This window comes from Natrix helvetica, assembly GCF_964273705.1.
Source record: "Natrix helvetica genome assembly, chromosome: 4".
In the NCBI taxonomy this organism is placed as follows: domain Eukaryota; kingdom Metazoa; phylum Chordata; class Lepidosauria; order Squamata; family Natricidae; genus Natrix; species Natrix helvetica.
In genome coordinates, this window is record NC_138550.1 from 119,995,640 (window position 1) to 120,139,818 (window position 144,179).

Below are 144,179 nucleotides of genomic sequence, written 5' to 3' on the forward strand. Positions count from 1 at the left end.
AAATATCTGTAAGAAAACTACCAAGCTCAGAAAGCAGCAAGGATCCCACTATCCCCCACCTCCTCTTTCTCCTTTTCTTTCTCCTTTTTGTCCTTTCTTCTCCTTCCTCCCACCCCACTCCCTTCTAGCACTTCACCAGCTCTGGCATGACCGGAGAAGTTTCTCTTCTCAGAAATATCTTCTCAGTGGAGCGGTGGCAGGCTGCTGTCCCTTTCAGGAGCTCCACTGAGGAAACTTCTCCGGTCGCTCCCGAGCTGGTGGAGCCGCCGGCAAGCGCCGTCCCATCACCAGGGAGACAGTCAGTGAGGTGAACCGCTTGGATCACACGGGCGCAGCCCGAAAAAGACATTTCTGAGAAGAGAAACTTCTCCGGTCAGGCTGCGCCCGTGTGATCTGAGCAACCACGCGGTTCACCTCACTGACTGTCTCCCTGGTGACGGGATGGCGCTTGCCGGCACTCCACCAGCTCAGGCACGACCGGAGAAGTTTCCTCAGTGGAGCTCCTGAAAGGGACAGCAGGCTGCCAGTGCCACCGCTCCACTGAGAAGACATTTCTGAGAAGAGAAACTTCTCTGGTCGCACCCAAGCTGGTGGAGCGCCGGCAAGCGCCATCCCGTTGCCAGGGAGACACTCAATGAGGTGAACCGCGTGGTTGCTAGGATCACACGGGCGCAGCCCGACCGGAGAAGTTTCTCTTCTCAGAAATGTCTTTTTCGGGCTGCGCCCGTGTGATCCAAGCAACCACACGGTTCACCTCACTGACTGTCTCCCTGGCGATGGGATGGCGCTTGCCGGCGCTCCATCACCTTGGGTGCAACCGGAGAAGTTTCTCTTCTCAGAAATGTGTTCTCAGTGTCCCTTTGAGGTACTTCGACCCCCGGGAGGGAGGGTGTGAGGGGGGCGTAACTCAAGCTCACACACACACACACACACACACACACGTTGCTCAATAACCCTAACCTTCACGCTCTTATCCGCGCTCTCCTCGGCTCCTCACGACTGCAATAGATGTCCAGAATTGGCTTTTGGTGGTAGGGTTTCCGCCCCCCGCCACTTCTGGACGTCTATTGCTGTTGCGAGGAGCCGAGAAGCACGGAGAAGAGCACGATGGTTCTTGGCGCTCCGGGAAGCTACAAAAGTGGCTGGGGGAGGTGCGCGGCTTGGTTTAGCCTCTCTAGACATCGCAGCAGCAGCCCCAAGTGCGCCGATCTCACCATTTTTTGCATCGGGGCATGCTGCAAGGGGGGAGAGTGAAGACCTTTTCCAGCTGGTGCAAAGGACTTCCCCGGACTTGCTTCAGTGAGCACGGGTCCGCACCTCCACCACCAACAATCCGGAAAAGGTCTTTACTCCCTCTCTCTTGCAGCAAGCCCCAATACAAAAAACGCCAAGGCCTTGCGAGTGAGTGACAGGGGCGGGGCAGGAACTTACTTCCGGGTTCATTGACCAACCGGATTGCACGATCCGGTGCAAACCGGCAGACACCCACCACTGGTTACAGGGCAAAGGTGGTATGCAGCCAGTTCTAACAGATTCTGGAGAACCGGTAGTGAAAATTTTGAGTAGTTCGGAGAACCGGCAAATAGGCTGACCCCTCCCCTGCTTCTTCCCAGCTGATCTTCTTTTATTGCCCTGAACAGGAGAATGGAGCTGAAAAGCAGGTTAGTGGAGTGGGGAGGGAATGGGGATTTTGTAGTAATTGTCCCCCAGGAGTGGGGAAGGAATGGGGATTTTGCAGTATCCTTCCCCTGCCACGGCCACAAAGCCACATCCACAGAACCGGTAGTAAAAGAATTTGAATCCCACCACTGCTACAAGGTCAATCAGAAACAGCATTTTTATATTTTACTTGTTAACTATGATGTTGTTCTCCTGTCATTAGGGCTGTGGAACGTTTTGATCAGGGAGACATTTTACAACTTAAATTCAGGGTCTGTTCATTATTCATCCTGTTTCACTTGTTTCTCATTTTCTAATTATATGCTCTTTTTAGATTGTTTTCCATGATGGCATTGTTTTGAGATTCATCATTCAGTGGAAAGAAATGTATTTATGAAAAAAAAACAACCCAGTAAATGTGGAGGTGACTTACTGCAATTAAAACTAGATTGTATTTAGGCCAATAGGCAGGTCTGAGGCAGTACCTTTTACCTTGCAGGGGCTATTTTAGAAGCTAGCTGTCCATTTTCCCACTTATCCAGCATATCCAGTCAGGTTCTTGTGCTATATTATCAATGCTCCCTTGATTCCAGATTTAGAAAATGGCCTCTAGATTCGAATATGGATGGTGGTGCCAACCTCTATGCTTTTAATTTTGCTTTATATGAGGTATATAGCTCAGAGCAGTGTTTAGAGATAGCTACCCAACTATTAACCCTGCCATAATATTCCCATTACTAATTCTGCCCAATGTCATGTTAAAATTCAGAACAGATTGTGCTTTAGGAATGCCTTGCCTATCCTCATGTGTTTCTAATAAAGGACAATTAGGAGGATGCTAGAAGAAAGGATGGCATGAATTCGAGTCTCACTTTCACTGGCTAGGATTCATTTTCCCCATGCAATCCACCACTTTCCTTTGAGTCACATTGCCCTCAAAAGCAATTAAGCATAAGGCAGTGCGTATCATTTTACATATCAGCTTAAATAGGAGTCACTATACCATTTCCACACTGGCCCTCTTAATGTATGAACTGATTTATAATAGGAGTCTTGTATGTCCTTCCTCACAACATTCTCATTCTAAATTCTTATATTAGCTAATTTGCTAGGAATGTTTTGGGTGTGGTGGATTTAGTCAAATTCCAAGACTTTGGACTTGGAGACAACCTTCAAATCCCCAGCAGCTCTTATGAAGACCTTGGCAATACATGCTAGTTAAGTCTTAGTTCATTTAGTCAGTACTTAATATTTTGGAAAAAAAGCTGGAATATTTATTAAGCAGAATTGGGTTCAAGACTTTTGAACTTCTCAATGGATTTTAAGGTGGCAATTAATCTCAGAACCTAATGGCACTCTTCTTTAATGGTCCTTCCTTTACAGTCATCATTATTTCATATTGCTACAGTATACAGATTCTCCTCTTCCATTTAACAAACCTTATAATAGAGGCACAATTTTGATAACAATTTTGTCCTCAAATCTATTTTGGCAACATAATTACAAAAGTTTGATAGAACCTAATAATGTCATCCACAACATCAAAGGTTTATTCATCTGTTTATTTTCCAACACTCATTCAAATAGAATAGAATTCTTTTTTTGGCCAAGTGCGATTGGACAAACAAGGAATTTGTCTTTGGTGTTCTCAATGTACATAAAAAGACAAGATACATTCATCAAGAATCATAAGGTACAACACTTAATGAAAGTCATAGAATACAAATAAGCAATCAGGAAACAATATCAATATAAATTGTAAGGATACAAGCAACAAAGTTACAGTTATGCAGTCATAGGTGGGAGGAGATGGGTGATAGGAAGGATGAAAAGACTAATAGTAATGAAGTCTTAGTGAATGGCTTGACAGTGGTGAAGGAATTATTTGTTTAGCAGAGTGATGGCGTTTAGGAAAAAACTGTTTTTGTATCTAGTTGTCTTGGTGTACAGTGCTCTATAGCATCATTTTGAGGGTACGAGTTGAAACAATTTATGTCCAGGATGCGAGGGGTCTGTAAATATTTTCACGGCTCTCTTCTCTCAGCAAAACCCTTGTACAGATAGTCCTCAACTTGCGACCACAATTGAGTCCAGATTTTATGTTGCTACGTTTGTGAGAAATTCGTTAAGTGAGTTTCCCCCCGTTTTACAACTTTTCTTGCCACATTTGTTAAGTGAACCGCTGCAGTTGTTAAATTAGTAAGACGGTTGTTAAATGAATCTGGCTTCCCCATGGATTTTTCTTCTTAGAAGGTCACAAAATGTAATCACATGACCCCAGGACACTGCAACCATCATAAAAACCATATCAACCAGTTGTCAAGCATCTGAATATATAAATCACATGACATGGGGATGCTGCAACAGTCATAAGTATGAAAAATGGTCATAAGTCACTTTTTTCAGTGCTGTTCTAACTTTGAATGGTCATTTGATGAACAATTGTAAGTTGAGAACTACCTGTATATTCTAAAGGTGGCTTTATAAAGGACAAATGATTTTATTTCTATGTTCAATTAACAAACACAAAATTATGACAGAACAAGCAATATCCAGAAATGTCAGCAGGCTCACAGAATAGTTGTGGCATTTATTTTAATATCACAATGACTCTCTACCTCTTACTCTATCCTATGTTTTTGTTTTATTGTAGAAGGATAAAATACCATTTCATCCTTCGTTGATATAAATGTCCCTTAGGCTACAGGAAGTCCATTTCAATTCTTATTGCAGGGATAAAATTAAAAAAAAATATCCAGGTGGGGTTGCCTTTAAATACTTGAAAAATGTTGCATTTAAATCAAAATGAATCAAATTATGTTTAAAATACACAGAATCAAAGAAATAATCAAGGCGGTCTCCAAAAGTTGCTACCAAATTATATTTTGACATCAATATAATGTAACATGACATATCACTGTATGTATGTGTATATATGCGTATATGTGTGTGTATATATGCGTATATGTGTGTGTATATATACTGTGTGTGTGTGTATAAATATATATTGTTATGTTATGTTACATTATGTTATATTGATGTCAAAATAAAATTTGGTAGCAACTATAATTTGGTATATATATATTCATATTAACTTCATTTTAATTTAATTTTAATTAAATATATTTAATTTGGGGCTGACATTGCCACTTCTTTTTCCTGCACCTATATATTTTTGGAAGGCAGCCTTCAGCATATAAAATGTTTACATGTGCATTGCTCTGGTTCTCCTATTACTGATTGCTTCCTTATTTATTTGTTTGTTTATGCATGTATGCAAAATGTAAACATTATTTATCTCTTTTATTAACGTTTTTTCCTATTATCTACATGGGGAAAATTATATTATAAATGAATTGCAAATTCATATTTTCTCTTTTATCAAAGACCAAAGGTATTCCATATAATCAGGATATCAGGATACAAAACCCTTTTTGTATGTTTTCACTTTCAAGTCTGTATATATCACTGGTTCACTATGGAATCAGTATTGACTATGGATTCACTATTGTTTACTTATTGAAATTAAGTATTTGTTGTACTTTTTCTGGAAACTTCTGCTTTTTTAAAAAGAAAAATCTCTTATATGTGCCAATTTATTATGGATAAAAGAAAACAAACAGTTATTTCAAAGTAGAATTTGTGAAGTCTGTTTTCTTAACATTGTTGTCTTAATGCTGTTGAGAATAAAAAAATAATAATTTGATTGTACTTAACATGTCCAAAAACATAAAAAGCAAATCCCAATACATATGAACATCACTGTTCTTAAATGTTTAAGGAATTCTCATTTCATGGAATTAAACTTTCTTTGCTATGCCAGTTTTGCTGACTTGTCCTTTTGACAGCCAGCAGCGTTTCTAATTACAAATAAATAATCACAGACTTGACATGGAGCAATAATATTGCCACTTTTAGAAGACTGTGGTTCACACACACACCCCCTTGCTCAAAAGTGATTGAAAAATTCCATTTGTGCTTGTGGAACATAGCAACTGTGATCAGTTGAAAGTAAAGATTTGCATCATTTGGTAGATCTTCTTTTTTAAAAAAATGTTTTAATAGCAAGTTTTATTGGGAAATATTTAGTATTATAGATAATTTGCATATATACATATCCATTTGTATTGTATACATCTAGATGACTTCACAACACAGAACATAAATTTAAAAAATTAAGGTAAGCAATAACAGGATATTGCAATTTCTTAATAGCTGAAATCTGCCATCAAATAAGAACATGGATATTAATTACATAATTTAGGAATAGTAGCTGAGAATGGGTGCTTACTCAGTAATAAAGTTACATAGGAGTGTGCAAATATCTATATATCCAAATCTAGCTATCTATCTCCTACTGAATACCCACAGGGCATTCAGACTGTGCCTGAATTTCACAAGCAATTAATTCCACAAGCAATTAAAATCTGGAAAAATAATTAAAATCTTTCTTACCTAGTGAAGCTGCCTGAAGCATACGATTTGGCTACTTTCCAAACAGTGATCTCAGTCCAAATTCCCAGGAAATCCCATAGTCTGGGATTAACACAAGGTCTACATGAAGTGGCTAGAACAAAGAATAGTACGCATGTTGTGGAGTTAGCCATGTATACATGCATCACCTCTAATACCAGTGTCCTCAGATATGTCCATCAAATATAATTAAAGGATCACCTGTAACTTTAGGTCCATTCTTACCCAGCTGTGCATAAGATAGCAGTTGAAAATATTCTGCTTTGGAACAAATTCTAAACTTAGCATATTAAGAAAAAAAATAGGAATACTTAGAACAAACTCATCTTCAATTTTCTAATCAAGTGAACAATTTTTCAAGCAAGGATGATGGCCTTGGATGTACAAATTGCAAAAATCCTCTTCATTTCATTGCCTGCATTAACTGTCCGGTGTTTGGCTCTGATGTTTGTTTAGAAAGTTTGTGCAAGTGAATTCCCAACATTCCAAAGCCTGCAGTTTCAGAACACCTGGAGGGCACCAGATTGAGAATGATTCCTACTCTTATTTGTGTTTTTAATATTGACCCATATGAACAATAATTTGGAATAACGTAATAAAAACTGTCAATGAAATCCTCCTTTCCTACCACACACTACAAAATTATTTAAGAAATGTAAGAGTTCTACATCAACTAACCTAAAGCTCTCCTTTAACTACAAAGGAATGTACAGTGTTTGTAGATTTTTTTCCTTCAAGTCAAATCCAATTATATTTACAAAAGGAAAGAAGACAATTATCTGGTGAAAACGGTAGCCAAGAAGTTAATCATCTGTCCATGGCACAGCCAGTTTCCTGTGACATCATGAATCCTATAATTTTAAGTTTAAAATTTTGCTCCTGAAGCCACTTTGTACTAAAAGTGAAAAGTTCAGATTAATTAATGTATATTTTAGTATCACAAAATTTAATAGCTAAATAAACAATATTATTGAAGTAAATGACATACTTCATTCATCAAATCTATTGAAGGCTATCGAAAGCCAAAGAAAACCCCTTAGTAAATAACAGAAAATAAAATATATTAGTATAAATTCTGGATTACTTTTAATTTCCCGTAGGGTCAAACAAACAAAGTCAGATGTACTTGTGTTTGAGATTTCTTGGCTTTCATATTTTTAACCATGTCTTCAAAAACAAAGTATAACTTTCAATTTTATGGTGGTATTCAAACTTTTTATGGAACCCTTGAGATGTTATAGTTGTGATACAATTCCTGTTGAAGTAGTATATGCAGAATTCATTACACAGTCATTAAGTTTCCCAGCACCAGTCACTGAAGTGCCATTACAGGACCTCTCAGTCCAAAATTTGTTTTTAGGCAATATATTGTCTTTCTCTTGCCAATAATGCATCTATGGAGTTAGTTGCATCTATTTTTAAAGTGCAGGTCTAGAAAACATATAATTTTACTTCATGATTCTTGTAGATACATTTTTACACACCAAGGGAAATGCACTGTAGTAATTTGAAATTAATTTTTTAGCCATTCTTTTCAAAACAATGTTTCTATAGTTTATTGACAGAATGTCACAAGATGCAAACACTGCATAGGTGTCAGGAAGGGCATCCAGCCAGTAAATGATCAGTAAATGATCAGATCCAGAGGTGGATCTGGGTAAACCTGTAGTGACGGCAGCGGGAGACTCCTCCCACCCACCCAGATTGTTGGTGGCAATATGCTGACTCTGTAAACCGCTTAGAGAGAACTGTAAAAGCACTGTGAAGCGGTATATAAGTCTACATGCTATTGCTATCATTTAGAGGAGAATGCAGTAAATTTAGAGATTTCTGTTAGTTTAAGACCAATCCATACAAGAAATAAGCTCCATGCATGCTAAAATATATAACATAAAATCAATACATGTCCTAGACATATGAGAACACATTGACTGCATTATCTAAATAGGAAATAACTGTTGTCCCTCATGATTGTCTTGGACAACAAATAATTGCTTTCATATAGCTTTGTTAGTACTGCTGAAGGCATTGCTTTTCTCCAGCCCTAACCGCAGTGAGAGAGTCTGCAGTGTGTGGTAACAATATCAAGATGGTGGCCCAGAATGTACAATCAAAGTTCTATCAGATTTTTGTTCGCGTGGCAGTCGGATTCTTGGTGTTCTCTGAACTTGGCCTTATTCAGGCAGAGATTTTATTACCAGGCTTGCTAACTTCAATCGTACATGGAGGAATGAAGCTTTATAGGTTTTTATATATATATAGCTTGTCCTGTCACTTTTGTTGGGGGTACAGTTTCTTCCTTGATGGTTCTTTGATTAGGCTTTGTTTCTTATCTGATTTATCTGGTGCTGTTTCCTAGTTTTCTAGATAAGAATGCGCTTTGGGCTTTTTGCTTTCTTCCTTGACTTTGGCTTGTATTTTAAATGTTATGTAGATGGGGTTTAAATGGTCTGTTGATACCTGATCTGTCAGAATGCCAAGCTTCCAGGAATTCCCTAGCAGTCGTTTGAACTTGAAATAGAAATGTTATGGTAATTTCATTACTTAATGCAGCTCCGTATTATGGGCCAAGGCCTATCACTGGAGCCAAACTATGTTCTACAGTGTTTACATAATCACAGCTCATGGCAAGAAGGTTCCTAAAACTTTTAATTAGATACCTCCTCCTTGCATCCCACTATTGCTTTTGGCTGTCATAACTATTGAATTCACCTTTAAACATCATCAAAGGAAGGTTCTTCAGTGCCGTTCCAATGCGCAAATTATAAAAAATATGTCTTATTTTAAGCCTGAGCAAAGTAACCAATATAGTCTTTCCTTTTCCTTCTAACAGTCTTGATCGTTAATTCATTTAGATGTTTTAGCAGGGAAAAGTATAAATGTTTTTGTGGGCATGGGGATCATTGCTATCCTTCACAGCTTTATGTGCAAGCAGAGATTCCATCTTTGGCATCCATATACTCTTGATGAAACCAAGGTTTTAGAGAAGTTAGCATGGTAATCTATGGTTGCACAGAGGGAGACTTTATACTTTTCTGACTTGAATTATGTCTGGCAAGGTGTTACAAACAGACAATATTGTACTGTGGCCTGTTTCAACAGATGGGCTCTGGATGAATTTAGAGAATGTATTTGAACCGATAGGGTGAAAAATGTATTTGAACATTTAGGGTGAAAAAAAATTCTCGTTCATTTATTTTACAGAATATTTTGAGTCAGGGCATTAACTTTTAAAGGAATTTAGCAAGGGGAGATCGTCACTGTTTGGGAGGGAAGGGACACAAAAGTGTATATAGCAAGTAGCCAGGCTGCTAGCAATTACTGTGTAGTCAGGCATACTAGATCTTCTGCCTTTTAAAATGTAGGCTTTCTCCCCCTCCCCCAAGTCACCAGGGGCCCAGCTGTTTAAAAAACAAATATAACGTCTAATTGTGTTAGTCTTCATCCTGCTATATTACTACATTTGTCTTCAGAACTTTGAGAAGCAATAAATAGAGTCAGGAGGCATTAAAATGTCAAGTGAGATTTATTCTCTGAACCCATTCTGGTACTGAAACTCCCTAATAAAACAATCCTGATTTTGGGAACTGGAGTATCAACTCAAACAGCCTTAAGGCTGTCCCAAATACTACTACTAGAATTAATGATAAGATTTTCAGTTCAATAGCCAGTGCTTAATGATTTGAGAAAAATGGGAGAAGAAACGGTTACACAAAGTTTGAAGGAAATAATTATGTTAATAACCTCATAAGTGTGACTGCCCTTTGTGCTAGGTGTCGTTGGCAAGGAAGTGGCTGTGTAATTTTTTTTAAGCCTATGGATTAAACATGAATGCCCTTCGTGTTTTCTGAATAAGAAGAATTTCAAACTGCTATGGAGATTAAATGAAGCTAGGCTGTCAGAATGAACACAGCATCCATCAATTTTGCACAAAAGCAGCTATAGCGCATGCTGTGAAAGGAAATGTTACTTTGTGGTGATTAGTAGTGGAACTGGTCTAATGGAGTCTGTGATTCATCAATCAAAGGAGAGGCCAGAAAGTGGGATAGGTTTATTATCAAAAGCTTCCTTGGTCAGAAATTTTAGGTGAGCTTCCTGTTGAATGAAGATCTCATTAGGATGTTTTGATACTTGTTCAGAATTTATTTCTCTGAATTCGCCCAAGCATACATTTTTTTCCCTTATACCCATTGAATCAATTAGGAAAGGTACTAAGAAGAGTACCACCTACCTGGAAGGGATGAATAGTTTAAAGATATAGAGTAAATACTGGAAGAAACAGAAAGTGCTATTACTACAGCATCATTTTGCAAAGGAAGAGGACTAGGAGGAGAAATCGATGACAGTTTAATGTCCTTAAACACCAGACTAAGTGATTCTATTTCTTCCAGGCATTTTCACTTTTGATTTTAAGTCTCTACATTACCATAGGCAAAAGATTTTATATACTCTTATCTCTTATAGCGTGTATTATTTTTGTTGTTTTATTATTTTAGAACATTTTTAAATTACTGTAATTTATTGTGTTCATTAAAAACATAATAAATGCATAATAAAAGATGAAGAAATTTCTTTTCTTTCAATAGGGTGAGATCATTGAAGTGTTCCTTTTTATCCTAGAAGCCAGTTGTTTTAAAGAGCAAGTAATTCCATGGAGTCTACTTCCATTCCTAAAGCCAGTCTTCTAGTTATTGTACTATTATAGTAGCTATATAATCTAGAATGGCCACTTTTATTGCATTTCAATGTTTTCTGTATTTCTTCTTCCCTTATATATTACACTCCGCTTTAAACTTGCTCTTCTTTTTCTCATGGGGGCTATAATTTGTTGTAAGGAAGCAAGGAAGGAAGGAAGGAAGGAAGGAAAGAAAGAAAGAAAGAAAGAAAAAGAAAGAAAGAAAGAAAGAAAGAAAGAAAGAAAGAAAGAAAGAAAGAAAGAAAGAAACGTTGCACACAGTTGTGTTATTGTTCTGGGCTTAGAGATAGAAATGTGATTATCTGGTAAAGTATATGTTCCTCCATTTTATTCTTCTCCCCTAACCTCTTGGTGGGATCTCCCATTTTACATTAATGGAACTGCATCTGAATCATTGCTTCACACTTTGCAGCCTCCTGCTCCTGTACTGAGATGTTGTGGGATCATCCAAAGAAGACTTACAAAGATTTTGTACGCCTGTTCCATATAAGTGTTGTTCTGCCACTTTTGCTGACAGAAGTAATCCTTCTCACCCAACAATTGCATGATATGCTATATCTATGTTTGCTTACCAAGTGAAATGCTAAGTCTTTCCTACCCCACCTCAAATTCTGCATGGTTTTCATCTCACGATTATGCTATGTCTGACATACAATGAACCCTCAATTAGAGGCAAATGATCAAAAGGCACTTCACATACCTATTCATTATTATATTTTTGCCTTTGAAGATAACACTAGGATGTCATTCACTATTTTACATTTATGCTGGCCTTCATTACTTGCAAAAGAAATGTGCGTGCCAAGCACAAACACAGTGTGCGAGCTTCTGCTTTAAGGTAGATAAAATAATCATATGTAAGTCAATGTAAACAAACTTTGCACAGTAGGCAAATTGTAGGCTAGTTTCTCTGTCTAGAAAGCTAGAAGCAAGACCATCATATACTGTATTTAGACATTCAAAATTTAGTCAGATTCTAATCAAAAGGATTTTAGTGAGAAACCATACTATTTGATTAAGTTCCAGTTATTTGTTCTTAATTTAAAAAATCGGTATTGGAAAAACAGGTGTCTTATTTCTGGATGTGGCCACCAACAGATTCTGAAAAGTTGGATAACTTCTAGGGCCTGATAGTTCACCAATTGTATCTGAATCTGATAGTAGAAAGAATGGATGTAAAAAAATCCAAGAATTACAAAATGAGGTTCCCATAGAGAATACTTTCAAGAATTCTACATATCTATATTATCTTACATGTCTGAATTTCCTAGAAAGCTTGTTTCTCCATCCTCTAGCTACCATTTCTTGGCATCCAAATACAACTGGTGCTGCAAAACCCTCAAGATAGGTTTTCCCAACCTAGTCCCCCTTGTATAATTTGAAACCATGACTTTCAACATTGCCAACTAAGGACCATTCTAGCTGGTATTTCTGGGAACAGCAGTCTTGCCTTTCCTGGGAGTTTCAACTAAGAACAGCTGTCTTTAAACTACTTTTCTTTAAAAAAAAATAAAGACAGATAGGGAGCAACTTTTTGTAATCTGAAAACACTGAAATAGGTATTTGAAAATTGACAAATTATGATGTCCACCCAAATGTAAAAAAAAAAAATCAGTTGAATTTTTGGTGTTGAACATCGCCATGAAAGGTTCTTAGAAACTTATCTTTTACAATAATTCAAAAAATTCAAAAGAATGTTGAAAGTTACTTTTTTTAGTGAGCTTTGTAATATTAATTAATTGATTTTATTAATTCCTTGATACTGATATCCTGGGCTTTTCTATACTTCAGTTGTAGTGGTGAAAGGATTTTAGTTAATGCTTACCCTGTGGGATTATCATAATATGAATAATAACATAGCAAAACTAAATTATGCTGGAGAACTTGCAAATAACAATAATAAAATGTTATTTGCAAATCAAATACACAAGTCTTATTTTTAGATTTCTGTTTAAGGATCAGATAGTAAAATACACATTTGTTTCTTCAAGGGGAAAATTCGCAATTTAAGTTTCTAATGAGAAAAATTTCTATAGTTCACCACACACATTAAGTCTGAGGAGCATCAAAAGAAAGCATATGTTGTTAAATCAAATGCAGATGAGATATGTTGTACCTTCCTTATTGTATCTTTCCTCTTATGAGTCTGGCCATGTGTTTGATCTTCATGAGAGGCTCTTTTCCAAGTTTTTCTGCCATCTGAAATGCAATGGAAAAATATGAAGAAAGGCATTTCAGTGATAGTTTCTATCCTCCGCTTTGGAGTTAGAAGGTGCTAAATGGAGTCTTTCTTTTTTTTTTGAATTTTTTTTATTGTTTTAATTAAAGAAAAACACAAAAAATGAATCATCCTTCATTACATCTTGTAGAAAGCATGTTGATTGGTTACAAATGGATTTCGTGCGTTTCTATCACAATCATTACTTATACTTCATTCATATTGAATTGTACATTTTAAATCAAAAATCTTTATGTATTTTACTATCAATACACCACCATTCTCATTTAACTAAAATTATTTAAACGTGCTTTTATCTGAAATCATTTTTATTTAAAGACACAACCACCTACTGGCATTCATTAGCAATTTCAATAAACCTCCAATAACATTACACCTTTAAAACATATTCTGAAAAAAAATCAATTAATAAAATATCTAAGCATTCCCCCCCTTTTTTTCCCCACCTCACTATTTAGAGCTTGTATCTAATTTGCTTTTACCAATACCAACACATGTAGATATCATTGAACATTATCCATTAACATTTCATTGTTATTATTGTAGTTAGCTAAAAAAATTTTACTATTTATATCACATCTCCTCTCATCAGACCCAAAAAAGATTACATCTTTATAACAAAATCTAAACAAAAATTTATTAATAACATTTATAAGTCTTTTTCCCAGGTCCCAATTTGCAATTTATATCCAAGTTGCTTTTACTAGTTGAGATTATTATTTCATTATTATTATCGTAATGAATTACTTGTTAACAAATAAACATTTAAGAACAATCTAAAAGAATCTACAAAGTACTAAAAAAATTTATCATCAAAATTCATTATCAATCTGAATCTTTCCAGTAACAAAATAGTCTTATCTCTTTTGCCAGCTGTTGTATCAATTCTCTTATTAACTCCTTTATAAGGTTTTTATGAACTTCTCTCTGCACTTTATTGCTTAAAAGATCTCTCAGGTAATCTCGTTGTCCTTGAACTGGTATTGAAATTAGCATATGTTTGGTTATCAGACATATTTCTGAAACGGTTTCTCTTCTTAACTCCATCATCATCAGCCTTTTTTTCCCTCCTGTATCTTGAAAAGAGGGATAGAGCTCCAGATTGTCAAATTCGCTTTTCCATATTCCCTTCTTTCCACTTTCACCCATGTTTGCTCCATTAGTAAGTTCATCTATTGTCTTATCTTTATCTTCTATATCTTCATTCTCTTCTTTAATTTTTGGGGCTCCAACCCCATCATCTTTTGCTGTGGGAAACAATAGTCTATCCAGCTTCCTCTCAAATCTCCCAAATCCTTCCAATATATTTTGAATTCCAGCCAAAATATCTTGAGAACTTAAGGTTTCCTCATCTGCATATTAATACATGTTTCTAAGGGAAAAAAAGAGGAGAAAAAAGAAAAAAAGGAGTCTAATATCCACTGCCACTCTAGCCTTCAAAGTCTCTTTTATGTATATAAATATATTTATTTTAAGTTGACTTAAGCACAAGTTCTTTTATACTCTTCAAAAAGGAAGGGATCTGTCTTTTTCTTTTCTTTTCCTTCTCTTGACAAGATATTTCACAAAAGGCATCTGTGAAAACAATCCATGCCCTTGGCTCTTTATCAGTTTCTATAAACAAGTTGCAAACCCTTCAGTTACTGAAATCCAAAAGGAGAGAACAAAAGATACATTGTTTAAAAAAAAACCCAAATTCTGACTTCCAAGTGGCAGATTCGACTTTCTCCTATTTGTCTCAAACTTATGGAAAACAAAGGTCTTTAAATGTCTTTAAATGAATTTAATAAGAAGTAGTAGGAAGAGTTGTTAGAGTAAAAAAAAGGTTTTAGTTCAAGCCAAAAAATAAGGTAGCAAAGAATAGGAGAAAAAAAAATCAATTTGTTCACTTAAGAGGAGAAACAGGAAATGTTACAATCACTTCAATCCACAAAACATTGTTACAAAGAAAAGGGGGAAAAAACTTTCTAAGGCAGTCCAACAAAGATAAATTTCGCCGCTTTATTCTTTTACTTAAGGGACTAATTTATCTTTTTAAAAAAGTTTCTTTGGGCAATCATTCTCAAAGAAAAAACCTCACCAGATGGACTCACTTTCACTTCCTTCTTTTCAGAGCCGTCTCCGACTTCATCAGCCTGGGGCTGTCTGTTTACCACCGGCTTGGAGAGCTTCCCTTGGGTCAATCAGGGACTTTGCAATGTCCCTGAGACCAGCAAGGATTTGTCTTCCTGTTCACCGTCTCTACGGGACGGTTTAGGTCCATATGGACCATGCAGCGGTAAAAGTATCAACTGCGGTCTTGGACAGTCGAGACCACACGTTGTATCGTCGCGGAGTTGGCTCTCTCTCCCTAAATGGAGTCTTTATGATGTTAGGCTACAACACAGCCTTTTAAATCTTCATATGTCCCATTCCGACCACTGTATGTTATCTATACAGATTTTTTAAAAATAATATTGATTGATTTTTCTAAACTTGCAATCAGTTTATTTGAATTATATTGTATATAGATTTGTTTATTTCAAAATATTGTAATTGACATTACCGCTCCATAACATGAAAAATAAAATAAAAACATATCGAAAGCTTAACTCTTTTCTTGATGAATAATGGAGAAGGAAGTTCAGAATTCCTGTTTATGGACATACCTGGGGTCCAGAGTCCAATGGGAGCAAGTGACTTCCTGTTCACGGTGACAATATCATGCAAATGATACAATTTGCATTAGTCACATAATTTGTAACATTTGTACAATGATGGCATGGTGTGCATGATGTCATTAAGGTTTGTATTGGATGTCTGCACTCCTGTTGTGTAGAGTTTCATTTTTTGAAAGACATTCGGTGGGCGAGCGATGTAGATCTAGGGCAAGGATGTCAAACTCACAGCATCACGTTGCCATGTAGCGTATTGTGACATTTTTGCCCTTTGGGAAGCTGGGGTGAACTTGGCCTGCCTGTAACACACCCAGCCCGCGGACCACCAGTTTGACACCCCTCATCTAGGGCATCCATCTGGAAATTCTGTGGTTCAGTATTTCATATGCTCCTATAAACTGATTGTATTTTGTTGAAATACTATTGAGGATAATGTTTTAACTCTTTCACAAGAATGCCATGATATTATAGCCAGTGATGCGCTGCCAGGGACCAATCAATGACATGCATTCTAACTATATTTTATTACTAGTCAGGTTTTGTACAATTTTACTGTGAGCAGTATCATTCATGCATAATACAATGTCATAGAATACTATCACTTTGCCTTCCTAAATCATGTGACTACTGGTGGTATCACAAGAGTGTTTAAGAATGATCCCATCATCATTCATCTGGTATACTCTGAAGATAAGGTCAGACTGTTAGAATATTTTTATTCCTTGTATATTTCATCAGGTCATACATAACAAAGCCAAAATAAATAAAAATGTTAAGTCAAAAGCAAGTTATACAGATTGAAAATCCAAAAGAATTTGGTCCATTTGTTCTTTTAGCCAAAATTTAGTGAGGTTTCTGGTCACAGAATTTAATGAATTTTCTTGACTCTTGATCTTCTTTGCCCACACATATGCAAACCAGTGATATGCTAATGAAATAAGAAAAGCACAAGCCAATATATAAAATGCTCTTTGTGAAGCTTTGTGTCTCTAAGCAATTGAATAAATATGACTAATTTTCTGACGCTAGCTTTAAAATATGTATACAAATCAACATGCATATCCACATATACAAAAATAAAGCACACCACGTTGCTTTTCTAAACCAACAGATAAAAATTATTTCATTATCATGCTATATTGAAATTTCATCTGTTATAAAATTAAAAATACAGTATTATAAAATACTTTCAAGAGTTGGTTCCAATTTCACTTCAGTGCAGTATAACAGTTGTACCATACCGTATATAAGAGCTGAGATTCTGTTTAAGGCGTATAAATACATTGGTATTTATAACACAGGTACTGAAATGAAAACCCACAAAATCTGGAGGCAGACCTGTAGTCTATATGGAGATTGCCAAGTGTGATTGCCTAAATAAGCAGCTCAACTTGGACGCAAAGCTTCTATTCACATTGTTTTAAGTTATGGTTAAAGTTTGGAGCCACTTTGATATAGTATTCAGGCATCAGGCTAGAAACCAAAAGACTGTGGGTTCTATTCATACTTTAGGCAAAAACACAGCACTGAGTGAAGAGGAATTGTCTTGGGCTGCCTATAAAATATATAATATAGTTAATTATAGTTAAATAGCAAACTTCCTATATTTTTTATATTTTTATTATGATCTTGTGGGGCTGAATTATTAGCTGCCACAGGTTGGACATGGGTCGCAGGTTGAACATGCCTGGTCCAGATACCTCCAGATGCAGTCAATTTGTCCAAATACTCACTATATTTAAACATTACACTATGAAGAAAAAAATCCCTTAATATAATCCTAAAGTCTCAATATGGAAAATTATCTATGTAGAGAAGCCAAGAAAATGGCAGCCTATATAAGTAGCAGTAAGTAGTAAGACTTCATTAGATCAGCATCAGGGGTGGGTTTCAAAAATTTTTAGAACCTCTTCTGTAGGTGTGGCCTGCTTTGTGGGAGTGGCTTGCCGGCCATGTAACCGGGTGGGAGTTGCTTGCCGGCCACGTGACCGGGTGGGAGTGGCTTGGCAGCCATGTGACTGGGTGAGCGTAGCCAACTTGTAAAATGTGGTGAAACTCACTTAACAACGCTCTTGCTTAGCAACCAAAATGTTGGCCCAGAAACTCTGGCATTTGAAGCACGCAAGTCTTAAAGCTGTCAAGTTACAAGACCCTTGCGCCCCTAACCCTTTAGAAAAAAACCCAGGGGTGTTCAAACTTGACAGCTTTAAGACTTATGGACTTCAACTCCCAGAATTCCTCCTCTTGCTCTTCTCTTGATGATGTGCAGGCGGGCGGGGGGAGTGAGCTGGAACCAGTTCTAAACAGCACTGTAGATTTGTGGTACCTCTTCTATAGAAGAGGTTAGAACTGGCAGGAACCCACCCCTGATCAGCATATACAAATACAACCAGTCATAGTTCATAAATATAATAGCAAAAGAGTGGGGAGGCCAAAAAGAAGAATCTATAGATTTCAAAGAATTAAGTTAAACAAACAAACCATTGCAAGTATCTAAATTTGAGCTCCCCTTTGAGCTTAATGCTAAATAATTGTTCAGTACCTCCACTCCAATCTGGTTAGTTTTAGTATGAGCCATCCCACTTATTTTACTTTTTAAATCTCAGTTCTTTTTGAAGCCTCTCCAAAATAATCATGGTCAAAGAAGAGAAAAAGAAATACTTATTAAAGCAGTTATCATTGCCAAGAAAACCAAACATCAAAGCCTCAGAATTTTGGAAAACAGTAATTTACATAAATTACAGAGATATTGACAGAAACATCATGTGATCAGTTCTCTCTTTAAACAGTTTGCAAAATGCTTGAATGCTTTCTGGCTCCTCATTATAAGAAAGTGGTAAACCTGACCACAAAATCATATCTACTCAATGAATTGTGTGAGTTTTAGCAAAATTAAATCCAGAACAATTCAAACAGATTAGGTTTTTACTCTTCCTGGAGCATTGTCGTTATGTATCATCTCGCCTATCTCATAGTCCCTGATATTAAATTCAGATTGATGCAGAATATCTTCGTAACAGTTGAAAGGAATGATAATCAGTCTCAAAACTTATTTATTATTGTTTCTTGCAGAGTTCTGCCTGCCCACTGAAATTGGAGCTGAAGACAAAAGTCTGTCTGACCAGTGGTTTTTTTTTTTTTTTTTTTTTTTGTTTAAATAAACATGTTTCTCTTTCACTGAAAAACAGCAGAAGAGAAAATATTTCGAAGGCTGGAAGAAGCTATTCCATCTTTCTGAAGCAAGACTGAAAACAGAGCTGCTACAAAGGATCTGCAAACATCAGAAGCAGACTGAAACTTCATTTTGTGTGATTTTACCTCCTGGTTATTTCAGCAGTTTGCTCTAAGTTTCTATGTGATAGAATTCTCAAGGAATCTTTTTAGGTAAAGGTTCCCCTCGCACATATGTGCTAGTCATTCCCGACTCTAGCGGGCGGTGCTCATCTCCATTTCAAAGCCGAAGAGGCAGAGCTGTCTGAAGATGTCTCCATGGTCATGTGGCCGGCATGACTAAATGCCGAAGATGCATGGAACACAGTTACCTTCCCACCAAAGGGATTCGTATTTTTCTGCTTGCATTTTTACATGCTTTCGAACTGCTAGATTGGCAGAAGCTGGGACAAGTAACGAGCTCACTCGGTTACATGGTGCTTGGGATTCAAACTGCTGAACTCCCGACCTTTCTGATCGACAAGCTCAGCGTCTTAGCCACTGAGCACCATGTCTCTCGGGAATCTTACAAATATACAAATCCTATTATTTTTGTACAACATCAGCATGATGTCATCATCATGCAAATGCCACGATTTGCATTTTAGCATAACAATATAGCCATGCAATTATGGTCATTTCGATGGCGCTCTGACTTGTTACAGATGCCACTATCATAAAGCATGTTTTTGGATGGACATATAGATTCAGCAATTATGAAGAGGAGCACATGTACACACATGTGCATGGACAGATGTGCGCATGCATGCATACACGCATACTCACACAACTTTCACCGTGCCGTTCCTGAGTGTGTCATGCCCCATTTCTTCTTGCTTCAATTATATGGTAGGACAAATCTGACATGATCACACAAAAGTGGTACATTACAGGTAGTCCTCCACATACAACCACAATTGAGCCTAAACCTTTTGTTGTGAAATGAGGCCTTTGTTAAGTGAGTTTTGCCCCATTTTACGACCTTTCTTCCACAGTTGTTACGGGAATCACTGAAGTTGTTAAATCAGTAACCCGTTTGTTAAGGGAATTTGACTTCCCCAATGACTTTGTCAAAAGATCACAAAAGGTGATCACATGTCCCCAGGACACAGCAACCATCATAAAAATGGATCAGCTGCCAGAATTTTAATCACATGACCATGGGGATGCTGCAAAGTTAACTGTGAAAAATGGTCATAAGTCACTTTATCCAGTGCAGTTGTAGCTTTGAATGGTCACTAAATGAGGACTACCTGTACTATAGCATAAAATTAAAAATAAGAGGATGGGAAAAATTCTAGTGAAATATATTCAGATACGTTTTAAAGTCTTAATTGTAAAGATGCCTCCTTTTAAGCTTTTATTTTTCGGAGTAAGTGCTACAAGCTCTGGGTTATATTCTCATTCAGTTTCCCAACAGTCAGCTGTAAATGTTATCAATAAATACTTCATCCAAGGCGATTTGAAATCATTGGCAAATCTCTGAGTCACGTTCCGGCGTTCATGTTGCATACAAACAGAGATTCAGTTTGTTTGGTAAAAAACGTTTATCTCTATCTAACAAACTATGTAATAACCAGCACTAAATGACAATGATACAAAGCTAATCAAATCCAAGTCAGTTCTAACCAAGTTAACACCATCACCCATATATATACCATTACCCCACCCAGCTCCACCCACCACTCCACCCAAATGACACCCACCCACCGTCACCAATCACCAGGGCCCATACCTCCAGCCACACTCCTGGTTAGGCGCATCCGAGCAAAGAGTTGCATCAGAGTAGACAGTTGCACCCGAGTAGAAGAGCCACATGCAGCTACAGGCTCAATCGACATCAAAGAGGCAACATCAACATGGCAGCGTTGCATGGTGATGACAGGGTCCTCCTGGATGGCAGCCTGAGGGCTGACACTCTGTTTTTGGTGACCCTCAATAACATAATTATTCTTTAGCAATATTATTTATAACACTAAAACGTCTGACAGTTTATGAGAAAACGAGTTTGTCATTAGTTTGCATAATCACCAATTCTCTGAAGATTTTTAAGTTATTATTTCTATTCCTCCCAGTCCCCTGAGTATTTAACATGAAAGAAATCTTTCTGTGCCATATTTAGTGTGCAATACATTCTATACACTTTGTAACACAATTCCTTGCAATTCCTTCAAACATTTTGTAATAACAATTCTATAGGATATTTACTTGAAACTGTTTAATTTTTTTCTAGAGCAGTTCTTTGATTCCCCCCCCCCCCCTGGCAAATGACTTTGGAAATAGAGTGCAAATAACAGCATTCAAAAATGAGAAGACCAAACAAGAATTGTTGTGAGTCTGGTACGTTCCCACAGGATCGCAGTTTCCAGGAAAACCTCAGAATCCCAGATAATTAGAACATGGTTTATTAAGCTAGCCGCTAGAACCTTATCACATTGACTCTTAGAGTATTTTCTGGTTTTCTGCATTTGGAGTTCAACAGAACAGACAAAGATAAACTACGTCAAGTGTACAGTATTAGAAGTATTGTGTAAATGTAGAAATGCCCACGGTTTTAAATATTCCAGAAAAAGGAATGTGTAAATCATCATGCTAGTGGACATGCAATCACACTAAAACTTCATTAAAGCACATGTTTTTGCAATGGAATGGAATGTAGATTTTACAAAAACCAAATTTACAATCAGTGTGAACCAGTCTTGTAAGCCAGGTATAGCATGACACTATGGCAGGTCTTAAAATAAACTGCACAAAAGATTCGATATGAGAATTAAGGAATTTGGAATTGCAAGGAATATATCATATAAAATGTTGACATTATACCTTAGGATGGCCCCCAAACTACAGAAAAGGACAACTGAAATTGGAAGACCAATATAGCATGTGAATACATTAGAGACCACGAAGAAGCTGCAGAATCTTTTCTGCTTACCTCAGGGATACACAATTGGAGATTCTCCAGATGTTTTGGATTCAATCTCCATTAGTTTCAGCAAACGTGTATGGGCTGTAGGAATTGGATTCCAGCATTCTAGAGAACATCTACTTGTTTCTCTTAGGTTGCATGTAGAACATGAGCATTTTATTTATAATTCGTTCAGGGTGGAGAAAGATATAAAGGGTCCATCAGTAAATTATTAAGGGCTTGATTCTTACATTTTAAAAGCTGCTAAAATGCTGTATCCTTATTAAGTAAATATGCACTAAAGTGTATTAATTTGATATGACATCCTTGGGGTACATACAAAAGGAAAAAAAATTAAAACAATGCTGGATTTAACCATGGTGTTTTGGGGACGGAGGAAGAGGGACTCCAATACAGTCTACCAATTAAAGAAGAATTGATTAACTGTTTGTGAGTCTGTCTTTATGTATGTCTGTGCATCCACATGTATTCATGTACTTATAGTCACCATTTTCTTCAATCAAATACTCTCCAGAAATGTTTCATTACAGACCTCTTAATTCCAGCCAGCATAACTAGACAATGAGTTATGGCAGAGACGCCGAACCTTTTCAGCACTGAGTGCCCAAACCAGAATGGGCATGTATGTATGTGCACGAGCCAGAGCACCAGAAACCCAAAGACCAGCTGGCCGGCATGCGCATGCCTGTTTTTTGTCCATTTTCAGGCCATTTTTTGGGCATTTTTTAGCTTGTTTCTGGGCCATTTTCAGGATATTTTTCAGGATGTTTCCCAATGCTCCAGACCTCACGAAGACCAGCTGGCATGCCGGAAACCAGAAGAGCAGCTGGAAACAGTGTGTGTGCCCACAGAAAAGGCTCTGCGTGCCACCTCTGGCACCTGTGCCATAGGTTCACCAACACGGAATTATGGAAACTAAGAGCTTTGGGGGATTGTTTGCAAGGCAAAAGATTGAAGAAGACTGTAGCAGAGTATTTCCTGATCCTGCACAAGAGACTCTCAAGAGACACAGAAAAATGGAACAGCTGTGTCCTGCTCTGAGCAGAAATCTAGGGCTCACATATTTGGATACAATATAACATGTACAGTATTTTGAAAGAATGTGTCTGTCATTTCAGGTAGAGAAGTGCCTGCAGCATCCTGCATGTAAAAAGGGTCTGGACTTTAATTTCACGGTACTGGCCACCATCTTGACTTTTTTGACTCCATAGAGATCAGTTCCACAGGGAAGGTCTGTTTCAGTGATCAGCTCATGATGTCAGAGATCAGCTCATGATGTCTCAGACTGTGTAGATGATATGACAGGATGGAATTAAGCAGAAGTAATTTTTAGTCAACTAATCCATGTTTAGCAACTGCCTTGTTTAGGGGCTATTCACAGTTATGACTGTATCCTTATTTAACAACTGTTATACAAAAACAACGTTGTGACTTATTTTTTTTTCATTTATGTCCTTCGAAGGTTTGAAAGCAAAGGAAAGCTAAATAAGAACATAAGCATAACAGATTTCACTTAGCAACCACTTTGCTTAACAACCAACTTGCAGGTTTCAATTGTGGTCACTAAACACAAGCTATATCTAGTTGAAATCAGGGTGAAACGAGTGTTTTGTTTCTCCCCCTTCCCCCATGTATCCAGAGAAATATACCGTACCCAACATAAACAAAGGATATGAGTCAGATGTGGGGAAGAAGGTGCCCGTTATTTATTTTATTTTCCACTTTGGTGGAATAAGAGTGAGAGTCTCCTTACTCCTTATCCTTTTTTTAAAAAAAAATATTGTTTTAACCTTATTCCTTATTCTGTGGGCAGTCATTAATTTTTATTTGCTCTAGAGTCCACTATTTCAAGATTTACAATAGTCAAACGGTGATGGTACAGTGCAGAATGGACTTAAAACTCTGTACAAGTCTATCCCAATTGCCTGGGTTTTCGCAGCACACCACGCACAAGCCAACCATGTTTTCTTGTAAGGGCAGGGTGTTCATTAGGGATATGCATAATGGTGCAGGCAAACCAAGCGTTCTGAGAATGGTTCATGTGCCTGGGACAGGAAGTTCTGTAGACTCCTTTCTGTTCCTAATGATAAAGGTCTGGAAACTCACAAGCCACACTTGGAATCTCGGTGGGCCTGTTCCAGGAAGAAAATGGAATGTTCTGGAAGAAACTGGAATATTCCAAAGACAAAACCTACTCCAGTGCACAAAATAAGAGACAGCAGCACAACTATTGATTTAACCAGAGTGAAACTGCATGTGTGTTATTGGTGATTATTTATCTTCTTTTGGAACAAACAGCCCTCTTCAACAGAGATTTCTGCATCCTGGGAAGGAGACCAGACTTTGGAAGGCTTGAAGCGTCGAGCTGGGGCTGCTGAGCTTCTCTGTTTTCCATCCTCAAAATGTTTTGCCTCTATGAAGAGCCTACACACCTAGGTCTCTGCCAAAACATTTTGGCTTCGCATTTAAGAGCTCTCTGTCCGAGAAGAGTCAACCTCTTAGGGAAGGGGAAGGAAGGGAAGGCAGCTGATTGTGCAGGAATTTTTCAGGATAGGCTGGAGCTTTTGGAAGGCTGATTTAGGAGAGAGAAGAGAGAAGTTTCTACTCTTCATTCAAACTTCGCTGGAGGTTTATTATTACAGTCTCTTCCTTGCTTCACTTTGCAGTCCAGCTCGTGAAAGAGGCGGGGGAAAGGGGAGCTGCGGGGTGGGGGGAGAGAACTGTGGAGCCAAAAGCTTTCTCTCCTTTCCAAAACTGAGCAGAGAGGAGGGGCAGCAGAGGCTGGTCGTCTGAGCTTAGGCCGGTCACGAGAGTGTAAACTTCGGACTCCTTCAGACAGGCTGAGTGAGAGGTCAAGAGTTCCATTCATCCATCCATCCATCCATCCTTGCTCCTGATCAGAACAACACCCGGCATGGAAATCCAATAAGGAGTTTTGTGTTAACAGCAGCAAATTCCTCCACAGCATCTGAGTTTTCTATGTGACCGCCTGGTGTGCCAACATGAAAGGTAAGCCCATGAGTGGGTGGCTATTTCAGATAGTAGGCATTGGAAATTGCTGGGCGGCAGTGAAAGAGCAGGAGGCTTGTCAGCAGTGAACATGGGCTTATTGTGAAAGCAAATATTTTTGCAAGAGGGTTTATGTTTTGTGTGTGTTTGTAAGAGAAACTGAAGTTGGGTGGATTGCTAGGCATTAAGGATGAAAGCTGCCATTTGTTCTTAAAGATAAGCTCAGGTTCAGATTCTTGTAAGTTGTTTAGAGACCACTCTTTTGGGATTGTTTTTTAAATTAAAAAACAACAACAACTCTGTACAGGGGTGCAAAGTATTCACCCGCACGATTTCTGCTTTCTGTAGCACATATTTCTTAGCCACTTATCTAAAAAAAAAAGTTTTAAAACTTGCCTCTGCAGTTTTGGGAGAGACCAGTGGGGGGTTGCCAGCATTTCGTGATGTTCTTCTAGACATCTGGCAGTGATTAGATTCCAGTAGAGGCTTAACTGCCTTATGAAATATATTTGGCATTTTTTCCCTCAAGATCTATAGACTGGAAAAATATTTGGCCTTTGCTGTGCATTGCATATGCTGAAAGCTCGAGTTTACAACCCAGTTTCCCCCCCCCCCCCGCCCCCAGCTTTTGAATCACACGTTAAGGGGAAAGCGTTTCAGGTCCCATTGCCTGTGTCATTCAACTTTGCCAATGAATCTTCTCTTTGGCAAATTTTGGACCTTAATAAAAAAGATATGTTTCAATGTTCGTCTAATTAATGAAAGTAGTAATACGGCAAGTAATTTGCAGAGTAAACACACATCTCTGTACACTCTGGCATCAAATGTTTTCAAGGGTACACGAAATAGTTGTTGAGCTTTCAAGTGTAGATTTTCAGAAATAATCTTAGTAACTATGTGGATAAGCACATGTTTGGATGTGAGAGAAACTGACTGGATCCTAACATGCTGTTTGAAGTGTGGTATGGGGCTGTTGATTCCAGGAAGGCAGGAACAGTGATTGTTTTTTCCAGAGACCAATAAAAACACTGTTCAAGAATGGTCATTGTTTTGTTTTGTTTTTTGCCAGAGAAGCAGCCTATGGGGAATAGTATTTAGTTCTACTAAGCCCACACACATGAAAGTAAGTTTTGAATATCATCTGGTAATGAGGACATAATAATTATAAAGCTTAAGATAATTGGAAATCAAAATTATTTTTATCAGTAAAACCACCAGGGGCTCATATTTATTTTTCAGGCTCCTACCAAGATCAATGTGATGACATTAGCAAATGAAAAACATTGCATGTTTGCTTAGTAAATAACTTAATGAGCTATTTTCACAGAAAGTGAAGATTAAGCCCTTTTTTGTGGGGGCTTTATTTTGAAATAAAGAAAGGGGAGAAATGTTACCTTTTTGCTCTTTATTCCAAATGCTAAACACATCGCAGTAATATCAGCAACAATTTTACTTGATTCATGCCTTTGTATATAATGTAGATCATGGTGGATCTTCGCATGATAAAAACATTGCTCAGTGTTTATGAAGCTTGCATACACAATAAACTGAAATGAGATACCACTTGCAGACCGATCAGTTGTTAAAGGAAAGTGATGCTTTCTGCCTGAAATAATTGCTGTGTTAATTCTAACCTAGGTTTACGCAGGCTTGTTTAAAGGCACCTCACTTAGTCAATTTCAATTCAGTTCTATGTAGGTGTGAGTAAGATAGCAGCACAGGTAAGATCTTTCACTCCTGAGCAATTTAATCACATACATTTTTTAATGTATCTGATTAAATTGATCAAATTGTATGCAGTATTGCAGACTAACTCTGCCCACTGCCAGGAGTTCGATCCTGACCTGCTCAAGGCTGTCTCAGCCTTCCATCCTTCTGAGCTCAGTAAAATGAGGACCCAGATTATTAGGGGCAATATGCTGACGTTGTAAACTGCTCAGCGTCTGCTATAAAGTACTTAGAGTGGTATATAAGTCTAAGTTGTATTGCTAATTTTATTTTTAGAATTTGAGATTTTTGCTAACTACAGTAGTGTTCCCCATTTCTTTCAGGACTCACAATTAATGTCTTGTTGCAAACACTTCCAATAATTTTGGAATGTTTTTCCCAGATACCCAGAATAATATTAATACAATTTTAAAATTAGAACTTTATAAAAACATCCTTCAGTGAATATTTCAAATGAACTAGTTAATTGAATATTATGAAAATTATCTGAAGTGCCAAAATGAATATAATTTTTTCATAATATTGCATTCTAATTTAGCTAATTTGGTTATCTCTCCTGGTACCCTCTCTTTGTTCTTGGAATTTTTCAATTTAGCAGAGTTTAAACCTTAGATGTATTATATATTTGTCTCTATTCAGGCATCCCTTTTTATGGAGAACTAACTATAAACTATCAAAATAATGACATTGGTAAATATATGTAAAAAGGATATTATATTTTTCATTATTTGTATGTTAATATTATGTGACAAAATAGCCTATCAAGAATGCCTAGTGCTCAACTACATGGGATCACAATAAAGATAAATTGTGATAAGATAAATCTATTTGTAAGTTTTTCATTGCATTTATATCCTCCAAAATTGGGCAAAATTGCATTGATGAAGAATACTGTTTTCCTTCTGCCATGATATTTCCTGCTGAAAGATTTCATTCTTGAAAAATTCAATTTATTTCCCAAATTTCAACTTTTTGCTCAGCTATTTCATAAATAGATGACCCAAAAAAAGGAAAAAAAGGGGAAACGATGAGAAAATTCTTATGAGTGAAAAACATGACTTTCGTTTTCCTACTCAGAAGTCTCACCACTATTAGGCCATGGTCCGAGATAAACATTTCATATCATTTAGGTGGGAAAAAAATCACAATACAGTATAGTGATTTTACAAATGGTTGCCAACTGTAAGCAAATGATTATAGTGGAAAAGAATCTGAAATCTAAATTAGTTATATTATCACATATTTATTTATTAATGAAACATATCAGCAAAGGCTATAAAACTACTATGTAATGCAGTATAAATTCTTAGGAATGTAAACATTATATGGCAAAAGTACAGCTGTTTCATGTTTACTAAATGAAAGCAAGAATATAGTTGTGATTAAATGGACATACGAAAATTTATTTAATGTTATTGGCTGCAATTTTATCACAGCATTTAGATAATTACTAGTGACTCAAACTTTAAAAATAAACTAGCTTGGCCCTGAGTTTTAGTAACTAAAAAACAAAGATCTGCAAAGAAAAGATAGCTTTAAAAAGCAGTAATGAAACAGTGAATTATCAACTAGCATGATATGGTTTTGCAGCCAGATTGTATTTCTCTTGGTGGGAGCTCTTGGTTTCATGGCCAAAAGATGAGGTTAGAATATGCTTTCTTTTAGCTTTCCAGGCCCAAAAGGAGCCGAGTATCTATCAAAGAAAGTTATCTGTGTTGTTCCTTTAGTGATATGAACAGATGCACCTATGTTCCCCTTGCCTTAATGTTATTTTTAGGAATCAGAGGATGCAACCTGTCCCTGACTAATGCATAGACTTTCAAGTTAGAGTCAATATATTTGAATTCAGCATTTTCACATCCCTTTGTAATTATGAAGCTTATGATGCAGACTATGTGTGTGCACTTACTAGAGCATACATGGATAGGTGGATCAGAGAGATTAAACTGAAAACAATAAAACCTGGAAACCCCCAGTTGGATTACTAAAGAGCCTTTGGAATCTTATTCTTATTAACTCCTCTAAGATTTTTTTCTCTACCCATCTTATGTTGACTTTCCCATTATTACATTTAAGGGCTCCAGGGGGGGGGGGGGTTGGACATATGGGATTTTGAGGGCATATTGGCTTCCATTTGAGAGGGCTTGTTCATTCACAAATGGTTGCTAGAATGATGTGCAAGTTTTTTTAAAAGTTTCAGGTGAGGCTTGTGTAGAGCTTGAAAAAAAACCTTGTAAGTTGTCAATAGCAATAGCACTTAGACTTATATACCGCTTCACGGTGCTGTAAAAACCCTCTCTAAGCAGTTTACAGAGTAAGCATATTGCCCCCAACAATCTGTGCCCTCATTTTATCCACCTCAAAATGATGGAAGGCTGATGACATATTGGTTAAGTTCACACATCACGACAAACCAATAGATGATTAACTTGCCTTTGACTTAGATGGCTTTTAACTTAATAGGTTCCATATATTAAACTTAATATGTGCCTTTTTAAAGTAAAAGTTGGATAGTTGGATTATATGACTGTGTCTCTTCTTTCTGTTATTTTTAAAAAATAATTAGAAACTATAATGTGCACTTTTCATTTACTGAATTCATGATTTCATTTCCTGACCAACAATGTAATCATAAAAATATGCACATTTTGTTACAAGTGTATGCCATTTGTAACATAATAAAGTAACATACCCATTCTGCCAGCACCAGATTATTCTAATATTCACACAATGTTAAAATAATTTTTAGTTTACGTTTTCTAGAAGTATCCTAAACAATTACCTGCATAGTGCAAAAGACAAAGACCCATCATATAGTTGCAGCTGTTATAAGGATGATATTTACTTGTGAATGCAATAAGTTTAATGTTGAAGGCAAGACTGGTTCAGAAAAATCTGAGAAACAAGTGAATGTGTTATGCTATCTTCTACACAAATTTGAGGCTGCGGTTCTTCCATGCAGTTCGGGAAGAAATATCTGATCTGGTTTCAAAAGCTAAGTTCATCCTAATGTCCAGAGATGGAATTACCATTTTCAGATGTTCCAGTAGTATGTTGCCAACAGTGAAAACCAGAACTTTATTTATTTTGCCATTTGAAGCTAATTGCACAGAAATCATTGGGATTATGTTTACAGCATTGGAATTATTATAGCCTTGAACAAACACAAATAGTGATTCAGATATTCAGTATCTGAATCCTCAATACTAAACCTGACAGCCCTTTGAAATAGACAGAAAACAGAACGCCATAAGAACTACTAAAATGCTATTCTTATAGGAATATATTGAAAGCCTGGCAGAGTATCTCTCCTTTGCTCTTATATCAAAGCTAATCAAAGCAAGATAATCTTGAGTTTCTCTCTCACCTCTTGCTTCTTACTAGGCTAAATTGATGTTTTCTTAACAGTTGTGGAGACCTTTTTTTAGAGCTGACTACCCCTCTACATTTCTTTCCCCAATACCTTCAATCTCTGCTCTATCTTGCAAAGAAAATGCTGGCATGATGTTATGAAGACCAACTACAGACTCATCCCCAACACACATACACACACACACACACCTTGTTTGCTAGCCTCCTAAGGTCACTAGTTGAGTCTTGCTACCACAGTCAGATCCCTGTTCCTGATTATTGCATTGTAACTTGAACGAAGACCTCTTTCATGACAAGTCTTCAAATGGAGATTCACTGTCTATTGATAATGGTGGCAGTTCATGGAATTGGGACTTTGAGGGAATTTCAGATGAAACTTGTATACTAGGCATGGGTTATGGGTATCTGTTGTGCTTTCCTATGACTTTGCACATTCAAGGTAGCCCTCTCCCAGTGAATCAGCTATTCTAAGTATCTCTCCTGCACTTAGAATCTACAATGCATTCTGCTTCTTAGTCGCTTTCCCTATTCTCCAGAAATGAAGAAGAACAGATTTAGAATTCAGAGAACAGGGAGTCTCAGGCACAAACAGTGACCAATGGAAGACCAAATGAACCTTCATAGAAGCAAGTAATTGTAGCTGGGAAGGGATCAATGAACTTGAAGTCCAAATTTTGGGGTAGGAAAAAGGTAAACCTATTGGAGAGCTACATTAAATCTCCTGCTGCAACCCGAGCACCATTCTTCCTGTGTGTGCCTGAAGCACGCTTCTATGTGTAAACTTTGTCAAATCTAGCTGTTTCTTTAAGATGAGCTGAGCAGCCTGCTTTTCCTGCAGAAACTCCAAGGCACAAAAAATAGCAGATTTAGGAGTTCTGGAGGGCAAGATGTGGGGGGATGTAGTGACCATAATTTGCCTGAAAGGGAGGTGTACCTACAGAAGAATATTTATTTATTTATTTATTTATTACTTGAACTTATTAGTCGCCCCCTCTCCCCACAGGGACTCGGGGCGACGTACAATATATTATGTAAGCAAATTTTGCAAGAATCAAGTATGTAAAATATCCATATAAATATTACAGATTTTGAAGGATTAATAAAACCTTTCCTCGGGTTGTCATCTGACACAGGATATGAGTGCTTAACTAGGATTTGTACTCTTGGATTCAAATTGATGTTACAACCTCAATGAGGAGGCAGAATACTTGCTTCCTCCTCCTCCTCCTCCAATCCATAGAAAACTTTGTATTTTTCCAAGAAGAAAGAGGGTTTGATGGCTGGAGAGTGGGAATAAGCGTGGGAAACTTGCACATAGTGCTGTTGACATCATAAGGATGGAAAGAAATTGTGAAATCTCTTGGTGCCTTCTGAGCTTAATTGTTTGCTTGCTTACATTTTCATTACTTGATGGTCAAGTACCTTGTCTGGTAATGAAATATCTGCAAGCAAGCAAACAAGCTTAGAGAGCACCAATGCACTACATACATTCTCTTCCATTGGAAAAGAAATTGTTCATCGCTTCAGTAAACATCTGTAATGTGGGTTTGCAGCCAATCAATACCCAGCACAATGGGTGCACATAAGTAATCTCAGACATCTAGTAGCAAAGCATCATTCTGGATGATAACTTGTTGTCAGCTGTAAAGGTGTATCATATTGCAAAATAGGTCTAGTTTAAAATGCTTTCCTGTCAATCATTTCCATAACATAGGTTTCTCTAAACTTCGTGGGAAATGTTAAATTTGCACTGTGGTCACATCTGTGAAATTGGCTGTGGCTCCTAAGCCTATAATAAGCAAATATTGCATTTCCAAACCTGAGTCTGAATGAAGCGTGACAAAGAGAATAAAATATACTTTTCTGTTGTCAGTTGCCTGGTCTCTTGTTGATTGTCTGAGGCCACGCTGGCCATTCTGTTGAGAGGGAAGCCTGCTAGATTTCCTGAAAACAAGTCTTTGGAATGAGTTGGGCACTTGCTGTGTGGTTCCACTGGTGTGTAAAGTCAGCTTTACAGCTGACTCAGACACCTGTATTGTAGCCATGCAAATCTTGGCCCGATGTCTGAAGGGCCCATAGTAGAAACTTAAACTCTTTCCTTCTCTATTTATCTTCTGGGAACAGATATCTTTTTACTGATCTTGTTTGCATGGGTTTTCCAGCTGTGGTGTCCAACGAGCCATAGAAATGAAGCAAGAATGAAGAGAGTCTGTAGCACTTCCTTTTCTTATTACCTCCTCCATGTCTCAACTTTTCCAAATGCATTGTTTGACATACAATGTTAGAACAGCTCTTCAAATCTCTCTGGGTGTCTTGTTTTACTGACTCACCAGCAAGTCCTTCTTAAAATTAATCAGAGCTGGATCATTCCATGGCCTTTCAGTTACAGCAGTGATAAAGTGAGTTTATGACCAAGCTTTGCATTTACAACCTTCTCAGAACTGTAAAGCAAAAGGAAGCTGAAGTAAGATCATAAAGATAGTTGTGGTTTCACTTAGTGATTACTCTGCCTAACAATTTGCAGTTCCAGTTATGCTTCCTAAATGAGGACTATACCTAACATTTCAGCACCATTGTATCAATCAAATATTGGTTATGCAAGTATGGCAAATGTCTGTACAAAACCTATGCTGCAAAACTGAAGTTTAAATGCAATGGTTATGCAAGAATGTCATTGGCTTTATATATATATAATTCTTCCATAATAATTCACCCAAGTGCCCATAAAAGAAACCTTGACAGCCATCCAGAAAAAACACAACCCCCCTAAACACATCCTAGACCTGACCAACCACTGCCTAACCAACACATACTTCATCCATAATGGACAAAGATACAAACAGATAGAAGGAGCACCCATGGGATCACCCCTCTCACCTGTCATTGCAAACTTATACATGGAACATTTTGAAACCAACGCCTTAGACAAATCTGAACACAAACCCAAACTCTGACTTAGATATGTTGATGACACTTTCGTGATTTGGCCAGATGGAAAAGAAAAACTGGACAACTTCCTCACACATCTCAACAACCTACACCCCAAAATACAATTCACCATGGAAATAGAAGCAAACAACCAACTTCCCTTTCTGGATGTCCTAATCTACAAAAAACCCAATGGCTCCCTAGGACACACCATCTACCAGAAAAAAACACACACCAACCGCTACTTAAATGCACAATCCCATCATCACCCTGCACAGATCAACTCTGTAGCCAAGACCCTCATCTCCAGAACCAAACGCCTAGCCGACAAAGACCACCTGAAAACTGAATTACACAAACTCACAAATGTATTAATCTCCAATGGATTCCAAAGAAAAACAATCACCAACCTAATCCAAAAAGAGACTCCCCCAAAAAACCAAGATACAGAACAGGACGATGGCATCGCCCTCCTCCCTTACATCAAAGGCACCACAGATAAAATCAGCAAAATTCCCCACAAGCACAATATCAGGACAGCCTTCACCACTGACCAAAAAATAGCCAACATCTTAAGAAACCCCAAAGACAAAATCCAGCTAGAAAACCAAGGAGTCTACAAAATACCATGCAAAATCTGCCCAGCAATATACATAGGACAAACAAACAGGAGAATAAATGCACGCATCACAGAACACAAAAATGCAGTAAGAAAAAAAGAAAAAACTTCTTCCCTTTTCCAGCACCTTAAAGCTACAGGACATGAAATCAACTTTGAAGGAGCCAGGTTAATCTCCAAATCAGAACACCTCCACAAGGGAATAATCATGGAAGCCATCGAAATAGAGAAACACCCCCACAGCATGAACAAACGTGATGATACCTCCCGCCTACCAAACATCTGGAAACCAGCCTAGCCAACAAACGAACACCACCCACCACCCAAGCCGTTACAATACAAAACAACAATGCACACGCAGCCTGCACCAATCAGCACCAATCTACCAATCATGATACAACCACACAACCAATCATTCCACTTACTGAAACAAAGCCAGCACCCCATCCCCTCCCACCAAGACTTACAGAAAGACGGCAGCTCCGATCACATTTTAAGCCCACAGCTTGAAGATGGCATATATACACACACATATTTGTTGTATCCGGGTCTTTTCCCGTGTAAGGTTGAGATTGTCTTTGCTATATTAATATGGAAGAATTATTTGAACATAAATGATACGTCTTAATTTTAACCTGACTGAAATCTTTACTGAAAATTTTTACTGAAAATCTTTACTGAAAATTTTAAATAGAAATTAATTCCATTGCATATGTATACATACACAGCTAGAAAATTCTCCAGATACATATATTGCAACAAAGAGACATTATAATTGAATCATTAAATTCCACTGTACTTTTTTCCAACAAGGATCAATTATACTGAGAAACTAGTTTAATATTCTTAAAATATGCTTAGTAAATTCAAATTCTTCATTATTAACTTACTTGAAACTTCCAGGAAACACTTTACTTCCTTCAGAAAGAGCACAAGTTTTATACTAAGTTTTAAGATCTACTCAAGTAGATGTGATTAAAATTTCAAAAGCAGCTGGTGATAAAATTTAAGAAAAATTTAAGAGCCACATTTTCTTTTAGCAATTCTCAATTTCTGAGTACTTTTTGTTAAAATCATGTTTGCGTTGTTTATATTTTACAAGAACTTAACCTTTTTTCATTTGCCAAGAATGACATTAATAAAGCTTAGTAGTGCTATTGTAACCGTTTCACTGAAATCATCTTGAAATCCAAAAACTGACAGACTGAGTATAAAAGCTCTTAGCTTCCAATTTTCTTTCTTGAGTTCAATGACTTATGTATGGGCATATATACTACCTTATATAGACATGTAACATTTTTACTTTTTACTTCACTTTTTTTGTTGTTGTTGATGCAAAGAAATTTGTTTTGGATGGAAACATATTTAACCTTTTTCAAGATGTTGCTTAAAAGCAACCTGGAAAATATTAAATCAATGGATTTAGTGTTGAATTAGAACTGTAGAGAGTCAGATTTAAATTCTTACTTAACCACGTAGGTGATTGTAAATGTATTCTGATGACATACTTCATAAGTCTTCTGCTCACAGTGCAGACACCATACTGATACGTTGTTGGTCACTATCCATTCTAATTGCTATTCCTTGTGTTGTTGGCAAGTCAGTTTTGCCTCTTCCTCCCCCTTCTTTCCTTAGAATTTATTAAGGAACCTGTGATCCATTGGATCAATGTTTCAGGAATATTTCCATATCTAAACAGAGAAACAGAATAACCATGGGGAGGCAAAAACCAATGAGAACGTCTTCCACTACCTGCTGGCTTCCCCATTGACTTTCCTTGGAATTTGGATGAATGTTAATGTTGATTCAAAAATTGTTACCTTATGATGCACTGTTTTGCCTAATTGAAGATTACATCCAGACATGAGGGTTTAATGCTGGTGTATATAATAATCACTGTGATTGATAGATTAGTAACCTGGTCATTAGGTGACTCCAGTTTCCCCATTGACTTTGCTTGTCAGAAGGTTGCAAAAGGAAAGCACAGGATCTTGCAACACATCAATGGTCATAAGTATGAACAGAGTTGCCAAGCATCTGGATTTTTATCATATGATCATCGGGATGCTGCAAAGGTTGTAACTGTGAAAAATAGTCATAAATCACATTTTTCAGTACCATTATAACTTTGAATGGTCAGTAAGTGAACTGTTGTAAATCGAGGATGACTTGTATTTATTCTGTACACCACTTACTTTTTTCATGTTACACAAATTCCAGTGAATGTTATAGCTGAATGAATGTTTGAATTTTGATCCAATGACCAGTCAAGCCACTTTGCAGTATCACAAGTTGTTCCTTCTAATGATTACTCTTTTTGTTCTTTCATACTTTTATTTCTACTTGAGGCTCAGATCATTTCAAAGATCCAATATAAATAGGGAGGATGGAGTGCCTGAAACCCGCCAGAAAGCTTGCATAGTGTTTGTCCAATACAGCCCGAGGAAGCAACTGATCCTTTCGTTACTGATTATGGGTCACATCTGTTTGTTATGGCATCCACCTTAGCTTCCAGTTGTCTGGCTTTGTGAAGCTTATGCTGGCATGTGAAAGCTTTAGCATTCATCTTTACCTGATTAATTGAATATCCGTTTCTGATCACAAATCATTAATATTGAATTTCTCAGAATCCTTGAAAACTTCTTTGGAATCCAGAACAACAAATCTTGAGACTCTTGAGAATGGAACATGGATTCCTAGCTTACATATATAACAATGAAATGTTGCATCGTATTTAATTAAAAATCAATATAAGAGTTTGCCATAATTAGAGAGATATTCCTGCAGGCCTAATACTAACAATCTCAAGATCACATCTGGCTACAAAAGTGTGTCTGGTTGTTGGGATCATGCCAGGAAATGCAGCTGATTGTTCCACATTTTGGGGAGTTCATGGCAGGGCCCGACATTTGGAAGTCTTGTTTTATATAGTACTGCCAGCCCATTGGAAGAAATTCCCCATGGTTTTTCTCCATTTCGTTTCCTAGTTATTCTTTTTTCACCACATTTAGCTTAAATTAAAATTGTTTTCCTTCATTTATTTATACTTTTCAATTCTTGAATCCTAGTAATATTGTTAAGTTCATGTAGTTTTCTTGGCTCTCTTTGTCAGAAGTGGTTGGCCATTGTCTTCTCATAGTTAGTTCCTGGCCTAAAACCATCCAGATGGCTTCATGCCTAAGGCAGGACTAAAGCTGAAGGTCTCCTAATCCAGGAGACCATCTTTAGGATGGTCCTAAAGTTAGCCAGGTAACTTTAACTATTACACAAAAGTATCTTTCATATTATGGATATATTTTTATAATGTATGCGGGAATTTTCAAATGGGAAGGGGGTGCAGTAACCTGTAGTTTAAAGAAAAATATCCTGGAAACATTAATCAACTGATAAAGCTACTGAATAGAAAATTGTCTGTTGTATGCAAATCCCTTCCCTTCCCTTTCCCCTCCTCCTACCCCCTTCTCTTCATCTTTTATAGCAGCCCACCTATCTAACTTTTAGGCAGCCTGGGGTTCCATAGAAACCAATCTATACAATCTACTCCATTTCATACATGTCCATTTATGTTGAGATAGTAGCTCTTAGGATTCCCAGTTGTGTCTTGCCCCAGTGACTGCATTTATGGGAATTGTACCCCAATGCATCTGGAGAGGAACACGTTAGTAAAAGGAGTGTTAAATCAATGCAATCTGCTTGGGGTGATTCAAGTAAAGAGTAGATATCACTATTGATAGGTATTCGTGCATACATGTGTGAACAATTAATTAAATAAAAAAGACTCTAATCTTTTTTTCTTTTACTCTGGCTTTGCTATAGCTGGGCTTTCCTTTTTTGTACCGTATTTTTCAAAGTATAAGATGCACCTTTTTTCCTCAAAAAAGAGGCTGAAAATCTGAGTGCATCTTATACATTGAATACAGCATTTTTTGCCTCCTGAAGCCCCGCCCCGTTCACCAAAATGGCCGTGCAGACCCTTATGGAGGCTTTCAGAGAGGTCGTGGGGGCTGGGGAGGGCAGAAATGAGCAAAAAAATGGACCGTTTTTTGCTCACTTTTGTCCCCCCAGCCCCAAGCAGCACTCTATAAGCCTCCATAAGACTATGCATGTCATTCTTTTGACAAAACACGGGCCCATTTCGGCAAAAAACGGGTCATTTTTTGCTCCTGGGAGCACTCTGCAAGCACCCCCAAGGCTATTTAAAAAAAACAGGCCTGTTTTCACAAAAAACGACCATTTTGGGGAGGTTTGCAGAGTGCAAAAACTTTTTTTCCCCCTTTCGGAAGCTCTTTAGTTAGAGTGATTGATGAGAATTGCATTGATCAAGTGCTTTGCCAGCAGAAACAAAGTTTTAGGTGCTACAGGTTGTCAGTGATTTCCTCCTCCAGCACATGGATAAATACACCTGGAAACATCTACCTACCTAGCTACTCTCTCTCCATCCCTACCTAATGTATTTCTCTCTCCCCCCCCTCTATCTACCTACGTACCTACCTACCTACTCTCTCTCTCCCTACTACCTACTGTATTTCTCTCTCCCTTTCTCTCTCTCCCTCCCTCCGTCTATTTACCTACCTAATTTTTTGTTTTAAATTGCCTCTTCAAAACCTTGGTGCATCTTATACTCCGGTGCATCTTATACGCCAAAAATACGGTAATTATATTAGTTGACATTTTTTGGTTCTGTATTTTAAGGCAGTTCTTCAGATCATTTTACAAGTTTTCTCCAAACTTCCCGTGCAAATCTCCAAACAGAGTCATGAATCTTGCATAATGTCTATCAGGTGTAGATATAATAAATGATGGCAAAAGCGGTAAAATGGAAACTTGGCAATTTTATTGACCACAATTTTATTTGCACCTATTTTTTAAAAATCTACAGAAGAATGTCTGAATGAATGAGAACATTCCAAATATCTTACTAGGAGGTCTTCTCTGTTGTTCATCTGGGTTTCTTTTCTCCTCTTCCAAATCAGGATGGGGTTAAATATTTTTCTTTGTTAGTGTTACAGTAGTTGGCAACAATAATATATTTTAAGCCAAATGTAGTTTTCTTTTTAAAATGTTGTTTTATAAGAAAAAACTGGACTGTTCTATTACACTACATATTGGACCACCCAATAATTTCCATACGCAGACTGCTGAGTATGACCAGATGATATATTTGTGTATCAGGCAAACAGAGCTTCCCGATTAAAACAACCAGCCTGGAAATAAATAGCATTAAGAGGGGATTAACGTTGATATCTTTCATACTACTTTGTATTAAACGTTACATTTAAATGCAGTTTCTATGTGAAATTTTTAGTAGCTCTGGAGTATTTTTATATTTATAATACATAACAATATCTAAATTATGTGTCCTAATCTCTCTTATTTTGATGTTTATATAGCATTGATGTTCATAACTTTTTTTTTTTAACAGACGACTTTGCCGAAGAGGAAGAGGTTCAGTCCTTTGGTTATAAGCGGTTTGGTAAGTTAGACAACACCTTCAAATTTTCACAATATAGGCAAAACAATTACCCAAATGAATTCTCTCTATGTGTTACTTGAAACATGGTTAAAACATTAAAATATTCCTTGCCATTAGAGGCAAGAAATGTGTAGTGGGGCGATAGATAAAGAACATTGGTTACTTCACTGGTATTGTACAAAATGTACTTTTGAGAAGGGTTTGTTTTTGAGCATTTATTTATTTATATAAAAGATTCTACTGTTTTTGCTATTCAAAGCTAATATCATACTAACTATGATAGTTAGTAACTACCATTCAACATTTGTCATCATCATTTTCTGAATAGCAGGATGAGTTGCCATATCATTAAAAAGTGCCTAATTAAGTGATTTGTGTTTCCATTAAACATAAAAAAGATAGCCTTTTTAACTTGATGTTCAATAGCGTACCAATCAGTAACTTCTAAGTAACTAGTAAGTAACTACTAAGAGTATCTTCCCCATGTAAATATGTGGATGTGAAAGTTTAGCACAGTGTTTCCCAAGCTGAGATAAATTGCCAACAATTGGATAAAAGTGGTTTTTCTTTGGCTAATGACAAATAAATTCATTACCCAATCTCAATAGGTTCATTTAAATGGACTTGAAGGGTTTTACTTACATAGGGCAAAAAGGAATTTCTAATAAGCAGAATTTTTTTTGAGAAGCATTCCTTTAGCACTTCTGTAGATTAACATGATAAAATGATAAAATGTTCTGTGTTGTTTCATTGTTAACAAATGGGCATAAATGAAGTGGCAAACCCAAATTTTGAAATTCTGGAAACTGAATCCAAGGTGAAAATCACCATGTTTTTCTACCCTGCCCCATTATTGTAGAGAATTTCAAAGTCATGTTTTAATGCTCTTACATCTGATTAGGTAGATGATTAGACACACTTTGTAGTGAATGCATTTGTCTTTTTGATTTTGAATGTTGAAGCTCTTGCTCATTTTTCCCCATATTGAATTTGTATAGAGATATTTATAGAGATAGGAAATAAATGTTATTCGTATGTCTCTTTCTAATCATTCAGTGTTTATGTTTCTCTGTCAGCAGTCCAAATTACAAGATAGCTAGATTCTAGGGTTCGTTTATAATGTTTGTTATGATATTATTAAGGATATTATTAACCATTAATACACCATACATTCAGTAGCTGAGGTTTATATATTTTATGCTTTTACATTGTTGTACCTGAACTATAATGAAATTACTATGAAAATTACACTTAAGAACATGGCAATAAAAAAGTAATATTTTGCAATATCTTAGATCTGCTGACTCCACATGTAATAGTTAAAATGCAACATGACCTTTAAAAATACTAGTTGGCCATGAGTCACTACTGGGATTATAACGGAAAAGGATATTAGGTTGTTTATAAAAAATAAATCTAATTATTACAAAGCTATTTTCAAGCTACCAGTCTGTCTGTGTGGAAAATAAATCTCAAATGTTGATAATTGTAGAATAAATCTGACCAACATGGTTATGTTTGACTTTTTCAATTTTAAGAACTTTTTTGTTTTTTTCCTGATATGGTTTGGTGTCCAGCCAGACTATGACACCTCATTCATGATCCCTTGTTAGCCAGTTGAATTTGCTCCGGCACAGCTCCTCACCGCTGGTCACTTACCATGGCTCTTTATGGGCTTTTGACTTAGACTGCAGGAAAAACAACATATCTCATTTCCAAGAACATATTGGCTCCTGTAATACCCAAACCATTCATTGTAAAATATCATTCAAACATTATGCAACTTCCGAAAAAATATTAATTCCACATTCTTCTGGAAAATCACTAGCTCTGTTATGAAATGTGTCCAGTGATTTTTCAAAATACAAAGATCGCCAGTTAATAAAGATTGGGAAAGAGATACTGCATATTGCTGGTTCCACATGAACAATTTAAAGATATTCTGCAGCTTCTATAAAAAAAAGGTGTTACAAGACCATACTTTTTAGTTCTATTATTTTGAGAGGAAAGCTAAGTAATACCATTTTACATATTTTGGATGTTGCCATCATTTAGTTGACAGCATTGTTATATCCATGAACACCTATCAATGTGCGTATAAAATTATGCTTGGAAGTGAATCATATTGCTGGCTCTTAGATATAGATATATAGAACTACATTAAATATATAGTTTTTGTTGGGTTATGAGTCTCACGTTTTGGAGCCTATATATTTTGAAATTTGTCAGCTCTTAATATGTGTGTAAATCCTTTCACAATTTAAGAACCAAGAATATATAATGAATGCTTTCTCCAGTAATGTTAAATTCGAGTTTTAAGACTAGTTAGGCCCTACGTGTGATTCCTTCCAGTGGGAATGGCACATAATGAGAAAACTTGAGATCAGCCCCACTTGGCAATATTTTGAGATACAAACAACTCCTTTTTACAGTTATTTGGATTGTAATGTGCCTCTGGGTCGTCTTCAGATTATATCTATCTTGTCTTTTATGCGGTTTTTTTTTGTTTAAAAAAAGCCTCTGTGTTTTTGGCAATGATGCACAGCATGCATTATATTTTGCACTGTCTTGGAATTATTTTATCTGAAGGACAGAATGTATAAGTGAACAATAGTAAAAATGTGAATTCTGAAATAAATTAAACAACTTCAGCAAGGGAGTAAGGTTCTACATTTAGGCAAGAAAAACGAAATGCAAAGGTACAGTATAGGTGGTACCTTGCTCAACAGTAGTAACTGTGAAAGGGATCTTGGAGTCCTAGTGGACAACCATTTAAATATGAGCTAGAAGTGTGCAGCAGCTGCCAAAAAAGCCATCATAGTTCTAGGCTGCATAAACAGAGGGATAGAATCAAGATCACGTGAAGTGTTAATACCACTTTATAATGCCTTGGTAAGGCCACACTTGTAATACTGCATCCAGTTTGGATCGCCACGATGTAGAAAAGATGTGAAGACCCTAAAAAGAGTGCAGAGAGGAGCAACAAAAACGATTAGGGGACTGGAGACTAAAACATATGAAGAACGGTTGCAGGAACTGGGTATTTTTAGCTTAAGAGAAGGAAGGACTAGGGGAGACATGATAGCAGTTCCAATATCTCAGGGGTTGCCACAAAGAAGAGGGAGTCAAACTATTCTCCAAGGCACCTGAGGGTAGAACAAGAAGCAATGGTGGAAACTAATCAAGGAGAGAAGCAACTTAGAACTGAGGAGAAATTTCCTGACAGTTAGAACAATTAATCAGTGGAACAGCTTGCCTCCAGAATAATAATAATAATAATAAATTTGAATTTATTAGCCGCTCCCTCTCCAAACAGGACTCGGGGCGGCGTACAATAAAACATATAAAACATAAAACATATGTGCAAACACATAAACATCCAAATACACACATATACAAAGACATACATGCATGGAGGAGGTAACAAATTACATCACATTTGGACAGTTAAAAATCACCATTAAAATACCCCATTAATAATAACACAATTTAAAAATTTAAAAGGACTGTCAGGAGGAATAAGAAAAAATTTACGGTTGAGCCAGGCCAGATAATTGAAAGAGGTGGGTCTTCAGCTGTACACGGAAGGAGCGGAGATCGGAAGTAATCCTGATGTCACGGGGGAGGTCATTCCACAGGGCTGGGCCCATCACAGAGAAGGCTCTGCTCCTGGGTGTCGCCCCCCGACACTGTTTAGTGGACGGCACCCGGAGAAGTCCCTCTCTGTGTGAGCGGATTGGTCATAGGGATGTATGGGGCAGGATGCGATCCTGCATGTAACTAGGTCCTGTGCCATGAAGCGCTTTAAAGATCGTAATCAAAACCTTGAAACGCACTCGGTAGACTACAGGAAGCCAGTGCAGCTCGCGCAGGAGAGGTGTTACAGGGGAGTATCTAGTCCTTCCCATAATCACCCGCGCGGCCGCATTCTGGACCAACTGCAGTCTCCGAGTGCATCTCAAGGGAAGCCCCATGTAGAGAGCATTGCAGTAGTCCAGGCGAGACGTCACCAGCGCATGGGTGACTGTGCATAGGGCATCCTGGTCCAATAAGGGGCGCAATTGGCGCATCAGGCGAACCTGATGGAACGCCCCCCTTGCCACGGCTGTTACATGGTCATCCATGGACAGCCGGGCATCCAGGAGGACGCCCAAATTGCGCACCCGTTCCACGGGGGCCAGTTGCTCGCCCCCAATGGCCAGAGATGGAAGCAACTGGTTGAACCGGGAGGCCGGAAGCCACAGCCACTCCGTCTTGGAAGGGTTGAGTTTTAGTCGGTTGCCATCCATCCAGACCCGTACGGCCTCCAAACACCGGGACATCATTTCAACGGCCTCGTTGGGGTGGTTCGGGGTGGAAATGTATAGCTGAGTATCATCAGCATACAGATGATATCCCACCCCAAAACCACGGATGATCTCGCCCAGCGGTTTCATGTATGTGTTGAACAGGAGAGGCAAGAGCACCGACCCCTGTGGCACCCCACATGTAAGGGGGCTCAGGGTCGATCTCTGCTCCCCTGCCAACACACGTTGCGTCCGGCCAGAGAGGTAGGAGCCAAACCACCGTAAAACGGTGCCCCTGACTCCCAGCCCCTCTAGCCGGTGCAACAGGATACCATGGTCGATGGTATCGAACGCCGCCGAGAGATCTAATAGGACCAGGATAGAGGAACAACCCCTATCTCTGGCCCTCCAAAGATCATCAACCAACGCGACCAAGGCCGTCTCCGTGCTGTGCCTGGGTCGGAAGCCGGACTGGCGCGGGTCTAGATAATCATTCTCCTCCAGGTGACGTGGAAACTGTTGTGCCACCACACTCTCTACAACCTTCGCTAAAAAGGGAAGGTTGGAGACTGGACGATAATTGACTAGATCCGTTGGGTCCAGGGAAGGCTTCTTGAGCAGGGGCCTCACAACCGCCTCTTTCAAGTCGGCCGGCAGAAACCCTTCGCCCAACGAAGCGTTCACTAGGCCCAGGAGCCAGTCGCGTGTAACCTCCCAGGATGCCAGTACAAGCCAGGAGGGACACGGGTCCAATAAACATGTGGTAGGTCACAGACGTCCACGCAACCTGTCCAAATCCTCGATGGCAACCGAGTCAAACTCCTCCCAGAATGGTCCCTCAAGACTCGCCTCGGGCGCCTCCACTGGACCACTGAAAGGGGCCCATCCCATCCGGATTTGAGCGACTTTGTCCTGTAGATATTTCCCAAACTCCTCTGCTCTGCCCTGTAAAGGGGCTTCCCGCGGCCTCTCAAACAAGAGGGAGCAAGTCACCCGAAACAGGGCGGCAGGGCGGTTATCTGCGGATGCAATAAGAGCGGCACAATGTTGACGTTTGGCCGCTCTTAATGCCACAAGGTACGTCCTCAAATAGGCTCGTGCCTGTGCTCGGTCAAATTCGAAACGGGAGGATCTCCAACGACTCTCTAGGCGTCTCTTGTGGCGTTTCATCACCCTTAGCTCCTCGGTAAACCAAGGGGCCAGGGTGGTTCGTCGCCGCAGGAGAGGCCGCAAAGGCGCCACTCGGTCTAGGGCCCCGGTAGTCGCACTATTCCATGCGTCTACCAGGTCCTCCACCCGGGGGCGGGTCAGGTCTACAGGAGGTGGCCCAAGCTCCGTCTGGAACTTATCTGGTTCCATCAGGCGCTTGGGGCGGAACCATCTAATACCTTCCGGTTCCGCCTCCCCGCAGCGGGGGGTAGCACCAGGGAAGTCAATTCGGAGAAGTGAGTGATCTGACCATGACAGGGGAATAATAGTTGAATCCCCTATTCCCAGATCACTCGTCCACTGGCCAGAGACAAAGACAAGGTCCAGCGTGTGGCCTCCCTCGTGAGTAGGGCCCTGAATTAATTGAGTCAGGTCCATGGCTGTCATGGAAGCCATGAACTCCCGAACCCCCTCAGACGCTTCTCCCATCGACGGCAGGTTAAAATCCCCCATCACTAAAAGTTTGGGGTCTCAACCGCCACCGATGAGATCAGCTCGAGGAGTTCAGGCAGGGCCGCTGATGTATAGCGAGGAGCCAGGTATACTATCAGCAGGCCCAACTGCCTCCCTGGGCCCCATCTCACGACAAGGGACTCACACCCGGATGTCTGCGGCACAGTGAACTCTCTCGGCTCCAAGTCTTCCCAGATAATCACTGCTACCCCACCGCCCCTTCCCTGGGCCCGAGGCTGGTGAAATGCTCGATAACCTGGCGGGCACATTTCCACGAGGGGTAGGCCTCCCTCGTGGCCCAACCAGGTCTCAGTTATTCCTGCGAGGTCCGGCTCCCCCTCCAAAATTAGATCGTGGATGAGGGGGGCCTTATTGACAACGGACCTCGCATTGCATAACAGCAGTCTCAGGCCTTGGGTCTGTAGATCCTGACCACCTAGTATGCAGGGGTTGGTACAAACGACCGGGTATGACCAAAAACCCCGGTCTCCCAACCGACTACGCGCTCTTGATCTGTCCTTGCACCTGCCCCTCCCCACGACCGTTGGTATCAAAGAGCCCTGCACAGGAATGCTATCTTCCCTCTCCTCCCCCACTCCGCTCCCTCCTCCTTCGACCACACCTACATGCCTGGCTCTACCATCACTCCTGACCTGTTCCCCCCCCCCCATCCCTGGAACCCCTTACAATTTTTAAAAAACAATTAATTAAAAAACCCCTCAATGTGCGCTTCCTCCACCTCTCTGGGTTAATGAACCCGTCCTCAAGGTGGGCCGTTGAAAGGGCAGGAGGCCATAACTGCGAGAGGGGGGACTCTCGTAGCTGTAGCAGGTCTAGCCTCATATATAACATATTGGACAGGGCCAAGTTCATCAAGTGGGAGCTGTCGATGTTATTATGCGTTAGCAGCCGCAATTCCCACTAAGGGGATAGTCCTGGCAAGGGGATAGTCCTGGCAAGGGGATAGGCTGATGGAGATAGTCCACATCTAGATGGAAATGATGGGCTGATGGAAATAAAATAGCCAGCTGGTGAATAAAAGGCTGCAGCTAAGGGGTAGTTCGTAATAGGCGGTAGGGCGGGTAGCCCATAATAAGTAGGTGGTAAATGAGTGGGGGGGGGGGGTAGTAGTGAGCACAGGAGGAGAAGTTGTGAATGCCCCAACACTGGAAGTCTTTAAGAAGATGTTGGATAGTCATTTGCCTGAATTGGTATAGGGTTTCCTGCCTAGGCAGAGGGTTGGACTAGAAGACCTCCAAGGTCCCTTCTAACTCTGCTATTGTATTGTATTGTAGGTTACTCTTAACTATGAGAGTAGAATTGCAGCCTTTGCTCTTTATTGCTACTGAGACTGTGATTTCAGAGCAAGTGGACAGCACCAGGCTGGATATTCCCTTTCCTGTGAAAGAACCATTTCTTAAGGATCTAATTATGATAATAAAATATCTGGTTCTCAGATTTTTCTTTCTGAGTTACTATCTGAGAAAAATAGAAGAATGTTTTATACAGTATGACCTATTAAGAGCTGTGCTATAATTTATATATTTTATACACATTTTTGTTATATTTCTACTGTTCATCTATTTCTACTGTGACTACATTGTTGCATTCTGAATAACCCTGCTGTTTGGAATAGATGTGCTTCAATATGTTTTTTTTTTAAATTTATCAACTTTGTACATCGATCTTATTACCTAAGTGACATTTAAAATAGAAAACAATACACAAAATTATAACTTGGAATGAACAGAACTGAGATACAGGAATCTTGCTTAGCAGACACCACTTCTTTTTGTTTACCTAAAATTCCTTAATTAGTTCCGAGCAAAAATCTTCAAATTTATCCTAAAATTAGATGGCAATTGAGCCAGAGCCAGTTTGGTCTAGTGGTTAACACACCAGGCTGGAAATCAAGACACAGAGATTAAGAGAGTTATGGAATTTAGCTGGCTTTCATGCCTAAGGCAGGACTATAATTCACAGTCTCCTGGTTTCTACCCTGGTGCCTTAAACCACACTGGTGTCAGTAATTAAGTTCAGATGTATGTATGTGATCATATACCCAGAAATTATGGGCTGTGCCTTGAACTTTCTGGCAGACCTCTGATTGCCTTGGTAATCTTGAGTACTAGCTTCAAAGGGACATTTTGGTAATTTTGTGTAAATGCTCCTCCTAATAATTTGCACAACTCTAATACAGTACTATTGTACTCATGATAACTAGAACAACAATCACTTTTTTTTACAGTGCCATATTCTTCCAACCAAAAGATTAAAAAGAAAATAACTGTAGAAATGCATCTTCCTTTGAAGCCCTTTTCAAAGGCTCCTGTGATAGCTGGGCTTTGCAAGCAGATGGAAGAATGCAATGCTATTTAGATGACTGACTTGATTTGATCTGGTGATTTTTATCTGCTTGGGAATAATTCTACTGCTTCTAAGGGTATCCCGTTCTAGTGACAGAATGGGATGCGTATCCCACTGGGTGTTGTGGAGTGTTATATACACTTGGCAAAACCAAACTATTTGATGACTCGAATTATCATTTCTCTGGTTTGCGAGGTTGATGAAGTGCTTGAGAAAGCATGTTTTCTTATCACCCTGAGATAGCCATTAGTCACAGAGCAGCCTCTTTGAAGTCATCTTCTCTAGTCTAGATAACAAACTAGAAATATATGTGCATTGTTTTTCTTCAGGAAACTGCCACCAGCACTAATCATTCTGTAAGGCAGGCATTTCCTGTTGAGAAATACTTCTTGTATTTGTACAAAATGATTACTCTGAGATTGGACTCTCAAAATCCCACTTTTATTCTATTTTAAATTGCCAAGCACATTGAGGGAAAATGAATATTTAAAAAAGCAATACATTCTACAGGTACAATCCCAGAGTTACGTATTAGCTGGAATGAAACTAACATAACAAACAATGAATAAAGAGCACTTTGTAAAAACTCTCAATTTTCAGTGGTCTCCCCAGAGTTAAAAGATGCTCCCATGAAAAAATACTTGGGATAAAATTTAGATATTTTGATAGTTGTTCTTTGATGTAAAAGCGTATTGACGCATTCAAAGAAACTGCAGTGGTTTGTTCTTCAGTACTGTACGTTTGGTATGTAGATAACCTACAATTTTGGAACGTTCTCTGTTTATTTTGTGAAAATACGTCCTCCAATTGATGTTAGAAACGTGTCATTGCTGAGTTAACAAGAATAGCATCACAATTTTTGGAAGACTATGCAATAAAAAAACAGATATTTGGAGGAAATCTCATTGATCTTACGGCATGGAGGAAAGAAATGTTTCCAGAATAAAGAAGAAGAAAATCCTTTTGAATTGTAAGATTGAAACAATCATTAGCTTCATGCTTCTATACAATTTCTGATTTAACTAGAGAGATGTGTGACACCTTCACACATGAATGTGCTAGCTAGGATGACAATATACCCTTGAAGAAAGAGTTAACAAAAACCAGAAATATGGTGGGTAAGATTACTCTATGGAAATTCCAGAATTAGGCAATTTAGTAAAACCAGTTTCTTCTTTCAGCTTCCCATTTTTTCAGAGCCAGGACACAAGGACCTTAGTAACACACAGCTGTTTGCTCTCATAAAATGAAATGAAGATTTACAATTCAAATTGCCTACAGCTGGAAGGGTCAAGTATTCCAGATCTTTCTTCTTCATAACAGGCTTTGATAAGACATGTGGCTGCTTGAGATAGGCATTTTTTTTTTCAAATATGGAATTATGTTTGCTGCTTATGCTTATAGTATTTGCAGGATCACCTAGTGACATACAAATTTTCATTGCTTCTTAGATTATGCACACAAACACACACACATAAACACATGATGCTGTAAAAATTTAGAAACACTTAAATATTTTCTAATCAGAATGTTAACGTATTCACAGAGGCTTCTTGCTTACTGAGTAGACTGCTAGATTTTCAACACTCACTAGAGAAGATAATGTTAGAAGTTAAAAGGCCATTAGCTTCAGAATTGTACATTTATAAAATACCTATGCATTCTACCACAAAAGTAGTCTTTGAAAAGTCAAAAATGCTTATTCCAGTGCAGTCCAGAATCACAAATAAATAACTCACTAAATGATAATCTGAGTCTGAGAACCAGGAGAGTAAATAGTGGAAGACTGACAAGATGCCAGATACCTTCTTTGCCAAGAGAGTGTTAAGGCTGCCTCATATCAGTTCCTGACCTTCCTATTGCATTTCAGTTTCCCCAATAGTTTCTGTTCCTTGCTTTGAAATTTTGTCAAATTATTCCTGCCCTAACTAAATAAGCTTTGGTACATTTGCAAGCTTCATCTAAGGTTTCACATAAGTCAACCAGAACCTAATACAGACTAAGAAGCAGGAAATTGGCAATCAGCACTACAAAACCAGTCAGAATCATAAACAAAGACCAACCAGGAACCAATCTGCATCAACTGGAAACTAGATTGGATAAAGACAAATCAAAATTTCTGGCTATAAAGACAGGAACCAAGACAGTCCTTCCTCTGTTGCTGATCTGCCCAGCAGACTACCTGGGTTTTGAAGATGTCAGCCATAGTTTCAATCAAAACTTCAAGAAAACTACTATCTAGACCATGATCATTAAACACTGATAGCCAAATCACTCTTCACAAAATATCATTCTTTGAATATAGGAGATAGTCAATGGTGAGCTACTGCTGAAGTCTTTGTTCATAATCCACATTTCTGAAGCCTTCCAACTTCCCAACAGTAATGGGCAGCATACAAAGTGAAACCAACTAAATAGAACAACATCAGAAAACAGGAAGAGAAGTCAATTAACACAGTTGAACTGACATAACAAGCTTTCACAAAGGATTCGCAATCTACTCAAGCCTGGAAAAAGAGCCAGGTGCCAAGGTACAGTTTAAGAAGAGCAGGATTGGGACTGTTCATATATAAGGGTGGATATTCTTCCAGAGGGTAGGCACTGTGATAAAAGGCATGATTCCCGAGTCCCATCAGTTGACTTTGTTTGATGAATGAGATCTGGAGCATGCACATTCTTTTTAATGCCATAGGCCAGTGATGGCGAACCTTTTTTGGCTCGCATGCCAAAACGGGAGGAGTGCAGAGGAGTCGTGCATGGGCGTCCACACCCATAATGCTATGGGCACGACCACAGCGTGCATGCACGCATGACCAGCGCCTTCCCATTTTTGGCACGCTTTTTTCACCCTCCCCAGGCTCCAGAGGCTTTATAGGAGCCTGGGAAGGGTGAAAACAGCTTTCCCCCGCCCTGCTGGGGCTTCAGGAGTTTCCCTGAAGCCTCCAGAGCATGAAAAACCAGCCCTATGGGCAAACTAGAAGTTCGGGAATGGACTTCCTCATAGGGGCGGTTTTAGCCCTCCGGAGGACGAAAAATGACCAGACCAGCAACCCGGAAGTGACTTCCAGTTTGTCCATGGGACCATTTTTCATCTTCTGGAGCTTCCAGGGAAAGCTCCTGAAGGCTTCGGAGGGCTAAAACTGGCCCTACGAACAAATCAGAGGTCTGTTCCTGAACTTCCATTTTGCCCGTAGGACCAGTTTTTCGGGCTCCGGAGGCTTCAGGGAAGCCTCTGGAGGGCAAAAAATGGCCTCAAAAGAAGGCCGAAGTTAGCTGGCCAGCACGCGCATGTGTGCTGGCCAGCTGACAGGGCAACGCCTCGTGTGCCCTGACAAATGGCTCCGCGTGCTACCTGTGGCACGCATGCCATAGGTTTGCCATCACAATCATAGGCTGTGCAGAAATCATAGGTGCAAGAGGTTTCATCAAACAACTTGCTCCTATGCCATATAGAGCTTTATTAATGATAATCAGTGCTTGATTTGCACCAAGAAGCGTACCAGTAACCTGTGCAGTTTGTGAAGCACAATGGTGTTAAATGAGCACTCCAACACATGCCCGTAACTGCTTGTGACACCATATTCTGGACTAGCTGAAGTTTCTGAATGGTCTTTAAAGGCAGCCCTATGTGGAGCACATTGTATTGGTCCACATTTGAGATAACTAAGGCATGAAAAGTGGTGTGCTGTTATAGAAATAGGTATAATTGGTGTACAACTGCTATCTGCTCTGGATGAGAACTGAGAGTCCGGGAAGATCCAATCAGTCTTTTGAGAGAGGCCAGATTACAAAACAGATTCCACATATCTGTCTGGAACTATACTTTATCAATCCAAGCTACTAACAAAATCTTTTTTTTAATTAAACACACATTAAAAGATTGGACAGTGTAACCATCCTGGCAATGTCTTTGCCACACATACTAGAATATAAAATTAAATATTATAACCAACATACTTATTTACAATTGGTCTATTCAGTATTTACAAATATAAGGATATCGTATTTCCATGTTGCTTTGTTCTGATTTCCTACATAATTCTAATCTCCACTCTGTAAATCTTAGTCATTGTTTATTTTGGGTCTTTCCTTTTTTGTTCCAACCATCAATAAAATTTATCCCAGATCTTATAATATTCTGATTCGTCTTTGTTCTTCAATTCCCACATCAATTTATCCATTTCAGCACAAACCAGAATTTTCCTAATTACTTCTTCTTCTTGTGGAATTACCCTGTTTTTCTAGTTTTGGGCAAAGACCATTCTTGCTGCCATAATAATATATATTATTAAGCTACTAACATAATTTTGAGTTTTCTCTTCTCCCTCTTATACTCCAATAAATGAGGAAGGAGTCCATCCAACCTTCTTTCTCCCACTTTTACTGTTTCTAAGGCTTAAAGTATGCTCTTGTTTATACAGTATAACTGGCCCTGGTCCTGCCTAGACTTCCACAGGTCATCCCTGCGGCTCTCTACCAGGGTTTCCTTTCAGTTCCATCTGGGAGATGCAACTAGAGATTTAAGATCCCAGATTTAAAGATCCATGTATCCACAGCTACTAGGATGAGTTTGTTCCTCCCCAATCTTCTATCACTAGGGCAAAATCTTAAGAGCATCATCTCAAGGAGTTGAGATACAAACTGAGAATCATCAGAATTTGATGGATGACCTTACCCAGCAGTTTCATTTAGTTGTTAAACAAGAAAGGGTTAAGTGTCAAGCCTTTTTGCACCCTGCAACTTAAGGGTGCAATCTCTACTCCTGCCAACAGCAACTGAACTATCCATGAAGAATGGATAATTACCACATTATGTCTCCCATTCCATTCTTGTATACAAGTCCATAAGGCTGCATGATTGATGGTGTTGAAGATTGCCGAGAGATTAATGAAAGCCAGAATTGTTATGCCACCTCAACAGAATTACATCAGAGACCATCAACAAATGTATCAATACCATTTTAGTACTATTCTTTGGCTGAAATATGACAAAAATAGATCTAGATAATGCACTTCTTCTAAATCCACCTGAAGCTGCAGCCTGACCATCTTCTCAACCAGCTTCCCAAGAAAGGAGTTGGAAGCTGGGTGAAAGTTGTTTCCAGCTGTTGGGTTCTGCAATAATTTCTTGAATAGAGGGTCCATGGTCACCACCTTCAAGGCAGGCTAAACCATCCCATTCCTTAAAGAGTAAGTGAACACTACCTGGGTACAACATAGACAGTATTTCCTTCAGTAACAAGGACGGACGTGATTTTTTTAAATAAACAAGTGGAAAGATTAACAGATCCAAGGTTTCTGTACACTTTCACAACTGTTACAGGAACAAACTCCTCCCAGATAACCATACAAGATCATGCCTATCTCCCTGGATCCACTCATTCTGAGCCCAACTCAAAGTGCTCAGAATTTTATCTATGAGATACTAAGAATATTCTTCAAAGAGACTCTGTACCTCTTCGTGCAGCTCCTTCTCATTAACAGTGAATGGATCATGTTAAAAAAGGCTACTAGCCAAGTCTCTGCAGATGCAATGAGTGGAAAAATGCATGCGTTTTGCCACTCTAGTTGTCACAAAAGAATGTCTAATGTACACAATGCTCTTTTAAATATGTGGCATTCGGCCCATACAAGCTCAAATGTGTTACTTGATAGAAATGTGGCTAGCATGTTTTAAATTCATGTTTGTTTCTTCTCAACTCTCCTTTTTAAAGACAATACTTCAGCTTTTGAAAACTTGCTTTTCTTCATCATAGAAAGTTATAGATTATCCCAACAGGATTTGATTTAGATACATAATTTGAATATGATTTCTTACAGCTTTGAGCTAAGAAAGAGATTTCTTCACATTTCTAAATTAAGAAAAGTGGTCAGATTTATGGTTATTTGTTGCTATTTTATTGCTGTGGTGATTCCAAGCTCTGACACAACAAAGTTCAGTACAATCATAATAGCTAATCTATTCAAGATTCCAACATCTATAGCTCCAGCTTGCCTTACCTGTATAATAATAATTCATTATTATAAAAGCTTCCCTTTAACAGAAAATTTGACTAAGGAAGGGAATACTGTTAATCAATGCCTTAATTAAATATTTAATACCTTAATTATGGCTACATTTTTTGAAATTCTGATTGCATTTAAAATTAAATACAAAATGTAACTATATATGCACATTTCCAACTAACAAGCTTCGGTGTGTTTAATTTTTTAAAAAAATCTGATTAAGCTGAATTTCACTTTTTATTTTTGTAAACCTGAAAAGCTTATGCTCACATCCACCAAACATATTCTTCTAACCATTTTTAAATAAATCCTCATGCATTTGATTCCCAGCTAAAAGCACCATTAGCTACTTTAAAGTAATGTTTCCCTCTTTTTCCAACAGCATTTTTGCTGTGGACGTTGTCTGGCATTTTCATTGACAATATCAAACTCCAAATGTTATTTTATGGTCCTAAAGGTGTGGCATGGTATACCTTTAACAACTAATAATAAATAAAATAGCCAGTAGTGATTTTAATTGGTTTTGTGAAATTATTATTTATTAAATGTGTGGGCAGCTAAACCTTTTGGATTCATGGTGGCTTAAACATTCATACAATACAATAAAAAGTCTATGATATATAAATGCCCAATATACAAGACAAAAATAACATATCTATAACAAAAGAAAGGACATAATGTAACCCTATGCAAACAACGAAGATAATAAAGATAAAGTAATTGTTAGTGACCAATTTTTACCAACTTCAGGAAAGCCAATACTAAACAGGCTAACCTAGTTTCAAGAATTATTACAAAATATAAGTGCAATTGCAGTGAAGCAGGATTTCATGTCCTTAACACATCACACCGCTTGGAATTGGGCTACCCATGGTAGATGCGCCCAAAAGATTCTCCTTAGACAAGTTGATTCAGAGTGCCAAAAGAAGGCCTGAAAATATTTTGGTGCCAAGAAAAATAGGAATATATAATCAACACTATGGTGTTGTGTGCCAGTCATCAAGTGGCCACTGCTTTCGGGCTACTGCAGGTCCCAGGTGGCCTCCAACACAGCCTGAGGTTGAATGCATTACAAAAGTCTACTCAAGTAATGGTAAGGCCATGAGTTATTATAGCAAGGTCCTTCCATACCATGCTAGAAACCAGGAGACTTGAGTTTTAGTCCTGCCATAGGTATAAAAACCATCTGGATGCCAGTCGTTCTCTCTCAGCCCCAACCATCTCGGAGGATTGTTGTGGAAAAAGGAGGAAGAGGAAGGAATATTACATATATTTACCACCTTGAGTTATTTATAAAAAATAATAAGGTAAAAAAAAATCTTTAAAAATGTTTCATCAGTAGATTGAAGATCACAGCCTCTATTTCCCCATTCAGACCCTTCTGTTTGGGCCCTGTGCCCTTGGAGGCAATGCAACCTCTTGGAGAATTGGCAGAGAATTACATTGTACAAACAACAAACAATACCATATTCTATAGGTACAGCTTTGGCATTCTTCCTCCCATTTAGGCCCCAACATCCCCCAAGCGTCCAAACAAGACTTTGAAGGAATCTTCAACTGGCCTCGGAGTGGCAGGATTGATAGTATTACAGCTTGAACTTCCATATGAAATTTCCCAGTAGCTTCATAAAGATATTAAACAGTGGGAGAGAGAAAACAGATCCATTACGCATGAAGGCAAACACTGGACCCATCTCTCACACGCTAGTAATACGTGGACTCACCCACTGAGTTAATAGTAGAACTGCTGCAAAAATAGAGCGGGCCTTGCAAGAACTCTAAATCTTTGAGAGGGCCAGTTCAGAGGCGGGATTTACTTACCTTCCCTACCAGTTCACAAATGTGAGCGCACGTGCCTGCACGCATGCTTCCACTCTGCACATGTGCACTGCCTTTTGAGCATACGCAGTGCTTACCCATTACGTTGGGGCGGGTGGGCAGAGTCTCCCACAGCCACCACTACCGGTTTGTCCGAACCATAGAAAACCAGCTGAATACCACCTCTAGGCCAGTTAGATCAAGTATGGGACCCTAGCAAGGTCCTGATAAATGTAATCAACTTTAGCAGTCAAAGCTGTCTTCATCTTAGTGTCAGACCTGAACCTGATGGAAAAGGTTAAGATAATCCAATTCTTTAGGATGCTATGCAGCTGAATCAGTTTCTACCACAGGCTTGGTGATCTGCCCCAAAAGATTGGAGTAGTGGGCAACAATGATCAAACATGACCAGATCCGGGAAGGACCTATAAAGGTGTGGGTACCCCTCAGCCTCCTTCAAAGCTGCCGGCATCATCCATTGCCATTCCATAGTGAAGCATTGACAACTTCCTGGATCTAACAAGTCACAGATTTGCCAGCTCTATGTAAGAGCCAGCAGAGTTTGAATTGAGCCTGCAAGGGGAATGCTTCACTGAAAATCCCCCACAGAATGCAAATTTCACATGCAAATTCTTTGATGGAATCTGACAAATGTTTATGTAAGTTGGCTAAAATTATTTATAAGTAAATACGTCCAGAACTTCAGTGTTATTCTAGTTCATAAAAGAGCTGCCTATATCTCCGTTCTAAAATATGCTCAACTCAATCACCAGTGTTGGGTTTTTGTTGACACGCGGTTTAATAAAACAGAATGAAGTATTATTTTTCTGTCCTGCGTTTGATGTGTATACTGCTGAGGACAGCAAAACCGAAGAACAAAGTGCCACAGAGCACACAGACAAGCTGAAGTTATAGAAACAGTTGTGGTTGATGGAGGAGCCTAATATTTCCTTCGCATGAAAAATATTTCTTTAGAAATGAAAAAAAGCAACCAGTTGCTGTTTCCAAGCAAAATGCTGCTGAGGGTTTTTTGGTTTTATTCCCATATTGCAAAACATGTATGTTGGCGTTTTGGACAATGTATCGTTACAGTGGTGGAGGATATTATTTGAAAGGTCAGCTGCTCCAATTGGCATTTAAGCCAGCCTCCCTCTCTTCTCTGACTCGAATTGCTTCAGTTTATATACTATCCTTAAGTTCATCAGAATGGGGAATAGGGTACAACTGCATTTTAAGACAAGGTTAAAAACATCTGCAGTTTAAAAACTAGGTCCCTGGAGAGGGTGTTAAATCCAGAGAGTGCTGATCTGTTTCCTGTCTTTGTTATGATTTCTCCACTGTAACTGAATATCACTCTGAGCTGCAGCAAATAAGAAGGATCCTAAGGTCTGTGTCAGCAGGCCAAGAATTGCTGGCTTCACCTCCCGCTTTTTACGTACTCCTAATGAGTTCTCAGAATCCCAAAACGTATTTTTATTAATTTATGTTTAAAACTGTGCTGTCAGCACAGGCTTTGGGCGGAATGGACAGTTGCTGTCTTTTATTTTCATTATTCACAATTGGATGCCTTAATTTGGGATACTATACAGGTAGTCCTTGACTTACAATTGTTCACTTAGTGTTGTGACCTAGGCTTCCCAAGAGCATGTAGCAAACTCCTTGTCCCAACAAAAACCTTTTATTTACTGTGAATTCTGCTCATTCACATCTAGCAGTCTTTCAAGGGAGGATTTACAATCACAGATCTTATCTGGCTTGGAGAGTCATGAACCAATTAAGCGAACTAATTGTCTCTTGCAAACTCCACTCACCTTTCGCTCCTCTTTTATTTCTCTGGAAGGGACCATTCATCGTCCACCTGTGGCCTTGCTCCCAAGTCACCCCCTGTTCTTTAGCTGCTCCCTTTGTCTGGCAATTCTGTGCATGCTCACACTAGGAACAGGCTCCAGCTTTCATCTGCCTCACTGATGTCTGACTCTGAAGGCAGCTGATAACTGGCATACGGCTCTGGCCCCCTCTCTGATTCCGACACAAAGCCCTCATTTAAAATGTCCTGTTTAGCAGACAAGGCAAATAATTGTTACTGGAGACTTCACTAAGCATGATCTTCTATAAACTTGTTCCATTTTATATGGAAAATACCTGAAAAAAATTACAAAGGATAGAAATAGGTATGGTAGGGTCTCAGCAGATTTCTCGGGGATGTCAATCTCCTATGTATAGAGCACCTCACATCCTTGGCTGTTCTCATTAAGAGTTTAATGCTAGATTTCCCTAGGAAGTTTTTTAAAAAATTGGGATGAAAACAGTGGCAGATATCTCTGTATCGTTGCTAAGGAAACTCGATGGACATTTCCATAAAGTCTCCAGCAATGGTAAAGGCCTTAGGCTAGAATCCAGGAGACTGTGAGCTCTAGTCCCACCTTAGGTATGGAAACTGGTTGAGTGACTGGGTCAGTCTTTCTCTCTCTCTCTCTCCCTCTCCCTTTCCACCTCCCTCTCTCCCTCCCTCCCCCTCTCTCTCTGCCCAACAGACCTCACAGGGTTGTTGTTGTTGCAGGGAAAATAGGATGAGAAAAAGTCACAACCTGAGCTATGTAAAAATATAATAAACATGAGAGGTAAATAAATAAAATATTCCCTATAGGGAAACATGAGGAGTCGCAAAACTTATCTTTGCACGAAAAAACATAAGGAGGTAAAGAAGCTACACGGGTTCGCCCATCTTCCCATTCCAATATCCACCACTTTTATGTTGTTTAAAACTAATTGCAAAGGGTCTGGGTCTGTATATATACACTACTGTCTTGTTTAATGATCATTCACAGTTAACAAGAGTGATGAAAAATAACTTTACAACCATTCTCACATTTATGATCTTCACAGGTCTGTAAAGCAATCGAAAACTGAATTAAGATCGTAAGCACAGGCATGATTTCACTTAGCAATCACTTGGATTAACGACCATGCTACCAGTGCTAGTTGTGGTTGTTAAATGAGGATGATTTATGTAACTCTTCCATGCAATGGGAAACCCCTGGTCCTATGATGTTCAGCCTCAGCACAGTTTTACTTCTGTAGATTGGTGTGTGTGTGTGTGTGTGTGTGTCTCCTTTTGATGTAGTCCAGATATATTGGGAGGAAAGCTGCTGGACAGCACCTGCCCACATTATTCCTTCATGAAAAAGAGGTAATATGTATAATGAGTGGTGGGGGGAAGTCTTCTACAGCAGGGGTCTCCAACCTTGACCACTTTAAGTCTTGTGGACTTTAACTCCCAGAATTCCCCTGCCATAGCTGGCTGGGGAATTCTGGGAGTTAAAGTCCACAAGTCTTAAAGTGGCCAAGGTTGGAGACCCCTGTTCTACAGCACAGGTGAGATATTATTTAGACCTGCGCTACTCAGAACACCATTGTCCAATTGCACAGGGACAATTGCTAAGATTTTCCAGCTAGTATAGGAAAGTTCATAGATTAGGGAGTATCTTCTGTGCCCTACAGGAACAAATATTGTAAATAAATAATCAATGCATTTATCATCTGGACAACTGCAGGAATTTTGATGTAATATAGAATGAAGAGCAAGCAGCACTGGAATACTCTCCCTAAGGAAACAATGGAAACATCTTTTCTAGCAAGGACGATTAAGATTCACTACTTTAGAAAAAAAATGATTTAAAAAATCAGGGTCGTAGTTGTGGGGATCAGTTATGAAACTGCTGATGGTGAGAGTGGAAGAAGAGCAGAAACTGGAGAGGAGTTAAAGCCTTAAACATGATCAAGGAAAAAACAAGGCTCTCCAAACGTTCAATTCCCAACACCAGTATAGAACGCTGTGAAATATATGTTGAAATTGCATTTCAAATCTGGTATCCTTAAAAGAAGCATGGTTTTTTTTCATTCTTTAGTTTGGCTACTTCTGGTAATCGTACAGTTATAGTGAAGGAAGGAAATATCTTGATTGTTTGTGAAACCAAGGTCATAGCAGTGCTGGAATTAAAAAAAATAAAATATCTGGAGGGGCAGTTGTTAAGTCAAACGTCATTAAATGACTTTGCTTCTAAGAAGCTGGCTGAAGAGGTCACAAATAGTGATTATGTGATTCAGAATGCTGCAACCATCATCAATTTTGATCACATGACTGTGGGGATGTGATGTTTATAAGTTCGAGAAGTGGTCATAAGTCACTTTTTTTTCAGCGCCATTGTAAGTTCGAATAGTCACTTAACCAAATGTCTGTAAATCAAGGATTACTTCTACCCAACTGACTTGACTTACATTTGTCTAATATGTATAATTACATAATTGAAAATTAATTACTTATTTTAACTAATTAAAATAAATAATTAAATAAAGGGTGTAAAAGCAATGACACCTTTTGAGGCAAATAGTGTAAATTCTGTCTGGATAGCTTTGGAATTCTGAAATAAAATGTTGCTTAAATCTGAAACACCATTGAATGGAGTTCTGCACTATCAGGATTTTATTCTTATTTCCAAGCCAAAATTTCAATAATAATTTTAAAAAGGAATTTGCTTTCCAGTCTAATTTATGCCTTGGAAAGCATCTAAAACAGAATGAGTGAAATTGGAAGGAGTCTTCTAATTGAATCTACCATCTTTTAGGAAGAACCTCAAAGCGATCAGCAGATAGGTGAAGAAAAATAATGTTTTATAGCCTCATCTGCCATATCTCAGCTAGCAATAGACAGTGTTGTATGTAGCTTTTGGCAGTACCATGTTGCTGGATCAAAACTGAAATGTTTATAACTGCTCTGTCTTCTTGGAGATGATAGTCTCTCTGCTTATTTACTTTCATAAACCTAAGTGATAATTTACTCTAGGACTGCCTTTGTAGTGTCAGTTTTCTAGCTCCTTTGTTGGGTGTATGAAAATTATACCTTCCCTACTGGCTTAATTTTGTTTGTTTGCTTTCTTTCTTCTTTGTCAGAGAGATGGACATCTGGCAGGGCTTTGATGCTTTCTGGTCTGATCTGATTGTTCTCAGGCTGCCAGAGCTGACCACCACTGAGAGTCAGTGTAAGTCAGCATATTTCTTTGTCTGCTTGGAAAGTCTGGTACTTTCAAATTAAGCAATAAAGAATAACCAGTGGATTTCCAGTAAGTTGTACGGATATTGAACTCAGGCAAAGAGCTTTTGAACCAAGTCTTTTGCAAGATTTCCAAACAAAACCGGAATAGCGTTGGAAGAAGAGTGATCTTGCAAGTGTAGTGGATTGTAAATTATGTGAGTTCTTTTCAGAACAGTTGGTAGTAGAAGAGCTCAGTAGAATATTACAGATTTTCCAATACCACACTCTTAGTGTCATACAGGTCCTTGACTTACAACCATTCGTTTAGTGACTGCTCAAAATTACAGTGGCATTGAAAAAAGTGTCTTACAACCAATTCTCACACTGACAATTGTTGCAGCCTCCCCACAGTCACATGATCAAAATTCGGGTGCTTGGCAACCAGCACATATTTGCAATTGAGGATTTGTGATCGCCGTTTGTAACCTACCTAGCCAGCGTCTGACAAACTAAGTCAATGGAGGAAGCCTGATTCATTTAAAGATCTCATGATTTATTTAGTTAGTTGGGACTCACTTAACAATTGCCTTGCTTAACATCAGAAATTCTGATTTCAATCTGGTTGTAAGTCGAGGACTTGAATGCAACAAAAGTAAACTCTGTGTCTCTTCTGATTGAAATTCTGTGGTTTCTCTTTGCATGTCATAGACTGATTCTGTCTTCTAACTCTTTATTTAGTATGTTAGTAGACCTTAAGTAGATGCGGTGGCTCAGTGGATAAGAAGCTGAGCTTGTCAATCAGAAAGGTTGGCAGTTCTGCGGTTCGAAACCCTAGTGCCACCTAACGCAGTGAGCTCCCATTACTTGTCCCAGCTTCTGCCAACCTAGCAATTTGAAAGCATGTAAAAATGCAAGTAGAAAAATAAGGACCACCTATGGTGGGAAGGTAACAGCGTTCCATGTGCCTTCAGCGTTTAGTCATGCCGGCCACATGACCACAGAGACATCTTCGGACAGTGCTGGCTCTTCAGCTTTGAAACAGAGATGAGCCCCCTAGAGTCAGGAACGACTAGCACATATGTGTGATGGGAACCTTTACCTTTACCTTAGATGTTAAGTTAAGCAAGTTCATTAGTGCTTCTCTTTTATTGTTGTGCTTCTTGTGGTGCCTCCTCGTCCACGAGGCAATGCCAACGGGCGACACCGAGGAGTAGGGCCTTCTCTGTGATGGGCCCAACCCTCTGGAATGACCTCCCCCCCGACATTAGAACCACCCGACATTAGAACCACCCCCCCCCCGACATTAGAACCACTACTGACCTCCGCTCCTTCCGACAGAAATTGAAGACACACCTGTTCCGACTGGCTGGTCTGGCATAATTTATAACATCTACCTCCTGGCATACACATTCTTACTGGTTTTTAGAGGGATAGTTTTTTAAATTTAATTTGATATGACATTGGGATTTTAAATTTTGTACATTTCGATTTATTTATTTAGCTGTACAGTTTGGCATATTTTATCCTCCTCTCATGTACGTATTTATGTAGTTATTACTGTTTTAATTTGTTGTATTTTGATACGGACTGTACACCGCCCCGAGTCCCTTTCGGGAGAGGGGGCGGTATATAAACGCTATTAATAAATAAATAAATAAATAAATAAATAAATAAATAATTCTTAAATTTATTTATTATCTATTGTATTTGGTTTATTTGGGTCTCAGATCAGAGGTAGGTTGCTGCTGCTTCGGTCCGGTTTGGCCAAACCAGTAGTGGCGGAGATGGGATGCTCTGCCCGCCCGCCCAGACACTTCTGTGCATGCGGAGAAGCGTTGCACACGTGCAAGCATGAACACATGTACAAGCAAACAGGTAGTAAACCAGTTAGCAACCCACTGCTGTCTCAGATCCTTTGTTAGCTGAAAAATTCACCACTACTTCAGGCTGTACTCAATCATACATACAAACTACGCATAACCAAAAGGCAATGAATTTTAAGTTTATTGGTAAAGGATCTGGGATCCAAAAAATGAGAGAAGCACTTTCATAAACAAGACACTGGTGGGATGACAATGTTCTTTGTTGGTTAAAGACTCCAGGATGGTGCCATGTGGTTCGGTACATATGGTAATAAATATATCCTTGGCGGGAGGGTTGCTTCCCACAACTGTTAAGATAAAATTAGTCTGCCCTTTCTTCAAGAACTGTCTCTGGATCCAACAGAACTGGACAATTTTCATCTGGTTTCCAGCCTTCCATTTTTTAGCCTTTTCCCCCCTTTACAACTCCACAGGCCCTTCAGGAAGTGAATTATCTAGACCTCTTTCATTCTGGTTTCAGGCCAGATGAACATATTAAGGCAGAATTGGTTGTACTTGTTGTTCATTCCAGTTGATTCTGGTGGCAGGCAAGCAATTTAACTATGCGTGCGTATGTATGGGTGAAGTGTCTATTCGTATCTTATCAAGAATACAGTTTTTAATTGTTTGTATGTTTCATAATTAGAGTAGGCCAGAACAAATAGATAAACTTTAATTTGAGATTTCATATTTGAGGTTCATACACATATATAATATCATATTATATGATTTGCACTTGTAGAAGCCATGAATTTATCAGTTCTTGCCTGACCTAATAAACATAAAGAAACATAGTCATCCCATTGTTTCTTACATCCAAAGAGTAAGGATTGTTCTATATTGTGTCTATTCCTACAGTCCTAATTTGTGCAGCTCGCTGCAAATGCTTGTTTGTGCATATGTCACTGTTAGTTAATCTTTAATTATAGCTGATGTATTCAAGAAATTTCTGCTATTAGATATTGCAATGGGAAGGGAAGATTAATCTTCTCCAAACTGTATTCCAATATTTAGTCTTCCAGTATGGAAATAATGTGATGTTTATCCATTGAATGCTTTTGAAGTTTCTTAATTAAACTACATCATAAATTTCTAGCTTAAAATATTGTATTGATGTTATATACGTAGAAGTGGATTGATATTGCACAGATAGTCCTCAACTTACAGACATTCTTTAGGGATCTTTCAAAGTTACAATGGCACTAGAAAAAAAGTGACTTACAGCCTGTTCTTGCACTTATATGGTCCACATGATCAAAATTTTACCCATAATGATAACACCACCAATGATATTGAAAACTGCTGAGAGGTCAAAAAGAAATTGGATGGACATACCATCCATCCTGCTTCAGCCAGAGGTCAGAAGTCCAATCAAATCAGTCTTGGTCCCATACCCAGGTTTGAACCCCAACTTTAAGGAATCAAGGTAATCTGCTTTTTCCAAAGTCTTCTGTTGCTGCTATGCAACCATGTTACACAACATTCTCCAGAAATGAAAGGTTAGAGACTGGATAAAAAATATGTAGAATAGTTGCGTCCAGCAAAGGCCTCTGGAGAAGGGGGGTACTTAAGTACTGCCGTCTTAAGAGTTGATGGAACCACCACTTCTCTCAAAGGGGGAATATACCACTGCCAAGACCCAGTCACATGTCACCTTGCAAGAGTCCTTAGCTAACTATGGATTTAAAACAGGGATAGCCAAACGAACAGTTACAGGAATGCTGAGCCTTTCATCAAGGCCAACAGGATGAAACTCCTTCCAGATAATTAATATTTAGTATCTTTACACTTTTTTATTTTTGGAAGAAACAAGATAAGCAGTCCCAGAAGTTTATCTTGATCAAAGTTTATCATTTTGGTAGAATAATCTCAAGGCTCTTTCTGCAGGAAATATTTATAGTTCATGTTATTTCAACGATCATAGTTCTGGGGGAATGTAAGCTCATAAGCCTGTATAACTCTTAAACTCAATAAACTATTTTGCATGACTTCTTAAACTATTATATTGTTTGGTCTTCTGTGACATATGAGGTCAGATCTTGAAGATCATTATAATTAAAATCATTCTAAGTGGTTTATTTATCCTAATCATGGCTCTGCCTGTTAACTGAACATAACTATGCACAAATACACACTGTCTAGATTTAAAACTATTCTTGCCCCCAGAAAAGCCAAATCTCCTCTTGCATTTAACCACAGCACAGCAATTTTTTTTGAATACAACAATTCCCATATGATGTTGCCTTCATCTTGTTCCAGAACACGAATGAAGCAGACTCAGGTTCTCCATTGCCTTGTATAGTATAGTGTAACCTTTATTGTCATTGTACATCATGTATACAACGAAATTGCTTTTAGCCTCACTGGTGCAATCCATGACCACTAATATAAACAACATATATAGTATAAAGAATAACCCCTATGAATGTAATTAGGAAAAAGAGAGAAAAAGAAAAACTAGTCATTGCCGCATGTGCGTGGAATAAAAAATCTGTGTATGTTTCTTCATCCTAGCATTGGAGAAGGTCAAGTGGAAGATCACGTGAAGTGTTAATACCACTTTATAATGCCTTGGTAAGGCCACACTTGGAATACTGCATTCAGTTCTGGTCGCCACGATGTAAAAAAGATGTGGAGACTCTAGAAAGAGTGCAGAGAAGAGCAACAAAGATGATTAGGGGACTGGAGACTAAAACATATGAAGAACGGTTGCAGGAACTGGGTATGTTTAGCTTAAGAGAAAGAAGGACTAGGGGAGACATGATAGCATTGTTCCAATATCTCAGAGGTTGCCACAAAGAAGAGGGAGTCAAACTATTCTCCAAAGCACCTGACGGTAGAACAAGAAGCAATGGGTGGAAATTAATTAAGGAGAGAAGCAACTTAGAACTGAGGAGAAATTTCCTGACAGTTAGAACAATTAATCAGTGGAACATCTTGCCTCCAGAAGTTGTGAATGCCCCAACACTGAAAGTCTTTAAGAAGATGTTGGATAGCTATTTGTCTGAAACGGTATAGGGTTTCCTGCCTAGGCAGGGGGTTGGACTAGAAGACCTCCAAGGTCCCTTCCAACTCTACTATTGTATTATTGTATTATTGTTAAAGCATCATATTCAGTAGAAATCTGTTTGGGAAGAGATGGGGTAGGTCTCCTAACAATACCTTGTGCTGTTCCATCATAGTCGGTGTATTCTCGGAAGGAAGAGTTCACAATGCCAGGAGTGTATGCCAAAATTATATATAATCCCAGCTGCCCAGCTAAAGTAAGCATCTATCTATATTGGGCAGCAGTGTATAGAAAGTTGTGAGAGCAGATGATCATTTTAGTAACAATGGCAAAGTTATCATTCCATACTGTGTGGGAAAAGGCAGTGGAAAAATCAATCCTGTATAGTACCCCAAACCCCACATAGAGAGACAATATATTGATAATATATTGCCATATAATCATCAGCTCAGGTTGGATGGCACTCAGCATGCTACGGAGGAAGAATTTAGAATTTTTTGCAGCCCTCGACTTACAACAATCCATTTAGTGACCGTTCAAAGTTACTGTAGCACTGAAAAAAAGTGATGTATGATCCTTTTTCACATTTATGACTTATTTAGTATCCCCTTGGTCATGTGTTCAAAATGTAGATGCTTGGCAATTGGTTCATACTTATGGTGGTTGCAGTGTCCCAGGGTCATGCAATCACCTTTAGCGACATTCTGACAAGCATAATAAATGGGGAAGCCAGATTCTGTTAACAACTGTATTACTAATTTAACAATTGCAGTGATTCACTTAAGACAGGGGTGTCCAAACTTGAGAACTTTAAGACTTGTGGACTTCAATTCCCAGAATTCCCCAGCCAGCATGGCTGGCTGGGGAATTCTGGGAGTTGAAGTCCACAAGTCTTAAAGTTCCCAAGTTTGGACACCCCTGACTTAAGAAATGTGGCAAGGTCGTAAAATGGGGCAAACCCATTAACAACTTTTTGCTAAGTAACAGAAATGTTGGGCTCAGTTGTGGTCCTAAATCGAGGACTACCTGTACTAATAGTGTTTAGTCATGACTAATAACTGAGCTCACATGTCACAGAAGACCAAACGATATAATAGTTTAACAAGTCCCTGGTTACTGATTTTTCCGTATAGAACAAGAAAATCTGAGGCTGAAAAGACATGGAATGTAAGAAGCATGCACATGGGACAATTTAACACAGTGAAAGATGAAACAAGTATATATTGACTTTTAGGATTAGAATTGGACACTTTTTTAGGATTAGAATTGGACACTTTTCAATCAGAAGATTGTTTACTGCTCAAGGCATAAAAAAACTACTCTCGTTACCTATTACAATAATAGATGCAGTAGCTATGGAAATATGGGAAGCGGTAGGAAACTCAATAAAAGTTCTAACCAAACTATGCCAGCAAATTTGGAAAAAGACATAGTAGCCAACAAATTGCAAGAGATCAGTGTACCTACTAATGCCAAAGAAAAGAGACTTAACGGAATGGGCAAACTACACTAGAATATCCTTAATTTCACATGCTACAAAAATATTGCTTAGGATCATCCAATATGGAAAGGGAAATACCAGATGTTCAAGCTGGCATTACAAAAAGGCTGAGAAACAAGAGACTTATTACTGATACATGTGGGATATTTGAAAAAGCCAAATAATATAGAAACAAAAATAAAAGCACGTTTCATTGATTGAAGGGCTTTCAATTGTATCAAGAATGATGAGCTATATAATGTCCTAAGAAGCACAGGGATCCCAAAACATTTCCTTGTCCTTGTGTGAAAATTTCAATAGTCTGCACTATACTGATGATACTGCACTGCAAATGATTGTTTCCTGATTGCTTATTTGTACCCTTTGACTATCATTAAGTGTTGTACCTTATGATTCTTGACGAATGTATCTTGTCTTTTTATGTACACTGAGACCAAATACACCAAAGACAAATTCCTTGTGTGTCCAATCACACTTGGCCAATAAAGAATTCTATTCTATTCTATGATACACAATAATTTGTGTGTGTTACTATAGGTTTTTCAGAGGAAAGTATGGGACTATGGTTTTAGAAGGTATGGGACTGTTAAGTTGGCTCAATGTTAACTTTTAAAATCTTATCACAGCAGTACATGGGATAGGCTAGATGGGATAAGAACACTCTTTTCTGAGTATCATTTGGCAATAAATAAAAGCCATGTGCAAATTTCAGATGGTTTTTAAGATGTACATTTACACATCCACATCTGAACTGAGTGTGCTACTATGAAACAAAAGCAACTTTATTTAGACATAAAGGAGCTACTGGGCAAAGTATTTTTTAATGTCTCCATTCATTTTAAAATTCTTTTAATCAATTGTATTCCACATTACAAAAATTAAACGGTATAAAAATACAAAAAAAAAGAAAGCTCTTAAAGAATATTTAAAGTTTTTAGCACTATCGGTTTTGCAAAGTCAACAATACTTCCTGCTTATAAATGCTTGGAATTTCATCACCATAATGGGCAATAAATTGCAATTGAATTTATCTCCTCCTTAAAAAACAATCAGTTTGGATATGAATATTGGCAGAAAAGAACCAAGATTTATGAGGAATTGCTTTGGACATACAACCTTTGGTCTAAATTGATGGGAGAATGAATCATGAAACTGGTGAAAAACAAATTTCACCAGTTATGAAATTCCAAATAGCATTTAATCTAATCCAGAGACAAATGAAAATCCATGTAACTTACAATGCTACTACATCTCTTTTTAAATGTAACACAGGAAGAAATTCCTCGTATTTTATATCATTACATTCAAACATTTCAATCAGATCCTGAACACATTTATCATACTCTGACAAACTCATGGCAGTTTTAGATATGCACTTTGTAAGTATTTAAATTAAAGAAAAAAATACACTTTTAGTCAAAAATATCACAGAACAGCTAACCAATATAGTACTAAGAAAGTGTGTACTTTTCAACAAAAAAGAAAACTAGAGAGGGAACAAAGCTAGCCACCAATTCTTAAAACTACTGTTAAATTCAAATCCCATCGGGATGCAAATAATTTGGAAAATGCAATTAAAGGATTATCATCTAAAACAATGCAGTGCTTTCCTCGTCTTATAAGGTAATGGTAAAGGTTCCCCTTGCACATATATGCTAGTCGTTCCCAACTCTAGGGGGTGGTTCTCATCTCTGTTTCAAAGCCGAAGAGCCAGCACTGTCCGACGACGCCTCCGTGGTCATGTGGCTGGCTAGGCTAAATGCCAAAGCACACGGAACACTGTTACCTTACCACCAAGATGGTTCCTATTTTTCTACTTGCATTTTTACGTGCTTTCGAACTGTTAGGTTGGCAGAAGCTGGGACAAGTAACAGGAACTCACTTGGTTGCATGGCACTAGGGATTCGAACCACCGAACTGCTGAACTGAACAACAAGCTCAGCGTCTTAGCCACTGAGCCACCTTCCTCATCTTATAGAACCACCTTATTGGTATCTGTCACTGATGGAATGTTCTTCAACTCCAGTTAATAATTCTATCAATGCAGGAGAAGAAAAACTAATCTCCATTGATTGTCCTACCCACTCCGCAGTGTTCTCTAAAATTCCCAAACTTTTGGAGCATATTTGTGATAGACTATAGGCAACTACAGGAAACTACTTCTCAACATGTTCTGTTGATATAATCTCCAGAAATATATAATCAACAGTGGAGATCAACAAACATGGTTTTCTATTGCAAGCTGGACTTTTGGGCACATATTCTTGCAATTTTTCATTCCAGCTGCAAACCCTCTCCATTGAGGTTGATCCAGCCACAGAATCCTAATGCATATTTGCCACAATTTCTGAATTGAGGTAATGAAATCTGAATTTTTGGTATCCTATTATATTTATGATTTATGGTTCTCATAAATAAAATTTCCCAGAAATATTTAGTACCAGTAGAAGCTCTCCTCCCGGAGAAAATGCTATGATCCCATGGGAATTTTCATGGTGATTGCTCGTATGCTTCCCATAGAATCTTGTTTTATTAAACTCAACTAAAAAAGGGATGAACATGCTAGTACATCCTTTACTTGGCTGAAAACTACATAGAGCCTTTGATTACCCAAAAATAACATTCTCAAAAGAAGGTGGCATTACATTAAAAACTAATTTGATTTAATTTAAATTTACATTTATTAAACATAAACTAATTCAATTCATTGGGAATATTCCTATAGCAGGGAGACCTGTACATTTTCATTTATCCAAGTTCCTCTTGTGTTTCCTTTTAGGTAGAGATATTCTCTTGATTTCTCAAGTAGATTTGAAGAGACCACTTTCCTGTTAAAGAAGACAATATGATCTTTTTATTTAAACCAAGTTATCCTAACAAATTCTTAGATTATATTTTTTAAACATAAAAAATGACCATAATTTTTTGATCCATAATATGCTGGCTAAACGAAATCTAGAAATGATCTGCTTGCAAACCAAAACCATATGTAAAAGAATTGGTGCCTTGATCCTATTTCTTCTTTTCAAATAAGCAAAGCGATTTAAAGAATTTTACTGTCAAGACCCCTGATATTGGAATGCACTTGTATATACATTGGAATTTCTGCATAGAGACACATAAAGATGTATTTGGCCTGAAGAGAGATTTGTATAATTTCAATATGCTGAACTTAAAAAAAATACATTAATTTTGAATGTTCTAATAATTTGCAGAATTATTGCCTTCTTTATCCTTCATCCATATTTTTTTTAATTAGTGCTCCAGTTTGGAACAACACTGGCAGATGTTCCATAAAAGACTAATTCTTCCTATCCTTCTACACCAGTGTTTCTCAACCTTGACAACTTGAAGATGTCCGGACTTCAACTCCCAGAATTCCCCAGCCAGCTTTGCTGGCTAGGGAATTCTGGGAGTTGAAGTCCGGACATCTTCAAGTTGCCAAGGTTGAGAAACACTGTTCTACACCATCTATTATTATTAATGGGCTAATACACTAAAAACTTTAAGTCAATAGTGTAGTCCTGTGATGGCGAACCTATGGTACGTGTCCCAGAGGTGGCCCGCAGAGCCCTCTCTGTGGGCACGTGTGCCGTCGCCAGCTGCTCTTCCAGCTGGCCAATAATACAATACAATAGCAGAGTTGAAAGGGACCTTGGAGGTCTTCTAGTCCAACCCCCTGCCTAGGCAGGAAATCCTATACCGTTTCAGACAAATGGCTATCCAACATCTTCTTAAAGACTTCCAGTGTTGGGGCATTCACATCTTCTGGAGGCAAGATGTTCCACTGATTAATTGTTCTAACTGTCAGGAAATTTCTCCTCAGTTCTAAGTTGCTCCTCTCCTTGGTTTCCACCCATTGCTTCTTGTTCTACCCTCAGGTGCTTTGGAGAATAGTTTGACTCCCTCTTCTTTGTGGCAACCCCTGAGATATTGGAACACTGCTATCATGTCTCCCCTAGTCCTTCTTTTCATTAAACTAGACATACCCAGTTCCTGCAACCGTTCTTCATATGTTTTAGTCTCCAGTCCCCTAATCATCTTTTTTGCTCTTCTCTGCACTCTTTCTAGAGTCTCCGCATCTTTTCTACATCGTGGCGACCAAAACTGAATGCAGTATTCCAAGTGTGGCCTTACCAAGGCATTATAAAGTGGTATTAACACTTCACATGATCTTGATTTTATCCTTCTATTAATGCAGCCTAGAACTGTGTTGGCTTTTTTGGCAGGTGCTGCACACTGCTGGCTCATATTTAAATGGTTGTCTACTAGGACTTTAAGATCTCTTTCACAGTTACTACTGTTGAGCAAGGTACCACCTATGCTGTACCTGTGCATTTTGACCAGCTACTCTCTTCTGATGTTCCAGCACTGTAGCATTGCACTCAGTGCCAAAAAGGTTAACCATCACTGGTGTAGTCTGTCTGGTTCCTATTTTTTTCCTTATTTCCTCAATGACAAGAGTTTAAGGAATGCATTTTAGCTTTCATAGAGGGTTCTTGGCTTCATAATCTGAATAGAGGAAAATGCTTGGGCATAATAACGACAATTTTCCAGATCTTGTCTGAGATGCTATAGTTCTAGTCTGGAAATCCATCATTTGCCCCTATTCATATAGATATGCTAGGATGCTAGAAGTCAGTTTTATAATCAACTTGTTAAAATTATTTTGACAATTTGCCTTTTGCCATGTCAATAGGCTTAACATTCAATCTCATGACTTCAACACCAATAAAATTTAGAACTCAACGAACAATAATTTTCTCATATCATGGGGATCACTCTCTCCTTAAACACTTTCTATCTCTTGCATACTCCAAAAATGATAATCCACGATGCAGTAGAATGCACCTGATGAAAATTAGGTGAATTTAAATACATTTCCCCAACTCAGGCTCCACCCATTACTGTATTCTTAAATATTATTTCCTTAGCATGGTAAAGGTATAGCTTTTTGTGTGTGTCTGTGTGTGGGCACACACCGTGTGCTCACATCCCACCTGTGGTTTTAGTCCATGCTTCCTGCGCAATGATATGACAACATAGAGCTTATGCTTGATGTGCCCAAAACATTCTAGCTACAATGCAACTGTTTCTCTTGTCATTACTCTTCTTTAATATTCTTTTCCCAGAACACATCAGTCGCATATGAAATAGCGGAAGGGAAGATGTAGTGATAGAGGTTATTCAGGCTAGTGATTTATAGCATCCCCATCCAGGACCTTGTTAGATAAAACTGGTCCATATTAATGATATAATGCTGCATATAACTGGTGTAGATAGCTTCTGAGTCCCAGATAATGACTTTAGATTTACATCTAAAAAGCTGCATCTCTATAGGTGTAACTCCATTTCCAAGACAGTCACACTGTATTCCCATCAAAGGGGAGTCTTACCCCATTCTGATACTAGAAGCTATCAGACCTTGAGATGTAGATTGCTCTCTTGAAATGTGTCTAGATCTTTTATGGTCTAGATCAGTGATGGTTAACATTTTTTCTAAAGGTGCACCAAAATTGTGCCCATGCACACTATTGTGCGTGTTCCCAGTCCCACAATGGAATGTGCCGCGCACACCTGCGAATGTGCATGTGACCACCCTCTGCATGCACATGTGACCCCACCCCAGCGGAGTAGGAATATTCATCCTCCACAGGTTCCGGAAGCTTTCCTGAAGCCTGGGCAGGCTGAAATGAATCGTTTCCGAACTTCCGGTTGGGCTGTTAGGCCTGTTTTTTGCTGTCCCCAGACTACAGAGGCTTTCCTGAAGCCTGGGAAGGGCAAAAATGGCCTCCGTCCCAGCCCTCCGGAAGGCTGAAAATCAGCTGGCCAACACGCACATGCGTACCAGAGCTGAGGGATGATGTGCTGGCAAATATGGCTCTGCGTACTACCTGTGGCACGAGTGCCATAGGTTTGCCATTACAGGTCTAGATAACTGTATCAAGACGTATTTACTAAACAGTTTTAGAAAAAAATGGTTTCTGAGGTTGAAATTTTAGCAATATTAATTCTTCCATCTGAATGAGATACATTACAGTTAGAATGAAAAGTCATTTTTTGTGGAGGGGATTGTATTCTTATTAGTTTCGATAAAGCCTTTTTAAAAGCCTTTTTTCTTGCTGGAAGAGGCCAGTGGAAGCTAGTCAAAAGACAATGGAAATCAAACCCTAACTCAAACTTGCCAAATAATAATAAAATATGTAATTGCGTTGACTGAATCTTGTTTTCGGTTTGGACTGCTATTTCTCATCTGGTTTTATTAGAAATGCATTTTTAGGTTAAATGAAGCGCTGAAAAGAGTTTTTGGAAAAGAGACTTCAGACTGCTGAGAGAACATTAAGGCACACCTCCAAATTAAAGATATCTGATTTATATAAAACGGTTTTGTGGGAAGGGAATTGGACAGTGGTAAGTGCTCATAGATCATTTCAGAAAATATTAATAAGAAATGGAAATATTCTTTGGTTTTAACATAAATTTTATTTTAAGCTAGATTTTTAAATGTAATATATTAATATTATTTCAAAATATGTGTACTGGCATACAGTATATGAGAAAATATATTAGTTGCATATATGTGAAAATCCTTTGGACCTATGTGAGGGAATATTTCTTGTTTGTTTTTTAATATTTTGTTACATTTATTGTAAGCAACATATTTATTATGTTCAGTTGTATCTAGAAGGATGCACTTTGGAATAAATGGGAATAGGTTTGGTGTCTGTGGGTGCGTCCATCATGTGTGTGGGTAGGTGCGCGGGCGCATCTTTGAATCAGTGTTGACTCCTGGCAGTCTCTGAAGCCTTGGCAAGATTTCAGAACTGATTTGCATTGTCTCTTTTCTCGGGCTGAAAGAGAGTGACTGGCAGAGATTACCCAGCTAGCTTTTTATCTAGGAGTTCACAGTCTCATTGTTTCTAGCCTCCTGCTTTCACCCTTACGCTAAAATGGCTGTCCATTTGTTTTGTTTTTACATGCTGGAGACAAGATACTAGTCAGAAAAATTCCACACAATTACCTTAATGAAATTTAACTGACCAAAAGTAAACAATATTTTGGCTTGTCCATCCTTTACATAGCAGTGAAATGTGGTTTTTTAGACTTTCCTCTTCAAAGAAAAAAGAAAGGTCTATAAGAGAAGGTCTTATTATAAAAACTTTAGGAATATCAACTTGAAATGACCAGTTCAAGTATCTATAATAAAAACAATAGACAAAGGTAATCAACCCCAACCCCGTTTCCCCTAAATAAAGAATACTGTTTCATTTTTTACAACACGATATTCACGTCTTCTTACTTATTATATTCTAGATTTTCACAATTATTTTTAAAAGTCTATGAATTTTAACAATTCTTTGTATGCCCACCTCTTCAGAAGTAAGTACCTATATTAGCATGCATGACTTTGATTATAAATACAGTACTATAAGGATTAACCAAAACACAAAGTAATTGCCAAACTGTAATGGGAAGAAGGAATAACCTTGAAGAACATAGCAAAGAGCCACAACCAAGACAATGGACAGATAAAAGAAATCTAAGTATAGATTTGTGCAGTATACTGCACCTGAGTACTGCAAGCACCTCAAGCAAGATCTCCCCAGCTCTCAGGGAGATAAAGGAACTGGGATGGTGGTAAGCATATTCAGACTTCCAAGATTCTGTTACTAGAACCTTATAATAAAAGTACCACAAGTAGTCCACATTTAACAACCACTTGTTTAGCAACTGTTCAAAGTTGACTGAACAAGTGGTACTTAACAACCAGTCCTCAAACTTCCACCCATCCCAGCACCTTGTTGGTCATATGATCGTGATCGGGGCACATGCAATCAGTTTATAGTTGTGACATGTGCAGTGCTCCATGATCACCATTTGCGACCTTCTCTGCCAGCTTCCACAAATAAAGTCAATGGGGAAGCCAGTAGGGAAAGTTGCAAGTTGCTTGTTTAGGTCACCCATTCCCGGCAGCAGGCATGTCAAATCTTGAAGCACCCCACCTCACCCCAGGTTCCCTTGCTCTCTTCCTGCTTTACATCAGGCAAAGCATTGTGCTGCACTCTTCATGTACATTCCCCTGCCCCGCAATTACCACTTACTTGCCTACCAACCTACTGGCAAGTTTCCTGGGATTTTCCCATTTGACTTTGGTTATTGGAAGCTGGCATGAAATTGCAAGGAAATCCTTGCTTAATGACCCACAGATCTTGCTTAATGATAGCAATGAGGACTGCCAGGATTGCTGTTACTAAGTGATGCAGTCACATGATGTTGTACTTTATGATGGTAGTTCTGATCCCAATTACCATTGTCATCCAAGGGACTACCTATATTAGCATGTGTGACTTTGATTCCTATCTGGCCTATCTTGAAGGACTGACACAAAGGACTAACACCATACACCAACAACAAATATTCTCCTAACCTCTAGCGCAAGGAAAACAACCATGTCTTTGAGATCCTTGGTGCTCTCAGAGTTTGGTGGCTTTTTTGGCAGACCTTTCATTACCAAATTAAGGAAAATACTCAGGAGCAAGAAAGCATCTGCAAGAAAACCACAAAGCTCAGGGAGCACCCCCACAATTAAATCCTGAGCTACAAATATTCTCTTCTATTGGAACCATGTCTTTCTGAGAGGTGAGCAATGTCAGGGTAAACCTAACCTTGGGCTGGCAGGGTGTTCCAGAGGCTAAGGGACCATTACAGAAAAGGTACACTTCCATGATTGATGGGAAACAAAGCATCTCCCTCTCACCTCATCTAATGGGATGGGGAGAAATAATGAAAGAAAGGTGGTGTCTGAAACACACTGGCTCCATGCCATAAAGATCAAACTGGTCGGGCAGAATAACAGAGTTCGAAGGGACCATGGAGAACTTCTAGTCCAACTCCCTGCTTAAGCAGGAAAACCATATACCGTTTCAAACAAATGGTCATCCAATCTCTTCTTAAAAATCTTCAGTGTTGGAGCATCCAAAATGTCTGGAGGCAATTTTAGTGTTCAGTTGCATCTAGAAGCAAACTGGCAATCGGTGCAGATCATGAAGCATTGGCATTACTTAGGCATACGGAGTCACGCCCATCGCTATTCACACCACCAGTTGAAGCTTCTGGCAGCTTTTCAATGGCAGCCCCACATAGAACACATTGCAGAAGTCAAGTTGCAAGGTGACTAGAACATAAGAGACCATCTGATTCTGCCTCCTCCCACCCAAATATGTGCAGTTGGTGCACCAGATGAAGTTGTTCAATGGCTACAGTTTCCTGGCTACAGCTGCCTTCTGTTCTTCAGCATTCAGTAGAAAATAAGACAAGTGTTAGATCTGGGCAACGAGAGAACAGACTGCGGACACGAAGTGACTTAACAGCTCTTTATTAATAGTAGTAGTGATCCAGCTTGCTCTGTGGCCGGAGGGTTCCCCTTTTATAGTACTCGGGTACGCCTCTCGACCAATCAGAGCGATCCCTGTTTCCCGCTGTAGCAGCGGACCAGAGAGGAGACTTCCTCTGATATATGTTAATATCTAACACCAAGGATGTATGATGTCTGCTTGGTTATTTAATGTATTTGTATATAAATGTATTAGGGATGTTTGTGGTGACATTGTTGATGTGTTGATTGGGAAAACAGATGCAAGTGTACTTTTGCATGTAGATTATGCCATGTTTTTGCCTGGGAATGTGAATTATTTTACAACCTTTGTTAAATCAATTACACCATGCAATAAGAAATATGAATTTAACAAAAGCTAAGGTAGTTGTATTTATCAGGTAAAATAAGTGAATAATTAAAAATTATACCTAAGAACTAATTGTTAGAATGAGTAGAAGATTTTGTATACTTCAATACGAAATTTACTAAAATGGGAAAATGGGGAAAAAAAGAGTGGGTAGTATATAGTCATGCAACAAGGAATAAATGTTTGTTGAAAAGTTCTATCTGTTTTGTGACAGCAAAAATCCTGAAAATTATGCTCACTTTAAAATACTAATGATATATGTGAACCTCAGGATGATCACATTTAAGTACAATGCATTTTTTTCTTTCTGTCACCTTGTCTTAGGAAGAGCAATGAAAAAATTCAAAAGGAATGTAGAAAGGAATAGTAAAAAAAAGAGTGAAAATGGATGAAATGCATGTTTAGGGATGAACAAAGTTGACAGCTGGATGGGAGCCAGTGGTGGGTTTCTATTTCTTTACTACCGGTTTGCTCATGCACTCGTGTGCGCTTATGCGGTGACACTTCTGCGCATGCGCAGAAGCATCGAGATGGGTGGGTGGAGCCTCTCCCGATCAGGGCCGAACCGGGAAGCAACCTACGTCTGATGTGAGCTGCTGGTAGAATCCAGGTATCTAGGAAATAGTCCTATAGATTATGTGGAAAGAAAGCAGCACATTTACTGCGGTTGCTTTTAGGCAGTGGTCGGCAAGCCGCGGCTCGCGAGCCACATGCGGCTCTTTACACACTTTAATGTGGCTCTTCCCCTCCCTCCTCTCGGGCACTTCAAAACAAGCGCCTCTTTCCCTTTTTTCTTTTCGATCCACAATGATTAGGGAGGATCCTGAAGTCGGGTGGGGACGAGAAGCGAGGAGGCAGAAAAAGAAACAGAGGCTAAGGAGCTTCCCCCCGCCTCCTCCCAGCAAAAATCTAACCGGGGAGCCGGGCGGGCAGTAGCAAATTAGCCGATCACACCGCGTGATCAGCTAATTTGCTACTGCCCGCCGGCTCCCTGATAAGATTTTTGCGGGGGGGGGGGAAGCTCCTTGGCTCCGTCTCTTTTTCTCTCTCCTCGCTTCCTGGGGCTCCACCAATGGGGGAGCAAGGCCCGCCCAGCGCCAGGCTTTGGGCTAACACAGAGGTCTGCAAAGTTGGCTGTTTTAAGACTGGTGGACTTCAATTCTCAGAATTCTGGGAGTTGAAGTCCACCAGTCTTAAGAGCCAATTTTGCAGATCCCTGCCTGGGTTAATATGATTGATGCCCTTGGTGGACTTCAACTCTCAGAATTCTGGGAGTTGAAGTCCACAAGTCTTCAAGCTGTCAGGTTTGAAGACCCCTTGGGGTTTTTTTCCTAAAGGGTTAGGGATGCAAGGATCTTGTAACTTGACAGCTTTAAGACTTGCGTGCTTCAAATGCCAGAGTTTATTGAAACTAAAAACAGTGTACCATCCTATGTATTTTTGGTTTTAAAAGTGTGGCTCTCAAAATAAATTTCAATCGTGGTTTTGGCGAGATTTGGCTCAGTTGAAAAAAAAGGTTGCCCACCACTGCTTTTAGGGATTGGAAAAAGGGGAGAAAATCAGTTTGAGGGAATGGAACTGCTAGCATACACAAAGCATAGAGAGCAAACCAGGTTGACTCCACATGTCATCTTAAGATGATGTGGCAATTGAAGTAGGATGCTCTAGAATGTGGGAAAGGAAAGGTTTACTCCTTATTTGCAAAAAAAGAATTAATGAGAAGGCCACTTAGGAAAGAAATTGAGCAGGACATAGAGATTTGCTGAAAAATCGATAATATTGCTATAACACAAGTATGATAGGACACACAAACGCACGTGTGCACACACAGTGCTAATGTAGTTTAACAATCTTTCCATTAAAAGAGAAATGCAGTCTATTTAGCAAAGAAAAGGGCTCATTATAATATTAGTAAAATATTCACTATTTTTTCCTATCTCCTGGGAGCGATTTATCATTCTTTTAAAACTTAGGAACAGGGGATATAATACTTTTATGTATTCTCTGTCTATGCAGACTTTCTTTTAATATATGTGAAGAAAAAAGGCAGTCGTCCTTCCTGTGAGTAGTCAAATAATTTTTATTTAAAAGAACTGTGGTGACGCAGTGGTTAGAATGCAGTATTGCAGGCAACTTCTGCTGACTGCCGGCTGCCAGCAGTTTGAGTGTCATCGGCTCAAGGTTGACTCAGCCTTCCATCCTTCCGAGGTGGGTAAAATGAGGACCCAGATTGCTGGGGGCAATATGCTGACTTAGAGAGAGCTGTAAAAACATTGCGAAGCAGTATATAAGTCTAAGTGCTTTTGCTATTTCTTCTGCACATCAAACTTCTTCAAGTATGCTAACAATTAGCTCTGAAGCAGTTAAATTATGCAACTGAATATATTCATATGGATTGGATTGAGAGAACTCTTTAGGAATGCTAAGAATGTATTGTGTGTATGGTGATGGTTTAACCTTTCTTCAAAGAAACAGAACAGAATGGTGGGGGTCCTGGAATGACAAAAGAGAGAAGCAGATGTCTGGAACATAAATTACATTATATCATTCCATGTTGTTATGAAAGGAAATTGCTATCTTACCTCCATTTTTAAAAAATTCTATGAAATGATTCTATGAAGTTTTACTCATTGTGCATAGTTTTACTTATTTACTTCAAATAGCACATGAAAATATAGATCTCTCTGTGGCTTTCTAGTTTGAGTTGCTTTTTTAAAAGTTATCATTCTCAATACTACTAAACGTAACGATAGTCCTTCGGGATCAGGCAGGCAAAGCTCGTCCTAATCCAGCATTTTTATTTCTCACACCAGATGATTCTGGAGGCTCACATCAGGAGATTAAAACATGCCCTTCTCCTGATCATCTTCTCTTTGGAACAGCTTCTGCCCCCACCCAGGGGTGACACTGAGCCTTCAAAGTAATAGCCATTGATAGACTTGCCTCTCATGAATTAAGCCTGGGCCGTTAAAAGCCTTCCTTCTTCACTGCTATCACTATTTTATGATAATGAGTCATGTATTATGTGAAACAGCCCTTTCATTTATTTGTTTTAAATCTTCACCTCACTCACTTTTTTGCTAAATCTCAAACTGTGGTAGAGATAGTTTGAAATATGACATATGACAGAAGTTTCACGTAGTTTCTAAGATTCTTGTTATCTGCCTTTTCCTTTGTTGTTGTTAGTTGCGAAGTCATGTCCGATCCATCGCGACCCCATGGACAACTTTCTTCCAGGTCTTCCTGTCCTCTACCATCCTCTGGAGTCCATTTAAGCTCACACCTACTGCTTCGGTGACTCCATCCACCCACCTTATTCTCTGTCATCCCCTTCTTATTTTGCCCTCAATCTTTCCCAGCATTAGGCTTTACTTCTTATTATCACCTGATCTACACAGACTTTTTCTTTCCTGCTATAACACACAGTCTCCTGATTCTGTAGAGTCCTCAGCATCTTTGTAATTGAATTGCCCTTTCTTCTCAACTTTGCCCTCCTGTGTTTTGCTGAATTCCTTGTTTGATTTTGTTATGTGTACATTGCCTATCTTAATAAACTTAGATTCTGGACCCCTTCCAATTCTCAACCCAGTAAAACTGAACAGCAGTCGCTTCTCACACTGAGACCGATCTTCAAATTCTTCAAGTTCCTTGAGCAGCCATTTTCTCTGCTTCCATAATGGTTATGATTAGTTGATGAGCACCTGCAAGTTCAGTGTCAGAAATTAAATGCAGTTCAATTTCTGAATAGAATTTCACACAGTAATCCAAAATATTGTTTGCAGAGAGAGAGGTGTGGAAACATTTCTGTCTGCAGTTCTGGAGTTTTAAGCCCTATTTGCTTTGGATGAGGCAGAATCAAGTATCAAATTCTGACATTGCACAAGAACTGCGTTCAAGACCTATGGCTGTTTGTTTGTTTTCTGGTAGAAATTATGCATTCTCAGCTGAATCAGTGGTACTGCTGTCAATATGAGTCAAAACTAAAAGCTATGACTCCTGTGTTGATTGTTCTCACACAGACATTCATGCATTTGCAATTCATTAATTGCTACCAGATTATTGATGGCCTTAAACTATGTCATGGCATTTCAGGCAAATGCCATTATGGAGCTGTTCATTGATGTTTGTTATTGCCTTCAATATACTGTAGCATACAAAGTAGCAAATGAGTCTCTCCTTTTTTTTTCCTTTTGTAATCTTTCCCTACATTCATTAGGATCATTGAAAGCAAGCAAAGAGAGCCACAAGACTGGGAACTGGCAAGGATATTCAGATGTCTTTTGGTTATAGTATTTGTATTTATTAGTTTGTCAAACATGTACAAGATAGCAGGTATAAATATAAACATGGATATAAGCAAAAGAAATGAATACAAATAAATGGGAGCAATAGGACAGGGACATTAGGCACCCTGGTGTGCTTATGCACTCCCCCCCTCCTTTACGGACCTCTTAGGAATGGAGTGAGGTCCACGGTGGACAGTTTAATGCTGAAGCTGTGAGGGTTAGACGCAGTGATGGGTTACGGATCCCGTTCCAACCGCTATTGTTAGAACGGGCCCGGCGGCATCCACATGGACACGCGCAACATGTGCAAACACATGCGCAGTATACGCATGCGTCTTAGCGCCTCCGCAAGCCTCCACAACGCTCCAGCTGCTCCGCAGAGCGTTGTGCAGGTGCTGTACGTGCCAAGCGCGGAAGCCTTAAAAGACAGATAAGAAGGGAAATATTATTTATTTATCAGCACAAATGCTATATATGTGTGTGTGTGTGTGTGTGTGTGTATGTATGTATGTATGTATGTATGTATGTATGTATGTATGTATATAATATTATTTGAAGATTATATATATAATGTCTTTCCTAGTCCAATTGTTTCTTTCCCTGCTTGTTCAATACTAGAGATTCTGAATGAATTTGTATACTGCAGTAAGCAAAATAATGTATTTGATAATACAAGATCCTATCTGGATCACTGACATTATCCTGGGACATGTATATTCACCATAATTGATAATGTCTAAGTTATCCTATGGAAATTGGCAAAAACTGTCTGCTACTCTATTTTTAGATGGAGCAAATTCACACAGTGGAGATGTGTATTTTTGAGAGTGGATTTTCTCATTCATGTATATCCATACAGTGTTTGTATTTGATGATGCTGCAGTGACAGTGTAAATTTTCCAATATGATACAGAACTGACTTTTTAAAGATATAACGTATATACTACAACAACATGGCAATCTTGTCTGTTGGGAAAATGACTATTTTAATGGAATTATTGGTGAAATTGATAGGTATGTGAGAGCACATACTTTGGGCCCACCTGCCACTTCAGACCAAGAAAAATGTAAGGTAAAATTAATTCATGGCTTTTAAGAGCTTCGCATCTGAACAGCAGGTCGTATGAGTGACTGGCAAGCTTCCTGAACTTTATTTAAAGACTGCATGGCAGAGAAACTCTTTGCAGGTTTATGGCATAATTTCACACACCCTGATATTCAAGAGAGAGAGGGAGAAAGAGAAGGAGGGAGGGAGAGAGAGAGAGTTAAAAAACTGAGAAGTAATTAAATGTGACACTATGGGGAAAACCCTTGAAAGAAAATTCTGGTCATTTTTTCTCCTTCATCTGGTGTTGTTTCAGGTCATAGAGGTCCTGTAAATAGCCCAGTCATGGCTAATTCCTCAGCAGGCTTAGCATATGGTTTGAATTTGCAAAATGATTCAGAAGCATGCTGTGAGATAGCTACTGATAACAAGCAGATGTGAAGTGTGCTATTAAAAAAATAAAAAAAAGCGGTAGGGAAGTGCAGTAGTTGGGTCTGATTTGAGTAGGCATGGTATAATTCCAGTTGTAACTGTTTTTGGCACTTAGGTAACCATTAGGATAAAGGGAGCATATTCAAGAAAAAAAAATCTCCCTTTTCCTAAAAATATACAGGTTCAAAAAAACTGATAAATATGAGTTTGCTTTTCTCCAATTTTGAAAGGGCATTTTATTTCATGTAAAACGTTGGTTCTTCACTATCTGTTGAAGCATTTTAACTTTATATGTAAACTACCAAGAGGAATTAAATTCCATAATTCAGTATATTTTAAAAGGCAGAAATTCCTTTCCATTCTCCTCTCAAACTTTGTAAGCATTTGTTTGTAATTTCACTTAAAACAAACTTCCTCAGTTATGCATTTTTACTGCATTTGTGCCATGTTGTCTCAAAAAATAATGTTGATTAACATCCTATAAACTGGAACTTCCCCACCCCCTGTGGGAACCTGACATGGGAACCACTAAATAAATATTCAGAAAATGCATGGACTGTATAATTAAACATCCCTAAATTATTCTTTGATAATTATTTTGGACTGCGTCAATTATTTTATGTAGTCATGGCATATAATAAAAATGCTTAGCATAAATTTGCTGGTAAAGAATGTCTTAAGGAATAAGGCATTAGGGGCAAGTGCAGATCTCGATAAATTCTATTTTTGCATAATCATCACATTTCCTTTTTTATGACTTGTTTGTGTAAAAATATGATCCATGTTGCACAATACAGGGAAACTCAATATCTCCATTTGAAACCTGTTCATCTATCACAGGGGCGTCAAACTCGCAGCCCAAGGGCCGGAAGCATCACACACTGGCCATGTCCACCCCTACTTTAGCGAAGGGGGAAAAAGCGGTGACATGTCACATGATGACAACGTGACATTGCAAGTTTGACATTCCTGATCTATCTGTATACTTGATGTTAATATTTATGTGGTTACTTTTATTATCATTTGTGATTGGGAACCACTTCACAGTGACCAATTCATTCTTGCCAACCAGGTAGACAGGGAACGAGGTGGTAAGTGGATTCTAGCCCATACCTGTAGGGATCTTGATAGACTCTTAAAGACCACCAGTGATCTGTCAACCTGTCAATCACACTCTAAGAGTCAGTAATATAAAAGGTTAATGCTGTAATTCTTTAACAGCATGTTTTCAGACCAAGTATACCACATTAGGAAATCAATTCCAAAATATTTTTCTTATGGCTGTAAGTTGACGCTCAAAATTGATCCTAGATGCAAAGTAACATCTCTTTTCTAACTGCAGACAACAGTTTGTTTATAATCTATGAAGTAGAAAAGAAATTGTGTGTGATTCTGCAGTGCTAGAGATGATTTACTAGAAAGTGTTAACCTCTCAGCAAGTACTGGATGTCTTGCTGCAACATGAAATAAATACTCATTGTATACTAATAAGGAAAATGCTGGTTTACAACCTGTTTGCATTGTTCTATAACCCAAAAGTTTGGTATGGTTAGGCAAAAAACACTATGAAAAATAAATGTGGTCAGAAAGTTCATCCAATAATTTCTACTGTGAGATTAAAACCCCAATTGCATGTGAAGTACTTGAAACATAATATTTCAACAATATAATAATAACTATTAGTAAATAAAACCAATAACATCCAGAAGTACAATCAATTTTGATATTTTTTTCTTCCATCTTTTCCTGGGATTGCTTCTCAACCAGTCTACTGCCAGTGAGAAAATAGTTTTTGAAAAGCTGATGTTGTAGAAGAGATGTGATACTTTATGGTAGCCCTTCCCTCCCAAAATAGAAATATCATGGCACCTTTTCCAAATAATACATTTTTAAAAAATTGTTATTGTGTTTAAAATAATAAACCAAAAAGAACAAAACAAAAAGTTTCATACATTGTCTGTGTCTATCTGTGTGTCTCTCTATCTATCCACCTACCTACCTACCTAACTATCTATCATCTATTTATCATTTTTCATTCACAACTACCATTTTTCAGAGTATAAGATGCTACGAAGTATAAGGCACACCTAGATTTTGGGGAGGAAAACAAGAAAAAAGTCTGCCTCTGCCTCCCAGCAATTTGCCTCCTTGCATCAAAAAGCATGTTTCAGTTTCAATTTCAGCACAGCCTGATTAGCACAAGCAGCTGATTGTCAGTTGGATTGACCTCCCGACAATCAGCTGTTTCGGGCTGCAGGGATTGCTATAGCCTATTGCTGCTTCCACATGCCCCAATTTTGGCCTCTGCGTGTGCCATTTTCCATCCATTCCGGGCAGTGGGGATCAGAATAGGTGTAAAATGAGGCACACAGAGGCCAAAAACGAGGCACGCAGAGGCAGCAATAGACAACGGCAATCCCTGCAGCCTGAAACAGCTGATCATCAGGAGGCCGATTTGTGCTAATCAGGCTGTGCTGAAACTGAAACAGGATACTTGCTGTTTGATACAAGGAGACAAATTGCTGGGAGGCAGAGGCCAAAGGGTGGGGGTGGACGGGACTATCTTCGGTGCATAAGACGTACACAAATTTTCACCCTCTTTTAGGGGGGGGGAGTGCATCTTATACTCAAACAATACGGCAATACATTTTACATTAGTCAAGCCACTCTATGCATCTGATGAAATGAGTTGCAGCTTATGAATTCTTAAGCCTTTAAATTACATTTGTGAGAGGAAGGGAGGAGGGGTAGATATTCCAGATCTTCTTCTGCTATTCAGTAAGTGAGGAGCTTAATGCACAAGCATCTGGGGTTAGGCAGCCAAAAGCAGAGTTCCTTCTGCCACAGCCTTTTGTACATGGCAAAAATGGCTGTTAAGCAATCTATGGCCAGTCATCTTTTTTCCCGATATTGAATTTGAGACATCCAGCTAAATACACACAGCACTGGGATGATATATGTGTGCTCCAAGTCACGGTCATTCACATTATTAAATGGTTTTTATTGGCAAAGATTAATTGGAGTTTTAAGTCTGTAACTATAAAAGCCAATTGTTGGGTGGAATTTGGAGGGAATGTTATTTTTATAATTGCTCCAATATGGACCTATGTTTATTTATATATTCACAGTTAAAATTATTATAATTCAAGTGGTATTGCAATACACAATACACTCTGATCACATGACCATTTTCTAGATTTCCAGATATTAACTCTTGAGGGGCAATGTGTGAGCTGCTCACAGTTATGTTTAAGATGAATAGCCATTCAAATCTTTTAAACAGATAAATAACATTTGAAAACTTCTTTGCTTTTTGTAATAGATTTAAAATGAAATTAAATTAAAAAGCTTTTCAAGTGGAACCTCACAGCATTTTCGTAGAGGGCTGTTTCTTTGAAATAGGAGAGAAATTTTTAAGTAAAACAGGAGATAAATCAGGCATAAATAAACGTTCTCTCTTTCCATATTAAGTTTTGTCTTGTTTATATTATGTATGTCTCATTAAACTGTTAGTTCAGTGGAAATGAACACAAAAATATACTTTGTTAATGGAAAAAGTGGAATATAAAGTTCTTAAAGTATTGATTTCTTTTTTAAAAATGCACCCACTAGGCTTCCGAGTGAGATGTTACAGCCAGTTAGATGTCTGCGAATGGTTCCACAAGCAGAGGCCACACAGCAGTGGAATTGCCAGCTAGCCCACAGTTCTGGCAGACAGAAATTTCTCTGGAGGAAAGAGAAACTGGAGAATGGCCTACTTGTGCTCCGGTTCCTTGCAAGGAAACTGCAGGAATTTAGTTTCTTGTGACTGGTCTGTGGATGATTGTGGTTCAAACAGCTTGAGAGCTGAAGGATTTACAATTTATCCTAAACTGCTATGCAGCCTTCATTGAAATTGAATTAGCACAGGGGTGTCAAACTCAAGGCCTGTGGACCAGATCCGATCTGCAGGTGTTTAGATCTGGCCCATGGGGCTGCCTGGAAATGGCCTACAGTGACTCTGCCAGAGAAAACAGAGCTTGGGAGGACGTCCCGACTCCCTTTTTCGCTGGCAGAGTGCCATTATAGGTGCCATGACACGAGTGACGTCGAGCTGGCCATGCTCACCCTGCCCATGCCCCCCTGAGGTGAAACATAACCCTGATGCGTATATTTACAGAGCGACCGATGACTATAAACTATACAAAACAAAGTACCGTATTGTTTGGAGTATAAGATCCAACTCCCCCCCCCCCAAAAAAAGAGTGTGGGAATGTTGGTGTATCTTATACACTGAATACAGCCATTTTTGGCCTCCCGAAGCTCCTCCCCTGCATCCCATTTTTGCAAAAAAGGGGCCATTTTTCACAAAAACAGAGGCATTTTCCCCTTCCTCCAGACCCCAGAAGCACTCTGCAGGATTCAGCAGGGCTGCGGGAAGGTAAAAATGCCATTTTTAGGGGGGGAAAGGGCAGAAAATGGGACATTTTTTGCAAAACGGAGGTGTTTTTCACTTCCTCCAGCCCCCAGAAGCACTCTGCAGATTCAGCAGGGCTGGGGGAAGGGGAAAATGCCCCCGGTTTTGCAAAAAATGACCCATTTTCTTCCCATTTTTCAAAAAACAAACTAACGGGCTATTTTTGCCTTCCCCCAGCCCTGCTGAAGCCTGCAGAGTGCTCCTGGGGGCCGGGGAGGACAAAAACTTTTTTTCTTACTTACCTCTTCGAAATCTTGGTGCGTCTTATACACCAATGCATCTTATAGTCCAAAAAATATGGTAATTTTGTATTTGCAAGTAATCAAGGAGATGATTGTCATACAAGTTGCAAAAAGAAAAAGTAAAGAAATGGTATTAAGTGTACAAGAAGGGAACACCGTAATAGTAGATAATTTGAATATGTGAAAAATATTTCATCAGTATTATACTACTTTATACAGATGCACAGAAGCTGCTGCAGAAAAAAAATGGATGACTACTTGCACAAATAGAATTTACTAAAGATTACAGACAGACAAATTTTGAATGGAACTATAATAATAAGAGAGCTGTGCGCAGCTATCCAAAAGACTAAAATTGAAAATTGAAAAGTTGTGTAGCGTAGATGGATTGTTGGATCTTACTATAAATGTTTTGAAGATGAGTTTTAAAAACCTTTACAACAAATGATGAATATTGTTTTGCAGAATAGATTCCTGATAACATAAAATTAATGCTAAAGAAGGACAAGATTTTATTTTAACAAGAAACTATGAACCCATATCATTATTGAATAATGATTATAAACTGTTTACTGTGATTTGGGCTGAAAGGTTTAAAATAATTTTACAGGATTTACTCATGAAGATCAGTGTGGAGTTTTGCCTAAACTACAACAGTAAGATAATATTAGAAATATTTGAATTCTTAGAACATAATGAAAAACAAGCTGCACTGATAGTTTTATAAATTAAGGACATTTGTCAAAGATTGGATATTGATTTTAGAAGATCCATTAGAGGGAGTTGAAGCATTAATGGAAAATTAAAGGACTTTGGTATATTAGCAGGTTTTAAGATTAATAATCAGAGGACATGAAACTAGAAGTTAAAATTGATAGAAAAAACTAATTTTAAGATTGGGAAAAAAGTAAAATATGTTGGTATTATTATGATCAATATGAATTGTAGATTATTTCAAATAATTAGAATAGAATAGAACAGAAGAACAGAACAGAATAGAATAGAATAGAATAGAATAGAATAGAATAGAATAGAATAACAGAATCGAAAGGGACCTTGGAGGTCTTCTAATCTAACTCCCTGCTCAGGTAGGAAACCCTATACCATTTCAGACAAATGGTTGTCCAATCTCTTATTAAAAACTTCCATTGATGGAGAATTCAAAATGTCTGGAGGCAAATTGTTCCACTGGTTATATTAAGACATGGAGTGAAATTTAAAAAAATACATGTTAAGATGAGAGAAATTAAAATTGTCACGTTGGGGAGATTTTCTGGAATAAAAATGAATGTTTTGTCAAGAATGGTGCATTGTTTCAGACAATAATTGTTTTGGCAACACATTTATCATGGCAAAAAAGTGTATCTAAATTTATATGACCGGGCCCCAAGCCACTGCCACCAGGTCACATGGCCGGCAAGCCACTCCTACCTGGTCACATGGCCAGCAAACCACTCCCACAAAAGAGGCCACACCCACAGAGTAGGTTCCAAAAAAATTTGAAACCCACCACTGGACCGGGGATACATTCTCTTATACCAGTGGTGGGTTTCAGGCAGTACATCCCAGTAGGGGCGTACCGGAGCCTGCCCCAGAGCACCAGGTATCGTTCTGGTACGGTGCTCCAGAGGGCCTGCCTGCCCGCCCGAGCTCCTTATCTGTCCTTTAAGCATTTGGCGCTTACGTGCATGTGCATGGTGCATGCGGCGCCTGCGCAGTGCTCCGTCAAGCTTGTGGAAGCGTCGCAGGCAAGTACGACGCATGCGCGCGCTGTGCACATCCAAGTGGGTGACGTCGGGGCCGTTCCAACCATACCAGTTGGAACAGAATACGGAACCCACTACTGTCTTATACTCTCTTTCTTTGATAGATGTGTGTTCTTCTTAATTCTCTTTTAATTGTTAGCCACCCAGAGTCGCTGTGGAATCAAACAGCCTCAAAACTGAAATATTAAATTAAATGACAGAAAGAATTTTAGGTGACTATTTAGTGAACATTTCCCTCTAGGTTTCGAATGTTAATTAATTAGAGGTAAAGTTAAAGTCACAAAGGTTGACTTTTTATGGACCATAATAAGTTGCCCTGTTATTTGGGAAAGTCCACACCAGTTCTGAGAGAACTGAAAAATATAAAATTCCAGGGCAAGCATCATGAAATGTGGATGAAGAAAAGGTGCATAATATATTGTGTTATGTATTTCTGACAGCTGTGCAGCAGCCATTTGTTTGAATCAAATGAGTTAAACAACAGTACTTTGCTGAATACTACTAGTATTCAACAATACTTTGGGCAAATAGCAACATATGTTTATATTTCTGTTTCTGTTTCTAAGCAAAATGTTCATATACTTATGGTGTGAATAAGATTTTAGTTTAAAAAATCTAACCACTAAATACAATCAGTGTAGTAAACATAATTTAATCTGTCAAAATGTAATATTCATCATGAAATATTTAAGTACTTTGAAGGCAACTCTTTTAAGTGCAGGATTATAAAGTAGAACAAGTATTTCCTTGGTTTTTCAGAAATCTCTAATGCTCTTTAGGGGATAAATTCTAGATCCTTGGATTAAAGGAAATGTACACAGCAATATATTAATATATTAATTGATTTATTCAAGTTGGGAGTGCCAATAACTAGAATTCTTGATAAATCCTAAATATAATAAAAGCTAAGGTTAGTCATTAAAACAGGCAACTAAAATAGCAAAACAAGAAATACTCCAAAAGGCTTTTGTGATATTTCTCTGTTAAATGTATATCCTAGTTTTGTTCAGGAACTCAGGGCAGTGTCCATAGCAGAAGTAGTATTCAGCAGGTTCTGACCAGTTCTGGAAAGCCGGTAGCAGAAATTTTGAGTAGTTCGGAGAACTGGTTAATAGTACCTCTGACAGGCCCTGCCCTCATCTATTATCTGCCTCCCAAATCCCAGCTGATTGGGAGGAAATGGGGATTTTGCATAACCTTCCCCTGTCATGCCCACCAAGCCATGCCGACCAATGCCCACCAAGCCACGTACACAGAAACAGTAGTAAAAAATTTTGAATCCCACCACTAGTCCATAGTCCTTCCCCTTGCTATTTGTCCTCCCAACAATACTATATGGTAAGACCAACTGAAAGACAAAGCAACTGGCCCACAGTCACCAGTGAATTTCCATGATTGAGTTGGACTAGATTCTGGTTGCCCCAGTGCTACTTGACTTCCTTAACCATTATGCAGTGTTAAGCTACATGGGGGCATAAAATTATAGCACATGTTAAAGGGACTGAAGGAATAATGAGGACTCTGGACCTCTAAAAAGAGGTCTATGACAATTTGCCACAGCCAACTTACCATGGCCAACTTGCCACAGGAAAATTTGCTGCAGGACAAGAGTTGGCTAATATTGAAGAAATAGTGGAATAGAATCATTAAAGAAGGGATGCCAAAAGAGGGACAAAATGAAATGTGACTGACAAATATTAAAATATTTTTAAACTATAAATATACAATTTCAATAATTAAATTGAATTTTTAAATAGTACCGCAGCAAGTTTTTCCATGTTGAGTTGGCCATGTCAAGTTATTCTGTGGTAAATTAGCTGTGGTGAGTTGGCCATGGCAAATTGGCTGTGGCAAATTAAACAAGGTGAGTTGGCTGTGGCTAGTTGCCCCATTCTGACCAAAAAGGCCCAGAAAACGTGCCACTTATACTTGTTAGCTTACAGTTTGTCTTGGCGTCTCAGGTGAAAGCTGCAATCTAATAGGTGTATTTCTTTCTCCTGTGTCTTTCAATAGAAAATAGAAGCTGGTCAGAGCTATCCAGGTGTTTTGAGCAGCCACCACGTTATGCTCTCGTGAGGTATTATAAAGAAGGCTGCTCATAAATACCATATTTTTCGGAGTATAAGATGCACCAGAGTATAAGACGCACCAAGATTTTGAAGAGGCAATTTTTAAAAAAACGTTTTTGCACTCTGCAGACCTCCCAAAAATGGCCCATTTATTGCAAAAATGGGCCCATTTTTTTAAAGGGCATGAATAGCCTTTAGGAGGTTTGTAGAGTGCCCCAGGGAAGGGGGGCAAAAATCAGCAAAAACCAGGCTCGTTTTTTTGTCAAAAAAAGGCATGCATAGCCTTTAGGAGGCTTATAGAGTGCTCCTGGGGGCTGGGGGGGATTGAGCAAAAAATGGGCCATTTTTCACTCATTTCTGCCCCCTCCCCAGCCCCCAGGAGCATTCTGAAAGCCTCCTAAAGGCAATGCACGGACATTTTGGTGAAGGTGGCAGGGTTTTGGCAGGCAAAAAATGCTGTATTTAGTGTATAAGACCCCTCCCAGATTTTCACCCTCTTTTTTGAGAGAAAAAGGTCTGTCTTATATTCCGAAAAATATAGTAAGTTTCAAACATTACAGTTACAGAGGAACAATAATGTTTGGTAAAAGTAAGCACGGGGTTTTCTTCATGAAAAAGTGTTTAGTTCCATCCCTGCATCTCTCATTACAAAGAGTATTTGCAGTTTGAATTTAAAAAGTAATCACAAAAAGGATCAGAGATGGTATTCAGCAGGTTCTGACCAGTTCTGGAGAACTGGTAGTGGAAATTTTGAGTAATTCAGAGAACCAATAAATACCTTTTATAAATAGCTTATCTTTTAAACTTTTTGTTAGATACTAGCATCAGCTATAATGGTTTCCACCAAGGTCCTCTGTTCCAGTGGGAACAGAGGTTTAATCTCATTGGTCGAAGGGTCTGACAGCTCCCTATAAAAGGGCTGCTGTCAGTCTCAACATTCGCTGGATTGTACATAGTTACTACTGAGTTAATAAAGAGCTGTTGTTACCGTTAGCCTGTGTGAGCCTTTCCATTACCCGATCTAACACTTTTTCTTTCACTTAAAAACCTACCTTTTTCTATATGTATTCGGAAGATGTATGACTTTGCTATTATTGGGTATTTGAGTCTATTTTCCCTCCCCCTGCTTCTTTATGTGGCCTTGCTTATAATTATTTGTTTTAACAGTTTACAAGGCAGCAAGTAGAAGACAAGAAGGAAAATAGCTCCAGCAATTAAAGAGTCTTAGTCTATTTTTGTGGCCAGATATATTGCTGGAAAAAATAGTCAGAAAATGAACCAAAAGCTGTCTTCAGTTCCTAATACATCAAGTATACAGGGGAAAAGTTCTTGTTAGTTTGTATGTGTGTATTTATTTTCCCTTTTTGCAATTTATCTTCTCTTTCTTGTCAGTTAAAATATTGTATTTTGTTGTTAATCACAGTATGACATTGTTCCATTTAATTACATGCCCATGGCTGTTGAAGTGTGTAATTAGAATTTTTAACAATTCATTCTGAATCCTTGAGCCTGCAGTGAGCAAAAACAAAACCATAAACCAAGTGATTGTGTTATAAAGATTATGACCAAGCTTGATAATGAGGATTCTTTACCTCTTTATGAAAAAGCTTGTTGGCTAGATTGGAGTTGAAAAAAATATCCTGAAGAAAGCAATGGCAAGCTTCCATACAGCTGCCAAGAAAACTGCTTGGCTGTTTCCTCAATAGTCACCAGGAGCTGCATTCTGTTAAAGACAATCTTTACTTGTTTTGTGTACATTTCATGCAATCAAAAATATTTCCTTTGTTGAAACCCTTTGTTGAGAATAATGGAGCCCTTGTGGATTCTTTATTATGTCTGATTCTAAAGAAGGAATTAATGAAGACCAGTGGTAGGTTCCGGATCCCGTTGCAACTGGTATGGTTGCAGCAGGTCCCAACATCCTCTACATGAACGTGCGCGTATTGTGCGCACACCCGCGCAGCTCACACATGCGTCTTATCATCCAGAGACGCCTCTGTGATGCTCCAGCACCATGCACGTGCACGGAAGCGCCAAAGGATTTAAAGGACAGGTAAGGAGCACGGGTGGGCCCTCCAGAGCACCGTACCAGAACGGTACCCGGTGCTCCGGGCAGACTCCGGTACGCCCGTACCGGGGCATACTGCCTGCAACCCACCACTGATGAAGACATATAACTGTTGATTTCACAATTCTGTGAGAGAGATTTCTCTTTTCTTTGAAGGGAAAAATGGAACTAATATTTTCACATATCCTATAGAAATCCAGATACCTAGATGGCTATGCTGTGCAGGACATTCGTTTATTCATTCATTCATTCATTCATTCATTCACAGTTATTAACTGCCAACTCCAGGAAGGTTTTATAAGTTTGCTAAGGAGCTCTTGGTAGTGTGTGGTTTTTTTCCTCTCACTTTAGCAGAATCTCTACAAATTAGAAAGTCTACTCTTCATGCTCTAAACCCTAGACATTTCGTAAAAGATTTCTCTCTGTCTTTCTGTCAGATTTTCGGGTAACATATGATTTCATATTTCATGATGATTATCTCATTTGAAAGTTCCTCTGTCTACCACATCACAGCTCAGTACTATTGTGAATGCTTTTAAGTGAAATCTTCAATCTTTTCTATCTTTGAATAGAGCCTCATTTAATTGGGAAAATTACAATAGGTGCAGTAAGGAAGGAATTAGTTTAAAAATTAAGGCTACAAGGTATTTAAGGAGTTTAAGAGTTTGTGAAAATAATGTCTTTAAAAATACGTTAGATGTTCAGTAGAAGTATTATTCCAAGGTTGTTCCAACTGTAAATATTTGAATTTATTGCAGCCTAAAATTTAATTCTTAGCAGAAATTATCAAGCGTTTTAGGTAATGGACAGCATTGCATTATTTTGCCTCATAAGGGTTTATGCTGGTGTTTGATCATAATAAAAGTTTGAAATGATGTAATGGATGCTAATTTTAAAAAAGTGAAAAAATTTAAACCACTGTAATCTCAGAGGATCTCATGCAACACAAAAATCTTGTGATTATTGGCCACTTTCTGGTCAACAATTACAAGATTTTCAGCCACTTTATTGTAGTGTTCATGGCTGACACCTACTGGTGTCATCTGTGCTTGAAGTCTTTTTTTTTTTTTTTGCATGTCCAAAATTAGGAAAACACCCTATGCGTTTATTTTATAATAACTCTAAAGTATTGTTATGTAGTATAGATACTGGCAGAAGGTAGGAGATTGTTAATAGAAACAAAAGGTCTCTGAACCACTTCTGGTTAACCAGTTAAAACAATTGAGCTTTTCAAATCTTTCTCTGGAAAAAATAAAATGTTGATAGAGCAGTTATAAAGATGTAACCGTAGGAAAAAAATCTTTACTTACATTAATGTGTTGCTATTTATTATAATGGATTTCATAGGAAATTTAAGCATAATTGAAACAGTTTCATATAATTAAATTGTGATTAGCAGCTCTGTAACGCACACCTACAGCTTTCCAATTAAGTAGAAAAAGAGATTTTACTTTGGGGAAGAAATAAGAGATAATGGAGCAGTTTTATTAATTCCAGATGCTATCATTTTTGGATTTAACTGATGCTGCATGCATCACTGCCTACTAAAGATAATTTTATTTATTTCAGTTTTAGGGTTTATTTTTAAATCCGTGTGAGTGTTTTGCTTGTCATTATCTTTTCTAACTTTGATAAAGGAAAGGGCAGACTGACTTCTTAGATTTGGTTCTTACCTGGAAAAGAGATTGGACTATTGGAATGTGCTCTTGCATAGTACAGTAGAACCTCTGGTCACCAGTAGCCTCCCACCGTCCAGTACGATCCCACAGAGTTGGCCTCCTCAGGGTGCCGTTGGTCAAGCAGTGTCGGCTGGTGACCCCCAGGGGGAGAGCCTTCTCTGTGGGAGCGCCTTCCCTCTGGAATGAGCTGCCCCCGGAGCTCCGCATAATCCCTGACCTCCGGTCCTTCCGACGCGCCCTAAAAAGTTGGCTTTTCCAGCAAGCCGGTCTGGCCTGTTAATATTAATGTTAATTTTAATTTATTTTAAATGTACTGTTTCTTTTTTAAAAAAAAATCGGTTTGGTCTTTTTGGAATTGGGTTTAATCTTTTTTTTAACTTTTGTGATGTGTGTTTTTAATGTTGTACGCCGCCCTGAGTCCTTTGGAGAAGGGCGGCATATAAATCCAAAAAAACCTAAACCTAAATCTAAACCAGCATAATTAGTTCCATAACTTTGGTCACAACCTGATTTGGTCATGACCCGAATCTAATTTTGGAAATTTGGCACTTCCTCCCCAAAAAATGGTGCAGAAGGAGAAATCAGCTGCGGGGGCGGGGGGGGGGAGGAATTGTGGATATTTTGATCGGAACCTGATTTGGTCATGGTCAGAAGCGTTCGTGACCAGAGGTTCTACTGTATCTGGAAGCTTCTGGAAACTGATGCAGAATGCAGTGGCAAAGACAGTTATGTGTTCCACCAGAACAGCGCATGTCACCCACTACCTACAAAAGCTGCATTAGCTGCCAATTTGCTTCTGGTCCAATTCAAAGTACTGATTTTTACCTTTAAAGCCTTTCATGGCATGAGATCAAGATCTGATGGATAGTATCTCTCTGATTACATCAACCCATCTTGAGAAACATTCTACGCCCCCTCCCCAAGAAGTCAGATTAATTCCATCCCTGTTAATGTTTGGGAAGCCCCTCAAGATCTAGTTATGTCTCCAAATTTGGGATTCCCAGGAAACTGGTGACATTTTATGATGTCTCCCCTAATATGAATAACACATGATTGCGATATATCTCCCCATTTGTATACTTTAAATGTTTAATTATATTTTAATTTTTAATAATGATTCCCCTTTTTTTATAATGAATGTTTTTATTATTGTGTTTATATTGTTTTATTTAATTGTTGTATGTCAGGGGTGTCCAAACTTGGGAACTTTAAGACTTGTGGACTTCAACTCCCAGAATTCCCCAGCCAGCATGGCTGGCTGGGGAATTCTGGGAGTTGAAGTCCACAAGTCTTAAAGTTCCCAAGTTTGGACACCCCTGTTGTATGCTGTCTCAAATAACTTAATGGTAAGATAGATGACTAGATGGGTCCCATTTCAAAAGTACTTTAGATAATTTTACTTCAATTTTTTTTTCTTTTATGGAAAACAGGAACAGATTTTTCACCCAAAATAATAAAGAAATAGCTTGGTGGAAAATTCTTAGCAATTATTCAGTAAGTAAAAAAGACATAGGATTACTTTAAAAGATGCAAATAAAAGCTCTTGGAATTACCGATAAGTCTTACTGAGAAAAAGAAAGAAAGGCAAAAATATTTTTTTTTCATTCCTCGGTGGTTAAATTGTTTATCTGCAGTCTCCCTCCCCTCAAAAAAATCTGCAGATGGAGACCCCCATTTGAGAACCAAGTCCCCAGTCACTGGAATGTAATCCAAGAAAAACAAATACTACAAAGGCTACTAACAGGAGGATGTCTTTCGAGCTTGTTTTTTTGTGACCATTTTGGCTCCTGGAAAAAGGGGGTTCCCCAAAAACATATGTATCAGCTGGATACACCCTTTGTACTAAAGTTCGGTCTGTTTAGCCAGATGTCTTCCCAACAGGGACAAAGAAAAAACAGATCTTGCATTATAATAAGCCAGGAAACTGAAAAGTGTGTCATTGTATCCCATCTGATATTTATTAAGGGTTGTTTAAGTCAGCAGGGAGAAATGTGCAGTATCCGGAAATGACCCGGACACTCTGGTATGTTTAACTGGTGACAAAGGATTGGAAGCAGCCCATCATTAAAGCTGGGTGCTCAGATTACATAAGGAAGGACCCAAACCAAACCAAGGTGAACAGATGAAGGTCCAATTAAGCTTAAACTTAATTTTGCATAATTTAGACTTCAAGAGTACAGAATAGTCTTACAAACATTTGACCCACTAATGAATACTGAGAAATTCACTGTACAGCTTTTTCTTCCTAACAAAAGCAGACAGGGACTAAAGCCCTCCCCATTTTCACTTACATTCCATTCTTTTTATTTACATTTGCAGAGATGATTCAGGACTGACATATTTCATTTTAATAGGAGACAACAAAAGTAATAACAAAAATGAGGCAATATGTGACCATAAGAAGGACAAATAAATCACAAAGTGTCCTTTTTACAGTTACAAGTGTCCTTCTTACAGTCGTCTCATATTTTTGTGGTTACTTTTGTTTGCTCCTAATTTGGCCAAATTAGCATATATTCAATTCTAAAGTCCAATACTAATGTTTTTGGTTGATCAATTCTGTATTTCTTTTAACTGTTAGGTTAAGTAGTTAACCTATAGTTTGAATGTTTTAAGTAGAACAGAAACTTTTCTGAAAAGCACAATTCTAGGTAAAACCCATGCATGTTTCTTATTGATTGAATCAAAACTCTTATTCATAAGATTAAAAAGTGTGTGTGTGGCATTTATTCATTTGGGAACCTGAATATTTTAAAAACAGTGTAAAGGATGGCAATTTACCATACCTTTTTAGGTGAAGAAACTTTTGGTATACAAATTCATATGTGATTATCTATCATTCAGGAATCTTGGTATGAACTTACACATGGTCCATACTTGAGAGAGATGAGTAGTTTAGAAACATAAAATATAAATAAATTTATGTGTATGCATTATATATATTAAATATTATGTATGAATAACTATCTCCATCTATTCTAGATATATAGACTGATTGATTAACTGGCTGACCTTACATTGAATATAATGCAGGACTGTCTCTTATCAAACCAATAAATTAACTTATTATGGGTTATCAGTAAACTACATTTAATTTTAGCCTTATGCAGACTTGCAAATAAATATTTGTATTAAGTAATTACAAAATAATTAAATATAAAGAGGAATCTAAATTCTTAATTTTATTTTATAGGTATTCAAGAAGGAACACAATGCACCAAGTGTAAAAGTAACTGGGCACTGAAATTTTCTATCATACTTTTATATGTATTATGTGCCTTGCTAGCAATAACAGTAGCCGTCTTGGGATACAAAGGTAAGTTCCGTATCTATAATAGTAGCTGTGTACTGAGTCCAAGAAAAATTGTCCACAAAAAAGTAATTGTTTAATTAAATTGGTGTGATTTCAGAATATATCTCAGAGAAAAGCAAATTGCAATCATTATTTTCCATGCTAGCCTATCAGTTAATTCTTCATCCTAAATAATTACTTAAATAGGGTAAGATTACCAATTTCAGATTATTAAATTATAAAAATGCAAGCAACTCTTAAAGTTTAGGAAAAACAAGGATAGTTGCTCTTTGCCATCAGTCTATTTCATACATCAGTTTTTCATAATATTATTGTATTTAGAAAACAGGTGTATAACAGAAGCTCAGTATTTCAATTAAATTTCACTGACTGTACTTCAAACGTAGCTTATTCATTGATTTTACTTTAAGGACTGGATGGATACACACACAACATGGATAATATTTAAACATCAATAGGAATGGGAAATAAATATATTGCATAATGTGAGTCTAAGAGAAAGGGAAATGATGTCATGGATCTGACTGAAGGAGGTTTGAGCTTATAAAGCTCATTATAATTACATAGAAAGGCTGAGCGCCAAAGAATTGAGGCCTTTGAACTATGGTGCTGGAGAAGACTCCCGCGAGTCCCTTGCACTGCAAGGCGATCAAACCTGTCAGTCCTAGAGGAGATCAGTCCTGACTGCTTTTTAGAAGGCCAGATCCTGAAGATGGAACTCAAATACTTTTGGTCACAAATTGCAGGTAAATGCAGGTTTCCATCAAAAACATTGTTAACGGCAGTCACATTACTGTGGGGTATGCTGCAAACATCATAATTGAAGTCTACTTTCCAAGCACCCAAAATGTGGTCACGAGACTATGAGAGATGGTACCGGCCACCAGAATTTCTAAACCAGGTCATAAGTACATTTTGGGTGGGTGGTGTGGAATCCAACATAACTTAGAACAGTCATTAAAAGACCAGTAGTAAATCAAAAACTAGAATATTTTCCAAATTCTGTCTTATTAAATAAAAATGAAAAGCACTATATTCAACAAGGTTTTAAGTGTGCCGAACCGATAGCTTTACAATCATCTCATTGTGACTTTTTTTTTTTTTTTTTTTGCTTTTTTCTATCACTTCTTCAACTGCAGTTTGTCTACGGTTTTTTTTTAATTCAACCACTTTACATTGTATACTTTCATGATTCTAAAAATTGCCTGTGACTTAAGTCAAATGTAAAATTCAATATTTCTAACAATTGCAACCAGGTACCCTGTGAGCACCTGTGCTCTCCTCTGTGAGGAGGTACCCTGTGTGCACCTTCCTCTGTGAGTCAGAGGGAAGCCTCCAAGCCCCAGTGTGTCCATTGTGGATGGCGTCAGGCAGCATGCTTTGAACTGATCTGAAAAGCCAAGCAAACCTGATAATTCTCATACTTTGCAACTATTTAAAAGGAGAAACAGTTTCATAGTGAATGTGACATTAAAACAGTTAAGATTAGCTATAGAGTCTCAAAAAGTACAGAATCCACTGGACAAAACAGTTTTCAACAGGCTTTTTATTTTATAACATTTAGCTTTATTATAATACCAGCACGTGTCATTAGATTTCCCTCCATCAGAATAACTACAAATTTCAATTCATGTATTTATAATATTATTATATCATTGTTTTATTTCGATTCTACGTTTCTGCCTGGAAGGCATCAAGGAATTTAGCTTTTTTTTTTTTTTTTATTTAATGAACAACTGAAAAACAATAAAGTCACAGTACAGGTACAGGCAGTCCTTGACTTCATTTAGTGACTGTTCAAAGTTACCACAGCACTGAAAAAAGTGACTTGTGACCATTTTCCGCACTTACGACCATTGCAGCATCTCCATGTCATGTGAACAAAATTCAAATGCTTGGCAACTGACTGCAATTTCTGACGGTTGCGGTGCCCTAGGTTTATGTGATTCCTTTTGCGACCTTCTGACAAGCAAAGTCAGTGGGGAAGCCAGATTCACTTAACAACCGTGTTACTGACTTAACATCCGCAGTGATTTGCTTAGCGACTGTGACAAGAAATGTCATAAAGTAGGGCAAAATTCATTTAATAACTTTCTCACTTAACAATAGAAATGTTGGGCTCATTTGTGGTCATAAGTCAAGGACTATCTGCATTGCCTTCAACCAGAATAGGCTTTTCCTATACATTAAGTGTTCAAGGTTTTTCTATCAGTTCCATTTTGAAGAGATTCAGTGAAAGTACATAAGAGACAGGTGCCCCTGTCTATAAGGTGGTATGAGTAAACATATAATGTCCTCCCATATCAAATTTTCTGGATTTCCTCTTTGTGTATCTCACAAAATTATGAATAAGCATGTATTTCTACAGGCTTTAATGTGGATCCCTTGTTTTATTGTTAGTTTTAATCTAACGTAATTGCCTTTTGCTATTGCTTGATTTCGGTCTAGTTCTGTTTTTTTGTTTCTTTTAAACATTTTTATGGACCATATTATATGGTTTTATTTTGTTGCATGCTATTTTGCTAGCATCATTTAAAAAACAGCACATAATAAATGTATATTATTATTGCTAATATTGTTATTAGCTTTAACAATCTCATTATAATTATTTTTATGTACTGGTGCCAGTAGGAAGGTTATTCTGGTTTCTTTAGGCATACATTAACATATAATTGGGAATAGAGAGCCTGAATTTTCATTCCATAGATTGTTGGATTGCATCTTTCAATCTTTCATCAATCTTGATCACTGCTAAGAATTTTTTTTTTTTGTTCTAGTTGTAGAAAAAATGGACAATGTTTCTGGTGACATGGAAGATTCACGCCAACGATGCAGTGAGAAACTTTCAGAAGTGAAGAGTGATTTAAAGAAACTGGGTAATTAATATGAATTAACTGGTTAAGTAAATGGTGAAATTATTATGCCTTTATCATAGAAGTCATCAACATACTAAAATTGGAACCAGTAGTATTTTTTTTACAGTAGCTGGTAATAGATTCTTTAAAAGATTAGTTTAATTTGTTAACGGTTCAACTTTCAAATTCTGAATCCTACACTTTATACAGTGCCATACTGAATAAATGGACATTCAAATTATGCATTTATTCACTATAAAACCAACTAATGTATGTGTTAAGACTATTAAAGCTAAGATGAATCTCTTGGATAATTGGGATATTAGCAAACACAGTTTTCACCCTTCTGGATACATACAATAGGACAGATTTCTTCTTGTCTAAGATCATGGTAAGCTTCTGAGAGTGAAAACAGATGATCTAGGTTTACTTATGGCCTCTCAATAAAAGGGGATTCATGTGCTCTTTGTATGCCTTTAATTTTCTGTGTTTCAGTGACCCTTCCACCAGCCTTGTAAATAGAAATTAGTTTGTATTAATTCAGAACTGCCCAATGAAAACTGATGTTCATTAGCAATTCCTCAAATAAGTTTGTTTATGTATTGGCTTATCCTCCTGTTTGTAGGATGAAGTAAACTCTGTTAGATTGTTCTTCTGATAAGTAACAAATGTAAAAGTTTATCACTTTCCTGCTTCTTTCAGATTATCAAGCTGAAGAGAAAGCCATGACCACAAACACAGAGCTTTCAAGTTTCAAAGATGATATTGTAGCCCTCCGCCAGCAACTTCATGAGATTTCAGAGAAAACCACAAAGAACAAAGATACACTGGAAAAGTTACAAGAATCTGGTAGCATGTTAAATGACAGGCAAAGTCAAATGAATGGTGTTTTGGACAGCAACTCTTTCATGATCAAAAATATCAACAAAACTCTTCAAGCTTACAATGGCTACATCAGTGATCTCCAACAAGACACAAACAACATTCAAACAAACTTGCAAAGCCAAATGCACTCACATAATGTTGTCATACTGAATCTAAATAATCTTAACCAGACACAGGTTCAGCAAAGAAATCTTATCAGTGCTTTGCAGAGATCGGTGGATGACACAAGTCAGGCTATCCAAAGAATTAAAAATGACTTTCAAAACCTTCAGCAGGTTGCCCTCCAAGCACGGAAAGATACCGATTGGCTTAAAGAGAAGGTGCAGATTTTACAAGTATTAGCAGCTAACAATTCAGTTATGACCAAAGCTAATAATGATACACTTGAGGATGTGAGCAGTCAGTTAAACTCATTCAGTGGACAGATGGAGAATATCACTACTATTGCTCAAGCCAATGAACAAAGTTTGAAGGATCTCCAAGAACACTATAAAGAATATGAAAACAGAACATCTGCCAAATTTAACCAGCATGAAGACCAATTTCATAGCTTTGAGACAGATATTGTCAACATTATTAGTAATATTAGCTACACTGCCCATCACTTACGGACACTAACCAGCAATCTCAATGATGCCAGGACAACGTGCACAGATACTCTTAGTAAGCATATGGATGAGCTGACTTCTATGAACAACACATTAACTAATGTTCGTTTTGATACTACTACTTTAAGGATGCAGCAGGATGTGATGCGGACACGGTTAGATATTGAAGTAGCCAATTTATCAGTAATAATGGAAGAAATGAAGCTGGTGGATTCTAAACATGGCCAGCTGATTAAAAATTTCACAATACTGCAAGGTAAGAAATGTATTGGATGACTTTTCCAAAATAGATATTGGTATTGATTTTCAAATTGTCTAGGATACCTGAGATTACCAGCTCCATGTGGATTTCAAAAGCATTGTATGAAAATAAATATGGTGACTACATCACTCCACTTCCTAGCTTTCTGTAAAGTTGGTAGGAAATAGAAGTTTAAGAAGAAATAGTAGATCAGTTTTTCAGGTTCATTAGAGTTATTCTTTTCTCATATTTATCATATTACTAGCTGAATACCTGTGCTGTGCTATGAAACTATGTGATCGCACTTGATAAATCGACACTTACAGCTTGAAACATAATGAGTACTTATGATCGCCCTCTCCTCTCCTCTCCCCTTCCCTCCCTCTGCCTTGCCCCACAGAAGCCTCCCCTATCCTATCCTCTCCCTCAGGCTTGCCCCACAGAAACCTATTTTATTACCTTCTCTCCCTCAAGCTCCTTTCCAAAGTCCCAGCCAGCAGGCCGGATGAATCACGTGCTGGCCACGCTTTCAGGTTAGGAAGTTTTCAGGTTAGGAAGAGGAGTGGAATGTCTAACTCCTTGGCATCAGAGCATGTTAATAATAATATAAGAAATACTAATGATCTGATGGTCATTTTGAAAAATCCTTTCTAAGGGAGTACCTAGAAGCCAAGAGAAACATATGTGCCACATTTCAAGTTTGTAGGCTTTATGGTTCTGGAGATTTCATGATGCAGTGTGAGTGGTTTTCACTTTTATATATATAGAATAGATATAAAGAAACACATGTAGTTTAGCTATAGAATTAGATAGCATAAGCTTTATTGATGGTTCCAAAGTTAAAGAAGATCTAGTAATAATGGAAGAACAGTTGAAAAAGGGTTGATATATGGACACTTTTCAAAGCCCCGTAGAAAAAGTTACACAAATGTCAACATTTCATTTAAGCAGTACGAATTACAATGGTCAAAACCAATGGTTCTCACGTTGTTTTTTTTCCTATATCAAAGAACCTGGGTCCTGAAAACTGTGAACCACAAAATCTTATTTTTTGAAAACAATAATATGTTGACAAATATTCTGCTACTATATGTATCTGTTTTGGTATTCTTATGGACTTAAACATTGCAATGATACTGTTGAACCTCCTGTTATAATAGGTAGGATAATGAGTAATCTCATTGGGATTGAGGCAGTGTTTGCCAATATGGAAAGTTTTCTTTAAGCCTAAATAAATAAATAAATAAAAGTAAAAATAATTAAATAATGAGAAGAAACAAAATAGCATAAATGTTATTTTGTCCTCAAAGAGGCTCCTGCAATTCTAGGCTCTAAGAAACACTGTGAAAATGCTGGATTCCTCAATATGTCTATAGAGATTCTCAGTCGTGCTGGTCATGGTTTTCCCAAAGGTGCTTTTTCAAGAGGCAACTGGACTTTCTGGTTTTTCTTTGAAGAAGTTTCGCTCCTCATCCAAGACACTTCTTCAACTCTGACTGGATGGCAGGGAATGGAAGGATTTATATTCTTGGCAGACAGCTGGTCATTTGCATTCATTTTATAGAGTCATTGAGGCCACTTGGAGGTCTACCTGTGTGGTCACCTGAGTAGTTCAAATGAGTGTGGAGCCTTCTTGGAACTGTTGAAAGAATTGTGTTGTGGACTGGAGATAGATGATGTTGTATCCCTCCCACCTCAATAGAAAGTCCAGTTGCCTCTTGATAAAGCACCTTTGGAATTTCCTCAAAACTTTCAGTTGAAGACTAGCAATTCTCTAGTCTTCCTTCTCTGCCCTATTTTCCTCGCTCCCATTTTTAATGATTTTGGAAGAGTAGTCTTAAGCTACTGTGGTACTGGATGCCACTGGTTGAGAAACACTGGTGTAGACTATAAGCTATTTGTTAGATACTTAAAATACAGATTATGTGAAAATGTAGTATTAATGTAGTGTGGTTATGGCTGGTTGGTGTTTTTGGTTGTGTTTTTTTTTTGCTATTCTTAAGTTTATATTCCTCTATCTGACTCTTCTTTCGGAACTAATTTCTAAAACAAAATGTAATAATTGAATGGATTAATATTGCCTAAGATGCCAATTTCTATTAAAGAGACTGCATTGAATTAGTTTTTATAACATTATCCCATAAACAGTTCAATTTAAAAAATAACTGCAAGGTAAAATTAGTCCATTGTATGTTTGGTTTAAAGTGACATTTTGGTTTACTGATTATGTTGAAGTATCTTAGAATCATAGATGAAAAATATTATTTAGGTGATCAAGTCTGTCCGCTCCTCAAACCAGGAATCCAAATTAAAGCATCAATGGCTGATGTTTATTTACCTATTATATACCTGTTATATATTGAGGTATTGAGCTGAATGACTGGACCCAAAGAACTTGGATTTTACTCAGTCCAGGTAAAATGTATCGGGTTTTCTAGAACAACAGAGAATAGTTTAGTATCCTAAACTTTTGTAATATCCGATCTGAAGAGTGCTATCATATTCCCACTCAGTCTTTTCTCATCAACCCCAAACATTCTTAGCTCCTTCAATCTGTCTTTTATAATACTTGGTTTCTAATCCCTGATTGCCCAATTCACTTGAATCCTTTTTAAATCCTTGTGGTGCCCAAAACTGGACAAAATACTCTAGTGGGATTGCCAAAGGGAAAAAAAGGAAGTAATATTTCCCTTGATTTGAAAACTATGCTTCACTTGATGCAGCCTAAAATTGCATTTTCTTATTTGCATTGATATATTATTGACCTGGAATGTAAAACTATTATTCCATGTTCTTTTCCAGTACTGGTAAGCCAGCTATTTCCCACCCTGTAGTTCAGCATTTTGATTCTTTTCCTGAATGCATAACTTCAAATATTTCTCTATTAAACTGCATCCTATTATTTTCAGCCTATATGTTTAACCTATTATTTTGAATTTTATTTTAATCTTCCAGGGAAATATGTGCCATCACAAAATATTTTAAGTGTTCCATTTATCTCCTCATCTAGATAATTAATACAAATGCTGAATAGTCATTGCATTGATGAGTCATCATTAAATATTGTTTACAACTTAACTTTATACACTTAATGCTTATACCTTCCAGCCAATCCATATTTACACCCAACTAAATTTTCTTGAGTTCTTTGGAAAAGCCCAGTATTTTTAAAAAAATACTTAGAAATTGATTTATATTTAAAGTAGCTATATGTTCTTAGTACTAACAGGTACTGCAGTTCATTAATTTTATTACAGTATATTATTTTATTCTTCTTCTGACCTTCTCCACATATTCATTTTATTGTAGGTCCTCCAGGTCCAAGAGGGCCCAAAGGTGACAGAGGACCCCAAGGTTCAGTTGGACTTACTGGGCCCAAGGGACAAAAAGGAGACAAAGGAGAACCAGGACCTCCAGGACCTCAAGGTGAAAAGGGACCAAGTGGCCCACCTGGATCACCAGGTGAAAAAGGTGGAAAAGGTTCCAGAGGTTCACCTGGATCTAAAGGCCAGAGAGGTTCAACTGGGAAGACTGGGCTGCCCGGTCCTAGTGGAGATCCAGGACTCCCTGGACCACCTGGAAAAGATGGACCCCCTGGCCCACAAGGCCCACCTGGACCCCCAGGTCTTCAAGGATTTGTTGGCGAACCAGGGATACCTGGTGCTCGTGGGTTGTCTGGTTTCCCAGGTGTACCTGGACTACGTGGTCTTCCAGGCGAGCCTGGTCCTCCTGGACTGCCAGGTCCACCAATAGCTATGGCACTACAAGGCGAAATTAGTGGTAAGCTGTTAACACACTCGCTTTCTGTCTGCATGCTTCACTGTGTATTTATTACCAATATATAAAAATACGGTTTGTAACTACTGGTATGTTGACTATTGGATTGTATGTTGACTATTGGATGGTATGTTGACTATTGGATTGTATTCTGTGTACACATTGCAATGGAAGTTTATCTATTCAAGCCTCCAACAAGCATGAAATGAATATCATGTTTTTCAAATCCATGATTTCTAAGGAGGTACAGAAAGCAATTGTTATCTTCCCCCCCTCCCATCAGAATTCCTCACATTCTCTTTCACAGCAGTTAATTAAATCCAGCCATTTAATCTATCACATTATACACAGGGAGATGGTCTGGGGCCATGAAGCACATTTTTTTCTGTCTTTCTCGCTCACCTTCTAAAGCTTTTCTCTATAGTGTTAAGAAGACAATAAGTAATTGTGACCCTTGTTATAAGTCCTAGTATGCTGTACTATTATATATAAAAAAGTAGAACCTCATGTTGACCACTTCCTCTTCCCCATCTTTGTATCTCTCTTCCTTCAACTGTCATATACGCTCAGTGATATCTAAAGTTCATTGAACATCCTGATTTTTCATTGAGCTTTCTTCTCCTTAGCTTTTCATTCACAAAATGTTTTCCATGTTACTGCAGAACCCATATACATATACGAGGACCAATATCTGTCTCTTGTAATAATGGAAAATGTTATGTATTATATGGAGAAAGGGAGCAAAACCTAGTATATTGCCAGTATTCCTGTTAAAACCTGATAAGTAATTGTGTAGGATTGTTCAAATCTCATTGTTAATACTTGTTTCAAACTTTGCATACAAAATTACCCCAGAATGGTGTTAGAAGAATGATTTCGATACATGAACAAAAATCTGGAAAAATCTTTTTAAAATTTATTCTGCAGTAATATTATTAAACTGAGCCCCTTTTCCTTTACGTTAAAATAGAAATGATTTGAAGGCCAATTTGATAGAAAAGGATGGCTGCAACTCTCAATAATGGAAATTCCATTTCAACAATATTCTGAATAGATAGTTTTTCAAATTGCTTGGCTTCCAATAATGTTATTCAAAACTATATCTACTAGGGTTATGATTGCTTCAAGAGTAAATCAAAAGTCGTTTCTTGGGTTTCAGATGAGCACAGTGTCCCTGATGTTTATTTAAAGCTCTCAGGCTTCTGTATGAGTTTGAAAAAATAATAATAATATGCTGGTGTTTTAATAGTGGCATTGATTTTAATGGGTTGGTTCTTAAAATAGAGGCATCTTTTTCAGGCCATACTAAAGCCTAGAGAAAAAAACCAGGCTGCCTTTACATATAGCACAACAGAATGCTGCTGTGTGTCCCTGAGGTCTGAAACATTTCTTTCAAGTCATTTTCAAAGTGTGCAGAACCCTAATTTCTAAGGGGGAGGTTACATTTTCATTCTCGTGAGCATTTATATGCAAGTGTTTCATGTTACAGGTTGTCCTGCTTACTGGAAGAACTTTTCAGGCAACTGCTACTACTTTTCAAATGAAAGAGCCATATTTGATGATGCAAAGCTTTTCTGCGACGAAAAATCATCTCATTTGGTTTTCATCAACAGCAAAGAGGAACAGGTATAAAATGCCATTTAGCATGCTGTTAGATTTAAATAGTACAAAAGAGCAAGTATGGAACATCATTACTTCCAGCCATGCCAGTTGACAATGATTGGAATTGAGTAGGTTAGACAAGGCAGTCAGAAAGAAAGCATCTTATACATTGCAGGATCCAATCTGGGCCGGTCACTGGGACCAGAGGTTTAGTCTTACAAGCTTTCGGATTCATGCTGGAGCCCATCTTCAGGAACTTGTCTCTCACCAGAATTTGCGTGACCACAGAAGATTCAACCGCTGGTCCCCATGACCAACCCAGATTGGATCCTCCAATATTACCCTGACACACATATATTTGCCTTCATTCATTTTATAGGTGTCAATGCCTCATAAATATAAACATTTGACTAAAGATAATCAGGAGGGATGATCGGGGGATTTCAGTCTTACTGTAAAAAGCTGACCAAAAAATGCAAGTAGTCCTTGTTTAGAAACTGCCTTATTTTATGACCATTTGCAGTTACAATGGTGATGAAAATGTAACGCTGTGACCAATCCTTGCATTTACTCGCTATAAAGGAAAGGAAAGCTGAAGTAAGATTGTAAGCACAGCTGCACTTTCACTAGCAACTATTTTTGCTTAACAGCGGAGTTGCCACTCCCACTTGTACTTGCATGGAAGACCACCCATCACTTGTTATAGGAGCATCTGATGCTGTTACTTGGGTTGAATATTCTGCTGAAAATCCATGTTGATTTTTCTTTCTTGAAATGGAGCTGTCAGAGGCTGCTAGTTTGTTCAGAGCAGTCCATGAGAAGAAAAGGATCTATCACTCTTTCTTACTCTGCTGATATTGTGAGGCCTATGCCTGCCCTCCCACCCAAATTGATTTTCTTTTCTAAAGCGAAATGCAGGTTAGGAGGTTGACTCAACAAAGGTGAGGACTGGAAAAAGAATGCGTACCTTCTTCCTGTCCATTTTGTCATTTTAATAAAATGACATTTCCGGATAGCTAGGCTTTACTACATGACAAAACAAAGTTGAAGGCAACATAAGCAATATGTAGTTTGACCCAGTGGTGAAATTCATTTTTTTTTTACTACTGGTTCTGTGGTGGGCGTGGCAGGGGAAGGATACTGCAAAATCTCCATTCCCACCCCACTCCTGGGGGAAGGATATTGTAAAATCTCCATTCCCCACCCCACTCAAAATTTCCGCTACCGATTCTCCAGAATCTGTGAGAACCTGCTGAATTTCACCTCTGGTTTGACCCTATGAATACTAATCAAAGACTGTCCCAAATGTCAGCTTTAACGCAGTGTGTGTGCAAATGTAAACCAATGCTTTCGCTGAGAGTAATATTTCCAACCCTAGAAATAGAAATAGTGAGCATCCAAAAGATCTTGAATAAGGCAGAGGATGTCATTCCAGGTGAAATGATTGTAATTTCTACATGCTTTCTGGTGGAATATGTTGGATTTTAATTTAACAAACCCTTCCCATTCAGCCTCCAAGCTCCCTTCTCCCGAACCTCAGAGCCCCAAACTATTTTATCTATTTGTTTGAAATAGCTCTTTATTAGATATCTTCACATTTGATCCCAGGGCAACTACGACTGCATTAATACCCACATCATGCTACAAAGAGCCACTGTAAATATAATAAAAGACAGCATTTTGTATTGAGGCAGACAAACTAAAATGCTTGGTCAGCATTTACTGAGCTGATGCTCTTGTGACAGCAAGCAGGGGAAAGGAACAAGGGAGAGTTTCTTGGATAATCCCTTTTCATTCTGGCTGCAGAGCCCACCACGTGGCAGACAGACCCTGTGGTTAGCAGCGTTTCTCACAATCTACTTTGCAGAATTTCCATTGCTAGAGAGGAAATTTTTAAAAAGTCCCTCTCTTCACCTCATGTCCAATAGGTGGCTATTGCTACTATCAATGCGCCTTATTTAATCTGAAAATTGGTTGTGAAAAAGACATTCTTGGTGGATGGTGAAAAGGAAATTGGACTGAGATTGGGAGCGTTAAAGGAAGAATGTGTTTGAAAGGGTGCTCAGATCAAATGAGATGCACTCAGAAATAGTTCCAGGTTCATTTTGCCCATAAACTCATGTTTATGCTCAGTCACACTTTTCAAGAGGCTAACATATTTTAAGGGAGCCAGAAACCCTGGGATGTGAAACAATGTGACTGATTCCTTCTTCTGTACACAGCAATGGTTGAAAAAGCAAGTTATTGCAAAAGGCAGTTTCTGGATTGGTCTCACTGACTCAGCGAAAGAAGATGAGTGGCGGTGGCTGGATGGTACCCTACCAGAATACATGTGAGTGAAGGAAGGACATTCACTGTTTTCTGCTATAACTGTTTCTTAGCATCTGCCAGTAGGAAACAGTGCAGCAACCTTATAAAACAGTGATGGCTAACCTCTTTGTCGCTGCATGCCGAAAGCATGTGTAATGTGTGTGCGACCCCACTCCTGTGTGACCCACCCCCTGTGCATGTACGCATGAACCCCCCCTGCGCTCCCTCCATGGTTGCGTACGCAACTCCCCCATGCCCCATTTTGGGCTTAGTAGGCCTCCCTGCAGCCTCCTTGGAGAAAACACGGGTTGTGTAGGGCCGCACTGAACCCTCGCCCCCACGCATGCATGTGCATCTCTCTCATGTGCCTCGCACATATGTGGCAGAGACCCCAAAATCAGCTGGCCAGCAGGAGTGGCGCAAGCATGCACAATGGAGCTGAGCTGGGGCAACGGTTCACATGCCCACAGAGAGGGCTGTGTATGCCACCTGTGGCATGAGTGCCATAGGTTCGCCATCACGGTTATAAACATTAATACTTCTTTGATTTCAAAATGTTTATTGCCAGAAAAGAAAATCCTGAATAACCAGTAAAAGAAGATAATAAAGCACCTTAAGACGCTTATTGCAGAGTTAATAGTGAACTAGGCTAGAGAAACCACATGTTTTTTTTAAAACAACTTTTATATAAACACGTGGGTGGAAGAAGGACAACAAATAAAGAAAGAGAAAGGGTTAATTTTGCTTGGCTGATTACAGAAAACAAGACTTCTGTGTTGCCTCAGTTGTAAATTGTTGCTGGTACCAAACTTGTGTCTTCATTTGTCATTGAAGCTAAATATCAGCCAAATTCCTTTTAACGGGAATCAGGGTATACACTGGATCAGCAATAGATCAAGGAGACTAAGATCTGTCATTTCCGCTGAATGAAATTATTACTTTTTTCTCCAACCTCTCTGTTTGACTGCTGCTGAGCACTGGAGCTTAGGTTAAGGAAATGTTACTGGTATCTTTGGCTAATTCCTTCTTATCCTGATGAAATCTACACATTTGTAACTTAAACCATTGCATCTTTAAGGACCTTAACAAATCTTAAAGTGATTGCACATAACCCAACCAAAGGATAATTTACTAGGAGGATGATACATCACCCAATAAATACAAAGGCTACAGAAATCTGAATAATCACTAGATGGCAATTAATAGATTGAGAATCTCTGCTCTGGAGTTTTGCAGTCTAGATCTGGTAGCTCTAATTATGCAAATTTATGGAAATACATATATAAATCCAACAGGAAGGTGTGTTTATATCTTAGTAGATCATCTGCAACTATAACAAACAAATACAACCCCATTGAAAGATTATACTCTGTACATGTGTCTATGTGCAATCCAAAACCACAACAGAAATTTTGGTCCAATTTTAGACTTTTGAGCTTTGGCAGTTTGTCCAATTGATTCCCATCTCTAAAGCCCAGCTGTTTTCAATTTCCAGGAAAAGTCATGCACTATTTGTTAAGGAATATGGTTTTTGTTTTAGGAGAGATTGGTTTTTGTTTTTGTTTTGATTTTTTTTTTACTATTATAAATTTCTTCTGCATTACTGTCAGATGATGGCTTAGTTATGAAATGATCTTTTTTTTTATTGCAAGAAACTGGAGTGCTGGACAGCCCGATAACTGGAAACATGGACATGGGCCAGGGGAAGATTGTGCTGGATTAATCCATGCTGGGCTCTGGAATGACTTTCACTGTGAAGATGTTAATAGTTTTATTTGTGAGCAAGATGTAGAAAAAGGTATGATAAGCTTCTGAATCAAATGCATTCACATGTATTACAAAGGTTTATTATCAATCAAATTTCCACAGCTGGGACGAGAGGGAATTGAACATCCTACTCATACAGATAGAAGGTCTTGGAAGAGAATTTGAGATTCATCTTTATTAGCATCTGTGTATAAATATTCTCCCTAGCTGCTTCCGATGTTCAGGCCACTGAGTTTTAAACTATTGGCAAGATTACCCAGTATTCTTACTAGGTAACATACACTTGGCAATCAGTGTTCAAAAACATGCCCAGCTAATTCTGAAGAAAAGCAATGCTTTATTTATTTTTTTAATTTTAATTTTTAATTTAATTTATTTTTTCCAGTGCACACCAAAAAGATAGTAATGTAATTTCAGAACCCAAAAATGCAGTTTGAAAGCTATAAGCAATAGAGCCTAATGTTCTGAAGATTTTTTAAAGAATATTTAGTGATGCATTTCCTTTCTGGTGAAAATAAAGTGCAGTGGAATGCAACCTCCCCTCCCCCAAATAATAGCAATAGCATTTAGACTTACAGTATATACCGCTTCACAGTGCTTTACAACCCTCTCTAAGCGGTTTACAGAGTCAGCATATTGCCCCCAACAATCTGGGTCCCCATTTTACCGACCTCAGAAAGATGGAAGGCTGAGTCAACCTTGAGCCTGGTGAGATTCGAACTGCCAAATTGCAGGCAGCCGGCAGAAGTAGCCTGCAGTACTGCATTCTAACCACTGCGCCACAGTGGCTCAGAAGCTGGCATGAGGTTCTCCGGAACTTCTCCAACCTGCTCTGATGATGCCTACGCTTAGAGAAATCTTCTCCAGTTCCACCTGACCTCAACTGGGCTCCTCAGACACCCCAACTGTGCCCCCATCGCCACTGCAATCAAGCCCATCCATTGACCTTTGAACTGCCAAACTGCAGGCAGTCAGCAGAAGTAGCCTGCACTACTGCATTCTAACCACTGCACTACCACAGCTCGACTTAGAGCCATAATGATAAATATCTCATTAAAATACTGCTGTACTTAAAGTACTATTAAAAACCAAACTTGAAAGAGCAGCCCAAGATATAGCACATAAGAGTAGTCAAAGACAATGGATGAAGAGTCCGATGTTATTACTCAGCTTCTCCCTTTCATTAATCATTTCTGTACTTTACATGAAAATAAAAACTTGAAAAACGAGATGCAATTCTACCTTTGTATTTTGTTATTATCAATTATATAGATAAATTGTTAATATATGACCCTTAGGTTAATTTAATAGTAAGGGTTTGAGGTGTGTGTGTGTGTGGAGGGGGGGGGGTGTTCTACCATAAAATTCATTTGATGTTTTGGGCAAATTACTCTGCTTTTTCCCTCTCAGCCTAACAAGAAGGCTGAGGTTAGGATGAAGTGCTCATCTGAAGTTCTTCAGAAAAGAAAGTGAGAAATATACAGCAAACATAAGGCTCTCTTGAATCAGCCTTCCTTATTTATTAAATTAACATGCGACCTGAATTTAAATTTACAATACAATACAATAGCAGAGTTGGAAGGGACCTTGGAGGTGTTCTAGTCCAACCCCCTGCCTAGGCAGGAAACCCATTTCAGACAAATGGCTATCCAACACCTTCTTAAAGACTTCCAGTGTTGGGACATTCACAACTTCTGGAGGCAAGCTGTTCCACTGATTATTTGTTCTAACTGTCAAGAAATTTCTCCTCAGTTCTAAGTTGCTTCTCTCCTTGATTAGTTTCCACCCATTGCTTCTTGTTCTGCTCTCAAGTGCTTTGGAGAATTTTTCAGTTAGAATTTTCATGTGTGTTTAAATTTCAGCAGTTTTTAATACCTGGAACTTGTTGTTGCTGCAACCAAAATGTATTCTGTACATCTGGAAAAATAATTCTTAGAAATCTATTTGTGTTTACTTGGTGCTGTTTCCTACAAAGTAAATAACTTCTACAATCAAGTAGTATAAGAAGAGTTAGTTCCCCTGATCTTTACGTCAGCACTTCATTCCTGGTCCCTATTGGATCCCCTCCCTTGCCCCTTCTTCAATTACCTTACAACATTAATAACAGCACGACATTTCGCCTTATAACTGGCCCTCTGAGATGATTAAACAGCTACGGTATACAACGCAATTAAAATATGTTAAATAAATGCAAGTCTTTTCTCAGGTGGTATGACAATCTTTCCAAAGAACCCAAGATTTCATTATGTTAATAATAGTCAATGCATAGGTGATTTTTTTTAGAACCAAAATTGTCTTTTAATAAGACTATGGAGGTGGGGGGTGGAGAGGGATTACCTGTAAAGATGAATCAGTGGATTGAAAGTTTTTTTTTCCTACGTCTGCATTTCAAGAGTGAAACTGACTGGTCTGCCCTTGGGATTCATTGGCAAACACTACGTAGAAAGACTGGAGATCTTTCTTTCGTTACCTGTAATTAGTGCAAACTGATTTTCACATTAAATATCTTCCTACCGTTATCATACCATTTGCATTTTGACTGGTTATGGTCAGACACAGATGTGGAAAGCAGTACTTACCAATGCAACTTACAACTTTGGCATTGGTTTCTGGATTTTAAAGCCAATTCTTACCTTTGTAACCCTTGTTAATTTTCTTTTCTCACTGCAGCTCAGCCTCCGGGATTGTAATAGGCCAAGAGACTGACATTTTCTTTGCAAATAAATTCATCTGGGACTGAACCATCACCCAAATAAGAAAAGGCGCACTGAGAACTTTGATGAATAAACTTCATCAGCACAATTTGTCTTCCACATTTTCTATTTTTCAGGGGCTTTACAACCTGTTGCACAAAGATGTTGGTAGAAAATGTAATTAGACAGAACTACCTGTAGATCTCTTCAGTCATTAAGCCGAAGATACGTTCTGGTAAGAACTAGAAAATAGCAAGCTGATTACAAGTTATGACTTTACTACTCTAGGAAGACAAAAAAATACAAAGCTACTGTGTAAACAAAACAGCCACTTGCTAAATTCCCAAATATTGGCAATTTATATAAATATACATGTATAAATTTATATAAATTTTATATATAAATATATATAGTCCAGTTCTGATCAGTAATATAGAATATACTTTTTAAAGCTTTTAAAATGCTGTATTTTTGTACAAAATGTTGCTTGTTATATGGATTTAATTGCTTTTTTATATGAATATAGTAAATAGAAATCAAAGAAAACACCATTGATACTACTTATCATTCACTAGAAATAACCATCTGGAATAAATTATTCATGTTTAATAACTTTTAAAATTGATTTTAGATGGCATTTGCAGTCTATTATACAAAAAATACATACAAAGTTATGAACAACATGCTTGTTTTTCCGAACTGGTCCATTGACAGAACTCCAGGCAGCTGAAAGTCTAGCAACAGGGATAATATTGACTAGTAAAGTACATACTTTACATATTGTGTAGAGAATTCCTGATTCAGTCTTCCTGATTCCAATTAAAATAATCAAGTGGTCAGAGAGCTAAAAAAAAGACTTTGCTGAGGGCCCTAGGAATTTTTTACTAGCTATGATGCAGGGCTTAATATACTAGCTGCTTAACATGACCTAATATAAAATATGTTTTATGTTCCTCTTCTTTTCTTCATGTGTAGGCAATTTCTATTGCTGTAATGGGCTTCACACCAATGGGGGCTAGTTTAAGTCTAATAAAACTTTTAACAAAAACAGATATTTCTGATAGATGTGTGCAACTTGTTCTTAATACCTTTTTGGTACCCACCCACTGGGGCAGCGGGGACAGGAACCAAGAGACGTTGCCATTTCTTGATTATACTTTTTTCTGCTCCAGTTTAACACCTCCAAATTGCAGCTTTTTCTTCCACATGGAAAAGAACTTGTCAGAAAATGGTTAACTATTCCATGTCACGGTTGCCTTCCTGTTGTCTGTCGATAAGTTGTTCTGGAGAAGAGGGGGGGAGGCAAAATCCAAAGCATTGGGAAAGAGTTCAGTATATCTGCATGCAACATCTAATTTGTTGGATCAGCAGGCAAAAGTGCTACAATACTACAGTACTTTCTGTACTTCCACAGTGTTCAGTAACGATTTCTGCTGAACTTAAAATTACAGTGAAAATAAAAGGCAAGTCACACATATTGACATAAATAGTATTTACATGGTTTTTGTAGGTAAATTTGATACTATGATTGTTTGTGAACATTTATATTTAAGATAAGTACCTGTAATCATTTTGGTTACACAACATGGACTAAAAAGAATGTTGGTAAACTCAAAATATCGAAACAATGAATACATCAAAATAATTAACTTTTCCTCTGAAATGTTTTTCACATTAGGATCATTTTTTGCTGTGATCTGCACTGTTGAGTTAAATAAGCCTTTTCTTTCTACCTTTGACATCCTTCTGTATGTCCTTCACTGGTACCAAAGCAAATGCTCAACTAGTTTGAAACTAGATATTGGGTGAGTTATTTATTTGCTGAGACTTAGGTGTTGCTCCTGTCACAAAGGAGGACTCAGAGCCACTTAAAGTCCAATGTCCAACAAAATGGTTAAAATCATAAAATAGCTACTAAGAGACAGTCAAAACAAAAGTGACAAAGACGAACCAATATTCATATCAGACTCTCAGAGGCCCTTTAGAAGCACCGCATCCTAATAGCCCTTAAGAGCCATAGTAAGGGTAGGGCCCTAATCTCTGACATATGCTGTTTTAAAGAAGAGGAGGAGTGACAGAGAAGATCTGCCCTATATTCCCCAATCACAATGGCATTAGAGATTGACACCCAGAGCAATCATTTTGGGGGAGTTTGATACTTGGATTAGGTCAGAGGTATCAAACTTGTGGTCTCATGGTGGCGTCACATGACATATTGTGACTCCCCCCTCCCTTTGCTAAACTGGGCGTGGGTATGGCCATGAATGATGCATCCGGGCTGCGGGCCGCGAGTTTAACATCCCTGGATTAGATGGTCTCATACATAGCCAGCTCCTGAGCCATATGTGACTTTAAAGGTGATATCTAGCATTTTGAAATGTGCCAGTAATTGAACAGCAAACAATGCAATTCTCTAAATGTAGGTGTACCAGCATACATAAATCAAATTTTGCCTGACATGACTTAAGTCATTACATTGTAGACCAGCTGAAGTTTGTGATCTCTAAGTGCAGCCCAAGGTAGAGTACATTGCAATAATAAAAGACATGGTGACAAAGCCCATTAGCATAGCTTAGTGACACAGAAATTGCCATAAAAGGGAGACAAGCAGGTTTTTACCTGGAAGCAGGTAAAAACCTCTTGGTTCCCATCTTCTCTTTGAGCAGGAACTGTGACTATAAATAGATCTCTAGATTATGAGTCAATTCTGCATGCTGGAGTTCTGCCCTTGTCAGAAACAAAGATGGAAACTTAATGGATTTAATTGGATCCTGTACAGAGGTGGGTTGCTACCAGTATTACTACTGGTCTGCTTTGTGTGCGTGCCAAGCATGCACACACACTACTAAGCAACATGACAGCAATGGTAGCAGCGACCGCGGGACTGGTTCGGTGGCGTGGCCAGCCTGGGTCACTGCTGGTTCTGCGACCCAGGCCAATATTCCACTACCGATTTGGCTGAACCAGGCCGAGCCGGTAGCAACCCATCTCTGATCCTGTACCAAAGCCAGTATTTTATGTCCTGCTAGTACTAAACTTGAGTCAGATCATAACAGGATCTCCAAAATGAGATGAAATCATTTTGGTAAACATAATGAGGTTTATTGCATCCCCACAGTGGAGAACTCTAGAGGTCAACTCCCCCCCCCTTTGGAACGGCAATAAGGCTTTGAGGAAAGAGCATACTACCACTCTCCTCAAAGGAAGACTCGCCACTGCTTCTCCCAAGGATCAACTGATTACTAGCCTGACTCTGCCCACCTGTTACATCCCTGAAATCATTCACTAATCAGGTGAGGCAGAAATACAAAAAATAGATGGTTTCAAAGAGTCTTGTTTGCTTAATTAGGACCAACATTATATTTCAGATAACCTTGCAAGATGACTTTTTATAGAACTTGCAGGGATCTTATTCTGAATAAAAGAATTATGTGTTTGTGTATGTATAACATAGGAAAATATTTAAAAATAACAAAAAAAAAAACCCAATGCAACTACATCAAGGTAAATTGTTCATACAAAGGCTTCCTGTGCAAATGTGTATGAAGATTTTGCATGACAGCTTCAAAAAAGAGAATCATATTTCGTGTTAATTGTTCATGAAAGATCATATTTGTATAGGCAGATGACTTGATATGTGTGGCTTTTTTTTTTCTTTTTTCCAAGTAGCCATTTGTTATTTTGAGTTCTGATGTCAATCTTAGGTCCATTAGAGATTTCAAAATAGCCATTTTTGGAAGGAAAAGGTCAAAAGTAAAAAAGATACCTGGCCAATATAATTGAAAGATTACTGTATTCACATATGCCATCAGATTTCAAACTCTCTCGGATCTCATTCTGTCCCGTATATAACCTGCACCTTTGCAGTCACCTTCCCTGAGGCACCATCTGCACCAGTTTAGCCATTCCATGCATCTGATTTAGTGAAAACTTGTGCCGCTTGATAAAATTTGATGGAAAAGGTGTTACCGGACTTATCCTAAATATGGCATTCTGAGGTCTTAGGAGCAGGTAGAACAATCATAAAAAGAAATTGAAAGCATCGTACACCTAGTCCTCGACTTACCAGAGTCCACTTAGTGACCATTCAAAGTAACAACAGCACTGAAAAAAAGTGACTTACGACCGGTTTTCACATGAATTTATGGATGTTGCGTCAGCTCCATGATTGTGTGATCAAAATTAAAAAGCGTGACAACTGACTCATATTTATGACAGTGTCCCAGAATCAGGTGATCCCCTTTTGCGACTTTCTGACAGACAAAGTCAACGGGGAAACCAGATTCACTTAATAGCCATGATACTAACCTAATAACTGCAGTGATTCACCTAACAACTGTGGCAAGAAAGTTCCAAGCTAAACCACTATTTCGTTTTCAAGTCCTCTGCCTGAACGGCCTCTATTCAGGGGTGAAATCAGCTTACCTTTGCTCCCGGTTCGCAAATGTGAACGAGTGCGTGCTCATATCGCTTGCACACACCACCTGCTTGCATGTGCAGGACCTTCCATGATGATGTCCAGGCAGGTAGGAGGAGCCTCCTGCCGTCACCGTTACTGGTTCGCCCGAACCGGATAGAACTGGCTGAATTACACCACTGCTCCTATTGCTCTCACCTCCCAACTTAAAACTGCCATTCCATGCAAACGTTGCAGCTTAGCAGCAGCAACCATGCTTCCCTTCCCAATTTTATTGAGGAATGTGATTGCTCATGACATTTCAAACTTGCCCCCTCCTGCTGAAAAGTTTCCTCTTAACGAAGCTTTTAAGATTACAAGTATTTTCAGATTGAAAAAAAGCTGCCAGCCCTTATGGAATTTTTAAACAGATTTATATCCTCTGAAAAGGACATGGTGGCTCAGTGGCTAAGACGCTGAGCTTGTCGATCAGAAAGGTCAGTAGTTCATCGGTTCGAATCCCTAGCACTGCGTAACAGAGTGAGCTCCCGTTACTTGTCCCAGCTTCTGCCAACCTAGCAGTTCAAAACCATGTAAAAATGCAAGTACAAGAACAGGGACCACCTTTGGTGGGAGGTAACAGCGTTCCGTGCGCCTTCGGTGTTCAGTCATGCTGGCACATGACCACGGAAATGTCTTTGGACAGCGCTAGCTCTTCAGCTAGCACATATGTGCGAGGGGAACCTTTACCTTTATATCCTCTGAAAAGTTTGTCTAAGCAGATGACAACTGTTTTTCCTCTTAACTTTTGCCATTTTAAAATTTGTAAGAAAACTTCCCAGAAGCAGCTCCATAAGTAAAGGTTGTTATTCTATTAGGGACTGGCAGAGAAGCATTTTTGCAGTGGGGCTATCCTATACCAGGCAGCTTTGTTGTTGTGCTACACACAATAAAAAAATTAAAATATGCTGTCTCATTGCTGGCAGCCACTTCACTCTCTGCCCGGAATGCTTCATCACTCATAGCTATAATCAGCACATATGACTGCACCTATTTACAAACCAATGGGCAAAATATATTAATTGTGTGCATCTGGAATATGCAAGAGTTCCATGATGTTCGTGGAAATATTTAGCAATGTGTTTGGCAATAAAAAAAAAAGTAATTCTCTCACAGTTTGAAAGCAGTGTGTTATGAATCTAATGACTTCTTCCCATCAGAGGCATCTTGCTGAGAGGAAAAGCAGTTTGTCTTGGAAACTCGTCAATTTGTCATAGTCATTTCCCACCTACACACATTTTTGTAATAATGTACAATTAACTTTAAAATCGCAGTTTGTATGCGCAGGTAGACCTCGATGTACGATCACAATCAGCACAAGAATTCCCATTGTTAAGGAACATGGCTGTTAAATGTGTCACACCGAATTTTATGACTTTTTTTTTGCCACAATTGTTAAAAGAATGATAGCAGCTGTTCAATGAATCAGTAGTTTATTAGGAGCTATGCTGGCGCAGTGGTTAGAATGCAGTATTGCAGGCTAATTCTGCCCACTGCCAGGAGTTCGATTTTCAGCAGTGCAAGATTTTTTTTATTTTATTAAAAAACTTGGTTAAGTTTTATGAATTATGAGTTACTGAATAATTAATTTATCATGCAATTAGATCAGCATGAGAAAAACAATATACAGAAGAGATGGCATTCTCTCACCTTTGATAAATTATACATACATATTCAAATGTAGCCCTGAAACTTTCCTATAGGGTGTTGGCATTTCATATCTGAAAACAAATACATGAAAGTTCTGACTGGAAATGCTTTTAATCTGTGTTCACACATTTCTTCTTCCTCTATTTTTAAAGCAGGCAATAATTGGATCCTCACCAAGTTGCAAGACTGGGTGTCTAAAACAAGTAAAGCCAGTGGAATGCAATGGATCATGTATCAGACTAGGAAAGGAAAGACCTAGGTTCCAATCTTCCGCCATAGAAACTCACATTGGACTAATCACTCTCTCAGCCAACCCCCTCTCCCCAATATGGAGATATTGCTGGTGTGTGGGAGGGAATAAGCTACCCATCTACCTTTACTTCCTGGGGTAGAAATATAGATATAAATAGCTATCAGAGTATCAGAGGTGGCATTCAGCAGGTTCTGACCAGTTCTGGAGAACCGGTAGTGGATGTTTTGAGTAGTTCGGAGAACCGGTAAATATCACCTGTGACTGGCCCTGCCCCTATCTATTCTCTGCCTCCTGAGTCCCAGCTGATCGGGAGGAAATGAGGATTTTGCAGTAACCTTCCCCTGGAGTGGGGAGGGAATGGAGATTTTACAGTATCCTTCCCCTGCCATGCCCACCAAGTCCTGCCACACCCACCAAGCCACGCCCCCAGAACTGGTAGTTAAAAAAAATTGAATCCCACCACTGCATAGTATCTATAATGGCACTGAAAGTCAATTTAGAACTTTTGAAAATTAGTATGAGCTGACGAGGTTTTTGTTTACTGATCGGTGCATATTATCTTGATTTTATTAAAATAAACATGGTACATACCTCAGAGAAATAACATTATACATTTTATTGGCTCCTGAAGTAGCTATTCTTAGTATCATTGGGCTCTGATCCTATTACTGATCAGCTTGGGAATAATGAGCCTTTAAATCATGCAGCATGATTTCTGGCAATGCAGTTGAACAGATTTCACTAACTATGGCACATAAGTATTTGGAAAATCAATGCTTTTTTGAGCAGAATCCAAATATGCAGTTGACCTAACAACTATGAAACCTAAGGATATTTATTCTAGTGTTACTGAGAACATTGTGTTTGGTTTTGTTTATGTAGTGACTAGAATGAAGCACGAAAATGCCTTACACTAAGTACTGTGGGAGTGGGAGTAATCATTCTTTCTATGCCCAAAAGGAAATGACTTAAAGGGTTTCAGGAATCTTTTTGTAATTTCGCAATGAATTTGGCTTGCCAATTTATACGATAAATAACTCGAAGACATTCTGTTTTAAAAAACAGAACATTTTTACTTGCCTAAATGTTCCATTTGTGTAATCATTGTATAAACTGAAATTTGCTAGTGTGACAATAATAATATAATATAGGAATGTTGCTTATAACACTTGTGTTGTTTCACCAGCCATAGTGTGCCCCATTTCTGGTCTCCATTTTGTTTTGCTGATGGATAAAGTGCAAATAGAGTACATTTAGTCTTCACTTTATCTTCCAGTAATCTTGTAGTATTGTCCTACAACACATTTTAACAGTTCATTCTGTCTTATGTAGCAGTTCTGGGCAATCAGTCTTCAGCAACCATATTTATTAAAAAGTCAGACCCCACTGAATTCTTAAGATGTTAAATCTTGGCCTTTAAAATTAAATACTGGATAACCAACCTGGCCTATTGCCAACCTAGCCTTTCACGTCTTCCAATCATGCTCCTATTAACACTGTAATGGAAAATATCTTGCTGCTGGTCATACTAGCCTTATCATCCATCCAATAATAAATGTGTACAATGAGATGGGGGGCATATAAATTAAATAAATACAGGAGCCCAAAACTCAATCTCTTCTCCATCATCACCATCTACTGGAACCACCCCTTTAGGAGAACAACAGCAAAATTCTGTTCCCCACCATTCTGAGGCAGGTCAGGAGGATACCATAAGGCTGCTGAAAGAGGGCCCAGCACCCCATCACATTCTTGTCAGAGATCATCACAAGTTCAATTTTGTTTCCATTCCTGCTGGTGCATTTTTTTCCTAATACCAATATGAGAAGCTTTTTCTCATTACTATATTGTGCAATTCAAACAATCAATGGGTGGTTTGCTTGTTTCTAAAACATGGCTTATGCTTCAACTGCTCAAAACATATATTTGGAAATATATACAATTCTGTATGCTAGTCTCTCTGAGACACCTTATAAATAACCAGTAATCAGGCAATCTGATCAGTGTATGGGAAAAAGTGTTTAAAAAAAAGAGATAATTGGATGTGGGGTCCTGACAAAAAGAAATGAAGCAAAAATGTCTAAATTTCAGCAACTAAAATACATTAAGTAATCAATGGTTTGAATTTTAAAAATATGACTGGTTTTTATTAGGTAAAAATATGTGTTCTTTGATATTGACACTGATAATCTAAGCAGGAAATAAAAAATTGAAATGGGTCACCATAACCGTTAAGCTTGATAGATGGCAAAATACATTTGTCATCAATTTTCCAGTCAGTAAATACAGAAATAAAGATCATTTTAAAAGCATATAGCTAGCATACTGACTAGATGTAGATAACTGTCTAAAAGTATTGTAGCAGGGGACAAAGGTCTCTTCATTATTATTTATTACTCATTAATTTTTTATGCCACCCATCTCCCCTACTAAGTGACTGTTATATTCATGTTCTCTTTCATATTGCTGACTTTAATGTTCAATAAAATACTTCTGTTTTGAAAATAGTGTTTTACTATTGGAAACAACACTGTTTACAAAGTTTTCTACTTCCTAGCGCTGTCATACTATTCTCTTTTAGCCAAGCTAAGCATATGAAGTTTCAAAGTTGTTTTTTTAGTAAATTTGGCAAAGTAATATTGTGTGTGATCTATTCAGCATTTCACGCACTAGTTTTCATAAAGTTTTCCGTACAAGCATTTTTTAGCAGTGCCTTCAAATGTAAAACACTTATTACCCAAGGGATGTTCTTTCTTGTTGATTACACATAAATAAGTGGAGCAAAGCAGAAAATGAATCAAGAAATGAGCAGCGAATGGAAACATTAGTCTTGTTTGTATGAGCCAATTTTAAAATGGAATACTAATAGTGAAAAATAAGTTATAAAATATGGGAGGAAATATATGCTGTTCCTAGTCAATTTGATTTTCATTCAGACTAATATAGGAAAATAGTATGAGTGTTATTGCTAAAAAAGCATTAACAAAAAGCATTTAAACTGCTGCTTAAAATAGTCCTGGCATTTCCGCCTCTCCCAATTCTCTGAATTCATTGGTTACATTTAATTGCTATACCAATACAAATTCTGATTTGCCTAGAAGGAAAGCAAGTTGCAGTTGAAATGCCTCAAGCACCAGTGACCTAGTGAAAGCTGGAAAACAAAATAGACAAACAACACATGTTTATTTTCTATGTTAGATCTGACACCTACCGGCACAATAATGCTACACAGTAACTCTACTAGACATAAGAAAATTAAACAAAACAATCTTATGCCAGGAAGTGGGGAAATAAATAAAAGGCAAATATCTTTGAAGACAAATGTTTCAACACTCCTTTCATTTTGCCATCAAAAATCAAGTTATTTCACCAGACAATGGAACCACTCATTAAAATGTTGTTGCACATAAATTTGTTTTGCCTTTCCACAAGACATTTAAAAACCACTGTAATGCAGTATTCAATCCTCAAATTACTGTGAAGAGAGAACTGCTTCTGTAGAACTATAGAACCTTGCTCAGTGTTACTTTCCATAAATTAGAAAATGAAATTTAATTTTAAGAATAATTTTGACAACCAGAGCTCTGACTTTGACAATTCCTAGTACTTCCAGTCAAAAGGCAATCCTTTCCCCCTCCTTCCTTCCTCCCTCCCTCCCTCCTTCTTCCTTTCCCTCCCTCTCCCCATCTCCTTCTGCTCTCCTGCCCTGCCCTTCCCTCTCCTCTCCTTGTAAAATAAAGACACTGTGGGAAAACCTCTATGGCTTACCAACAGTAGAGTGCATCTGAGACTACTAATTAGTGCGTGTCTAACATTTCTTGAACAAAGCTGTAGGATTGCACAATTAATATCCTTGTTTTGAAGCATTCAAAGTTTTCAGCTATCTGAACAGGTAAAATGAGGAATGAAAATACTTATAAGCAGCCTTTTTAATACAAGGAGAAGGAAAATGGCCCTGAACTTGCTCTTAATATGATTAGGGAGGGAGAGACGTCTGAAAGAACTTGCATGGTAAAAGACTTATCTTATCAAGAACTTGCAAGATAAAAGCCTGTGTACTTAATGCACAAGTGTAAGTAAATATTTTTCTCATGCCATCTATATTAAAAAAACAGCAATATCTTAGAAATTCTTTCTCAGAAATATGACTGGTTAAAAATATTGGTTTAGATCCGGGTCCCATGTTAAAATAATCTAGATTCTGATACCATTCATCATAATAACTGGCATCAGTGGACAGCCAAGAATGCTCAACATAAAAGCATTAAGTTGATGCTTAATCAAGACCTCAATGGCAAACTGTATTTAATCTCAATCATGTCAAGCAAGCACCCATTTAAATCACTTGCATGTAGGATAGATATGATTAGATTACATCTTATTGGGTCAAATAGAGCACTAATGGGAACCAGTTCACTGCATTCCTATATCTTTGACTATTATTTTTATGCTGAAGTGTATAGTCTTATTCTACCTCCTGGCAGATATTTTAATTGGATATTTTTAGGGTTATTTAAATATTGTTTTTAACTGCTTTGCTTTTTGTACAGTTTCTTATTGCCTCCTTTTATGTTTGTATTTTCTATCTTGATGTGTTTCATCTGACTGTACACCACCCTGAGTCCCTTTGGGGAGAGGGGGCGGTATAAAAGTCTAAATAAAAGTAAAGTAAAGTGTTAGATCTGGGCAACGAGAGACAGACTGCGGACACGAAGTGACTTAACAGCTCTTTATTAGTAGAAGTAGTGATCCAGCTTGCTCTGTGGTCGGAGGGTTCCCCTTTTATAGGGATTGGGTACGCCCCTCGACCAATCAGAGGGATACCTGTTTCCCGCTGTAGTAGCGGACCAGAGGGGAGACTTATCTCGATATATGCTAATATCTAACATAAAGTAAATGTATTTCTTCTTCCTGTTGTATCACACATACCTCCAGTCTTCCCATTTGCTGTGCACCCCAAAAGGATGTTTTCACTGTGTGTGCACTACTATTTTCAGTGACAGTATAGATAGAAGAATTCAATAACAAAATTGAAGTAAATAGAACATTAACAACAAAAATATTTTCTAAAATGTTTATATTATTTCATGATTTAATAATATATATAGAACATTAGGACAATAATGAAAGCTCTTCAGCTGATGCTAAAAGACCACATACAGGTACCACGCAACCCTCCTAGCACAGAGTATTTCTTAACAAGGCAAACACTGCTGAAAACTCCCTTCCCTACTGCCCCAGCTTGCATCTGATGGGCATGGAGCAATAAACAAGCCTCCATTGTGATTCTCTCTCAGTCCTTTTCTGCTCTGTTATTTTTGTCCAATATAGCCAGAATATTTACTAGCACTCCTCCCTTCCATCTACATCTTGAGACAGTAAAGATCATTCTATATAAGACAGAGTTTATGTCTTTTTTATTCAGTGATGAATACCTGGGCTGCATATACCAGTAGGAGAAAATATACATCACAAGAACCATTTAAATTTGTTATTTTACTATCATCACCTTTCCTTCTGTGTTATTGTTATACAAATTTGTGTAGTGTTTTAATATTATTTTTAAATGTTACAAGCCATTCAGACTTGCTATTGTGAGATGGGTAGCTATAAATCAAATCAGTCAATCAAACCTGGTGTATGCTAATTGTAGTGTCCTTGTGCAACTGCTTTTTGTCTTATACATAAATTGCCCACACACTAATAAATATATATTTAACGTACTTCTACGAATAACTCCCTCCGTCCAGAAATAGGCCGACCTGCTGGAGAGAAAAGACAATGTGTTAAAGCAGTGATTCTTAACTTTGGCAACTTGAAGATGCTTGGACTTCAAGTCCCAGAATTCCCCCAGGCGGCACGCTAGCGTTAAAACACCGGCCGCTTCCGCCGCAGAGGATCCCAGTGTACGTCGGGGACTACGTCGGACACAAGGGGCGGTCGTGCGCCTAAGAGAATCCTCTCTGAGCGCCGTGGGATGACGTCAATGAAATGCGTCACCGGTGGAGTCTGTCAGGAGCAAGGATGTCGCCGCCGACGCTCTTCAGCTTGCCGGAGGCGAGGTTGCGTTTCATGGTAAGTGGGAGGCTGCAGTCGGGTGAGGTGAGAGACCTCCCGACTGGGTTTCAGATGGAGCGCGAGTAAGGCCGGGCCCAGTCCCGTTTCTCGCGTCCTTTGCGTGCTTCTCTGTCGACTTCAGACTGGCGTCGATGGCTTTCTCATCCGCGTTCAGCATGGAGATATTCTCTCTCTCTGGCGCCTTTGCACTCTTTTAGGTGCTTGGTGCTGCGGTTTTTATCGTCCTCGATGACTAGTGGTGCCCCTTGGAGTTTATGAACTTAACTAGAGTAAACCGGTCGAAGAATTATCTGACTTCTATTAATGATCAACGTTGTAAAGTTATTGGTGTTTGGTTGTGTTTTGTTTTTGTTTTTTTTGCTTAGTAACCGGTATAACATGGAAATTCTTGATGCTACTTTGGGGTCATAATAATTTCGATGCTTTTGTGAGTGAGTGGGCTACTGTAAAACTCACAATTGTGTATAATTACGGTGTTTATATCTTTATGCATTGATAATGTTATGGGACCCGGTGGCTCAGTGGCTAAGACGCTGAGCTTGTCGATGAGAAAAGGTCGGCAGTTTGGCGGTTCGAATCCTTAGGGACGCATAACGGAGAGAGCTCCCGTTACTTGTCCCAGCTTCTGCCAACCTAGCAGTTTGAAATCATGTAAAAAATGCAAGTAGGAAAATAGGAACCACCAAGGTAACAGCATTCTGTGCTTCTTCAGCATGCTGACTACATGACCACGGAGACATCTTCGGACAGCGCTGGCTCTTCGGCTTTGAAATGGAGATGAGCACCTCCCCCTAGAGTCGGGAACGACTAGCACATATGTGCGAGGGGAATCTTTATCTTTACCTTTTAATGTTACCTAGTTAGGGCAATGAAATGTCTGCAAAAAAACAAGCTCAGAGAGCATCAAGGACCCCTTATATCTTTATAATTTATATTATATCTAAATTACAACAGTCAGCGCAGCACATTTATATTTCACCAGTTTAGACATTTTGCAGAAGTTGAGCTGTAGGTTGATACGTATCAGTGAAATTATATTACTTCAGAAAATTAAAGTGGTGAGTAGGGATCCCCAGGGATTCATTGCCAATTTGAGGAGGAGTGTATTCATTCCTGTTCAACCTAACTAAGCTTTGCCTCCCATCACAAGGTGCTCTTCCAGTATTGGAAGTGGTGGTGCTTAGACTAGATGTGTAAGTTCAACATCAGCCCAGTATGATATCCCCAAGAAGTAGTTGATAGAGCTGATCTTGGAAGTTGGGGAAGGTAAGACTAGGTAAGAACACTTTGGTCTTGGCTATTTCACCTTCTGCAGTACTCAGTTACAACACAAAGACCATAAAAAGAGAGTCCCAACCCTGGAAGAAAGTTCTGATAAGTGTTGAGCTTTTGATATACAATCCATTGTTGTACAGACAACTGGACTGATGACAGATTGCATTTCTGTTCTGCTTAGACATGATGAGAACCTTTACAGTATCAAATAGATTCTAAAACTGGGGTGTTTTGATACTGTAAAAAAATTAATGGCTTCTCTTGGCTTGTCCACACACAACAGGAGTGCTGTCTGTCATTATTTTTGTTGGCTATAATTCAGTCTATGTCCTAAATGGTTTGAGGATTACCTACAGAACTCAACAGAAAATAGCATCTAGTGTGTATTTTAGAAATATGCTGAACAATAGAAAAGTGGAACACTTTCTATAGTTTGAGGTGTGGTAAATCCTAGGAGAGCAATATTTATGTCACCTTGAATTACATTTTCAAATTTAACCTTGATGTAGATTTTCTAAAACATATATTGCTTTAATATCTGATATCAAATACCATTTCAAATAATATAAAATATTATTTCTCACCTTTATCTTAGAATTCTACTCGAGATGCACTCAAAAATAAAACCATTAAGCCTTTATTGAATGCATTCAGCCAGGTACCTGGAAGGTAAATTTCAATTTTATTTGTGATCATAACAAAATATATGTATATAGTATTTATTAAAATTGAAAGTTTTAGCAAAGCAATCTAATATTTTTGTTTGACTCAGCATTCCATCCTTCCGAGGTGGGTAAAATGAAGACCCAGATTGTTGGGGGCAATAGGCTGACTTTGTAAACCTTAGAGTTTAGAGCTTAGAGAGGGCTGTAAAAGCACTAAGAAGCAGTATATCAGTTTAAGTGTTATTGCTATTTTTTATATATTTCTAGTGAAAATGAAAAAAAGTTAACACTGGATCAAGCTTTCCGAGTTGCTCTGGAAGAAGAAATTGTGAGTAGTTTTTGATTAACTGTGTATGTGAAAGTTAATTGAGTATCTTGAGTGATGTCATTCTAAACTATATAATTTTTCAGTTTCTGGAAGTAAACTTCCAGAAGTGTGGGTGTGGTCCATCTCAGAATAAGGTTAAATGGCCAGAACACTTCAAATTATATCTAATTCATGAGAGCTAATTCAATTCTGCAGCTTTTGAATCAACTCTGAAACAGCATGGCCATGAGGAAGTTGAGCTGTGTACAGAAGAGGAACAATGTATTTTGTTCCTGAATCAAGTTTTATGAATTTATATTAGCTACAGTAAGCCTTAAATTCTATTAGACTATATTGGGCCAAACCAGTGAAGCAACTTAACGTTGCTTCACTTGTGAATTTTCCATTTCTTTAGCCAAAATGAGAACATCTCTAAATGCATATCTTTATACATAGAAGGGTCCTGGCTTTAGAATATTTAGTTGCACAGATTATATGGCCCAAAGAAACACTGTTCAAACATGGTATTTACTTTGTATGAAATTGGAGTTGGAATCAAGGATGTAATGCAAGTAGACCTTGCATAGTGATTGCCTCAGGCAACAACAGTTTGAAGTTATGATTGTGATGAAAAAGTAAACGTGACCAATGCTTGCATTTATTAAATTCTCAGTATCTTTGTCTCAGTCACATGTTTGCCCTATACATGTTGTCTTTTGCCTGATCTATTATTTTCTTTTCTCCCCTCATAGAATGGAGAGAATGCCTAAACCAGCAATCTCTTTTTTACACAGCACTTCCTTAAGGGGGAGTTAACAAACTTAGCTCTGTGACCTTAATTAGCTGGTTGGCAGCTGCTACTTGTAATTGACAAAACCTTAATCAGTTTCACGTGTTCCTTTTTTTTTTACTCCTAAATGCCAGTGTGCTAGGTAAACAGCTAGCACAGTACATTCTCTTCAATGTGTATTTTCTATTATGTATCTGGTTAACCTTTTATAATCCTTCCTGTCCAATAAATGTAAATACAAAATACAAAATACAAACTTTATTTTCCATCTTGTAATTCTCTCAGATCTGGGGTATTTCAAAAGGGGAGTTGAGTAGGGGAAAGGGGCCAGGTGTGAAATCCTCCCAGTTTGGGTGAATAGGCAGGAAAAAATGGTTTAAAAAGTGGGGGTGGTAGAGTGCTGCGAGAGAGAGAGGAGAGGGAGGAAGACCACAAACCTGGCACTAGACGCAGCTTCAGAGTATACCTTGAAAGAGCACAACAATCCAGGGCTAAAAGGGATCTGGAGGTCATCTAGTCCAACCCCCTGTTCCAGCAAGACATTGTTAAAATGAGTTTCTGTCTTTTGACCTCCCAGTCACGTGACTACATAGCCACACCCACCCAGTCACATGACACCACCACCACTACAAAGCCACATCCACAGAACCAGTAGGAAAAAAAAATAGATTTCACAACTGAAAGGGGCTATAAGATTTGCCCTTTTATCCAGCTTCCTCTTTAGTTGAGTTCTGGAAACTTTCTCCACTGTTTGAGGTTACATGATTTGGAGTCATAAGCTTCTATCACATAAAGCAAAGGAAAGTTGAGATAAAATTAGAAAGATAATCGTGGCCATATGATTTTTCACTTAGCAACCGAGTTTCTGGTTCCAATTGTGGTTGCTAAACAAGGACAATCAGTATGTGATGAGCAAGATAAGTAATAAAACTGTTTGGCTCTTATCATTAATACATTAATGATATCATTAATCCCATTAAGAGTGAAAAATTCATGAGACTTTTTATCAAAATCTAGTCTATACTCTAACATGACCGTAAGATTTCTCACCACCTTTACTCCTGGAAATTAAACACTTTTTTCCCCAAGAATTTGCGAAGACCACAAGGGAAATAGATAGCAACTTTTCAATGCAGTCCATAAAGATAATGCACTGTATTCTGTTCCAAGTGTCATATGATTCCAATCTTGATGGCTGTTTTTATATTTTGTTTAGATAAATAAAGCTTCTTGTGAAACTGTCCTGGCTATCATTTCACTTGTTATTAATGGGGTCATAGAAGGTGAGTCTATTTTTCTTCACAAGTACTTTGAAATCAAAAGTCATGACTAAGAATGTGTATTAATTAAAAACTGCTTCATATTATTTATATTACTTAACACATAGAATACATAAATATCTCAATATGTAAAATATCTTTATTAATTCAGTTCACTTTGTCAGGCCAGTTGGAAGTAGTACTATTTCCACCTTTTCTCCAGTGCCAATTTGGTATAAGTAATCTGTTATATGTAATAGTGTACATTTGATTGTCACAACACAGTCTTCTTAAAGAAAAGAGAGAAAATTATCATGGGATTAGAATGTTTATTATACTTGATAATGCCACTAAATTAAAGTCAATGTGAGGGATGCATTTATATGATCTCAAATGATCCGTTAATCAAATGTTACACAGAAAATGTAGGTATTGGTGGTAAAATCTTTAGCATCACAGCTGAACAGTCTGGTGTTCCTGAACTGTTTAGTACTGATTAAATTATTAAGAAATATAGTTTAATGCCAGAATTCCAATTTGAATGAATTTGTTGAATCTAGGATTACAGGTTAATTGCTTCCATTAAATAAAATTACAGTAATGAACACAGCTCGGATTTCAAGTGCAGTTCATAGCATTAGCCATGGATTTTAGGCTACTTTAACATTTTAGAAATTATTTTTTTCCTAATTCTGAAGATTATAAACAATGTATTTATAACTTGTTTTAAAGTAGCAAGCTAAAGTGTATGGCTCAAGCTACTGACCTGCAGCTACAATCAGAACAACGTTCCTTAGCTTTACTATAGCTTTACTTAGCTATAAGAATGACTTATAAGGATGACCACAATTGGGAATGGAATTTCAGTCATTAAGCAGTGTGGTCATAAAGTGAGATTGCCACATGAATGCACCATTTAGTGACCACAATCCCGGCATTGCTAGTTGTCATCATTAACCATGAATCGTGGGTTGTTAAAGGGAGTCTCAAAGAAGGCCTGTGAGATGTTGCAGGGGAGTGGGGATGGCTTGGAAGGCCTGGCATACACGGCATGCATGTGTGGTGCTGTAGGTTTCTGTATTGTTAATGCAAAGCCACAACTGCCCCACCCATCCCAGCAGTACTTAATGACTGAAGTAAGTCACCTGCCTATTTCCACCCCAATCTATGCCCTTTGGACAGCCCTGCACTCATCAATGGCAGAGCTGGGTCTGGGCCTGAAGTAGAGGCTTTGGGGCCTTCAGCAAAATGAGAGCTTTGTGCAATGATGCTAGCATGGCACCATTTGAGACCTGAAGGCTGCTACATCATGGGGTGATCTACCATCATTCACTCCAGTTCCTGCCAACCTAATAGTTCAAAATGGTGCAATTGCAAGTAGATAAAGAGATACCACTTTGGTGGTCACAGTAACAGGGACATGAAAGGAAGTCCCAACCAGACATCCCCTAGGCAACAGTGATGTTACTGGTTAATTCTTTCAATCCGGAAGTGCCTTGGTGCATTCAACACAAACACAAATGAGCATGGCTGCCTGTGGGCTTAAGGCACCGTTTCTCAGTTGCAGTGACAGCACTGGAGCTAAAGTAAAATCCTGGGACTGATGGCAGCTGGCCGAAACTGCTGAAAGCTCCCTTCTGCTTCAACTTCAGCCACAGCCGTGGTGCTGCTGCTGATGAGTGCCACTGTGCAGGGCAACCGAAAGGACATAGATGGGAGGGAATAGGTAGGAGTTGCAATGCCCAGTAGATGTAAGTGAAGGTGAGCTGCTAAGCACCTCACCTACATGAGCAATTTTGATGACATGGCCACAAGGGTGCTAAAGCGGCCATAACTTTGAGCATGGATCATAAAGTCTATTTTTTCAACACTAATTTTGAATGAGTGGTGAATGAATAATTGTAAATCAAGGACTACTTTTACAATATTTTTAAAGGCAGTTTATATTAAACAATGAAAATCAAATTCTGTATTATTATTGGTAGCTAGCAAGATTCTTGAAAAAATGCCCATTGTTACCTTTTATAAAGAGAAATCATTTTGACAGACATATAAACAGATTCTTTTCCCATGAAGGTATTTGTACTGCATCAACACCTTTTGTGCTCTTGGGAGATGTTTTGGATTGCCTTCCTTTGGATCAGTGTGACAAAATTTTCACCTTTGTGGAAAAAAACGTTACCACATGGAAATCGGTATGTATGGAATTTGTTAAGTTTTAAAAGTTCATTTTTGTAAATAGATGAATAGGTGAATAATTTGATTAGCATGCAAGAATTATGTAAAACAAACAGATATGCTGTTTGGAATAATATAAATTGATCACTCTGCATTAAATGATTAAGTATTTAATCATGTCATTTGTCAATTGTAGGAAAGAAGTGCAAATACTTAAGAATCAAGCATTTTTGAGCACGATGGGATTCTGAAAAAAATGAGATAAAAGTTGGGAATGTTCATAAGCTTTATTAAGTCCACTGTCCGGAGATTATTTGTGACTGCACTGGCTGCACAATTTTAATACCATTCCTAAATCCAACATTTTTTGGATGTTTAACCCAGAATGCTTGCTTATACAATACATTAGTATTGTATATTTTGCTAGAAAATAACTTAGAGAAATTTTTAGATAGTTGTAAGTGGACTATGACGACCTCTCAAAATTGTGGTTAAAAATATAACAAGATTTTTTTGGTTCATGGATTAAAACATACTTGTAACTCACTGTGGTACTTTATCAGCCTTTTTAACTTGGTATAAAATATTCAATTTAGTATTTGAAATCACAAATAATTTTTCAAATCCCCCCCCCCTTCAAATAAAACTGCTGGGAGTGTGAATTAGATATAAGTCTTACAAAGGGCTCTTGTCTTCATCTTAGTTATTTCTATTGGTAAAATACCTTACTCGGGAAGAACAAAATCCCTCGTAAGAAAAGCATTTGCCTTTGCATTTCTGAGGAGGTTGAATCAAAAGAACATGTCCTTCTAAATTCTGTTTTCTGAAGTACATTCTCTCATTATCCCAATCTTATGATGTGTCACAATCCTCTTTTTTGCCACCCGGTTCATATCCACAAATATACAGACACAGATACATAAAGAAAGCCAAATTTTGCATAATAGCTTGTTAGATTAAAAAAGAAAAATGTATAGTTGGCATAGGACTATTTTTAAGTCTTTTTAACTCTGTTGGAATACATGTGTTCTGTGAGGTTGGGGTTGGGCTTACTTTATGATCATTCATACCATTGATATGTAAGTATATGATTTGGTGATTGACCAAAAGAACATTATTTGATTTGCTGTTTTTCAACCATTGTTTTGAGCTAATAATTTTTGTCCACGATGCACAACATTGGAATAACCTCAGTATGATGCACGTCAACTCCTGCTCTGTTTGTATTTTATCAAAAAATAATTATCAATAAAAATAAGTTGCTTTATTCTTATTTAGAAAAATCTTAATGCATTTTATTTTTATTCTACTTTGAAATTACAGTTTGATTTGAAACAGAATGTTTAGATATATTTTGTTCTGTGGTTTTGTAAGAAGTGTTTTTGCTGCACTGTAACTACAAAGGCCTATTGTAAATGTTTAATATGAACATATTCTTCCCTGTTTGCTTGAAATATATATTTTATAGCACGAGAGACTATTCATAATCCTACTCCAATTATCTTTCTAATGTAATTAACTGCATCCTGTTTTTTAAATATCAACTAATTATATCATGTTGAATTGTATGTTATTTTTAGAACACATTTTATTCTGCGGGAAAGAATTATTTACTGAGAATGTGCAATGGTGAGTAGCCTTTTTCCTAGCATTGCCAATGAAGATGCAGCCTTCAGTGTAATTTTCAATTGTGCTTGTTAAAACTCTATTCATGTCCTACTGTTACATAATTCTGTAATGAAACATTACAGGTAGTCCTTGATTTATAACAGTTTGTTTAGTGACCATTCAAAGTTACAATGTCACTGAAAAAAGTTATTTATGTCCATTTTTCACACAACTGTTGCAGTATCCCAATGGTCATGTGATCAAAATTCAGATGCTTGGCAACTGATTCATATTTATGATGGTTGCAATGTTCCAGGATCATGTTATCAACCTTCTGACAAGCAGTCAATGGGGAAGCCAGATTCACTTACCATATTTTTCAGAGTATAAAACGCACCTTTTTCCCTCAAAAAAACCACTGGAAATCTGGGTGCATTCAGTCTACACTGAATACAGCATTTTTTGCCTCCTGAATCTCTGCTCCTTGACCAAAATGGCCATGCAGAGCCTGTAGAAGGCTTTCAGAGAGCTCCCAGGGGCAAGGGAAGGCAGAAATGAGTGAAAAACAGGCTGTTCTTTTGCTCAATTTTGCCCCCCCCCCCTGCCCCCAGGCGTACTCTATAAGCATCCTAAAGGCTATGCATGCAATTTTTTTGACAAAAAAAAAGTTTTTGCACTTGGCAAACCTCCCAAAAACGGGCCCGTTTCCGTGAAAAACGGGCCATTTTTTGCGGTTTGGGGGGGCACCCCCCAGGAGCACTTTGCAAGCCCCCTAAAGGCTATTCATGCCTTTTTGGGGGGGAAGAGGCCCGTTTTCATGAAAAACGGGCCGCTTTTGGGAAGTTTGCAGAGTGCAAAAACTTTTTTTTTTAATTTGCCTCTTCAAAACCTTGGTGCATCTTATACGCTGGTACGTCTTCTACTCTGAAAAATACAGTAATAACTGTTATTAATGTAATAACTGCAGTGATTCACTTAACAAATATGGCAAGAAAGATCATAAAATGGGGCAATACTCAACAAATTTATCACTAAGCAACATAAATTTTGGGTTCAATTGTTGTAAGCTGAGGACTGTCTGTATTGGTTTATTTAACACTTTTTGCTTGACATATCTGCATTTCTATTGGAACAATAATATATCTATCTGAAACTGATATAGAACTGTGTACATATGAACTTAGTAACACCATCATCTTTAGAATATTTACTCAAAGGTTACTCCAGATAGTTCAGTTCCTTCCATGTGAAATAAAAATAAAAAACAGGAGATTAAAGAGAATGCATTAGTGGAAAATATTTTCTGCTGTTTGTTTGATATCAGAGTCTATCCCTGTAATGTTTTTAAAATGTTGGAAACTTAAATAAATTTTTCTTCGATATCATTAAGATCTTTTAAGAAGACTGTCAAAATCACAAAATACGGTATTTTGTGGAAGAATTCAGCTCTTCTTGGCCAGGTTATTTCCTCTTTCAGAAAAATCAGGTAAGTTTCTTTTTTAAGTGACAGCATGAACAGCAATACAATGAACAGATCTATCATATATATTTCAAACCCAATTTGGTCCTAATTTTACAATATCATCTTATGTCTGTAATTTCTCACATTCAGGACATTTTTCTCCAAATTTTCTTAAATACTGTGTCCATTTTTTAAAAATTGAAATATTGTATGATTATTTATAAACTGCTCAGAAAACTATGATATTTGCAAATATCATTTCAGATTATTTTTCCTGATCAGATTTTCCCCCCTACAGGGCTTAACTTGCAAAGTCAATTTAATTTGGAAAACATCACCGTTTTTAATACCAGTGAGCAAGACAGCACTCTTGGACAGAAGGTTATTTTTTTTTATTATTCTCTGTTAAGCACAAAATATGGAAAACTTGGAAAATGTAGATACAATATGCAGGCTGTAATTCTCTCAAAAGAAGGAGCATGAAGTGATGTTAGACATTAAAGTATCTCACAGTCTATTATTTAATTTATATTGCACAAAAATAATGAATTATGTCAGTTGCTTAAGGAACAAATTTTGGTGGAGATGCAGAAGTGAAAAAAGAACTTCCCAATTTGTGAAATCAATTTCAGTGTTCATTTTAAAAATACTCATGGTCTGTTCTGTTTGAATGACCACTGAAGTCTTTCAGCAGATTATTGATTATTTATATTTCCAATTTTAAATAAGTATCATGATACAATTTGCTTCTTCCTGTATTAGTAACTGCACAAAATGTTAGTGCTTTGCTTTGAACGAGTAGAAAAGTTTTCTATTCATGTAGATGGAATGGAAATTAATGTTAAATTAATTCTGTGACTTTAGCATGCAGAGGAGAGAGAGGAAGGAATGGAAGTGGAAGAAGGTGAAATGGGAGATGATGAAGCTCCTACAAGTTGGTAAGGAGATATAAATTTAAATTCTCAGTTGTGAAATAAAATGTATGAAATCTATTGGAATTATATCTGTTAAAAAGATTGCCTATGACTTTTATATTTGCTGTACCATTTTTATGAAAGTCTAGTAAAATCTTATTAAATAGGGGAAATTATTGGTCATGGCCATGTTTATTGAGATCCAAAGATGTTTATCCATTGAATAAGTCCTCATTTCTGTGTTTCTATAATATCAATAGGACAACAAATGTATGTATATATGTATTTAAATAATAAATGTACCATTTTTTCAATAATAGCCAGAGATATTTATGAAGGAATATATTGTAAATATTTTTTTTGTCAGTTCCATTCCAATAGATTATAACCTGTACAGAAAATTTTGGTCACTTCAAGATTACTTCAGAAATCCTGTGCAGTGCTATGAAAAAGTCTCATGGAAAATATTTCTTAAGGTATTGTGCTTATTATATTTCCTTTCCATTTTGGGGGGTATATAAATATGTATTACTTGTGAAATTTCAAGCAAAACAATTATTGTTATTTTAAGCCACTTTTTTTAATAACTCAGAAGGTTGAACATATCCAGTATTCCTGCCCTCTATTTTCCCCACAACAACCATTTTGATGTGAGTTGGGCTATAAGAAAGGAATTGGCCCAAAGTGACCCAACAGCTTTCATGCCTTAATACAGTGAATACTATGAATTTAGAATGTATTGAAGGATTGGAGACAACACAGTACAAATGACAATTTATTTCAGGGGATTTTATCTGTAATGGTGCTCTAGTCTTCTTTTACTGGAAGTCACTTGTTAATGTACTTGTATATAAAATGCATTCTTGGACAGTAGGTAATGGAAATAAAAGAGAGTAGACCAGCATCATTTGCATCTCATCAAATCTCACTTCTGTTCTGAGGCTGTAATTTGATTGTTGCATTTTATGTGATCTATTTTAAAAGTACTCCGAAGAAGTATTAACTGTCTTTGAGAGCTACAAGTTGGATGACACTCAGGCATCAAGAAAGAAATTGGAAGAGCTGAAAACTGGAGGAGAGCATGTTTATTTTGCAAAATTTCTTACAAGTGAAAAGGTATATTTTTCTACATAACTAAGCTCCATTTCATGGTGAATAAACTAAATTATTAACGTGTCTTAAATAGAAAACTATCCTTAGATATATTTTTACTCCAAAAGCATTTTATTAAAATAAATTTAATTTAAAATCCAACTAAAATTAAAAAAAATCTGATTAAAATTTAAAAAATTGATTTTAAAAGAATGATGATTTTTATCCACCCTGGCAGAAGTCATCCTGGAAGGGAAGTTGTCATTTTGGGTAAAGCATAAAAAAAAAGATTTTTATTCAAAAACTACTTGACCCATTATCTACAAGATTAGTACGTAATTGGGATTAAGATTGTTGATAAATGTGATGGCCAGGTATGTCCCTGGAGTTATGCTTGCCCCACCCAGGTATTCAGCAATGTGTACTTAGCTAAGGCTATTTCATTTCCCAGAAATAACATTGTGACTTTTTTTTTACAAACAAGCTTAATAAAGTGAGATTCTTAACACAAGTACAACTGTGGCCTTTAAGAATCATTTAAAGAGACTTTTCATGTTTGATTATTCTTTTAAAATCCATATAGAAAAAGTTCATTTTTTAAAATCTAAGTTACATACTTACATTTAATATTTTATGTACTCACCTTGTATTGATTCCAAAAATCATTTCACTGCAGCAAACCACTTGTGTTGTTTCGTCCATTTTAATTGTACTTGTCCCATTAATTTTATTTTACTTACTTTTGTATTATTAAAAACAGAAAACTGAAGAATGTCTATGTGTTTATCTGTCTCTCTCTCTCTCTCTTTAATAGTTGATGGATTTACAGTTGAGTGACAGCAATTTTCGCCGCCATATCCTATTGCAGTATTTAATATTATTTCAGTATTTAAAGGGACAGGTAAAGTTTAAAAGGTAAGCTAGTTAAGTCTTTTAAATACATTTAATTAAACTTCTTTACTTCTTTAATATATGTGATCCAACTCACTGCTATCATTGTCTGATTGTATGAATCTGCTTCTAAATACCGTACATTGGAACGTATCCATGATCTATTCAAAGCTCTAAATAGAAAGAAGTTGAACTATAATACAGCAAATGGGCTTTGATTATATTGCTTATTGATCTGTAATTATTGTATTCTAATTTTTAGACTTCGCAATATTACTTACGTTTTTGAAATACATATTTGCACTGCTTTTATAGAAATCTGTATATATTTGACACCTGGGCTGCCTGCTCATTGTTCTATTCTCTGAGTGTGATCTTGCATATTCAGGTCATTGGTGTTCTTGGTGTGGACACAGAAATAAGATGTAAATTAATGTAGTAAATTAAAAGTAACTGAATGCAAGTGAGAGATAACTAGTTGTAAAAAGAAAATACAACCTTCTCTGCAGTTCTGCTCTCTGCCACAGCCCCAGTTTCTCACACCACCCCTTGGGAAAGTAAATTGCCCATCTCTGGTACCCTGCCTTGAGCAAGGGGGCAGGGGTGTTGGAAGAAAAGACCTCCAAGATCCCTTCCAGCCCTAGGAGTCTAACAACTCTAGTAGTTAAATTACTGGTGCTAGAAAAAGATTGGAGTGAACAAGCCTCATACAGAATAGCATTTTCAAGTAAGAATTATTTATTTTGCTTTAAGAACCAGGAGAATCTGAAAAATAGCATACACCTTCAGCCTAAAATCAAATATTTAAATATGTTCAATTAGAACCAGTGAGGTTAGTATTTTCTTACTTTTGGTTGCATCAGGCATCATGTTTTTGTCTTTCAGAGAGAAACAGAAGCTACTGGTATACAATTTTGTTTTTTTAAAACTAATTCTCAGTAGATTTAGTAAAATGCCTCCTACATATAAGACTTCAGTCCTGAATCAATAGCAGGAAGGCGGAAAATTTCATTGATTCCTCCCTCACCCACACCTATTAAAACTACTTAGAGTGTAATCTGGCTGTGATGTAGGAAAGAAATTAGTGAAATTTCTTGCTAATTCCCTCATGAGAGTATTTGTATGGAACTCTGCTCAATTAATGCTGCTGCTGCTGCTTAAGAAAAATCTGGATAAAATGCACTGTGCATGTTTTGACTTATATGTGTCTTATTTCCCAGTTCAAACTTTATTCTGACTGATGAACAGTCCCTGTGGATTGAAGCTACCACAAAACAAGTTTACCAGGTCAGATGAATTAATCATGTTGTGCATCTAATTTTGCAATAGTGCTTTTAGGAATAAAATTTTTCATACATTTTATTTTGAACACATTCCATATTATAGTCTAGCTTTATTGCTGAACATCACAGTTTTAGCTGCTCTGCTGCAACTTTTGATTTTTGTGGCTTTTTAAATTATAGCTTCTATCAGAAAACCCACCTGATGGAAAAATGTTCTCCAAAATGGTAGAGGTAAGTGCTTTGTCCAAAATTTCAATTAAATTTAGGTTTTTCTTTCTTCTGTTCAATTATGTTCAATTGTCAGGTCCCTGCAGTTTTCTTGGCATTGGTTTTTCAGAAGTGATTTGCCATTGCCTCTTTCCTAGAACTGAGAGAGAGTCTAGTCCAGCATCACCCATCTGGCTTTGTGCCTAGATTTGTGGATTAGAACTCATGGTTTCCAGGTTCTAGCCTGAAGCCTTAGCTGCTACACCAAACTGGCTGTCAGACTTTTGATAAACACCATCAATTGTAATTGGGCTCTAGTTCCTCTAAAGTAAAGCTGGTCTCTTTGACACCAAGTCTCCTACTCGGTAACCATTTGAAAATAAATTCATGCTTTTGAGATTTTTGAATTCAGTTCTTCCACTGGGTTCTTCTTTAATTCTGAATTTTTAAAATCTATATGTATAAAAATGGCTGTGTACATGTTCCAGCATAACTCTGGAACGCCTCAAGCAATTTCAACCAAATTTGGTACACAGATGACTTACTCTCTGGAAACAAATACTGTGGGGGTCTGTTACAATACAGCCTGTTGTGCCTTCAAATGGCTTCTACTGTACAATGCAGTGGAGTTGCCATTGTTTCACAGTACTCCACAAGGGGGCTCCCTCTGGTAAGGGGAAAAATCCAACATTAGAAATTACGTTTGTCCGGACATTTCCCCCCTATAAATAAATACCCGGACAATGCCCAGTTATCAGCTAGTATCTTTATATATTTAATGATTTTAACATTTATTCTCCATTCAGTGGAGCACTTCTACTGTTCAGCAAGGTAGAAAAGCTACACTTTTTTGCTAACTCCCATTTCCTGCCTTTAAAACTCTCTTTTTCTTATTGATATTATTTTTGCTTTTACAGCATATATTAAACACAGAAGAAAATTGGAATTCGTGGAAAAATGAGGGCTGTCCAAGCTTTGTGAAAGAAAGGTGGTGTATATAAACATTTCTTTTTAATCAACATTTCAGGGAGTTTTTGAATTATGACCATTTGTTTGGTATTACTCTAAGGTATGATAGTGCTGAAGGAAAGCAATTATGACTGGTGCCCCAAGTTATGGCTGTTTCAGCACCCCTGCAGTCACTTGATCGCAATCTAGGTATTTAGCAATCTGTTCACACTTACAACCAGTTGTAAGCTGCCCACGCTCACTTGATTGCCATTTGCCAGCAGTCCCTGCTGGCTTCCCTCAAATGCAGTCAATGGGAAAGCTAGCAGGGCAGTCACAAGTCTCTTGCACCCATCCCAGTCTTTCTTCACTCGCTTGTACACACTCTCCTTCCGCACTTTGCTCTCTTGCATCATACTTTCCTCTCTTCCCTTTGCTTAGTTATACACATTCACCAGTGCTCTTCTTCCCCCCTTCACTAGCTCACGTGTCCCACAGTGCCACCCTTCCCAGGTCTTCCTGCTCTTAAACACACTTCACACTTTCTTTCCCTATCCTTCCTCTGCTTGTATACATGTACGTAGCTACCAGGGCTCTCCTTCCCAGGCCTCCCTGCTCTTGCTCACACCCCACACCTTCTTTCTCCAGCTTTCCTGCACACTTTCCTGCACACACATCCATCAGTGCTCTCCTATACAGACTTCCCTGTTCCCATACATATTCTGTGCCCGTTTTCCCAAGTTTCCAATATGCAAAGTCAATGGGAGAAGCTGGATTTGCTTAACAGATGTTGCAAAGAAGGTCATAAAATCACTTAACATCTATCTCGCTAGCAAAGAAAATTCTGGTCCCAATTGTGTAACTTGAAGATTATCTGTAATGGCTCTGTGGTCCCCTCCATGGACCCCTTCGCCTCAGCCTGCTTCTTGGGACCCCGCAGGCCTTGGGCCTACTCACCACATGCCCATCATCCGTTACACACAACTTTTGAAGATCTCCATACCTCTGTGTATCCTTGGCCGTGCAGCAGCCTTGCAGAAGCAGCCTTTATTTTCAAAATGCCCACAGTTCCTTGACACAATCTGTATAGAAATTGACAAGTGGCAGCCATTTTGGCACATTCATGAGGTGCATGCCAAAATGATGCCAAAAGAGGTTGGGGTGGGGTCTGGTGGGGTGGGAACCGGGCCTAAAACCTGCAGGGTCTCAATGGGCGGGAAGCAAAGCGTGAGGCTTTGAAGACTGGGCCTACACTAGGCCTCCAAGGGCCTCCTCAGCCCATGAAGCACCACTGTTCTGCTTAATGGCCTGCAGGCTTCATAACAGTCATATCTCAAGGACCACATGTATGAACCCTACACTTGGTAGTTTTTAACTCTAAGATCTTCTTGTTTTACAGACCGAGTGATTCTAAGCTAGTGAGACCTTTTGCGCGAAAGAGACCAGCTCCTGAAGATTTCTTAGGGAAAGGACCTAACAAAAAAATTCTAATGGGAAAGTACGTTCAGTCCTTTATTAATTTATTTCTACTTTTGAATTGTAAATTAAATGATGCAAAGTGACATTGCAAGGCTGGAAGTACTGCTTAAAATAAATTGTATCAGTTTTTGATTGCTTTTCATGATAATCGGGACAGAAATGTACAAATAAAAAAATCTCACAGAGATTTATTTTTATTTTACCAATATTAGAATTGCTTGTTAAATCATATCTTACTTTAGAAATATGAGAGCATAGAATTGGAAACTTGTCTGTGCTAGGCTAGTTGTTATATAGAAAGATTTGAATAACAGTATTGCTATATGTTGATGATGCTAATGTTAGTGGTATAAAATCTATTCCATCTCTGATATCTGTGCACACAAACACATACATAGGCCAATACCTTTTGCTGAATAGTGGTTGTCTTCAGAAATAATTGGCATATGAATAACAAAATATAAGAAATAGTAATGTGCTTTGTGCGTTGTGTTACAGTGAAGAATTAACTCGCCTCTGGAATTTATGTCCTGATAACATGGAAGCATGTAAATCTGAGAATCGGTGAGTAGTTGTAGTTCTTGTAACACTGCTGCTTCCTAAACTAATATTCTAGGGACATTAATGTTACAGATCTCTGGGATTGGCAGATGATTTTGCTAATCATGTTACAGCTCCTCGAAACTGATTTGTAAATTGGGAATCCTGCTAAAAAATAGATCTGTCCTTGTACCACAATTGAAAGGAAACAGGAAATCCCCAAACATCACTTATGTTCTTTTTGTTTATTTTTTTATTTTTTGTGCTTTTCTCCCCTTATTTATTGGGTGTGGCACTTGGATAACTATCAGGATGGGATAATTGCAATGTTATCTCCCTTTCCCATGGATGAAATACTGAATATTATGTGTGTTCTCTCTTAACCTTTTGGATTCTGTCAAGACTTAGTCATATGTTATTGATTCGATTAAAAAAAAAAACAAATTGATAAATTAGTTCCCATCTACATTTTTCATGG

The 144,179-nt window shown here is 38.1% G+C and overlaps 2 protein-coding genes across 3 annotated transcripts in view; both read left to right on the forward strand.

Moving 5' to 3' along the window:
* The first annotated feature begins 24,597 nt into the window (after nucleotides 1-24,597).
* Nucleotides 24,598-115,416, forward strand: COLEC12 (collectin subfamily member 12). Its single transcript, XM_081951565.1, has 10 exons — nucleotides 24,598-24,869; nucleotides 38,939-38,989; nucleotides 97,509-97,631; nucleotides 100,406-100,504; nucleotides 101,186-102,232; nucleotides 105,527-105,997; nucleotides 107,484-107,620; nucleotides 109,819-109,928; nucleotides 111,559-111,704; nucleotides 114,344-115,416. The coding sequence occupies exons 1-10, from the start codon at nucleotides 24,863-24,865 to the stop codon at nucleotides 114,361-114,363; spliced, it is 2,211 nt and encodes a 736-aa protein (XP_081807691.1). The 5' UTR covers nucleotides 24,598-24,862; the 3' UTR covers nucleotides 114,364-115,416.
* Nucleotides 115,417-126,646: 11,230 nt separating this feature from the next.
* Nucleotides 126,647-144,179, forward strand: part of THOC1 (THO complex subunit 1) — a 23,222-nt gene continuing 5,689 nt past the window's right edge. Inside the window, exons 1-17 of one of the 2 annotated variants that reach the window (XM_081950975.1) lie at nucleotides 126,647-126,800; nucleotides 128,674-128,747; nucleotides 129,011-129,071; nucleotides 131,057-131,123; nucleotides 133,176-133,294; nucleotides 134,858-134,906; nucleotides 136,276-136,371; nucleotides 136,646-136,728; nucleotides 137,212-137,285; nucleotides 137,629-137,737; nucleotides 138,246-138,377; nucleotides 139,168-139,268; nucleotides 140,465-140,531; nucleotides 140,708-140,758; nucleotides 141,652-141,722; nucleotides 143,082-143,180; nucleotides 143,660-143,725. In XM_081950975.1, coding sequence (XP_081807101.1) covers nucleotides 126,717-126,800; nucleotides 128,674-128,747; nucleotides 129,011-129,071; nucleotides 131,057-131,123; nucleotides 133,176-133,294; nucleotides 134,858-134,906; nucleotides 136,276-136,371; nucleotides 136,646-136,728; nucleotides 137,212-137,285; nucleotides 137,629-137,737; nucleotides 138,246-138,377; nucleotides 139,168-139,268; nucleotides 140,465-140,531; nucleotides 140,708-140,758; nucleotides 141,652-141,722; nucleotides 143,082-143,180; nucleotides 143,660-143,725 — 1,403 coding nt within the window. In that variant the 5' untranslated portion in view covers nucleotides 126,647-126,716. Of the gene's footprint in view, nucleotides 126,801-126,982; nucleotides 127,124-128,673; nucleotides 128,748-129,010; nucleotides 129,072-131,056; nucleotides 131,124-133,175; nucleotides 133,295-134,857; nucleotides 134,907-136,275; nucleotides 136,372-136,645; nucleotides 136,729-137,211; nucleotides 137,286-137,628; nucleotides 137,738-138,245; nucleotides 138,378-139,167; nucleotides 139,269-140,464; nucleotides 140,532-140,707; nucleotides 140,759-141,651; nucleotides 141,723-143,081; nucleotides 143,181-143,659; nucleotides 143,726-144,179 lie in introns of those variants that run through there. The other variant, XM_081950976.1, reaches the window with a different exon arrangement.

Coding starts and splice junctions, on each gene's coding strand:
- COLEC12 (XM_081951565.1), top strand. Junction 107,621..109,818: donor TCAACAGCAAAGAGGAACAG/GTATAAAATGCC, acceptor TTCTGTACACAG/CAATGGTTGAAAAAGCAAGT. Junction 109,929..111,558: donor GGTACCCTACCAGAATACAT/GTGAGTGAAGGA, acceptor TTTTATTGCAAG/AAACTGGAGTGCTGGACAGC.